Source organism: Tachysurus fulvidraco, chromosome 15, assembly GCF_022655615.1.
Source record: "Tachysurus fulvidraco isolate hzauxx_2018 chromosome 15, HZAU_PFXX_2.0, whole genome shotgun sequence".
NCBI classification, from domain to species: domain Eukaryota; kingdom Metazoa; phylum Chordata; class Actinopteri; order Siluriformes; family Bagridae; genus Tachysurus; species Tachysurus fulvidraco.
In genome coordinates, this window is record NC_062532.1 from 11,688,186 (window position 1) to 11,831,695 (window position 143,510).

At 37.6% G+C, this 143,510-nt stretch overlaps 11 protein-coding genes and 2 long non-coding RNA genes across 19 annotated transcripts in view; 5 read left to right on the plus strand and 8 right to left on the minus strand.

Moving 5' to 3' along the window:
* The first annotated feature begins 7,909 nt into the window (after positions 1-7,909).
* Positions 7,910-9,669, plus strand: gadd45gip1 (growth arrest and DNA-damage-inducible, gamma interacting protein 1). Its single transcript, XM_027141603.2, has 2 exons — positions 7,910-8,351; positions 9,237-9,669. The coding sequence occupies exons 1-2, from the start codon at positions 7,963-7,965 to the stop codon at positions 9,529-9,531; spliced, it is 684 nt and encodes a 227-aa protein (XP_026997404.1). The 5' UTR covers positions 7,910-7,962; the 3' UTR covers positions 9,532-9,669.
* Positions 9,670-10,199: 530 nt separating this feature from the next.
* zgc:158403 (tetratricopeptide repeat protein 39A) lies at positions 10,200-22,913 on the minus strand. Its single transcript, XM_027141601.2, is given in 19 exon segments — positions 10,200-11,567; positions 11,715-11,831; positions 12,588-12,702; positions 13,149-13,260; positions 13,470-13,590; positions 14,076-14,167; positions 14,362-14,523; positions 14,896-14,955; positions 15,069-15,136; positions 15,769-15,877; positions 16,341-16,406; positions 16,506-16,605; positions 17,599-17,663; positions 17,973-18,012; positions 18,014-18,038; positions 18,241-18,299; positions 18,916-19,047; positions 21,059-21,163; positions 22,775-22,913. Coding segments are annotated over 19 exon segments (1,695 nt in total). The 5' UTR covers positions 22,810-22,913; the 3' UTR covers positions 10,200-11,455.
* Positions 22,914-22,998: 85 nt separating this feature from the next.
* On the plus strand, positions 22,999-29,946 carry LOC125138832. The gene is made up of 2 exons (XR_007137963.1): positions 22,999-23,137; positions 29,759-29,946. It is a non-coding gene; the product is annotated as an uncharacterized LOC125138832 (long non-coding RNA).
* A 2,848-nt stretch (positions 29,947-32,794) lies between these two features.
* On the minus strand, positions 32,795-42,082 carry tspan35 (tetraspanin 35). The gene is made up of 8 exons (XM_027141443.2): positions 41,834-42,082; positions 38,070-38,146; positions 36,648-36,863; positions 34,776-34,850; positions 34,578-34,685; positions 33,902-34,027; positions 33,454-33,546; positions 32,795-33,273 (listed from the first exon to the last, which is right to left on the minus strand). The coding sequence occupies exons 2-8, from the start codon at positions 38,124-38,126 to the stop codon at positions 33,214-33,216; spliced, it is 735 nt and encodes a 244-aa protein (XP_026997244.2). The 5' UTR covers positions 38,127-38,146; positions 41,834-42,082; the 3' UTR covers positions 32,795-33,213.
* Positions 42,083-42,734: 652 nt separating this feature from the next.
* znf653 (zinc finger protein 653) lies at positions 42,735-52,730 on the minus strand. The gene is made up of 10 exons (XM_027141437.2): positions 52,258-52,730; positions 52,145-52,182; positions 50,574-50,864; positions 49,798-50,312; positions 49,396-49,576; positions 49,136-49,211; positions 48,808-48,919; positions 47,181-47,295; positions 46,506-46,605; positions 42,735-45,744 (listed from the first exon to the last, which is right to left on the minus strand). The coding sequence occupies exons 1-10, from the start codon at positions 52,551-52,553 to the stop codon at positions 45,567-45,569; spliced, it is 1,902 nt and encodes a 633-aa protein (XP_026997238.2). The 5' UTR covers positions 52,554-52,730; the 3' UTR covers positions 42,735-45,566.
* Positions 52,731-52,868: 138 nt separating this feature from the next.
* Positions 52,869-54,929, plus strand: swsap1 (SWIM-type zinc finger 7 associated protein 1). Of its 2 annotated transcripts, XM_027141441.2 has the most exons (3): positions 52,869-53,287; positions 53,642-53,704; positions 53,835-54,929. In XM_027141441.2, exons 1-3 carry the CDS (start codon positions 53,024-53,026, stop codon positions 54,402-54,404), a joined length of 897 nt encoding a protein of 298 aa, XP_026997242.1. In that variant the 5' UTR covers positions 52,869-53,023; the 3' UTR covers positions 54,405-54,929. The 2 variants fall into 2 exon arrangements, with proteins under 2 accessions (XP_026997242.1, XP_026997243.1); XM_027141442.2 differs by lacking the exon at positions 53,642-53,704 and having other exon boundaries at positions 52,882-53,287.
* A 461-nt stretch (positions 54,930-55,390) lies between these two features.
* Positions 55,391-60,416, minus strand: epor (erythropoietin receptor). Its single transcript, XM_027141440.2, has 8 exons — positions 60,152-60,416; positions 59,929-60,064; positions 59,147-59,319; positions 58,918-59,069; positions 58,200-58,353; positions 58,029-58,110; positions 57,764-57,851; positions 55,391-57,506 (listed from the first exon to the last, which is right to left on the minus strand). Exons 1-8 carry the CDS (start codon positions 60,237-60,239, stop codon positions 56,760-56,762), a joined length of 1,620 nt encoding a protein of 539 aa, XP_026997241.1. The 5' UTR covers positions 60,240-60,416; the 3' UTR covers positions 55,391-56,759.
* A 1,551-nt stretch (positions 60,417-61,967) lies between these two features.
* Positions 61,968-72,679, minus strand: rab3db (RAB3D, member RAS oncogene family, b). Of its 2 annotated transcripts, none has more exons than XM_027141739.2 (5): positions 72,523-72,679; positions 69,561-69,800; positions 65,595-65,713; positions 64,088-64,212; positions 61,968-63,946 (listed from the first exon to the last, which is right to left on the minus strand). In XM_027141739.2, the coding sequence occupies exons 2-5, from the start codon at positions 69,798-69,800 to the stop codon at positions 63,759-63,761; spliced, it is 672 nt and encodes a 223-aa protein (XP_026997540.1). In that variant the 5' UTR covers positions 72,523-72,679; the 3' UTR covers positions 61,968-63,758. The 2 variants fall into 2 exon arrangements, with proteins under 2 accessions (XP_026997540.1, XP_026997539.1); XM_027141738.2 differs by lacking the exon at positions 72,523-72,679 and adding an exon at positions 70,001-70,117.
* A 5,557-nt stretch (positions 72,680-78,236) lies between these two features.
* tmem205 (transmembrane protein 205) lies at positions 78,237-81,169 on the plus strand. 2 transcript variants are annotated; one of them, XM_027141278.2, is made up of 4 exons: positions 78,237-78,367; positions 79,694-79,802; positions 80,159-80,322; positions 80,453-81,169. In XM_027141278.2, the coding sequence occupies exons 2-4, from the start codon at positions 79,703-79,705 to the stop codon at positions 80,753-80,755; spliced, it is 567 nt and encodes a 188-aa protein (XP_026997079.1). In that variant the 5' UTR covers positions 78,237-78,367; positions 79,694-79,702; the 3' UTR covers positions 80,756-81,169. The 2 variants fall into 2 exon arrangements, with proteins under 2 accessions (XP_026997079.1, XP_047657228.1); XM_047801272.1 differs by having other exon boundaries at positions 78,248-78,367; positions 79,689-79,802.
* A 1,931-nt stretch (positions 81,170-83,100) lies between these two features.
* On the plus strand, positions 83,101-86,407 carry elof1 (elongation factor 1). The gene is made up of 4 exons (XM_027141294.2): positions 83,101-83,252; positions 84,410-84,540; positions 84,825-84,895; positions 85,988-86,407. The coding sequence occupies exons 2-4, from the start codon at positions 84,425-84,427 to the stop codon at positions 86,050-86,052; spliced, it is 252 nt and encodes an 83-aa protein (XP_026997095.1). The 5' UTR covers positions 83,101-83,252; positions 84,410-84,424; the 3' UTR covers positions 86,053-86,407.
* A 274-nt stretch (positions 86,408-86,681) lies between these two features.
* On the minus strand, positions 86,682-100,172 carry cnn1b (calponin 1, basic, smooth muscle, b). Its single transcript, XM_027141581.2, has 7 exons — positions 99,971-100,172; positions 96,447-96,568; positions 96,064-96,130; positions 94,638-94,775; positions 91,095-91,211; positions 90,426-90,572; positions 86,682-90,024 (listed from the first exon to the last, which is right to left on the minus strand). The coding sequence occupies exons 1-7, from the start codon at positions 100,028-100,030 to the stop codon at positions 89,785-89,787; spliced, it is 891 nt and encodes a 296-aa protein (XP_026997382.1). The 5' UTR covers positions 100,031-100,172; the 3' UTR covers positions 86,682-89,784.
* Positions 100,173-108,309: 8,137 nt separating this feature from the next.
* Positions 108,310-127,034, minus strand: tlcd4b (TLC domain containing 4b). Of its 4 annotated transcripts, none has more exons than XM_027141528.2 (7): positions 126,408-127,025; positions 123,255-123,411; positions 121,792-121,881; positions 111,637-111,695; positions 111,464-111,558; positions 111,260-111,333; positions 108,310-111,179 (listed from the first exon to the last, which is right to left on the minus strand). In XM_027141528.2, exons 2-7 carry the CDS (start codon positions 123,398-123,400, stop codon positions 110,837-110,839), a joined length of 807 nt encoding a protein of 268 aa, XP_026997329.1. In that variant the 5' UTR covers positions 123,401-123,411; positions 126,408-127,025; the 3' UTR covers positions 108,310-110,836. The 4 variants fall into 4 exon arrangements, with proteins under 4 accessions (XP_026997329.1, XP_026997331.1, XP_026997333.1 ...); XM_027141530.2 differs by lacking the exon at positions 126,408-127,025 and adding an exon at positions 126,000-126,129; XM_027141532.2 differs by lacking the exon at positions 126,408-127,025 and adding an exon at positions 122,687-122,709.
* Positions 127,035-130,066: 3,032 nt separating this feature from the next.
* Positions 130,067-143,510, minus strand: part of LOC125138600 — an 18,095-nt gene continuing 4,651 nt past the window's right edge. Inside the window, exons 2-3 of the long non-coding RNA XR_007137808.1 lie at positions 140,805-141,136; positions 130,067-135,974 (exon numbers count right to left, since the gene is read on the minus strand). This is a non-coding gene — a long non-coding RNA (uncharacterized LOC125138600). The remainder of the gene's footprint in view (positions 135,975-140,804; positions 141,137-143,510) is intronic.

Sequence of the window (143,510 nt, forward strand, 5' to 3'; positions counted from 1 at the left end):
TTAGTTCTTGTTTATAACATATATTATTTCTGTTTCATGCTAATTGTTCCTGGACGTGCTATGGGCTACTCCTTTTATTTCATTTCTAAACCGTTCTAAACATTTATTGTCAGTTATACAGCAAAATTTTGCAAGAACATCATGTATTGGTAATGTACAACAAATGACTGTAACAATTGGATGCACTCTGGGAAGGTTTTAGTCGTTTCTAACCACATTTGAAGTATTATGAGATTAATTTTCAGGTTTTTTTTGCCTGAAGTGATGTATGAACTACAGTAAAATATTATATAGGGCTGAATAACTATCTTCTGCATATTACTGAAACCTGATGTGGAGGTTATTGCCAACTTTTCAAGGAAGCTCATTTTCAGTATGTCGTGTAGGATGGTGTTCATTTAAAAGAATGATCTTTATTATGTTATGTTGTTCAATAAGTTGATATATTTTTTATTATTATTTTATTCTGCTTTTAGCTATTTTCATTTTTTTAAATCTGTTTTCAGTTAAGTTTTTACAAGTAAGTAGCTTGTAATTTTTACAGTAACTAAGTGTAAAATGTTTACAGTCTTATTATTTAATTTAACAACAACTGTAACTTTGTTAGTGCTAAAATTATAATTGCTATATGAAATGGCAACATATATATTTTTTTGTTTCTGAATCTATATTTAAATATTTAAACTATTCATCACCATTTGTCTTAAACACTAATTCACGAACATGTAAATGTAGATTTTTTTATGTAATTGTGTTGTGCACAGTGTGTAGGGGATGCAGGGAGAATCACCAAGGCCTCACTGGGATGCGTCGCCTTGAATCTCACGGACGTTACCTGAACATACTGCACACTCAATATTCAGTAATTCGCTTCATTCGAAATGACTCAAAGCAAACTGATGAAGGGAAGGGTGGGGGGTGGCCATCTGTCTGTAGTGAGATGTAGGAGAGGAGTGAAAAAAAAAATCTGGATACGGCACAGGAACCATAGCAACGCCAGAGAAGACCTAAAGCTTGTGAATGCCACTTTGTCTTAGGAAATGTGAACATTTCTCCAGGTGTAGGACCTGCTTCTTAACACCTACTGTATAACTGAAAGAGGATAATATTTTTAAAAAGAGTAGGAAGTCTGTGACGGTAGGAAATCTCCTAAAGACCTCAAATAAAATAAGGGAAAAGTAGTTTGAGATCAGCACAAAAGGAAGCTTTTGCCAACACAGTGACACTGAAAAACCCTTGTGCCACTAGAGTATATAGATTAGTGTTCAGCCACGAGGTGAATTTACTCTTTGGAGATGTGAAAGACCCAACACTTTACTGGTGGAGCCTTTGCCCGAGCGGCCTTCCAATAGAAACGCCAAGCGGCTCACAGTAACAGTGGGCGACAAGGGCACCTTGGGTTTGCAGATGTTCGGCCTGATGACAGATGGCTGTGGCACAAGCACGGGGAGCGACGGGATGGCGTCTGCGCCAGCCTGGTGCCACCTGCACCCCTCTGCCAGTCCCCATCTCCATAATACTCTCCACAATGGAGCTGACAGAGTGGGATATAGTGGGCATGGTGGGTGTGCACGTATGGATGATGACTCAGCTCTAAGAAATCTCTAGGTTCTAGAGAAATCGTCTCCTACGTGTGCACTCACGATGAACCAAACCGATGGCTGGTGTATCGTCTGTTGCATAAGTGACGTAGTACACACTAATACACATTTCAATTCGAATTATGTATTTTATTAGAACTCTTACAAATTAAAGAGACAGAGTCATAAAGGGAGAAATGAAAGGGTCGTGGACTGATTTCTAGACCTCTAGAGGGCACAGACCCAGACAATGGTGACATTTGAATTCACTTATTGACCATTAACAGTATTAAATGCCTTTGGCAATGCAGTTGTTTTCAGTGAAGAGAGCTACATCCGATTGGCTGACAATGCCTGCCAAATCCCAGCGGTTGAACGCACAAGCGATGAAGGGCGAAGCAGACAGAACGCAGGAGGCAAGTTAGCGAAATGTCAAACTACTCATTAATGTGGACACACACAGACGGGACATGGTACAAAATTTGCTCTCCAAGGAGGAGGAAGCAAAAGAAGATCATGATATTAACACTGCACAGATTATTGGATATTAAAGCGGACATTTCAGATTCTCTTCTCACACCAAATGAACTTCATTAGAGGTGAATATAATAGTAAGTAAACTTCTTACCAAGTGGCTCATTATGCCTTCTTGAATGTAGTCTAAGGCATAAAGAATTCACGCGTAGCGGAATATGGTCATTTGAGAGAGAGGCACATTGGCAGTAATTACCCCATCCATCTTAATGGAGACTGGTGGGCACCCTCTTTCAGATCAGTCCTCACTAGGCCCAGCATTTTGATAAATCTCTGCTTAAATTAGCCACCCTTGAAGCCTAGGGCCTCCTTCACTCTCTTGGTTTCCATTCATCATCTCATTAAAGAGTTAGGGCAAGACTGGCTGTGGTTCTCCATGCCCAAGGGGAACTTTTGAGCCATTCTTGAGAAGACAGTGTGAGTAAGTGCTTTTAAATTCTATGGCTTCGGGGAACACTGACGATGAAGCAAATAGTAAAATCAATGCGCAGCAGGATTGATTATGTTTTGTTGGCGTAGTCTGCAGTCACAAGAATATTTCTGGCTATTAGCACTGACGGGTCTTCCTTTGAGATGTGTAATAACTGTAAGTAATTAATATGATGATAGTGTGAGCACAGTGGCTTAAATGACAAAGCCATGAACCTTGGACAGAATTTGCAGCACGAGCCCATTCATTACTTTGTTCGGCTTTAAGCCTAGAAACCACCAGTGATTTGAGGTCTCAAATACTCTACATATGGTTGTTTTTTTTTGCACTGATGCCTGAAAGATAAAAAATAATGCCTTTTTTTTTTATCCCTTTCCTTTTCCTTACCATGGATCCAGAATCCCAAACAATGGCAAAATCTTTTTTGTTACATCGATATGTTTGCTTTTACTTTAGCAAATGAGACATCTGTAATATTTTGAGTTAAGGACAAGACCGCATATTGGTTTTCTTCATAAGTCTACTTCTAGCTATTCTGGACCAACTTGAATCCTATCAAAAAGAGGATTTTTTAATCAGTATCTGCTAACATCAGTCATTATTCCTACAAAAACTAAATAAATAATAAATTCTGTAATAACAGTGACCGATCATCATCTTCTATATGTATTATTCTAAATATTAACTTGGTAAATCTTCTTTCTGTTTATTCAGATACTTTATATATATATATATATATTTATGTGCATTCTGCTTTTAGTTAGTCTGCCCCCATTCAAAGAACCAAACTACATACAAATCTCTTGCTCTTGCTAATATCTTACTCTTGCTTTCCCTTTGAATCATGTATTAAATGGCTTACACTACCGAAAGGGTTGCCAGAAGCAACAGCCAACAACATCCAGCTCATCTACTCCATAAATAAAGCACTAATTTATTGGCCTTAATGTTGTATGATCAGTACTTTTCAGTTGCCTGTCTTAAGTGTATATGTTTTTGTTCATTTGATTAAATCATAGCACTTTTTCCACAAGGAACAGTAAATGAAATGGCGGACATACTGTAGGACTCGATCTCTCAAGACACATTTAACTGTGTTTTAGCAGCAAAGTGAGCAGAAATAAAACTTTCCTCAGGGCCCTTCTGGTCCATACTAAGATCTATATTTTTCCATCTATCTCTGTATCTCCTCAGTCTACTTCACTGACAGAAACACACCACTAACTTCACCACCACGTGTTACATCCATTACTGTAAAGCACTTTACTGCTCCCTGCTGAAATTCACCGTCCTGGAGAACATCATTTCTGTCTGTGGAGAACCATTGGGCTTGATCCAAATTTAACATTTAGTGGTTTTGTGTGTGTGTGTGTGTGTGTGTGTGTGTGTGTGTGTGTGTGTGTGTGTGTGTGTGTGTGTATTAAAAATAGCTATCCACAAGGGCTATATCTCTATAGTGACGTCCTAATCTGAGCAGACAGGCACATGGAACACCTGTAACACATCAGCCTGAAACGGGGAACCCACAAGCTATTCATTTTTTAGCTGACAGGTCAGATCAGTTCAAGGTGTTTGTTATTGGAAATAGCAGTTCTACACACATAATGGATTCTTCTAGATGAATTTAAAACTCCACCACTTTTAATGGCTGCTTCAACACCTAGTAAAACTGTATAAAGCTGGTAAATGTGGCATGTATTACGGGTTAGTTGTTGCTTTTTTTTATGGTCCGTTGTTGCAGGAAGTGGCTATTATTAGCATTCATATATTCAACTATTATATCTTCCCACCGAGCAAGGCTTTTTGTAGCCAAGTCCTTCTAATGATGCCAACTCAAGACATTGTCTTCTCTTTGTTTATTAACATCATTTAAGAGCTATGTGCAATGTCTTTTGATTGCAACACTGTGGAGAGAGTGCTTTAAAACGCTTACGCTTCCTGTTAAAATACCCAAACAGCTGCTAATGCACTGTTTACAGCTTGAACATGATCTATTCTGCAGTGGTGTGAGGTGAGAGGAGTTTAGAACAATACTGCCTTTCAAGACACTTTTAACAAATTTTTCCTCTTTTTTCTTTCTTCTTATTCCAGACATCAAGAATGTGCAACCATTTTTTTTTAAATTACACCCACTAATTAAAATCATTGAATTATTTATGTAATAATTATTTAGTCATTTGATTATTATAATTTTAATATCTAATTATTAATTAATTAATTAATTAATTATTATTTGATGGTTCAAAATATCAAATTATTATTGATTGATATAGGAGAAGCTGTTTTCATTTGTTTCTAACAAAAATTCTAAAAACATATAAATGATCCAAAATGTGGCAAAACATTTTTTTTATGTAAATTTTAACAAATCAAACTTCTCCTTGTGATTTGCCATTTTGCTATCATGAATTCCTTACTAGGGAATTTTAGTTTAAATGCTTGTTACCTTTGCCAGGAGGTTAAGGTTACACAACAAGAAAGCAGACCACATGCACAAACCTAAGAATAGAAAGCAACATTTACAAGCTTGTCCTCTACACGTGTCTCCAGCCTTTTATTTCAGAAAAAGCTAATAATTTCTCCATATATTAATGTGGGAGAGCCAATCAGCTCAAAAACAATGTTTTGCATGAGTTCACAAAACTATACAGTGACCTTTAAACTATACTGTTTAAGTAATCTCAAATTGTGTGAATCATCCAGTCATTTTGAAGAAAGTTGTGGACCAAAATTTTGGGGACCATACAACAGTGTTTTACTATCAGAATCAGAGAGACTGCTTAAATACATAAAGAAAGTGTAAGGAACCCTTTTCATAAGAGTCTGAAGTCGACTTATATCTGGGGCATATGGGGTATTTGTGCCATATTTCCTTCTTCCTTGGTTTGAGCCTTTGACTAAAGTCAAATATTACATTGGTGATCAATGAGAAGAATTTCCTTTGTTCCTTTGTACACAGTACACCGTGGCTGGGGAAGAGCGCCAGTGAGACAGAATACGACCATCCACATCGCAACTTTTCCATAAATTACTCATGAGTGTATAAAAAAAATGTGGAGGCATGTAAATTTTTAATCACAGGGCCATATGGATGGTCTCAGATGGTATACACTAAGGAGCTGTGACACAGTGAAAGTCGGTCCACAGCTTGTATAATCCAACCTCTCCTCTTCACAGGAAGCCTGACTGAAGGCCTGAATGACTACCAGGATGCCATGTCAGAGGACGATGCTGGGGATCATCTCTTAATCTAAATATTAGATATTATAAGTATGCATCTATCTATCTATCTATCTATCTATCTATCTATCTATCTATCTATCTATCTATCTATCTATCTATCTATCTATCTATCTATCCATCCATCCATCCATCCATCCATCCATCCATCCATCCATCCATCCATCCATCCATCTATCTATCTATCTATCTGTCTATCTGTCTATCAGCTGATTGACAACCAAAAGTATACCACTGCTTGACGTGACCCAATGGCTCACTATTTCTCACATGGTATTTGATTGACTATGTATCTGTACAACCTGTTATAATTGAGCATCATTTCTGAACTTTTTCTTGGTATCTTGAGATAACTCGAGCAGAAGCAGGTCATTACCCAGACAGCGCATCTCTTTAGCACTCCTCAGTTGGCATGGGATCTCTTGTGCCAAAATTACGCCCCATGTCATGCCCACCCTCGCCTCCTCCTCTTTCCCCGCCATGGGAACGTTACATGTTTAATGACGAGTGAGATCTCTCCTCTCTCCCCATGCCACAAAAGCCCTGACATCTGTCTCTCCAAGAGCAGCACTCCAAAAGCTGCACATTTGTTCCTATCTTCTGCTTCTTCTAAAGAAATCAAAAATAAAAGAAGAGAGGCGGAAGAGGGGAGGAGTGCTCAAAGAGGGAGGGATGCAGGGGTTAAAACAAAAGGCCTTTTTTTCTCTCTCTCTGAGTGTTAATTCCTCTATAAAGCATTCCCGAAAATTCAAAGTAGGTGTTAAAGAGGCCCTTCCCTTCTCGGCTGCGATGCTTATAGTAGAGCTCATCTGCCCACAGAAAGCAACATGTTTACATTGAAAGAAGCAAATGGAGAAAGTAAGCCATATTCTGGCTGCGACTATGGAAATGCTGTCACTAGAATTTCAGACATGGTTTAATTAATATATTCACAGTATGAATGTTATAGTGAATATTCTGTTTTTAATATTTCCTCATTGTATTCAATCAGCATTTACTGTAAGTGTTTAGGTGTGTAACGTGTTTTATTATGGATTCAAAATTGGGAATATGAAATGTACTGTTAATGATTTTAGAATAATCCGATGGAGAAAATTCTGCCCAGCTGCACAAAACAAACAAGCAAACAACTGAACAAACAAAAAACTATCTATCTATCTATCTATCTATCTATCTATCTATCTATCTATCTATCTATCTATCTATCTATCTATCTATCTATCTATCTATCTATCAAATTCAGTACAAAAACATTTATGCTTAGGACAAAATAGAGAAACTTATGTAAACCAACAACTCATTCATTGAGCTAGGTTGCACAGATTTGTCTCTTTATAATAATAATCATCATCATCATCATCATCATCATCATCATTATTATTAAAAATGGTGATGAATAATGAAAATAATAATAATAATGAACTACTATTACATTAATAATAAATTAATTACATTTACATTTACAGCATTTGGCAGACGCCCTTATCCAGAGCGACGTACATAAGTGCTTAAATCTCTAACATTGAATACATTAATGCTGGCTCACTAGGTTACATAATTAAGATACCATGAGTTTAAAACATTGTTCAAAGTTACAATGAAATATGTCAAAGGTTGTTGGTTTTTTTTTTTTTTTTTAATGCAAAAGATAAGGAAACTTGGTGCCAGAACAGAGAAGAGTCTTGTAGTATACTTGCCTCTTACCCTGAGAGATGGTGGAACCAGTCGAGCAGTGCTGGTAGATCGGAGGGTGCGGGGTGCAGTGCGAGGAGTGATGAGGGCTTTGAGGTAAGAGGGAGCTGGTCCATTTTTATATTATTATACTATTTTTAATAAATAACTACAAATAATGAAAAAAATGTGCAGTAAATATTCTATTATAACAAGCCCTCAATGTGCCACATTTTTGAGATTATATCACATGTCTGTTTGTTCCTCTCTCTCCTTTTTTGCCATATAATGCATGGCAGATAATAAACAGCATTGAACTGTATACTGGTGTCGCATTAACAGACTCCAAACAACAGAGGGCGCTCTTACATCTCTCACACATACTACAAAACTACCACACTAAATAGTGTGGCCAAAATAGAAAGTACACAGCACACTATTTTGACACACAGTAAACTAGTGCGCGAGTATAGACGTAAAGACGTAACCTGAAGGACGCAATCAAACATGGCGGCCTCCTTGCTGAGCAGGAGTGGAGTCGCGCTGTTAGGTTTTTCTAGTGTAAAATCTTTTATCCCAGTTGTTTCTGGGAGTAATGTCATACAGTTTATAGCTGGTTATAACCCCAGACCTCTCAGGCTGAATTTAAAGGAGGCGTATATTCCGGACAGACACAGTGACAAGACCCCGGAGTGGCAGAAGACTGATAAATATGAGCGCAAGCTTTTTGCACGGTATGGTTTTGTCTCTGGTGTGGATCCGGTTAAACTGTGGCCCACTGCAGCCCAGCTGGAGGAATTAATCCAGGAAGAAAAGCAGTGGCAACCCCAGCTTGAAGAAATGCTAAAAAACATCGCGGCAAGGAAGAAGGAACAAGCGGATAAACAACTAGCGAGGTAATTTTCTGCTCGGTTAGCTCGCTGAAATAGAAACGGAGCTGCGCGTATATACAGGACTTTACGGTCACAGGATGGGTCGTCTGTGTAGTTGCTCGTGTTTATTTACCGTTTAATTAAAGGTAATTAAATTACCGTTTGAGTGGCGTGTTTGTGGTGGTACACAAATGAATGTTAAAGGAATGTAAAGTAAATCTGCAGTTTAAAAAATTAATCAATAAATATGTAATTTGCAAAACTTATTTCTTTCTTTTTTACTTCCTTCCTTCCTTCCTTCTATTCCTCACTCCTTCCTTCCTTCCTTCCTTCTAATCCTCACACCTTCCTTCCTTCTATCCTGCACACCTTCCTTCCTTCCTTCCATCTATCTCTCAAACCTTTCTTCCTTCTATCCTTAACACCTTCCTTCCTTCCTTCAATCCCTCTGACATGTCATATGATGTACTTTCAGCATGATGGGTGTGTTCACACAGGCAAACTAAAACTAATGATTTCACTTTAAAGGATATTGTTTTATATAATTATTATTTATTTATTTCCAGATAATGATATTTCTCAGGAAAATATGGACAGAGGGCACAAACTTTTAGTTCTTTTGGTTTACTTAATAATGAATTAGGGTATCATTGCTGGTTTACATGCTTTGTTATGTTTCTTAACATATTGCTAAATTCACTTTCAAATCAGCAATTTTCTTAACAGCTTCTAAGAAAGAAGCAATAAACTGCAGATTTCAGTGCCACAGAACAGGTTCAAGGCTGTTACTGTTTTGGCTGCTGTATAAGAAATACAGCTGATAAACTAGGTGATTTGCAATGTAGTAATAGTCTGTGCTATTTGCATTTGGGCTCATTGGATGTTTTTCTTTTAATCCTCCCTCTACAGAGAGAAGTTGATTGCGGAAAAAATGGCTAAAATGCCCAAGATGATAGCAGACTGGAGGAAGGAGAAGCAGGAAGCAAAGAGGAAGCTGAAAGAAGACAAGGCCAAAAAGGAGCGGCTTCTGGCTGAGGCTCGGGAGCGTTTCGGCTACACGCTGGACCCACGCAGTTCCAAGTTCCAGGAGATGCTGGCAGAGATCGAAAAGGAGGAGAAGAAGAAGAGGAAGCTGCTAAAACGTCAAAAGAGAGAAGAGGACCAGGGGTTGACTCCTTCTGCACCACCTGCTGAAGCCTCATAGAGACTTTGGCTGAGGAAACACGGACTGCTGTATATACTGAAATTGTAGTAACACGTTTTACCATCGCAATGCATTTTGAAAAACTCGCTTCCTTTCTCATGTCATTAAAAGAACTGTAATTAAAATGTAAAACTTGAATATTTGCTTTTACACTGGTTAAATTGCAGTTTGAGATGATCCTTCTGAAATAGACTGTGATATAGATGACATTTTGCAGTATGGGGCTATAACTCTAATAAATTCTCCTTTTACATCTTTTTCTCAACTCTTTCTAATGCTTTTCCTCAAATGATAACTTTATTGCTATTTTGCTATTACTTCTTCCACCATCCTGTTCTCTCTTTGTTTTTCCTGATTTCTCATCTCTCTTACTGTCCCATCTCTCCCAATCCTGTTATCTTTTCTTGTCTTAATTATTCTTTCCTTTCTTCGATCCCTCACTCATTTTCAGCCCCTTTTATTCTGTGTATTTTTACAAATCATTAGGAATCAAAGCCACATTATGTATGATTTATCCAGTGTCCCAGCGATTGACATACGTTAGCGTTTACATAATGACTTTTATAAGTAATCGCTGTAAATATTTACAAAGACGGTAGCTACTAGCTATGAAAACATAGCGACCAATAGAAAAGTCCAGTGATAACACACAGAACTGCCTTCAGCTATAATTTACTGATTTTGCTAGGATTTATTTTTAATCAAACCCATATTAAAGAAAGCTTATTAATATTATGAAATGAATAATCAGAACACGGCACAACAGGTGTCTGTGCACAGTTTTAGACTGACATGAAATCATACATACAATCAATCCCACAGCCACTATATTTATTTCATCAGTTATAAAAAGTTAGTCAAATTATATTTCTCAATATGGATCATGCAACGTTAAATAAATTTAGTGATTTATTATAATGCTTAAAACAGAGAACTATACGAATCACGTTAATATTAGGTGTGCGTTGTTTATATATATGACAATTTTCACTTGTGCATGAACTGGGTATTTAAACAGAGGTCTTTCCCATTTCTAGGATAAAATGTTTATTCACTTTTGATAACTGATGATATAAAAAGTCTCATGTTACTGGATTTTATGATATAAATGCATTTTCTGCAGCCTATGTTGCTTTTAAAGTGACCGTTTTAAAGCTTTGGTTCAACACTGTCAGTTTTACAAAATATCCTTCCAGCATAATCTCTGAAAAGACACATCATGTGTAGACACTGTCGCTTAGCTTTCACAGAAAAATCCATTTTAAACAATTAGCAGTGTAAATTCGGCCTTCAGACCAAATTTAGTCCTTCATGAAATATAAAGATCACCTTTTGGTGAGAAATTTCTCTCATAGTTGAGAATGGTCATGTGTTATGTCTAGTTGTGAGCCTTCCATTTGTATTTCTTGTACTTAGAAGCTGGCACTTGTCCATGGTCCATGTTTTTTTTTTTCTATAACTGAAAGATAACTATTTCTTCAATTCATTTCCTGGATAAAAACACCATCTCGCAATGCTTTAATAATACACCAAAGATGGCACACCTAATTATCTTCAACAAATCAAAAATAATTAGAAAAGCCTGAGATTTTTTCCTCCTAAAAGTGCTGCTGTATCTCAAGCAAGATTTATTACTAAATAATACTCTCCATGTGGAAATGTTTGGATATTTCAACCACAAGTAAACTATACTGTATATCAATTGTATCTAAGCTATTTATCCTAAAATACACGCATCATGTAAATTACCTACAAATGCTGTGTTTTAAGTGTCCCTAAGATGTCAACAAGACTGTCTGAGTGGGGCCCTTTATATGTAGCCTTCTATTGAACTGAATTAGGGAGTGATGATGAAAGAGTCTCTTTGGCATCGTATTTCACTAGAAGAGTCCGTCCTCAACTTGCCACTTCAGCTGTATAATAGTTACAGAGCTGTGATCTCTTCCTGGTCACTTGTGTCGGCCTTCAGTTTTGACAGAGCTGCGTGGATCCTGAACTGAGTGCGGGACTCCATCGAGTATTCTTTGTAGTTATTCCTGAGAAGGAAGGAAGGAAGTAGTTTACTTTTTAAAAAAACGTCTACAGCCCAGGCAAAGATATGTAAGCAGTACATCACTTAACGTTTTGCATTTAGATTTAACTCTAACGAATTAACACAGCAGTTTACAAAAGCCTCTACTCACTTGGCTTTCTGCAGGAGTTTGATGGCTTTCTCCCTCCGCCCTGTATCAGCATAGAGCAGGCCCAGCTCCAGCAGAGTGTTAGGAATCAGGTAGTGGTCATACTTCAGCTTCTTCTCACTGTACCCCATAATACATATATTATTAATCTCCCTTTCAACAAATCCCACATTCCAGAATACTTCAACAATTAAAGCTACATTGCTGTTACACTGGAATGCAACACATTTTTTTAATGACAACTGGAATGGACAAGGACTTGTGATGGGACAATTATCACTGGTTTGATGACATTATGTCCACATTATGTATTAAAGTGCAGCAACATGCTTAGGGTGATCACTCAATGGGTGGACAATGGGTTCGAATTCTCTCAGCTAAGAACAAGAAGCTGAGGCCCCAATGGACACAAGCTCAGTGAAACTGGAGAGAATAGAGTGATAATGTGATGATTAATTAATGGTATGATCTTTAATCTTGTCTGCCTGGCACCAGGATCCATGATGGTCAACATCAGTGACATTTTCCCCAGTCATTAACTGCAGGTCTGGACCTGTATGTACATGCTGTGGGATATACAGCTGCCACATCTCAGATAGGCTGACAGGATAATAAGTGTGTACAGGTGTACCACTGTTTCTAATATAGTGACAGTTGTACAACAGTAATCACATATACTGAGGGTCAAAGATTGTTGTGGCAAAACGTAATAGAACATCCCATTTCTATATCATCTCAAGATGTTATCTGAAGCACTTTAAAAATTCAGGGTAAGTTTGTTGAGTGGATATTTTCCACATCATGTGCGATCGCTGGTTATTGGCCATGTGTGTATGTGGGTGGAAAAGTGTGCTGTAGGTGGAAAGTAGCACTGGCCTGCTGTAAACTTTGTTAAAACTTTCTTCAGCAAGGTGCAGTTTGTTTTGGTTCTTCAGACACAGACCCTTCAGCAGAAAAATCAGGCAGCTATCATCTGCAGTGTACACATTCTCTTCAGGACACACAAACAAATCACACTTAACACATCTGCTCTACACTTTGTTGTTGTTTTCATACATAATGCCAGGATCTCCAAACAGTTTATGAGCTGATCTTTTTTTTCTGTTTTGTCACACTTATTAAAACATTTTCCTTTAAAATATTTTTTTCCCATCCATACTTTTTAAAGATCTATTCTTACCCATAACTACATATTGGTAATAAACAAGCTATATAAAGTGTAAACAAGCTATATATAATTCTTCCATAATAATATCAGCTTGAGTGAACCAAATGATCACATCGATTTCTGTTTATTTTATTGCATTGTCTTTGTTTGTATGGACTTTATATAGAACAAGTGATGCAAATGTGACAAGCTATTGTAAATGTGCTTTTCAAATCATTACTAAAACCTGGCAGTAAATCAAACACATTGTGAAGCATGCAGTGCAGTACCAGGGGAAGCCTGCAGGGTTTGCTCTGCCTCCAGTAGAGTTTCCAGAATGCCCGCTGTGAGCTCTGGCTGTTTGCTTATGATGGAGAAACCGTTCCACATGTACATCATCTCCTGGAACAGGCAGCTTAATCAGTCAACATATTTACACCCTTTAATTTGGAGGAATGTGTCACATATGCTAAATGTGGGTGAGTACGCAATTATCTTTAGCTGACAGAATTTTCCAGGAAGTGTGAATATTATGTGAAATTAATATGGTTCTAGTTATGAATACATGAAAAATGACACATGGATTGACACAGGATGCAGAGGTGCCTTACAAGCACAGGAACGGGTAGCGGTATGGGGGTGGTGGCTTTGTAGCGCCGGGCTTTGCGGATAGCAAACTTCTCCGTAGGAGGAGACTTCCCTGCTATCTTCTGTTTGAAGGCTGGCACCTGCCTGAGAGTGAGACCAAGTTAGAGAGAGAGAGAGAGAAAGTGAGAAAATGAAAAAAGCGAGAGAATGGAACCAACTAATTACAGAACGATGTTATAATGTATATAATAGCACTTCATAAACTTAATGGCTCTCATTTATCAATCTTTTAGTAAAGTTATGTGTTAATGTTTGCATAAGAAAACACATAACTGCTGATTTTTTTCATACACATAAATAATAAAGGCCAATTATTTAAAATACAGCATACATTCACGGCACAGTGAATTTGCATTACATGGCAGTATATGACAACCTGAAAAGGCTGAAATCAGGAGACGAATACAAGAAACATGAATTAGATGTGCATCACACAGGCAAACTGCTATATTTAATTGTGTTAAGTGACGGCGATTGTCTGCCATACTGTCTCCTGTTTGATAAATATTCCGATGTTAGACATGGAAGGCACAAACACCAGAATGCCTCTGTAACTCGTGTGTGTATACCTGAAGAGCTCAGTCTCGTTCTCCCCAAATGGACGAGCCTCTCCTTCTGGCAGCATACTGAGAGAAGCAGCCTTCATGTACACGTACATAGCCTGGGAGATAGGGATAGAGAGAGAGGGAAAGACTGTCAAAGTAATATCTCTGAAGATCTGTTGATTGGACTGGTGGACACTCATGGACATGTATCCCTTATATTACTTAATTCTGCTCTCCAATCAGAACATCTTGAGATATCAATTAATTCCTAGCATCTTAACTGCAACATTAGACAAAAGTGCTGGCTGACCTTGGACCAGCGACTTTCCTTGCTGAGTAGGTCAGCGTAGAAGTAGGCCATTTTCCAGTGCCTTTTGTAGGTGAAGCACCACATCAGTTCCCAGTAGCACATGTGGTGAAACTGCTTCCAGGCCTGCTGCGCTTTACATCCACTCTCAAACAGCAATATTGCCTTGATATGGACACAAAAATATGTTTTATAATAAAACTAATACAATTTGAAAAATTAGAAACCTTGCACTTGCCTTGACATTGAGTTGAGTATCTTCACATAGCATAGTAATTTTTTGCTTTGTTTGTACTGCTGAAAATTAGCTTGTCTTTCTGTCCTTGGATAGTGACTAATCGTATTTCAGATAGAGGATGTTAACACAGAGAGAAAGTACTGTACTATAGGGCTTATTTTATCCACTTAATATAAGTATAATATAAATGGACATAGATTTTTCCCGTATGCCAAACCACGGAAATGTACAATCTCTACAACACATTTCCTGACTCGTGGTTTTAATAACATCTTCCCTGCAACACTCGAGTCACTCACCTCATCAATGTTGCCTTTTATTTCCTCCACTCTGCCTGCAAAGAAAAGAAAAATTGCCCCCTGGAGAAGAGTGGCAGAAAGAAGATGATCACATGACTCACTCAAAATATTAAAAAACCCAGCTAGAAATTAGTGAAAGCAAAAGAGAGAGAGAGAAAGAGCGAGAGACCTACATTTGGATATCGTAGCCGAAATGGCTTCAGCAGTTTCTCAGCATCTGCTACTTCTCCCTCACCTGTCCCTGTGCAGAAAAAAACATGTACAACCATTGTTTGTCAGTCATCTCAGCTGATATATAAATTACCATTTTCAAATGAACCATTTCTCTGGTGAGCAAACATTTCTCCAATAGAACGCTTATCTACCTTTTTGTTAAATATTTCCACTCAGTGTCATGACTGTATGACATGTTTGCAGCTGCCATGTCTATACTGTATGCTGACTAAATAGAAACCCTCTCTAATGTGCACTGTTACTATACATCCCCAAGAAAACCATTTTTAAGACTCGCCTTATTTTGCGGTGCTTTACATTTTGACTAATGAACCACAACATTAAGGTGGGGGATATGACAAAAACATATCATATCATGATACTTGAAGGCATTTCTACCCTTTTGAAAAATGATATATACCATGATTTGATAGGTGGTGTTAATTAGCCTCAGCTGTGCTACTTTACCTCCAGTAACAGATAGCAATGTTTGATCGCAGATGTCGTTGTTCTCTTGTGACTCAAGAGAAAAGTACATTTTTACTTTTAGTCAAGTTAACACGATCCCTAACTCTAGAGTTTACACTTTTCTGCTTTAATATTGAATGAAGATTTTGATGCAAAATCTGGGTACTTTGGGTACATGTATAGCAAAGATACCTAAAATAAATGAGAGGAAGGTGTAGAAGCAGAGCAGCAGCAGGGCACACAGCAGAGAACGTAGGTTTTGGGAGGTGGCTCCTTCATAAAGCTGAGAAAGCCCATATTCCTACACACACACACACACACACACACACACACACACACACACACACACACACACACAATAAAATGCATGACAAGCACTGATTATTTTATATGTTCTGTGCCAGTAAAACTTTTGTGATTTTCTGTATCTCTTCAGCCCAAAGTCCTAAAGCCAGATAAAGAGATTCCAGCTATTCGTGTAAAATCTAAAATGTAGAGACAATGTAAAATTCTGAAATATTCAAACCAGACCATCTGCTCAACATCCATGTCTCAATCACAGAGGTCACTTTTTTGCTTCATTCTGATGTTTGATCATTAACAGAAGCTTTTGTATTGTATCCACTTGATTTTTGCACTGCGCTGCATTCAACATTGACTAAATAGATAACCAAGTGTACAGGTGTTCCCAATACATTGTTTACAGACCATTCATTCATTTGGAGAAACTGACACAAATAAATAAATTGAAATAAATATATTACCTTATCTCCAGAAAATCCAGCAAACTCCAAAACCTTGAGAATCCGTGCAGGAAACAAGGAAAGTGTCTGAAATGATGAGTGACAAACCACTGAAAAAATCAGTTTTATATAATTTACTCATTTAAGAAGAGACCCTTCATCTTACAGCCAAGTTCAGCAACATACCAAGTTAAACGCACCGATTCCAAACGCCACCCCTCCCTCCAGGTGCTTGTGATTTGGCCCTTTGAAGGAGGTATGTGACTCAATAAAGGAGTGGAGCGCCCTGTGGAATAACAGCACGATAATTTCCTCTGTCTTTACTATGAGATCAGTTTGCTTTGGGCTTGTCTGAATGGAAATTCATAGTAGGATACAGATATATTTAAACCTTAAACAGTTTTCCAGACATCAATGTGAGTAATGGCACTTAAATACATTGACAAACAAACACCCAAACTGCAATCAACCCTTCAGTACCTGTTATGCCTATTTTAATAAAATCCCATTCAGCAGAATAATGATTGGTAAAAAAAAATTTTCTGTCTTTATCATATAATTAATCCCACACTTGCATTCTTTCAAACCTTGCCATAACCAAAAAAACAACAACCACCCTATACTGCAAAAATGACTACGACTAAGTCATTATTTTTTCAATTAAAGCTATTTGTAAATTGAGCTCCTGCACTGTCAGACACAGACCTACAGACTTTATGGTTTACTGATGTCTTCAGTCACTAAATGTGTAAATGTGGAAGTGCAGTATTCATCTGATGGTGCACAATTACTTTTTACTTTATTGCCCAATGATAGAACAACATATCTTCAGATAATCTCTCGTCCGTGTTCTAAATAATCTGTCTAATAAAAACTGTCACATAGAGCTCACGTTGGCCGATGTAGATAGTGCACCAGGAAGTGGGATTTGGAAGCACACACTACAGTTATGGCAGTGAGTTGCATCATAAACTGTGTAGCACATTAATTTTAAACATACCGTCTGTACCAAACGAAAACCTTTGTTTTTACAAGTGAATGGGCAGTGTGATTTCTGCTTGATAAAACCAGTAGCTAATAGCAAAAGATTTGTAATCTGCTCATCCCAGGTGCCCAGGCTACTAACTTAAATTTTTAGTCAATGTGCTGAAATGAAATTCAGTGTGCCAAAATTGACTGCAAATGTGGATGGAAGATGTTCTGCAGATGTGGATGGCAGAGAAGGATTATTCCATTAATGATAAAAGCATGAAGTCAAAAGCATAGAAAGCATACTTACTTGTATATGAGGTAGCTATTGCGTACTTTGATTCCTCCTTTAATGAAACTCACCATGTTCTCATCCTGCCAGCAAAGGAAATTTAGAGGGGGAAAATGATTAGACCTGACAATGTGGCATGTGCAGCATCATCAGGTCATCATGTAAAGCAATAATTAGTAGAAATCCTATAAGATTTACTACAAGGTAGGTGTGTGGGTTAATGGGCCATATATGAAGAAAACCCCAAATCTAAGAGCAGATTGTTGATGGTGTACTTTTTCTGAATTACAATTAGGAGTGAGATGAGAGTAGGTATAGTTTTCAGTAGAAAACTGTGTGTGTGTTTGTGTGTTATGTGGCAGGAAGTTGCTGCCTGATATCTCTCTACCAACCTGTAAAAATGTGAGAGCGGCTCTTTGTAGCAAGCATTCAGTAACAGGCCTCAGCATGGAGCTCCTCTATAACCACATGAACAATAAAAAATGACACTGTCTACAAGCATTGTAGGAAGCAGTAAAAAAAAGTCTTGGAAAAGCATTTTCCTTGCAATGGAAAAGTTATGCGGGATTTTTTTTTGTACATATGAAGTATGCTGTATCTAAGGTGCAACTACTGTATACAGGGTATTATAGACCTTTTCCAACACCTCATATTACTTACCTTCAGAGAGCTCGTCACTTGCTGCTCTTCCTGCCAGACTACCAGACCTCTTACGAAACCTTTAGCGAGAACAAACACAGACGTTCTCACTGATCATTATCTCTAGCTATAATGTGAATATGATAGCATAAAACCATGCGGGTTTTTAATTTCATTAAGGACCAGTGGCCACTTTTCCACATAATTACACCCCGATTTAAGGAACAAAACAAACACTGATCCTGGTTCATCCTCACTCTTTTTCAGAGGCTTTGAAATCGCTTTACTCTACAATAAATACAATAAAGTAGATCAGACATATACAGTATAATTTTCTCCTGAAGCAGCATCTGTTGGAAGAACACAGACCCTATTATAACCAAGAGCTTCTACATGACCTCATGGCAACAATCATTATAGCAGGCAGGGAATTACCAGATATGATCAGCTGTTAACCATCTGAAGCTTTTGAGATAGTGGTGTTCTTTATCCCCATGTAAAACACAGGCAAATCACTACTTCTACCCAGTACCAGTTCTGTTTCAGCTCATGATTGTACCTGTTTTCTGAAAGGTCAGGACAGGCTAACACGAGTTTAACAGCACACTATATTAAAGGAAATAAAGAATGTTTATATATATATATATATAAGAATGTGTGTATGTATGTACTGTATGTATGTATGCGTGTATATACCTCTGGCAAACATCTTGGGCACTTTTCATTGTATTTCCTGCGTTGACAATGTCATCATGTTGGAAGGTCATCATAGCCTGCATCTCTAACACGGTGGCGTAGATCAGAGCATGATACATACTCTCTTTACACCTGCAACAGCCCAAACATCCACATCCAGCTTAAACCAACCTGCTTGAGGTCATTTAAAAAAAAAAATAGCTTAGAAACATATGTATTTGAGCTTTCATTTACAAGAACAGATTTTTGGAGGGTCAAAAGTTGTCTTTTAACTTGAATCAAACTCACAGTGCAACCCTTCCCAAGCTTCTTACGATTCTTTGCTGGAATGTTTGGTCATTCATTCTAATTAAACTGTTGTTTCAGAAGATTACATGCCTCCTTGCTAGCACACCCTTTTTTTTATTTCAGACCACAAATTCTTTTATGGAATTCAGGTCCAGGGATTTGTGATGGTCACTGTATTACTTTCACTTTACACAAACTATGGAGGTATACTTAAGATCATTGGTCTGCTGGAAGACCAAGTTATGGTATTGTGTTTTACAAACGCTACTTTCATCCTGAAGTCCACAATTTCCCACTACCCTAAGGCCCACAAGCTCTGACCAACCCAAGGTCCACAAGATCCCACCACTACGAAGTCCACAAGCTCCGACCATCCCAAAAATCCTACAAGCTCCCAACAACTTGAGGTTCACAACCTCCCACCATTCCACGGGCCACCAGCACCCAGCATCCTGATGCCCATAAGATTCCATAATCCCCAGGCCTATAACTTCCCTTCACTCTGAGGAGAAGCGTAGAAAGAAAAAAGCTTGTAACCTGCAATGGTGGTTTAAGCTTCTCATAACCTTTGTTTAGCTGAAAATATACCAAGGCCTTTAGACTCACGGTCATAATCCTGCCTGGTCCTAATACACATAATCTCTTTCTGGTCTCTACAAGGACCTGGTTATTTTGACTAACATAAACACTGTATCTTTCCAGGCATCTGTCCACAATATACAGATTAGTGTGGAACAGTAAAACAGTCCCAGGCTTTAGTTTTAGCACACATTGCATTAAAATAAGAAAAATTATTAAATGCACAGATATTTTTTGTCGAACTTTCCTTTTAATCATCTCAAGGTATTATGGAATCAGTCTCTCTTTTCTCATTCACTTTAAACACAGCCATGCGCCTGTAGTGAAACCCGCTCACAGATTGTGCAATTATTATTCATTAATTTGAATTATAACCATACTGTAGTAAACTGCTTATATAATAATGTAATCAGAAAGCAAGTATATTACAGAACATACATCAAGCTATTTAATATGACTTTTATATTTAGAAATGCTTTCTACTTCAGTAGAGAGAATTGTCTTTCAGTGACTAGACATTGATTTGGTTTTATTACAAGCACACATTGGTTTTTTTTTTGTAGTTAACTGTATTACTCATTTGAGGACTCTGTGGTCCATATCATTTGGCAGCATAGTTTGACTCCACTATCAAAATGGCAGCCACCAGTCGCTCACATCGAGTACATTTAAAACACTCATTTAAAGGGAAAAACTGGCCTAAAACTCTGCAATCTCAAGTTATATCTGAATCAGAATTCATTCGAGAGAAGCAAGTAGTTACTGTTGAAAACACTTTTCCCTGCACAATTCAGTGACTCATAATGGAGAGAAACATACAAAATAACGTTTAGTGGAATTGAAGCATTATTTCCTGATCAATGTAGGTTCTATTTAATGCAGGACTGTGTGTCTTTGGGTGTGAACCTGGGTAAACACCTCACATCCTGGTCAAGGGAGTTGGCATTACGCACATAATCAAACAGACAGTGAAACGTTTCAGCAAAACGCTACGACATGGCTAATCTTAATCCCTGTCAAAACCATTTTAGGCATTTAAAAGATTAGACACAACTTTGATACCACTGAAGTATCCATACCATTCCTGCTAACCCCCTATTTTAACACTTTTGTCCATACTTTAAAAGCTCTCTATAACCCCCTCTTATTAATGACATGATCACAACAGATTCATGTATCAAGCTCAACTGGACTATCATGCTTTTACTAGGGTTTAGTACAAGTAAGAATAACACAGCTATACAAAAGGGGTAAAGGCAAAACTACTTGCTCTCACCGTGGCTTCAGTTTGTCCAGACTCTCGCTGAAGTGGTTATTGAGGAACAGATCTAAGGCCTCCATACACTCATCAAGACATGCCTTTAGGGACGTTTCTGTGGAGCTGAGACAAGATATACACACAGAAACAGTACTAAATAATCAAAGAATTATTAGCCACCTGATGAAAACAGAGCATAAGAAGATGATAAAAAATTAATAAGCAATGTCTTCCGCTTTTGAAACATGCCCTTTATTAATTATAAATCATGCCTTATGTCACAGTATATCTAAGGCTATAAAAAGCCCCCAGTGTAATAAAAGAACATCAAATGACGGTGATTAGTGTAAGAGGTTTAATAAAACATAATATTTGTAGAAAAGAAAGTGAGGATCCAGTGGGATTGTACTTGGTATTAAGCCTGTACCATCGTATAGAATGCAGACAAACAGATAAACACATGTTTAAAAGGTACACTTGCTCTTAGAGGAAATCTGTGTAGGTTTAGAAGTGAAATTGCAACAGACATTTACTTGGACATCCTGAGAATTTTGTCACCTGTAAAGGTTTGTGACACCATGCAAAACACATACACACAATCTCTCACTCTCTCGTCTCATGTTGACAATATAATATAATATAATATAAATAATATAATAGGCAATTCATGTGGCAGCAGCACCATAATATAAAAATGCTACTTCAGATCTCATGTGACTTTTGCACAAAAGTGTCCACAGTTTACACAGAAGTTTACAAAAATCCAAAAAGATCCAACGGGAAGCAGTTCTGTGAATAGAAACACCTTTATGACAAGTAAGGTCAGAGGAGAATAGCCAGGCTTGTTCGAGGTCAGGAGAAGGTTATGGTAACTCATGGAAACTCAAATTTACAATTATGGTAAACAGAAATGCATCTTAAATGAGGTGGATGGCAATTGTGACAGTTAAAGAATGAAAAAGGTCAGGTAATGTTTTCCCCTATCATCAACCGACCAGTTATAAGATACTCAAATCTGCCCAGCACAACGGCACCAACAACCATGGCAAGTCACCAAGATCACATTTTCCCCACCGTTTAACTGAAGCCCTGTAGTTGCATGAATTTATACATTGTGCTGGGGCTACATAAGTGACTGAGTGGAAAATACATGAATATGCAGGTGTACAGATGTTCCAAATAAGTTCATATAGGTATTTAAGGTAGTAATAATAATAATAATAATAATAATAATAATAATAATAATAATAATAGCTATACACTGGCAAAAAAAAACTGTACGCTGGATAGAAAATCTCTCACTCTCTCTCTCACTCATAACACACTCACACACTCACACACTCACTCACTCACACACACACACACACACACACACACACACACACAGCAATTACACAATGAGGAAGGAAGACTCGGGGGAGGGAGGGGTGTGAAAACTGACCCCAAGAAGGAAAGAAAATTCTGAACAAACTGCAAAAGTCACCACAAACCATGTGAATCAGCAAAACAACCCTGAGATCTTTACAGTCGCTGTTAAGACCCTGAGCTGCTACTCTATCACTGTTGCGCGTCACATCACTTTTTTTTTTGTTGTTTTTTTTTTACTGTAGAAAGCATTAAAGCCATTAATTTAATATAACTGTCACCCCACTGAAAGAAAAGTGTTAATTAAGAAAGCCATACTGATCTATTAGCGCCTGAGCGGCTAAAGCAAGAGCAGCTGTTGCTACTTACTTTGTGCTAACAGGTGCATCTTTCCCGTTGGACATGATTTCAATTCCGAGTCTCCTCTGAGTCCTGGGTAACAGAAACACCTGTCAGTAAGTGCTCCGGGCTCGGCTCGCTTCCAAACAGCCAGTGACTTCGGAGAACAGAGCCGAGAATTTGTGCAGAGAAGCAGTTAGTCGCATTGACTTGAGGAATCCTGAGGACTTGAGCAGAAACGTTCACTCGAGTGAAAGAGACTGTTTGAGCTTCTCCTGTTGTGGCTCCGGTAACACGAGCGCTTCTTGGCTCCTCCTCGTCGACGCCGGTTTGGCTTCATGCCACGACTGCAATCTGCCATCACCACATAGTCTAGTTAAACTTCTCAGCTCTGTAAGTAAAAACTGAAAGTAAAAGGTAAAACATCGAGCATTAGGTCTATGATGCTTAGGCCTAATTTACTCAAACGTTTTATTCATAGACACTTTATTTGTTTGTTTGTTTGTTTGTTTGTTTGTTTGTTTTTATTTATTTATTTATTTATTTATTTATTTATTTTATAAGCAAAAAAAGGTGTGTTCTGATTTCCACCACTGTAAATAAAAGAAGAAAAAAAAAACTCTTGCGATTTTCCCAGACAGCATTTTGATTCCATGATTCATTCTAACAGCTCTATTTTGTCCAAGACTAGTCTGTGGTGTAGTCTAGTGTTATAACCCACCGATGAAATGGATAGGAGAGCTGAATAATTTTACATCCCCAAAAGCAAATATACAGTTCCTCTGAGTTCCCTTATGACCTCATTCAATCTCTGCACCTTTGTCATTTATCATAAACTGACAAGTTTTGAATAGCTTTTACAACTGTTAGTTGAATTCAGTGATGAAATCTAGCCACAGGGGTTGGAAGCCAAAGACTTCTGTGCCGGTCCCTAGCCTGGATAAATAGAGATGGTTGCCTCAGGACGGGCATCCGGTGCCAAATTAAACATGCAAATCTTCTGTGGAAGTTCTGTATCGGATCGATCGTGGCCCGGATTAACGATGACTGGCAGCAGGGCTGTCGACCTAAAGGGTGTCAGCAGAAATTTGACTACTGTTGACCGGGGAAGGAGAGGAGGGAGAAAGGTCCATAGACAGAGAGTGACGAGGAAAGTCAGGAGTATATGTCTGAGAATAGGGACTCTTAACTTTGGTACAATGACCAGAAAAGGTAGAGAGCTGGAGAACATGACTTGGAGAAGGAAGATAGATATACTGTGTGTTCAGGAGACCAAGTGGAAGGGAAGAAAGTACATAGTATTGGAAGGGGATACAAACTGTTTTATTATGGTGTGGATAGGAAGAGAAATGGGGTAGGAGTGATCCTGAAGGATGAGTTTGTGAGGAATGTTTTAGAGGTGAAAAGAGTGTCAGACTGGGTAATCAGTTTGAAGTAAGAAATTGAAGGGTTGATGTTAAATGTCCTCAGTGGTTATGCTCCACAAGTAGGCTGTGAGTTTGAAGAGAAGGAGAGATTCTGGAGTGAGTTATGAGGTGATCGAGAGTATTCCCGGATGGGAGAGAGTAGTGATTGGAGCAGACTTCAACGGGCATGTTGTTGAGTGGAACAGAGGTGGTGAGGTGATATGCAGGTTTGGTGTAAAAAAAAAGGAACCTAGAAGGACAGATGGTAACACTTATTCACAAGAGAGAGTAACAGAGTTAAGAGTGGAGGTAGTAGTACACAGGTAGACTACATGCTATGTAGACAAGTCAATCTGAGAGAGATTAGTGACTGGAAAGTGGTGGTGGTAGGAGATATTGTAGCCAGACAGCATTTGATGGTGATGTGTAAGATGTCTCTGGTGGTCAGGAAGAAGAGGAGAGAAAAGATAGAAAAGAAGACCAAGTGGTGGAAGTTAAAAAAGGAAGAATGACTTGAGGAATTCAGACAGAAGCTGAGACAGGCTTTTGGTGGTCAGGAAGCTTCCAGTTGACTGGGAAACTACAGTACAGCAGAAGTGAACAGGCAGACAGGTAGGAGGGGGCAAGGTGTGTCATCTGGAAGGAGAAAAGCAGATAAGGTAACATGGTGGTGGAATGAGGAAGTACAGGACAGCATTTAGAGGAAGAGCCTAGCTAAACAGAAGTGGGATGTAGAAAGGAACGAAGAAAATAGACAGGATTGAAAAGAATCGCAGTGCAGAGTCAAGAGAGACATGGCAAAAGCCAAACAGAAAGCATACGATGAGTTGTATGATAGGTTAGACACGAGGGAAGGTGAGAAGGATTTGTACAGTTTAATAAGGCCGAGAGACAGAGATGGGAAGGATGTGCAACAGATAAAATTGTGATTACAGATAGAGTTGGAAAGGTGCTAACAGGCGAGGAGAGTGGAAGGAGTATTTTGAGGGGCTGATGAATGAGGAAATTAGGATGGAAATACACAAGGAAGAGGTGAATGTTGCAGAGCAGGAAATAGCAAATATTAAGGTATTGTCTAAGGTTTCTATCTAGATTGTTCAGCAGGGAGTGAGAAGATGCCCGAGGAATGGAGGAGAAGTGTTCTATTGCCGATCTTTAAGAACAAGGGTGATGTAACTGGGTTGTAGTAACTGCAGAAGTATAAAGTTGATGAGCCACATAATGAATCTATAGGAAAGTGTAGTGGAAGCTAGGCTATGAAAGGAAGTGGATATTTGTGAGCAGCAGTATAGCTCCATGCCCAGAAAGAGAACTATTGATGCAATGACTGAGATGGTCAGAAGGAGCTTCACTGCATCTTTGTGGATTTAGAGAAAGCGTATGACAGGGTGCCGAGAGAAGAGCTATGATACTGTGTGAGGATGTCAGGAGTGGCAAAGAAGTATATCAGGGTAGTTTAGGATATGTATGAGAGGAGTATGACAGCAGTGAGATGTTTGCTTCTTGTTTGCTGTGGTGATAGACAGGTTGACAGCTAAAGTCAGACAGGAATCTCTGTGGACAATGATGTTTGCAGATGACTGTATCTGTTTGTTCTGTAGTGAGAGTAGGGAGCAGGTGAAGGAACAATCAGAAAGACAGTCGTAGTAAGACAGAATACATGTGTTTTAACTAGAGAGAGCAAAGTAGTATATTAAGGTTACAGGGGGCTGAGGTCAAGAAGGTGCAGGAGTTTAAGTATTTTGGGTCAACCGTCCAGTGCGACAGGGAGCGTGGAAGCGAGGTGAAGAGCCGAATGCAGGCGGGTTGGAGTGGGTGGGTGGAGAAAAGAGTTAGGAGTGAATGTTGACAGAAGTGTGTCAGCAAGAATCAAAGAAAAGTTGTACAAGACAGTAGTGAGACCAGCTATGCTGTATAGCTTAGAGACTGTAGCAGTCATGAAAAGACACGATTTCACTGAATGTAGCTCATTAGCCCAGGGACTGACTTCAGGTGTTTGTTTTATTTGTTTGTTTGTTTTTTTACTTTAAACCTTTTGGTCTGATTAGTGTACTGGTGACATGGTTTGTTTAAAGAAAGAGGTTTGCTTGGTTTGCTTATAGAAGAGTAAGGCAAAGACAGAATTAAGTATGTTTACATGATGTTCAGTATGAGTACAGTATATTGCAAATAGAAAAACTGGAATAAAACAGGACAGTCAGCAGCAGTTCTTAAAAGGTACAAGAAATGTAGATTAATGCATGAAACACCAGCCATGTCAGAAAATGTTCTATTGAGAGTACATTTAAAAAAAAAGCATTTTCTAACAGAGAAGGCTTTTTAACTGCCACATTTTATATCCAATAGCTTCAAAGTACTTTCACCCTTGAATATGTTAATGGCAGTGGTGAGGGAGGGGCTTTCAACATTAGCACATTCAACACTATCACAAAATTAAAGATTTATGCCAAAAAAATTAGAATGGTGAGCATGGATAGCAACATTTCAGTCCTCTCCTCTCTCCACCAGACTCCTATTGTGGTAATAATAATTATGAACTGGATAAGAAAACAGACACACATGTAGTTTTTAAATATTTGTATTATTAATTTATTGTTGAGATGTTTGGTAAGTGGTACAATTACGTGTCAAAATAATAAGTTTATCGTATTTAATATATTGTTTTTAAAAGTTGTATGTATGTATGTATGTATGTATGTATGTATGTATGTATGTATGTATGTATGTATGTATGAGTATGTGTAATATGTGGGGGAAAAAATAATACAAATGTATGTCCATGTATTAAATCATTGACAATAGCAAAACACTCCCCAGCGCTCTGATATCTTACGTATGGTACGGTATGGGGAGTGGTGAAGAGTGCCACCACCAGGGGGCGGTATAGCTCAGAAATTGAGGGCAGGGTGAAACTTCTGAAAAAATGTTTATAGACCTAGAATAAATATATTACCTGAATGATAGTCTGTGCCTCAAGGCAATGTTGCCTTTTAATACGTTTTGCTAGTTTCTTATCTTTCTTACGTTTTCAGTCCTGGAAATTAGTTCTCTCCCCAGGCAGCGGAATAGTGCTGCCCAGCTCTGTGCCTTTTACAGCTCTGCATATCACAAGACACTTAACATTGATTAATGTAAATGTTTACTTTAAAGCACTTAGCCCAGTGTTATCTTATGTAGGTCTGTGTCTTCATTTAGCACCAGGGACATAGAGGAAAATACTAGTTTCAAAAAGCGGGTTGTTGGAATAGAAAGATTTCTTAGTTTTAATGAGAACTGACATCATATACAACACAAGGCTCAAAAATGTTTGACTACTCCTTTAATATGACTGACACATACAGTGCAAATGGTGTCATTCTAGATGTCAGTAATGTTAATTATGTTCTATGTTTGCTTTGTACAACAATTGTAAGGTTGACAATATTTCAACACAGAGGAATGAAATTCTAACTGAAATAAATGCTGCCACAAAGTATCTTACCGTCATTCTCTTAATAATCACAAAAAGGAAAAACACTGAAAGGGAGAGAGACAGAATCAGAAACATTTTGGCATCCTTTAAGTATTGGAGCCACTGCAAGGGTGGTGTGGCCCAAACAAAGAGTGGGTGTCCCAGCAAGCAGTATGAGATAATGCCCCTAGCTCCTGTCCGATGTGTCAATCTGCATCACAAGAGGGAGGGAAAAGTTAAGGGCATAAATCAAAGACACCTCACAGCTGTTTTAACCCTCACACAGGCCTGCTGGCACTGCTCCGAACACTGCACTGTGTCTGGTACCCTTTTTTTTAATGAGGTCAATCAGCAAGTTGGTAAGGTTTGAACTAGGTACACATGTCTGATGGTATCTTTACCACCCATTTCATTTTACCTCCATTGTTGGCCTTGTTTTGGATTTATTAATCTGGAAACACACCAGCATATTACCCAAATAAATGCCCAGGAGGTTGGGAAGCTACAGGCAGGAGCAATCCCTTACAATGTGGCACTGGGGTGAGAGGAGTTCTGGTAACTGGCAGTAATGTGTGCTGTCTTGCTGTGTCCATGCACACAGATGTGTAGGGCTTGACCAGTTAGATGGTGATGGTCAACGAGTCAAGTTGATGCTACTGGACCAACTCAAATGTTTCTGCTGGCAACGCAGTAGTGAACTGTTCCAGTGCAACTTCCTCATTGACCTTCTCCAGGTGGGAAGGGTCTAGCTGCATCCAGAGCTGCCGGGCATATATGAACAGCTGATACCCCTCCCTGAGCACCATGGTATGGAACTGCTACTGATGTTCCTCTGGCAACAGTCCAACACGCTCAAGCACGGCTCTCTGCACGGCCATGTAATGTAGCTGGCACTCCGGTGGCAGCCTACGGGCTACCATCTGGGCTTCTCCCATCAGGAGGGCATAGATGTGTAGCCCCCACTCTCCCCTCAACCAACTGCACACCAGGGTGGTACCTTCAAACATCTCCAGGTATTTCTCTGCATCATCCAGGGGTGTAATATTTGCTAGAAAAAGTGGCATAAAGAGCAGTTTGTGTGGGCTGAAAGGAGGAAAGCAGGCTCAGGATGGCAGTGTGGTCTACAGCTTGCTTATTCACAACTTCTGCATAGATACTGTAGAACACAGGACTCAGGTTGAGATGGGTGGTGAGCCTTTATTCTGGACATTAAGAATTAAAAGGGAAAAAACAAAAAAAGAGAAAGAAACGGCAACAATTTAGGGGTCCAAATACTTTCTTCCCCCGTCTCAAACAGAGAAAAAAACAGAAGACAATGGAACCATTAGACCTTGCTCCCAAGCTGATAACCAAACCTTAAAGGAAATGTCAACCTGAATATTAACCTGTTGTTGAGACTCTACTGTACCTCCTTTTTGTATTCTTTCCAATCTGCAAATAAATCTTGTTTCTTATCTTTAGGTCATGTTAGTATATACAGTATATTCGACAAGTTTAAACTTGTAAAAGCTTATTGGCTTAACCCTAACCCTAGTGCTTATCACTTCTGATTGTGCTTACTAACTGTTCTTGCATTCCTTAATCATATCTTAGCTGCTTCTTTTGAGTGTATCCAACATTACAATTGTTCACTGAACCATCACTTTAAACCAGTGATGTGGCACTTAAAAATGGCTGACAGTATCTAATCGACTGTTATTTACCCTGGTCTGTGGCACATAAAGATGACAAGTATGCACAAACTACTGCATGTTCTGTTGTACTGTATCACATAATTAAATTTTTTAAATAGAATTTTTGGACTAACTTGTTAAAGCAATCTCACTTAACGATGACTTGTTATACAGCACAATGAACTGACGTTAATCAGAGCAAGTGTTCATCCATGTTATCTTCTATCATTTTGTAATTTTTCAGACAGTGTGCTCTGTTATTTAATTCTTTTACATTTTCTATTAAATTTGATCTATTTCTTTTTATTGTGAGTGAGTGAGTGGTTCTATATTTTGTCTTTGGACACTAGGGGGCGTGATTGAGTGCCAGCTGTGAAGCAGAGGGGTGCAAAGGAGAAAAAGAGAGAGTAATGACTGATTGATTGCCTGCAAGGCTGTGTGGTTAATGACAGCCAAATTATGTTCTACTTTTCCTTCTCACCAGGCTGCCAGATGCCTAGCAGATGCTATAGAGAGATGGAGCTGACCTTTCCTGCCTTGACCCCGCTGAGCTAAACTTGAGCCTTATGCTGCATTTAATTGTAATTCATTTTGTTCATTTTTTGTGTGCTTCAGTGTCAAATAATGTAGAGTAAGAAAGCGCTGTTTAATAAAAAAGAAAAAAAAGAAAAAGACTCTCTTCATCCTCTGCCTTCTGGATCATTAATTTCTCATTGCACAGGAATATCACAGTTCAAATACATGTAAAATATGTAAATGTTGTGTGTATAACGATTGCTTTCACATTTCTCTGCATTTAAATACATTTTTGGTAGCAGTGTGTTCATGATCCAAATCTTTAACATTGTTTTGATCTAGAGCATCAAATGTGTATAGAAAGCACAATGCATTTACTGTTTCATAAGCTTTTTGAATGGCTGTTTAGCTTATATTATCCAGATATTAAGGTGTACAAGGAAAATACATTTGAAATGTCCAATAAGAACCACTGAGAGTAAAACTACATATGCTTGATTTTGTATATACATGCTCTACACATTATGAACATGCTCTACATGCCATATTATGTTCTTGTGAATTTTACTCAGTGTTTTCTGTTTATCCTCTTTAGGTCTGTGTCTGGTGACTGTTAACTAGTTTACTGCAACATTAACCCCAGTGATGCTTAAAACTAATTTGAAGTTTTACTTTTTGTTTATTTTCCTTTATTTATTTATAGGTGGATTGGATGAGCTGTAATTTTCTGTTGTTAAACTCCGATAAGACAGAAATACTACTTATAGGTCCAAAAACCAGTACACACAAACTCTTACAAGTTAACTTACATTTACATTTACAGCATTTGGCAGAACTTCCATTTAGAGGGATGCACTGTTACTAGTAGCTCAACAGTGAAAGACCTGGGTGTTATATTAAACAGCAACTTGTCCTTTGAAAATCATATCACCCATACTACAAAAACAGCCTTCTTCCACCTTAGAAATATTACCAAGCTAAGAAACATCCTGTCTGTATCTGATGCTGAGAAACTAGTTCATGCATTCATGACCTCTAGACTGGACTATTGTAATGCATTACTAGGTGGTTGTCCTGCATCTTTAATAAATAGGCTACAGTTAGTCCAAAATGCAGCTGCTAGAGTTCTCACTAGGACAAGAAAATATGATCTTATAACCCGAATTTTATCATCACTACACTGGCTACCTGTTAAGTTTAAAATTGACTACAAACTGCTGCTACTTACGTACAAGGCTCTTAATGGTTTAGCTCCCATGTATCTAACTAGTCTTCTAACACGTTACAATCCTTCACGCTCTCTGAGATCACAAAACTCAGGACTTCTGGTAGTTCCCAGAATATCAAAGTCTACTAAAGGTGGTAGAGCGTTTTCATATTTAGCTCCCAAACTTTGGAATAGTCTTCCTGATAGTGTTCGGGGCTCAGGCACACTTTCCCAGTTTAAATGTAGATTAAAAACTCATCTCTTTAGTCAGGTGTACACATAATACATCCCATAATACTGTGCACTATTATATCAGAATGCAAATTTTATGAACAGCAGATATGTTAATCCCTCTACACTGCTTCTCTCTTTCTACCCATCCCGAGGCATCCAAAAATTATACCAGCCCTGATCGTCTTCCGTGCGATGAAGATTTTGGACCACTGAGATGAGGCTGACCCAGTGAACCCTGAGGCATCCAGAGATCTACCAGCTACACTTAGATTCTGCTATACTAAAAAGATGTGAACTCCATGTGATATTTTGCATCTATACAACATTTGTTAGACTGTATATTTATAATCACACCCTCCAGTGTTACCCATATGAGGATGGGTTCCCCTTTAGTCTGGTTCCTCTCAAGGTTTCTTCCTTACCATCTAAGGGAGTTTTTCCTTGCCACTGCTGCCTGAGTCACCTCAGACTTGCTCATTGGGGATATATACATACACACTGTGAACTAAATCTATCTAATATTAATCTTGAATTTTGTATTCTATTAATCTTTATATTATTCTTATAATAACACTTTGTTCTATGTTTATGTTCTGTAAAGCTGCTTTGACACAATGTCAATTGTAAAAAGCGCTATACAAATAAACTTGAATTGAACTGAATTGAATTATTTCATTAAAAAAAGTCCAAGAAACAAGAAAATAAAAACAACTGAATAAGAACGATATACACTAGGAATTAAACCTCTGAACAATTAAAAAACTAATAATAAATAAATAATCAAGGTAAAGAAAAATAAAACCTACGAATTATTTGCTTAATGTGTGCTAACTGTTAAGCTTGGTGAACATATTTGGGATATTACTGGGGAAATCGGCTAGTTATACAGTGGGTTTGGGCGATACCTAGACCCTTCAAATTGTCAAACATTTTATTGCTTTTTTGTCTTTTGTTGCTATTTTGTTGCCGTAGATCAGCGGGTGTCCAATCTTGCCTGGAAAGGGCCGGTGTGGGTCTAGGTTTTCTTTCTAACCAAGCAGAAGCCACACCAGAGTCTACTAAAAGTCAAGAACAACTGTTTAAACAGGTGGAAACAGGTGTGGCTTCTGCTTGGTTGGAATGAAAACCTGCACCCACACCGGCCCTTTGTGGATAAGATTGGACACGGTCAATAACCCTTAATGCTTTTGATCATTTCTATTTTGAAAGGTGGCCCTTTCCTCTGATGTGTGACTTTGAATGCACCCATCCTTGCCTTAATTCTGACTAATCTTCTATCCCTGTTGCTAAGAAACACCTACAGCATGGGATGCGGCCACCACCATGCTTCATCCAGTAGAGATGGTATTACCAGTTGTACCAGTTGTCAGTTATGCCAGAGGTCACACTTGCCGTTCAGCCAGTTTAAAAGTTTAAAATTTTGTTCTAGGCAGAAAAGAGAATCATTCTGTTCATCCTCTTAGTGTAATAAGAAAAAGAAGGTGAAGGATAAAAAAAAAGTAGTGATCACCGAAAAGAGTTATTTAATATTGGCTGCAACAAATTTTCACTTAAGTTGGAAGATATATAGATTCATTCTTTAATTTGTCATTTATTTACACAAAACAATTTGTAAAAAGTTTGTAAAGGTGCATTTTTAAGAAACATATAATTATCACAAAATATCTATAAATGTCTATAATATTCATTGCAGATACTTTCACAGCAAAAACTGGATAAAAAGGCATTGATCATTTTTGTGTCTATAACACTATGTCAGTAGACACTGAGTTATCTGTGGAAAACATGTCTGAATCAATAATAAACATTAATCATAATAAATCCTTTAATGAACATAAATATATTACTGTGCACATATTCAGTGTTCATATAAGAAACAAACCATTTTAATTTACATCAATTCTAAAAATCAACATTTATTTTGAAAAAGTTTTCAGTAGATTTTACATTTCAGAAGTTGGGATTGGTCTTTTGGTCAGGTTTCAGGCTTCTGTGGATTTTATCTGGCAATACATGGTCATGGAGACAACCATGGCGAAGAGCTAATAGTTAAAGAAAAAAAAACAGAAAGGAGAAACTTTATTCATGAAAAAAAAAAAAAACTAAATAAAATGGCAGTATGCTAGAACCAATAAACACTTTTGATACAAGAATTCTTATGAATTTGCATTATGTAGTAGTCAAGAGCATTTATATAAAGACAAGGGGAATTGCTATACTACCTCAAGTGCGGCGATGCCCAAGGCCACCGCTATGATGACAACTGAATTTGAATCAACGATTTTCATCAATGCTGGCAAACATCCATTTATATTCTGTGGAAGAAAAAGATAAAATCATATAATCATATAGTAGACAAAAAAAGAATGGAATATTAGTGATTTTCATATTCTAGCATAAGGATTTCTAAATATTTTTGTAAATAAATATTGTTATTATGCAGATATAAAATATGAAAAAGCCGAAAACAAACGACAACACACTCTCTTCCTCTAGTTATGTGGTCGTTGTGTTTTCATTGGTCAATCTATAGGAATTAAATCTTTCAGTGCTCACTTACAGTACCTGCCAGCCATTTTAGTAGCTAGATGAATAGATCTGCCATAAAATAAATTTACTGAAAAAATAAAAACATTAGCATGTTTTAGTTGCATTAGCTAGTAGCATTACCGCAACTGTAGCGTTTAGGTAACTACAGGGTTGAAGCCGACAGCACTGGATTGGATACAGTTGGGTGCTTTGGACGAACGGGGAACCCGTGAAATCTGTATAGTTGTTGAATCCACAGCATTTCAGCTACAGAAACAGAAACAAACAGAAGAGGTGTTAAACATACCCCATACAGAGATATTAACATTTAAATTAAAGCAGAAATTACAGACATTAATGACCAATCATTTGTAATCATGTAAACATGTAAGTATATTAGGCAAAGATTTGTTTACTGATAATATATGATTGACATACGTGACATCTGTTACATTTTAATACTCTCTCATTATATACAAATCCCTATTTTTTTGACTATTGTGCAATAACCTATTTATATGTATTTATTTTTATCTATATAAAATACTTACATACTTATGTATACCTTATACATCAATTACAGTAACTGATTTATTACAATCGCCTTGACTGCCAATGTTGCGTTGTTTGTTTAGCTTGCACCAAATTCTATGTGAATTGCGCTGGAAGGACTGCTTTAAATATGTTGTACTCAGTATCGAGGCAATAAAAGAATCTTGAATTTTGAATTTGTCTTAAATTTTCTTTAATTAAAATGTGAACCACAATCAAAAAACTGTATCAAGTTTGTCTGTAATTAACAACATAATTTACCAACCAAGTCCATAGTGGTGTTCCACAGACCCGTGACGTCTGGATTATTGCCGTAATCTTTTCGAATGCTTTCCACTACAGTGACTCCCAGCTGAGTTATCAGAGTTTGTATCTGAGAAACATAATTTGCAGTAGAAACCATTAAGCAATAAGTAATCAAAAACAGCTATCTGGATCTGTAAAGGGTGTTTGTGTTACTTACCAGTCCCTTGAAGACCAAAATCACAATTGCTCCAGCAACCTCAGCAATGAAAACTATAAGGATAATGACAAAGAACTGCGGAGAGAAAGAGCAATAAAAGTGAGGGCACCAAACTTTAGACCAATTCAACAGATGTGTTAGACATATACAGTAAAAGACGTGCATTGAGTGTGATGCGGACCTCTGTGACAACTTAATGCATGCCAGAAAGATCGTATTTACAAGTTAAACGCACATAAGCGCCACCAAAAAGTCCTACAGTAATTACGAGTGAGAAACGCGGGATTTTCTTTGAGCTCAGACTTTCAGAAGCAAAACATGGTAGAATCACTGGATGCAACATCTGCAGTTCATGGTACATTTCTTTTTTTATTATCCATTATAAAACAAGCAATTGTGCAATTATGAAATACTGTGTAACCAAATGTTTATAGTGGTTTCAGAAATGTATCAAAACATTTTGATAGTAGAGTTAAAGAATCATGCTGTAATTTTTTTGTAGTTAATTAAGAGAATTAATCATGCTCAGACCAAATTAACTTGAAAACAGTTTGAAAATTGTGTAATTAGTGAATAAATACTTCTTGGACAAAACTCTAGTGCAGCACCAATACAATTTGTTTGTTTTATTTTAATAATTTAATAATTCAATAATTTGAAACCCAATAAAAAAACTTTTCTACTGACAGTCAACGCTTCAGTTGCTTGTCTGTGACAGCAGAGACACCTGAGCCTCCCTAACCCAATTTACCAGGTTTTAAACAAACAAACAAACAAACAAACAAACAAACAAATGAATAAATAAATAAATAAATAAGAAAATGCGGTGATAATGATTTGTAAATTATGTTGTTGATGTTTAAGAGAATATTTGTTAGATGCATCTTTAGCTAACTCCATAGCTGGAAACATAGATGACTAGCTAGCTAACAAACCTATGTTACCTTTCTTTATATACTGTTGATAATCGAGGTCTTTTTTTTTGTTCGTTTTTTTTTTTTTACAATTTTTACCAAATTCACTGTTTTACACAAGTGAATTATCACTGCAGAGACTATACATTTATTTAGTAAACTATGTATCACCACAGTGTGAGCTTCATGTTTGGGTTTGTGTTCCCTAGTAAAATAATATGAAATTGGTTTTGTATGGTTAATTCACTATTATATCCTTTGTTGTACATTCCGTCACTGATTTAATCCTCGATCATGAGCATTAGTAAGGATTATGGTCTGTGAGAACAGAATGTATTGTCTGTGGTTAAGGTGATATCATCTGTAGAGAATGAACAGATCATTACGTCACACTTTCCCAGTCTCTAAAAGCCTTTGTGTTTAAAAGAGTTCTTTAGTGAGTAAAGTTTCAAGTTTGAAGATACGCAATTAATAGATCTGGATTAGTGCATTTACTAAGCAATAATTTAACTATACTTCTAGAAAACAAGTTTTTGGAGGTAACAAGGTATCTTAAAGAGTTAAGTGTTCTCAGCCTCCTATTTCAATTCAATTCAATTCAAATTTATTTGTATAGTGCATTTAACAATTGACATTGTCTCAAAGCAGCTTTACAGAACATAAACATAGAGCAAAAGGTTATTATAAAGAATAATATAAAGATTTATATAATACAAAATTTTAGGATTAATATTAGATATATTTCCTTATTAGTTTTTATATATATAGTTCCTTTATGATATGAAATGAGTTGTATGTAAGTTCTCACCCATACTAAGAAGAGGCCATAATGTTACATAGCAGTTTACATTATCTACAGAACCGAGAGTGCCAAAATGTGTTTAGGGTTATAACACAAGTTCATGTGTCTGGTCTTTTAACTGTGTGATAAATGCTGTAACTGAGGAAGCAGACTTACTGTAAGCAGCATGCACCTACTCTCGCGAACAGCACCACAGCAGCCCAGGAAGCCGAGCAGCATCAGCACACCACCCACAGCAATCAGCAGGTAGCCTACATTCAGAACCTGCTTCAGCTCAGATGGGGCACCAGACAGGCCTTGTAGAGCACCCATGATAGAGTTATTATCTACCTTTACCCAGATACCTACAGCCAAGATACCTGCTCCAGCCAACTGAGAAAGAGGAAGACAGAAAAAGAGAGAGAGGAGAGATTATATGAAACAGGGATACAAGATTACATTTCTCCTTTTTTATTAAAATGCACATGAAACCTCGATCTATCACATGGCTCTTTATTCCTGCTTTATACATTATTTAGGGCATCGTGTCATGGTTCACAAGAGTTTCCATGAACAGGTAGTTAGTTCCGAAAATCATTCTTATCCAACAAGAGCCCCTGAGCTTGTGTACATTTAAATCCATAAGAGGAGATCCATAGGCTTCAGATTATACAATTTGGCTTGAGTTATTTTTGTATATGGATTACTGGTTTATTTAGTGTATGGTATGCTTAGTAGGTACTCTTTCACCTTAAATATCACTGACATTGTCAGTTTTTCAGTTGTCTGTGAACTTTGCTTTTTTTTTTTTTTTTTTTAGAATTTTATATGGAGCCTTTTCTGTACGTTTTTATATGGGTTTTGTGTGCTTCATGTCATTGAGCTACTAAATGTAACTTAACTGTGCTGATTACACACTTTAATTACTTTATTTAGAACATTAGTAGAATATCCAGAATATTTTTTTGCATTAGCCTTTAGTAAGCTATGTTTGTTGACAACCATCATAAGAAATAGGATAGGAAGAAACCTCATTAACCCTATTTATCCACCGAGGTGGTAGGGCAATCCATTTGCATGCCAGAATAAAGGTCAGAAAGCAAGGAAATAAACTCTCACAACATGGGTGACAGTCCAGGTTAATTCAGTTACTTTGTTACTAACTTGTGTAGTGATGCATTTCGAAGCACAATAAGCAGCAAATATTCATTCCATGTTAACAACTGACATGCATCATTTGTCCCATTCCTATGGATGAATTTTATGATAAGAATTTTATCTTTGAGCTGTTTCTCTGTGGCCATGACTAAATTCCATGACCAAACATGACTTTGGATAATGAAAAAAGCAAACAAATAAGGTTGACAACCAACATCCAATCAGAAACAAGTGTGCATCTCAGCCTGCCAGTCAATCATGTACCCTGTCATTCAAGTGGGTGTGTTTCAAGGGCTTTGGAGCAAAAGTGAAAAGGAGCTATACTTGGTTGGAATTACAAAATCTTTTATACTATACATTTAAGTGCATTTAGCAGATATATTTTTCCTAATATGAGACATAATGCAGTTATAAAAAAATTATAAAATCCATTGTACTTACAAAGATGATGCCATTGAAAATAAACATCATTGTTTTCAAAAATGCAAAGCAGCCCATCTTGATGGTGTCTTATGTACCTGAAACAGACATAAAGACATGAGTAACTTAAAATCAAGGCAAGGCCAGGAAGGTTGTTTGGTCAGTTTTCTTAAAAAAGTCCTAATACTGTGGAGATTGTGGGCTCAGTACAACTCATACCCTACTGTTTAATCTGTTTTTTTTTTTTTTGTTTGTTTTGTTTTTGTTTTATTAAATAGTTTTATTTAAAAAAATAAAACTAATGTAAGGATTTTGGGTTTAAGGATCTCTATCCAAGAAACAGCTGCTTGCTGTGATTAAATACTTAACTGAATCCTTCGGTCAAAACTACAACAGTAATTTAATCTTCCAGTTCAGTAACAACATTAGCAAAAGCAGCAAATTTACTTTTGAAAACAGCTTTCATTTTAGAAGATCTACAATGGGTAAACCATATAGAAATCACAAACCATTTAACTCATAGAGTCTTTTACATTATAGAAGATTCAGAAAAATTGTCCACATTTAGTTTAATTTAGAGTTAGATTATTATTCAATCACACAGAAAACAGCAAGGTAAATTTAACCTTTTCAACCACACTGAGGTTTGTCATCGCAATTACTGTAGTGGTTGTGGGAACATTGCGATATTAAACACATTAAAGGGGTTGAAGAAAAATATCATATGATGGAAAGAGAGGGAGTGACGTGGCATAACAATGGTAGGAACCTTTGGTGGAATTTATTAAATCGAGGACAATCAGTATTGTATGAAACATTGAAAACAAGTAAATTGCATTCAAAAAGGTAAGAAGGAAGAGAAATGACATATCAGTCCCCTAGATCTGTGGAAAAACAGGGCCTTTTGCATGCATGGATTAATGTTAGAAAACAAGGAAACAAATCCCTTACCACCTGAGTGACTGGCATATTCGGTAACTGCGGTTACTAATTTGCATAGAGTTGTTTTTTCCAAAAATATACATTAACTTTGCATCTAAGTCCAAAATGGAGATATTTAAACATGATATTGTGCGTTTATAAGGTACAGGTAGTCTCAATATATGTGGTTCACTATTTTTGAGAGTTTGTTAAAGTGCAAAACGTGACAGAAAGCAGGATTGGCATTTTGAATTTACATTTTTTGCCATTTGGAATAAGTCCTTAACCAGAGCTACTTACAGAAGTAGGTTTTGAAGTCTACAATAATGAATAGATTGATACTGGTTGGGAGGTGATAGAGCAAGTAGAACACAGACAAGTTTCTATTTTTATATAAGCGTTTGTTTTACTATTTCAGGAAAAGGTAGGTCTTGTTCACATTGTTTACAGTCAGCCAGTGACTCAGTTGTTTTGACATTTAGGGAAAGTTTCAGTCCACCACCAAGGTGCCAGAACAGAGACGTGTAATGATGTATGTCTTCCTTGTATCCTGAGAGATGGTGAGATCAGATGAGGAGTGTTAGAGGATTAGACAGAGCGTGGTGCGGTGTAAAATGTGTATTTCAGGATATGGACCACCTTTTTTGTTAACCTCGATGAGAAGTTAACTCATCGATTAATGAAATCTTTACATCAATTTTCAATTCAATGATTAATTTAGTCATGTAACAAAAAAGTTGGAAAAACAAATGAAAAGTGGTCTACTGCTCATCTTGTAATGTTTTTGGTGTTTTTATAAAATAATTTTAAATATCACTGTATACCTTTAATAGAAGGTTTTAGTATTTTGCCCTACCTTAAAAAATTGTATGTTACGCTACCATGTCTAATGTTTAGCTTCATGGTTTTACACTCATCACGCAAATGTGTTTTTTTTTTTGTTTTGTTTTTTAAATCTGACCAATGAGCTTGTATTTAAATGCCTACATACACAAATGCTCTCATAATCTGTTAAGCCTATACAATGTCTGTTAATCAGGGCTTATCCATAATTGTTTAATCCACTAATCTTAGATCAAGTGGTCTACCAAATAATTTCATGAATGCTCTGTTATTTTTATATTTTATACTCCATGCTCTTTATATAAAAAAAGCTCTACATATTTATTTTTTAAAACTTTTACACACCTAAATGTTTTCAATAATAAATATGTACAGCTTTTTGGGTGCCTAAGCTGTAAAGACAGGTGATAATACAATTTATTTATTTGTATGTGTTCATTACCAATATTATCAACAGAGGAATCATAGCTAGAAATTTCACTAGGTTATTTACTCACAGTGTGCATCAGAATCATTATACGCTAATATCTCAAAAAATCACTTTAAGTAAATGTTTATTTACTGTTAGATCAGAGAGGATAAGACTTATTTCCACACAAGACAGGGATTTTTATTTGACATGTCTCATTTCATGTTGGGACTGTGCTGACCATGACGAATGAACTTCCACTCAACTTCTGTCTCATTTCCAATAAATATCACTGACATTGATGTTTACGGTCTCTAAAATTCTGTTGTCACCTTTACCACAATCAGCAGCCATCAGATACCATCTCATCTTTTTCTTCCCTGTCACAAAAATCATTATCTGTATGGTATCTATTCAGATTAAATATCAGATACGGAATAATAAACTTTATTTGCACTTCCCTTTACAAAAGAAAGCATGAATTACATGAGTTTGTTCTAGTTATGTCAATGTTTATCTAGTGTTAGGTTTATCACAGCAACACTGAAATCTCCAGAGCTTTTTAATTACAGAGGTGAGTTCTTTTTCACTCTGTCTAGCTAACATGGCCTACCGCTCACATGCATGTATGTAAGTATAGAAACAGGAAGCATTTATTGTCCATGGCCCGTTTCAGCATCACACTTGACCAGCTAAGTGAGTTCAGTGATTTATTAAGCACCCAGGCTGAATCTCAATCCACTCAGTGAAAACAGAAAAACAGTCTTCATCAGTTGCATTTAATTTCCACTGTACATGATATGATGCTTGCTGGTGTTTTGCATGGACATTTGAATTATCATGTGCCCAGATAAGATCAAGGACATTCATGTTTTGTTTAAACAAAAAACAGCAACGGACATTTGATTTCTATTTTTATTTTGGATAGCATAGTTTGTAAATTAAATGCATTAAGTGTCATTATTTTATCTCTGTACTTTTGAGGGTCACCAATAGCCGGTACCAAATTTCTTATGTGTCTAAAAACATTCTTGCCAATAAACTGATTCTGATGTATAACTGCAATAAAAATAACACATATTTATTCACCATGACCCAGAAGACATGCTAATGGGGCTCTCTCCTTTCTTAATTAAGCCTTTTTTTGGATTTCTTTCCTGTTGTCACTTGATTTGTTTTTATTGCTCGTTCATTCTAGGGGCAATGAGCTGGAAATTTCAGGGCACACCTGGTGACGATCATTTCCTGGAGATAGCTAAACTTGTGGACAACCCTTGAGCACTAAGAGTGAGAAATGACAAACTAATTATGTAACGCCAATTTTGGTTAAAATACTTGTTAAAGAAACTTCCGTTATACATAATAAAGCAAAACAAACACACACAAAAAAAAAAAAACTAAAAAAAAAACAACAGCTGAAGAGTTCAGTGTCCATTATGGTATATTCATGGTAAATAGAGAGATTTACTTATTCAGACTCAAAATAATTACACAATAATGTCTGTTTGGGGTAGTTTGTGGTTAAAGTTCATCGAATAAGCTTAATGTAAGGATAAATTAACTTGCTTCAAGAGAATTCATATGATACAGAGTGAGCAAAAGAAATTCTTACCTTTACTTAAGACTCGAAGGGGCAGGAGAATGTAAGATGCGTAAGATTACAGGAAGCGTTGGAACTTTCTAAATTTCTGAATGTCCACAGAAAACAGGGCTGAAAATACAAAGCACCGGTTTGTCTTTTCTACACTTCTGCTTCAATCTTTCTGGCTGAACTGCAGCAGGTTTACAATTGACTGAGAGAAAGAGGGAGGAGAGAAGAGATGAAAGAAAAGCTAGTGGGACTGACGGTTTCCTGTTCCCTGTAGAGAAAGTCCCACCTGAGATGTGGGGGAGAATCAAGGTGGTGGCCATGGCAATGCACAGGCTTGTGTTTATGCACATCATATGACTCATACTGGTATCGAAAAGAACTTTATTACATAGAGTAACGCTAAAAAAGTATGAAATGCACACAGAGAGAGAGAGAGAGAGAGAGAGAGAGAGAGATAAGAATCTTCTTGGCTATTAGTGATATGTTGTTGGTAAGAGTGTTTACATTTGAACCAGCATAACTCTGAACCAGCCTGGCGACTGTCATCATCTCACTCACTGGATCATTTTGTGTATACCTTTGTGTGTGCGCTCTAGAGACAGTCATGCGTGAAAATCCCAGGTCGTCAGCAGTTTCTCAAACCAGCCTGAGGTCAAAGTAACTCAGATCAATTTTTCCCACTCACACTTGTTGGATGTGAACATTAACTGAACCTCTTGGCACAATTTCATTCACTGTGCGATTGCCTCATGATTTACTGACTGGATAATTGAACAAATGAGCAGGGGTACGGGTTTATAATGCTCTGTACAGGATGAAATATTCAAAGTCTTTTCATTTAAGTATAACAAAAATTCAGTACACAACATTACTGTGTCTACACCCATCTAATGTCAGTGGAGAATTTGATTAGGTTAATGCATTTAATATTCAATACTAGGTTAAGCTTTTATTGCTTATTTGCTTGAGACATCCAGGATAATAGCGAGGTGTATTACATATTTGTAGTGTTATTTATATCATTTTGTATTTATCATTAAATACAAAAGGCATTATGATCCTGCACCTTTAAAAATTATTAACTGTTTTCTGTACAGTGTTTAAGCTGGCAGACAATCCCAAAACTGGAAACTCTGGTTTTACTTTGATAAATCCCACAAAGAGATTCTAGAAAAGCTGACCAACAAAGAAAGCTTAAAATAGATTACGAGAACATTGACGATTTATGTCCATTATTTTCTACAGGTTCATTTAACTTCGAGGTGTGGCTGACTGCAATCATGATCATTGACTTCAACTTTAGTATATAAAAGTAAATAGAACACAAGAAAAGAAAGAAAAAATGTATAACATCATAGTAGATACAATGGCCATTTTTTTTCTATTCTTCAAAATAGAAATACTCTAAAGAAGTTCAAATCTCTGAGCAATGTTATGAAATTAAGAATAATACTTTTTAAATCAGTACACCTGCGCCATATAAGTTTGAATTCATGCAAATTCTTTGGTGTAATAATTTGTGTACTTGTCTGGGTAGATGCCATATTAGGCTCACATTATGAATTTATGTTCACATAAGAACAGAAGGTCACGATGAACGCGGTTAAGCCATAGCTTAGTCCAGTCGTTCAAAAAGGGCCTTTTGTCAACATTTTTCAGAGAAAGTACAAGCAAAACATCATATAACAGAATAGGAGATTTTTTGGCAGAATAAACAGTTATAATATGATTAATTTTCATTGCTATCGTAATGAAACTTACAGAAGAGAAATGCCAGAATTACAGCATTGAACTGTTCCACATTTGGCCTTTAAACACAACGATTGTAAATTCAAAGTGCTTAGATGTAGCAGACACAAATGAGCTGGATTATAAAAGCTGAAGGTTTCAGATAAAGAAACAGGAAATACAATAGTTGGTATCGGTTTCCCCTGAGAATTGAAGCACTGTGATACAGTAACTTCCTTGTAAGATCAACACTGCAGTTCTGTTTCAGGACATTAAGCAGGTAAGCGAGAATTTTAAAGCGCTTCCTGCTGGAAAACATTTCCAATGGGCTGTAAACATTATATGTAAATGCATCACCATTATAAGGGGGCACCAATTACAGTATTTACACCTAATGAATCACTGACAAAAGCTTGAGGCATTCAATACCTTGAACACACACATTGTTCTTCTCCGTGTATCTAGGAGGGAGAAAAGGGGGGGGGGGGGGGGAGCGGAATTCCTCCAGAAGCTTAAGAGTAATAAAAAAATGCTAGCATGTACTGAATATATTCAATAACAGTCTATAAAAACCTATTCTATAAAAACACATAAATAAAGCAATCCATAAAAAAAAACACCCACTTATGATAAATGATTGACTCAAATTTTTTGATTCACCGTTAGTTGGTATTGCTGTAAAAGTCTGCCATATTTTTCCACAATTCACTCAGTGAGCATGTGTCTCATTCACAATAATGTCTTATTCACAAAATATGAATCAATCCTCAACAGAATAACATGCAATCGGTTTCATATTAACACAATTAATAATAACACCAGCATTAACTCTATGAAATATAAATGTCATTTGTGCCACTGTGAGCTTAAACATACAGAGATACTGAAAGGTAATAATAAGTGCACATTTGGCACCCCCACAAATTTTATAAAACCGTTCTTGGAAACCACAGCTCTGAGCCGCTACTGTAATTGTGAACAAGATTATTACCGTTCTCATAGACTGAGGTCAACACTGCACATCAATGTGATCTGGTGGATTTTGAATTCGAACATAGATTGAAGTCATTATCTAGCTTAAAAGACCATTCAAAAGGCAGGCTTTACTTCCAGGTAGAGGTAGCCAGGTTACGAACAAACGTTATGCTACCAAGCGTTATAGAACCACCACATTTACAGTATTCTTTTAAATATTCTGTTAAAACAGCTGAAATGATTCTGTATGCAATAAAATGAAAACAGATCGGAGGTGGTGCTTGTGTAATCAACCTGGCCACACAGGTGAAAAGCTAATAATTTCTGTTTGTCTACCTTTTGTTCCAGGTAAGCTGGTGTTGCAATAAGTAGCATAAACATTTTGGAACATTCACTCGTCTTCAGTAAACACTTCCTCCTGGCTACTGAAACAGAACACTGGGCATGCTGCAGTATATCCTTTCTTAGCTATCAACTAGCCCTTGAATTTTATGACCCAATAGTCATATGTTCATAAATAAACATTTGCAGCTGTAAAATTTCATAAAAGAATTCATCATAAATTCTATAGTGGTCATTTCTACACTCTACCCCCAGTGCACCTAAACTCACCTAATAGATGTTGCTGAGAGAGATTTCTCAACACACTTAGAATGAATGAAGCACATTTGATAAGGTTTAAAAGGAGGATTTGGAGTAGAATATGAACATACAAACATTTTGTAAACAATACTTCACAAAGACATTTAAGAACCATTTAACACCATAACCTGGTGACTGAAAGCTGTGACCTGCACAGCGTACACAAAATAATTATGCCTCAAACTAGCACACACATAGCTTTAACTTCTACTGAGATGGACCTCATTTTATTTAGGTCTTTACTTCAAGGGTCCTTTATCTTCTCCTGCTTGTACACTTACTCAGAGCCCGGTCTACAGGCCATGCATTCAACACACTAGTCATGAGCCTCGATAAAACTGGTGTTAACAGAAACCCCTATACATACATTTTATTAAATATCCATTTTGCCTCCTTACTACATATCCTTTCAAGTGTTTTGTCTGTCAGGGTGGCTTTTGAGCTTATGGAACTTGACACTGTCGAGTTTCTCAAAGCGCTTGCCGCAGTGCTCGCATGTGTAGTTGAAGTGTGCCTCAGAGGAGTGTTTCTTCATGTGCCAGTTGAGTGAAGCCCGCTGCCGACACTGATAACCACAGATCTCACATCTGCAAGGAAAAGGCCACTATTTTTCATACTGGTTCAGATAGATGGCATGCAAGATGATTTAGTAATGAATTATTAATATTGGTGTTTCTATGATGTAGTATTTTTAGTGCAGTAAACAGTATTGAATAAATGAGATTAATTGCGTCATTTCAACCAGTAAAGGAAAAACTCGTTAGTTCTATAAAACCTATGGAGTCAGTAACCCCCTATGAGCTGATAAGACAGCACAGATAACTTTGTAGCTGGCATACATACTACAGATAGTTTTGGTAAGATCTATAAGGGCTGTTGGACATCATAGCTTACTGATCAGGTTTCGTTTGTCTTTTAGGGAAAGAAAGAAAGAAAGAAAAAACGCCCATGGAAAGTGTGAGTATCAGGACAATACTGACCTGAAACACTAGATCAGTACAAGATCAGATTTTATAGACGTCATGTTATGCTGACTTAGAGATGAAAAACATACCATAGATCATGAGGTCACTGTGATTTTAAAGTGACATACAGGTATCACAGATCAAATCAGCTGATATCCTGAGTAATTGTTATAAGAAAACTTTTAGATTCCAGTTAACAACCATATTTTATGTAAATCAACTTAAAATGAATCAGCATTACAGATCTAAAGATTTGACACACAATCTTTAGTTCTGTAATATGTACACGGACTGAGCTAGGGCTTGATGACTGGCTAATTCTGGACAAGAAACCGAACAGGTTAAACTCAACAGGTATTAGAAAGAGATTAGGTTACACTCACTGTAAAGGCGTTTCTCCTGTGTGAGTGCGCCTGTGCACCTCTAAATGGTTCTTGCGTTTAAAAGATTTGCCACAGGTCTCGCAGATGAAATCTCGCACACCTGAAAAATAAACAGAACAAACAAACAAAAAAAACAGGATAATTTACTTTATTGATCGAACAGTCAAACTTCATCATAAAACGAGAATACTCGTATCCGAATGTTTCTATTCTTTCTATTCTAATCTTTGGAATATTTGTATGATCAACTTCACATCTGAATGGAACGCATGTAAATACGATCTGATCCTAATACTGCTTGTTAAATTAAGTTAAATATAATGTACATTACATATGCTTAAACATTTCAGCAAGATAAATGGCATAAGTAACATCAGTAAAAGAAAAATAAGCAGTAAAAGTTCCCCTTCTGCTAAATATAACCCCCCCACACACACACACAGTTCTCCACATGCACCTGTATAAATTAGGGTGTGTCTAATGTAAATTCAGAGTAGATGAGCTGTGGTATATGCTTATGATATGCAAATATCGGGCTAGTAGGCAAAAATGTGGATCTTTCCAGCTGATATGAGCACTACTCATTTTGTTGAGGTATATTGTCTAAATCTCATCCACATGCTACATTTTGAGATACGTGAATCCAACCATAAGCAAGAGTGCAAATTCGTCTACCCGAGTGAATAATCATATGGCGATGAAGATGGTTAGACAGGTAAAATTTCTTCCCGCAACCAGGATGTTGACACACTTTTGTCCTGCCTTTCCGGTGTACCAGGTTTACATGGTTCTGCAAGACAGACCAACAGATCAAATCCATTTACAGACCTTTATTTTACAAAGAAAAACAAACTGAATTGGTGCATCTCATGTGCTCCACATTACTGTTAAAAAAGTCCTAAAATGAACTTACAGCCCCCTCTGAAACTACAAGATCACATCATTTGTTGTTGATACATCAGGACATTTGGGTTTGAAATACAAACCTTGAAAAGAAAGTAGAGTTCAGGTTTTATTTCCTGGTATTTAAATCCACACCCTTTTGTATCAGACCACAAGCAAAATTTAGGAGCAGACCAATGTAAATGGAAGTGAATAACACTTAATATTTGGTTGCATAACCTTGCGTGCAATAACTACGTTCGAACTCCGACTCCCTGACATCAGCATATTGTTGGATTCGTCTTTTGTGACGCTTTTCTGAATTTTTTCCCACAGCCTCTTCCTCCGTTTTTAATTTCTCAGGTTTTCTGTTGTTTAGTAAGGCTGTTATTTCCTTAGTGTTTTTTTTCCAGGATAAATTGTAATATTTGCAATGCCCAATGTTTATGCAATGTCTCATAGATTTTCTGTCTTTTTCCCAGCTTCAAAATGGCTTGCTTCACTCCCATAAACGGGTATCTGATCTTTATGTTGGCTTATTCAATTTTAAAAACAAATGCCATCTTGGGTAAGACTAAGGCCTTAAACCAGAAGTAGATGTTCACAGCTATTCATTGTTTAAACAAATCAATGTAACAGAGCACATCTGGGTAACAAAAAACATCTGTTAGTCACATGTTCCAATGTTATTCACCTAATAATTTGGTGGTCTGATTAAAAGATGTGGTATGCACTGTCATTTAACGCTTCTACATATAAATACCAGGAAACAAAAGCTGAAATTATAAGCTTTCTGCTCATTATTTGATAACAAACCCAAAGGTCTTCAGTCTACAGCAAAAACAAATCAATCTGCCTTGTTTACTGTAGAACAGCCAGTTAGCTCAGGTAGCAGGTTCACACCCAAGTGCTCACTAATGAGAGTGATCTAATGTTTCTTGGGTAAACATTTCTGAAATTAAATGGACTTCTTGTTCTGCAAATTCAACATGATGGCAGGCAACAGACATTAAACAATAAATCAAACTACAATTAAATCCAAATGCAGAATCATGTTTGAACATCATCTGCCTTGCCTTAAAGGGCAAACCAAATAGATTTCCATTTTAAGTATAGACTAAAAATGAACTAGTAAACACATGAAGTTACACGATTATTCAAAGTGACAGTTTATTATCCAGGAATTACAACTTTGCTTTTCCCCAGTGCCCAAGGTACGTCTCATTCCTGTAAGCATGGGAAGGCAGCAATATAATTACAAACAAAATACACCTTAGTGTAAATGCGTGTAAAGATTTAAGCAATTCATCACATGACCCGACGGTCAGAGGAAATGTAACGGTCATAAGAAGTGTCCAAGCAAGTCTCTAGTTGCCCATTTATGATGTGTAGCACCACAGCCAGTGTTGGTTGCACTCACCTGGTAGCTGCTGAGGGCCACGTACACCTGGCTGCAGCCCTCATATGGACAATGGAACATTTTCAGCATGCCATCTGCTTCAATAACTGGACCTTGACGACTCCTCTTAGACCTGAACATTGCATCCATACACATACACGATTTTCATCCATAAAGCACACATTTTCAAAAGACATTGGCAGTGACGCCATGGCAACAGGCCTTTAAGATAGCATAATCACTAGGAAAAGGCAGCTTCATGTAAGCTTCATGGTCATGAAGGGAACGACTCAGAAATCTCTCTTTGTTGTATAACTACACAAATGTTCCTCTGTAGATTCACACAGACCTGCTAAAAGAGCACTGAATATCTTTCTGACTGTGGGATTCTCCACTAGGCTCCAACAGCTGCTTCTCACTCAGGTCTGGGTAAAAAACAAAACAAAAACCCAACATATTAAATTACCACATTTTTACAATGACAACGTGCTCAGCTTATTTTTAAATGAACACATGGATGTGAAGTATTTTGAAAGAGTTATATTTCAAAGATGAGACCCAGTTGCAGTGCTTTTATAACGATTAAAGCACAATGCCGCTCTATTGTACCTGTCATAGTATCTGTATGCGAGACATTATTCTGGACTATTGCTTCTGACTGGCACAACTGATTGTAAGACATCCCCTCGATCACTGTGCATGTGACCCCCTCCACATCTCCGCCACCCACGTTGAGCTGAATGCCTTCGGATGTCATCGCTTCATAACTGGATCCTGTGATTATTATCAGCTAGAGAGAGAAGTGAATTTGAATCAGGGAAGGAACCAAGGTAGATGGATAAAAAATACATACATAAAATAAAATAAAATACAATTTGATTCGCACATAAACTTATAAATGAACTACTGACCAACACTACGATCATGTTATGTTTGTGTGCAATGTAAAACAGGCCTTACACTTTAAGATTTTCTGTAATTCGGCATTGGCATATCTCCAGAGTGGCCTACCTGTGAGCCCTGCAGTGCAGCATGTTGGTCTGTTAGCTTACAGCTGCCCACCATGTTCTGCAGTGCCTGCGTTTCATAGAGCTCTGCTTGTACCGGCGTGGCTGCTGTGGGCGTGTTGGTTATACTACCCGAGACTGATTGTGCTCCATTCGCTTCTATGCCCCCAATCAAATGACTGGCTCCGTCCGGTTCATGCAGGCTTTCCATTAAAGCCGCTGTGACCACCACACATTCATAACCATCTGTCCCAGTTTCATGACATCCTAAAACTTCAGGCTTTGAATTGCTCTCCTCCACCAAAGGAAAGTCATCTCTTTCTTCATTTTCACAGTCAGCCATGGCCAACTCATGTTCTCGTTCTGCTTCCGTTTCCCACATGACCTGGTCCCCCAGGGGGGGTGAGGATGCGCCGGCTTCACTGTGGGATTCTGGCAACTGACTGAAAACAGTGGAGGACATCTGTTGAGCCACTTTGGAAACCTCTGCTGTGGCACTCTCCAGCTCATCTTCTGGATCTGGACAGATCATGTGCATTACACAGCCAAGCACTGACAGCACAGCTACTTCATGGTAATTATAGAATTATACACAATTACAGCACTCAAGTTTAAAAACATTTAAAGAATAAATAATAACCGCAGATATCTACAAAAAATAATAAAATAAACGAATACAATAGTGTCAAAACATTTCAAGTATTCTTCATTGTCCACATTCTGCAGTGCTTCAGACAAAGCCAGGCTTTCTATGATTTATGATTACTCATTCAACCACACCTGCTAATGTCCTTTGATTGCTCACAGCTGTTGCTTTAGTCTGGACAGCTGTCTTGTTCTCTGGCCCTGACTCAGCATTGTTGTTGTCCTCGTCCGTCTCACTACTGCCGCCCACAGGCCATGAAATGTGCTGTATGAATGAATGCTCAGCATCACACTTCCAAAGCACCGTAGTGGATTGACCCAGCATTGGCTCAACAGACCTCAACTCAGGCTCATGAGAACATATCAGGCAGTGCTGCTGATACCAGCTCACCAAGCTGTGTAAGCTTGTGGCGACCAGCTTCTTGCCTAAATGTAAGAAGAAAAAAAAAGAAGGAGATATTCACGTACATTTACAGCATTTAACTGAAACACTTATCCAGAGTGAACAGAAGCACTTTGTAGTCCATCAGAAAGATTCCCATATGCTAGTTTAATAGTTAAGGGTCGATTTACAGTATACCATCAAGCTAAAATTCTGTTAGAGAGAAGTTGGTACATGAACTCGTGCACACTCTCTCACAATCACACACTCTCTCACTCACTCACAATCACACACTCACAATCACACACTCACAATCACACACTCTCTCACAATCACACACTCTCTCACAATCACACACTCTCTCACAATCACACACTCTCTCACAATCACACACTCTCTCACAATCACACACTCTCTCACAATCACACACTCTCTCACAATCACACACTCTCACTCACTCTCTCACACACACACTCTCTCAATCACTCACTCACACACTCTCTCAATCTCTCTCAAATCACTCACTCTCTCAATCATTCACACTCCTTCAGGCTACATCACAGAAGCCAGCACAAATACACACCTACACACACACACACACACACACACACATACATACATACATACATACTCACTTAGGCATTCATGTGCTAGGTGTTAGGCTAAAATCTTTAACGCAAAAGAGTCCATTTGCACACAGAAGTGTCTCGATGCATGTCTACCCAGTACCTTGAGGGATGGTGGGTCAAACTGAGCCATGCTTCAGGCTCTAAAGGAACCTGGTGCAAAGTGGCAAGTAATAAATGCCTTCATGTAGGTGACCCCTGCTCTGTTTTTGGATTTGTATGCAAGCATCAACTAATTAATTCTAAAGCAGGTAGGAAGCCAGAGGAGGGAGAGTAAAAACTGAGTGATGGAGTGAAAAAAATAATTCTTAATAAATTATCTTACAAAATCAAAGGTGGCAGGCAGGGGGAAAATCTGACACAAGATAGTTGCAGTATAGTCACGAGATGGTTCTGATGTTGAAAAGTGGAAGCTTGGATGACTGTGTCAAGTTACCAAAGAGAGGAGAAAAGGACAACTGGTTGTACTGAACTACCCCAAGGTCACACGCCCAGAGAGAACATGGTTTTACTGCACCTCAGATATTCTCAACTCAGACACCAAGAAAGAACTTGTCAACAATTTCACCTAATGTAATGTCAACAGTGTAAATGTGTTCATGTGGATTTAATTCATCCCTGGTTTAATTTGTAATTAAATGAATCTGATCCTGTCTAGATTGTCCATACAAATAATCCTCGAGGAACGATGACATTACCTTTTTTCTGATTTCTGCAAAGTTCTGGAGAGCTTTTCCTGCAAATAAAAGAACAACATTATAATAGCGTTGTTTTTTTTAACGAAAAATTTTGCCATTAATGTTGCACATACACGCAGTGTTTTTGTTGGTATCTTTCTCCGTAAGCTGAGTTCAACAGGATTAAATACTCGGCGAGTCCGGCGTCGCTCATGCAAGTTCTCTGTCTCAGGTCGCTCCAGACCTTGTGTGATTCTCCGAGGTAAACACGTCGAACATCGTACTTTTTCCGGGATTCGAATCGTCTTCGAGCTCGGTCTGTGTCCGACAGCCTGGGACGACCCCTACACCGCCGTAAAATAGCATGAATTTCATTCCCGGGATCTTTCGAGCCAAGACTAGCAGCTATTCCTGAGCACACAGCCGCCATCTTTACATCAGCTGTTGAGTTGTTGTGGTTTTTCTTAAAGGGGTTTGAGCTGAACGGAAGTACGAATGCACCTTTAAAGGAAGTGCATTTTTTTTCGTCCAGAATAGGAAATAATAATTTCACACACACACAAATATGTTTCTATTTATCGTTTGCGTCGTTGGAATTTGAATACCGAAGTTTTTATAAAATATAAAAGATGCGATTATTAGATGATGAAGAGATATTGATATACACACAAAGGTTTGACCCTACAGTATATTGACTCATTGAACATCCAATAGGAATGAAGAGTTTATTTTTTTTACTGTCGAATCACAGTGAAGTGGGCGGTGCTAAGTACTAGGCGCCAAATCTTAGTCAGTTTTGCTAACATGCTACTTCATAGCTTTCTAAAAAAAAAAAAAAAACTAGCCCAGGAGCTAAAGAGGCGTATATATTTATAGCCTATATATGTTTGTAAAATAACCATGGTGGACATACTGAATGTTGTTCTCCAACGTTATGGTTCACAGCTGCACGAATCAGGGGATATAAAAGTCTCTGTTCAACCTGAGAGCAGCACTTTAGTGGTGGGAGATGAAAACATCAACAAGTCGCTGTTATTCCTTACAGCTATTACAGCAGCTTCAGAATTTGGATTCAGAGTGCTGTTTTTTACACAAAATCAAATTCAGAGCCTCCCAGTAACTGCGCAAGATTCATTCGCATCTCTGAAGCCTGACAGTCTGAAGGTAACCTGAACTTAGGTTTATAATAATATTATCATATTTAGGATTATAACATTGCTTTAGTCTGCATTCAGGAAATTCAAATCCACTGAACTAATTACAGTGTGCTTTAAAATAAATAAATAAATTCTATTTGTTTTATTTTATTTTACCAATATGGTTGCTGGTCCTTTATTGACCATAAATGGAAATGTTGGAGTGTGTTTGTGACCATATATGGAAGTATAAAACGCGCTATTTATTTATTTTGGATACAACAACATGACCGCCATAAAATGGGTAATTTTGATAACTTGGAAGCTGGTTGGTTGGAAGCTAAAATTATTAAAGCGCTGCTGCATCACTCTCCCTCTTTAGCTAGAGATGAATTCCCACTGGTGTCACTGTCAGCAGGTAGTTGAATACAACACTGTGGAACATGTAGGTAATCATTGTCAAAAAGAAAAATGGACCTTATTGTTGTTGAAAGGAATTTTTACCACAAAAAAAAAATCATATTGATATCCAAGCCATTTAAATTGGATTTTTGATTAATGTTCTCATCTTGCAGAAAATCAGGTTTGTGTATCCCAAGACGTTGGAGGAGTTGCTGGAGGATGTGGCGTCCCTTCATGAGCTGGTGCCTGAGACTGCACCGCTTCCTTCTTTGCTAATCTTAGATGGAGTTGAGCGATACTTGTGTGTTAAGGACAGGCCGCAGCAAGATTGTCAGAGTGCAGCTGCTCACATTGTAGCCCTCTTGCATGACACCGCTGCTTTCCTCAAGACCAGACGTGAACAAAGCCAGCAATTGGCATGCAGGGTCATTGTGTCCTATCAGCCTGAGTGGGAAGGACGAGAAAATGACACATTTGCTCCGGATTCTATCCTGTCTGTCCTGGAGCGCTACCTGCAGGTGAGGTGCAGCTTATGTAAAGTCATAAATAGCGGAGAAGCACGAAAAGAGTGGCTGCTGTATCTCTCTGGTCAGGGACTAGTCGATGGCTACGCTAATGGAGAGAAAAGTTTGCAGTGGCGTGTGGTGATGCAGCATAATGGCACACTGGAGTTCAGGCCAGAAAGTGACCTAAGAGAGGAGACCTCACAGTTAAAAAACTCTGACTGTAAGGATGAAAAGTGACTAGTTACATTACACTAGTTTATTAAATTTTAATTTTGAAAAAGACATTTGTGCTGCACACTCAGACACAGGGTACCAAATAAATCCTTGTAATGTGGAAAAATAAAGTATGGATTTTCATAGTTTTACTAATGAACCAAATTAAATTGTGCCAAGATAAAGATGTCAATTAATTAGGATACATCTGGTTGTTTAGAAAACACAGACTATGCCAGGGTGACAGCATGATGTGATAATTTATGTTACTGTGTATGTGTGTGTCATTCTGGGAGAAATGGATATATGTACTTAAACTTTAAGATCGTAAAATTGTAAATTGTTTAAAAAAATTATTTGGTAAATGGATATGTTTTTATGAAGTACTTAAATGTAAAATAAGAACTTATTTTACAAAATACATTTTTTAAATATGAAACACTACTGTATTTGTGGTTTACATACAATGGATATCAAATTTCTACACCCCTCTGTTAAAATTGCTGTGTTTTGTTAATAAAAAAAATAAAGCAGGATCAATGCATGTAATATTTGGAACTTGTTTGGGCATGTTACTGGGCTCCAACTGAACCAATCACAAACTCACAGAAGTTGACTCATACACCTGTCAGCAATTAAGTGATTAATTGCTGATTAAACACAAATAAAGATGTCAGATGTAATTGTTCATGAGTGTGTCTGTCAATCCCCTAGTTCACTAGTCATCTTCCGCATTTCCAAAGTCCTTCTGGTGCCCTAACAATGTACCACAAAACCAAGGTGTTTACAGTATTCTTTTACCGGAAATGACGTCACATTTTCTGACGACTCTCAGCTCGACAGAAATAGAGGATGAACTCTCAAACAACAAAGTGTGTGTGTGTGCGTGTGTGTTTAGGCACAATTGAGTGAAATAGAGCTATAGAACTCTTATAATTTGTGAAAATTTGCCTTTACATTTAATATATCTCTATTATGATACAGTGACCTCAATCAAACATGAAACATGCTTATGAACAATTAATTTTTTTATTTTGTATGAAAAGGTATGGCTGCTTGCATTTAACTGTTTCAAAACATTTTAACAAAAGGGTTTTTGTAAGAGTTTATATAAGCAATGTTAACAAGTACAATTTCATAAATGCTCTTTTCATTATACAAATGTAAAAACAAAAGAACCAAAAAAGCTTTAAAAACAAAAAAAAAAATTTCTTCACATGTAGTTTTTGCTGTCAACGATAAATTATAGATTGTTTATTTCAAAAACATGCCAGATGATTGGGTACTACAGTAGTATTTACAGTAGGTTCTAATTAATTTGATATTTATTAATTTATAAATTATATTGTTTGATGTTAAGTGTTACTGCATTATACAGACTTGCCAAATATTTTGAAAGGTTGCAAATACTAATTTAAAAAAAAAAGTGACTTGAACTGTAACAGAAGCGATATATTTATTACTTACATGACATTTCTTATGTCTAAAATAGTGTGTGATACACAAAATACAAAATTTCAAAGGTCGTTTTACGTTTTTTTTGCTTTAACTGTAAGTTTTCCGTTCTGATGAGTGAAAGTGACTGTTTCTTCTGGAATTTGTAATCTGATGGAAAGTAAACATCCAATAATTACTATAATACACAAATAACGTGTATATTTATAATATTTAGTGATGTTTCATCTGCAATAGTAAACAGTTTTAGAACTTTTCTTTAGAATGTTTTTGTACAAAAAATAATGAATAATAGATGAATAATACCCGTGTTTCTGCACCATATTATTGCAAATTTACAGGAAGCACAATGTTTTATGTATGCAAAGCTTTGGGTCAAATGATTAAACTGATTTGAAGATCTTAAGAAGATTGTTGTTTTTGGTATTTCTTTTCATAACTGAAAAATATGATGGTACATGAGCTATATAAAAAAATTATTTTTTCTTCTTCTTTTACAACCCATTTAATGGCAGTTGAGCAATTATCTACATATTTTACAACAGCTATTAATATTACAACCCTTACAATTGTATGGGTAACCAACAGACACAAAGTGGATGGACACAATATTTACAACAAATATTTTTTAAAGGCTAAAGGCAGTATTTGGGGTTCTGCACAAAAAATATTTTAAACGTCAACAGCTGCCGGATCTAACAAAAAAAAATGTAGTATGAAAGACAATGGTAGCTTATTTATTATTAATCCAGGTCTGTCTCTGAGATTTTTACATTCCACAATCATTGCTCTGTCATTCTGAAAGTTTGAGAAGGAAGCAGTTTATTCATCCTGGTTCGAACTCCAATGTTTTGCATGACTCCCAAAAGCATGATATTGGTTTTGAAATTGTTTTTTGTTTTATTTTCCCCAAAGATTTTTTTATCAATATCCGTATTGGATGGATTGACCACTATGAGGTTGCTTGTCTCCAGGAATATAATTTTTGTACTCATTGGCATAGGTAGTGCCATTACCCATGTCTGTTATTCTGCTGAAGCTCATTGGACTGTAGTCCATGGAGACTCCTGAGTCTGCCACAGCCATGTAGGTATATCCTGGCCCTTTGGGAGGCCATGTGTTGTTTGAATATTCAAGACTTGACTGTGATGAAAGTCTTCCCGACCCGGAACTTTGTGGGAGGGAGCCGATATCAGAATCTGAGGCAGCCATCAAGGAGGACTCTTTACTAGCAAAGAGAACCTGAAGGGGCGATGACTCCTCAAAGCTATCAACGCTTTGCATTTCTCCCCGGGCATGCTGGGAGTTCTGGTTAAGGGTAACATATGTCTCTTGTGATTCAAGTAGTGATTGCGAGAGGACCTCCGGATGCTTCTGAAATGTCCTCAGCTGCTCCATCAACCAGTGGCTGTTTGGAGATTCTTGCCTTCCGTCTGTCAAATCTGCATGCACGTGCTGTGTCACAAATTGATTGTCTGCTTCTTCTGTGGCCTGTGGTTCTTCTCTCAGGATGTCTGCTGTTTTAGGGGTTGATTCTGGCATCTGGTAAGATGCGTGACTTGTCAGTGGTGGTGCTAAACTTACTTCGGACAGCACCTCCAGAGATGAAGGAAGCTCCTCTGTGCACACATGAACTGGCCAACTGCTTTCACTACTGTAGCCAAGCCATTTCTGAGGGTACAATCAAAATGGTTAATGCAGAGTTCTCTGAAGGTCCTTTCTGAGCTCATTTGTTTCAACAACAAAAAAAGAATGCTGTTTAAACAAAGTTATTGATTCTATAATTTGCTTATATGAGGATAGAAAAAGGAAATGAATTAGAAAGTAAAACAGACTTCCTTGGCTAGACATAACTTAAAGACATGTCTGTGCATTGTCATTTCGGTATTTCATGAGTATTCTGCAAAACAAATTCACTATAGCTGTACCTGGAAGTCTCCTTTGTAGACTGTGAAGAGGCCTGGGAATTTGTGCTCAGGAGAAGGGATGTCAGGCCACAGTTTCTTCAGCAGGAATCTGTTGATGATTCACACAAATTCTCCATAAGACTCTACCTGTTCCTCTTTTATATTGTCACTCAAATGTAGATTCTGTGTTGTGATTTTATTATAAAATAGTACTACTTGTGTAAAAGAAAGAGAAAGTGAGTGATGAAAAGAAAGTTTATATTGTATATTATTGTATTTTACTTACTTGTGCTGGGACAGAAGCACAGTGAGAGACAGCAGGAAGAGGATCGCAAAGATGATGAGAACCAGTAGCACAATTAGGGGGTCTAGTGATGAAGAATAGAATTACGGTCACTATTGTAACACTAAATTCATTCATCCATAAATGAATAAACAGCACTCATATAATGTTTACCACTTGGGGGTGTAGTCCCAAACTCAGGCTCTGACCAAGCACTCCAGTAACCATCATAACTGATGCCATCAGGTTTGACACGGACCAACACCTTGTATTTGCTGCTTGGTTGAAGGCCACGCAGCGTAAGTTTTGTGCTGATTTTCACTATTTCCTGAAACATAAAAAAAAATTTAAGGTGTACTCCTCGCTTATAAGCCATATTAATGGTAGTGGTGTCTGTGTTTATAGTAAACATCTCAGGCGGAATAAGAAACAGATTTATTAGTGGAATTCCAGGTCAGCTGGACACCCCAAGTTTTAGTATTAATAAACAGCTTTAGGGCCATTAAGATTTTGTTTGATTGAATCTGATGATTTGGAGAGATGCATTGATCAACAACTGGTGTGTTGATGTAATAATTTAAAATAATAACTATTTTAAACTGATGTGTAAGCATTATACACGACTAGTCAGGTGATTTACCCATAACTTTACAATTACCTCAAAGTCTCAACAAAGTAAGTTAGATGTCCATCAGTGCCTTAATCACATAGCATCATATTGTACTGTAAAAAATTCGGTGATGATATCAAATATTGCAATGTTTGCTTGACTTTGCATGGTTCAAGATATGATGCCAGTAAGTCAGACTAATGTATTAGGTTTTTAACTCTTTCAGTATCAAAATGTATTCTTGAGAGGAAATGTTCAAAAGCTGAGCACTTTTATGTTTACCTTCCTCATAGGAATCCCTTTTGCCACATATCTGATCTCGTACGTTAAGCTGTCATCAATGTACTTCACGGCAGGAGGCAGCCAGCTCACCAGCAGTTCCCCTTGTTTCCCTGTGCTCACCACAGTCAGGTTAGAAGGAGGATTCAGTAGAACTGAAAAAAAGAGGACAAACTTAATTTGGTTAGCTCCTGTAAAACAGAAATGATATATTCTAGCTCTGTACACTTACTAGATTGGTCAATGAGGAGGGTGCGGTTGTAAAGTTCTCTACCTCCCCGAAACACACGTAGCTTGAGGGAAACGAAATTTTGAGTTTTGGGAATATTGCAGAGGAACAGCTTTTTTCCACTAGCCCCATGTATAAGCAGTTCAGATACAGCACACCCACTGCTGTTCTCATTCCTAAACACAAAAAGCTTATTAAGTTCATGTTCTCAGTCACACCACACACAATCCATATCTATCTGTACACATACTGCAGTACAAAGGTCTGTGACCACACTGAAAATAAGTATATATAATTAAAAATAAACTGAAGGTTTTACTTTTTTCTATCTAAATAAAAAAAAAAAAAACAATGTTTCAACCTGTTAAAGATTTCTAGTTCTCTATTTAAATAAAATTAATTTTTGATATTGGCAAAATTTATTCAAAATGTGCATTTGATCTAAAATCGCTTCATAATGTTTTGCAAAACTTGAGTTCATGACAGCTCAAGTGCAAACTGACATTAAAGCAAAAAGGGAAAATACCAAATACTAAGCAACTCTGAAAAGCACGTGAAATCATGTAAATTTCATGAAAACACGTTTTTGCTCAAATTTAAAAAGGAAAAAAAAAGCAAAATGAACTTTGCGCAAATGCTCTCAGACTTTTGGACTCCACAAACAAACAAACAAACAAACAAACAAACAAATAAATAAATAGACTGATTGATTGATTGATTAGCATGTAGAAAGTAAAAAATATGAATAATAATTCTTTTACATTTCCAAACTCAGCCATACTTACTGGTATTGATAAATGAAGGTGAATGGTTGTTGACTGTAACTATTTTTCCTCTCCTCTTCCCAGAAACAGGTGAAGTCCCTCAGCGTCTCCGTAAAGCATTTAATGTTCTCTTTCTCATCACGAAGCAACTGAGCAACTGTGAAATTACATTTAAACAAGGTTTATATGTCTATACACAATATTACAGCTGAATAACTAATGAATAGATCAAATCGCGCCCTACCTTTACTTTCAAAAGTTTCCCCCGCGTACGCGATTAAAGCCAAGGAAAGCGCGCACAATACCAGTATGTTTATCCTGTCATTGGACATTTTTTAGGTCGCTGTCTGTTCCTCTGCATAATTACGTGTTACAGATGTCTGTCGTGTTGTACAGCTTGTCCCACAGCTTGTCCCTGAGATACCACCACCGCGTGTGCGTCGTGTCAGATAAAAGCGCAAATACGCGCAACTCAAATGTTTACTCTGAACACTGAAATGTTTGTTTGTTTTTACATAAATGAGGAGGCGGGGCTTTAAAGTATTTTGGTCGAAGTGGGCGTGGCTTAGCTTAATCGTATACAGTCTGTGTTGGCGGCAAAAAAGCACGTGATGGTTTTACGCACTGCTGTATAGAGAAAAATCGTTTCCATTAAAAGAAATGTGGTGAATGAAGTATTTATGAGCTATAAATAAACACCAAATGTACAGGTGTATAGGTGAATTAGTGAGCATGTACACTGGGAGACTCAGATACAGTGCAAGGAGACTGTGAGTGAGAGTGAGTACATTGTGTACACAGTGCAAAAGCAGCACTGGTCTGTAACCGGTCTTCTTATCAGCATGTATCAGGCGCGCTTGTTTTGCGCTCATTGCGCGTTATCGCCTGTCCGAGTGCGTCCTTAACGCATAGATAAAGGGAGATGGAGCCAGCTTACCCCGCCCCAACAGTGCAGGAATCCATCTTATTGTTAAACTACATCAACTTTTTTGTACTGAAACCCATGTTAAAAATGAAATCTGCTGAGTTCATGGGCACATGAACACCATGCAGTTCAGTCAGGAACAGACCCAGGCTTATTCAAATTCATATTCAACTTGTGTTTCCTTTGCTCTAACATAACCCTGATAAACTGGTAATTAATTGATTGGCTTCATTTTCTGTCCAAGAGTGAGCAAATGACCAAGCAATCTATAAAGTATAATTTTTGAGTATATTGTTTGCCTTAACAAGGGTTTTCCTACACTTTTATATTACAGATTAAACAAACGAATTTGCTAGGAATTGTATAAAAATAAAATATAAATAATAAAAAAATAAAACAATAATAATAATAATAATAATAATAATAGCAGTTCTTAATATCAACTTTCAACTCTTTTATTGTATTAAACCTTAATTTTACAATCAGTTTTTGCAAGCTGTAGCATACAACCTGTTGATGTCGAATAACAAGTTTCCTGTACAGAGCCCTGACCTCAACCACAGTGAATACCTTTGAGATGAACTGGAAATGCACCCCAGAGCTCCTCACTTGATATTAATTCTGATATTACTACTACTCCTGTGGTTGGTTTTTTGCCACAGAAATTCTCACAGACACACCCTCGGTTGTCCACATACTTTTGGCCATACAGGGCATTTACTATAAATCATAAAATGTATATTTGACAAGAAGAGAATATAGGTCATGTTAAGTATGTTATATATCTGGAACACAACAATCAGTAGTTGATAGATGAACTTCTGTTGTTTTAATTTGTCAGAAGAACAGACTTTGTTTTAGCTACTGGACTGACAGAAATCTAGTTTCCAAATTTATGGTGCGGAGAACATTTGTCTTGTTTTTATGTGCCTCAGGAGGTTGTGGATTACCGGTGGCTACCAAGAAAACATGCTGCAGGAAGCTCCTGTTGTCATGTGCACTTTTCTGGGTGTTTAGATAAAACACAGCATGGCAGCCATGTGGTATACAGTCGTAAATCAGATGTTATCAGTGGCCCACTGTACCCCAAAGTTCTTTACCAAAGGCAGAAAAAACAACAGCAAAGACCAACCAGTCAATTACAACCAGCCATTACTATGTGAGTAATTATGAGCTTTATTAATGGTGTAGTATGTACAGTATAAGACATTCCAGAGCCAAAAAAAAATGCTAACGAAAAATTTGAGACCAGAGTTCTCTGCTGAGTGGTGCCAACGGATCATAACAGTTAACTGTATGTTTGGCAAATGATAGAGAAAAAGAAGAGGGAAGGGGTGGAGGTTAGATGAGATGCTGCAGAGAGTTTTTTCATGTTTCTGTTATCACAATGACCAGGTTACATTATAAGGATGTCATTTAAGCTTGGAAAGAATTCTTGATACCAGAAAACTTTATAAGCCAATTCTGTCTAAAGGATAGCTATTTAGTGCTTAGTACAAATATAAAGATAAGCCTGAGTCATTACCATATTGCAGGTTTCAGAGCTGTCCCTGAATATATAATGCATACAAGTGCATACAATCTACACATTTTCACTTACTAAATGATTCAAACACACAACATTTTCAGAGTGATATTGATGCAGTTTGTATGTTCTTACACAAAGAAACACTGAGAACACATGAAAGAAACAAAAAAGGTTTGAAAAGTGCAAAACATATGAAACACATGACCCTAAAGGCCACATATACATCTGCATCTAAGCATATTCATCTGATCTTTCTTATGCACTAGTGCCTGAATGCGGTGATAATTTCACCATAAAAACACCACTTAAAAGCTTAAAGCATACTGAGTCCATACGGTTCACATCAGCAAATTAAAAATTAAATGTGACACTTAGATAGATATAGATATAAACAGATAAACTGCCTTTATATTGAAATAGAAGGAACTGCTATTTAACTATAAGCTTTTTAAGTGATATACAAAAGCAGGAAGAGTTCAAGGTATTTAATACTTAGTGTAACAGTTTCAGAATTTTAATTCAAAGTTTATGTGATCAATCACATGCAGCATTGTACTATAAATATTTACTAGGAGAAACAAAATTATTCCCATGATGAAAAATATTTGACAAGAAATGTAACATGGTCACATTGATCTAATTTTAAATTGCTCTTGTCTTCATTTGTTTATCATACTTTGTGCATTGACATGCAGTCCCTCTAAAAACTAAACTTAAATAAAACAGATAGTATGCTGTCCAAGTCTAGTACAGATTGGCAGTTGAAAAATGGGGCTATTGGCTTACATGTGACAAACACATCCAATGTGGGCAAAGCCACAGAGCTCTCCCAAACTTTTTTTTAGAGGAGTGACAACCAAGAAAGAGTGTGAGGGCTAGAAGGAATGGATGGGTGTGGATAGACAGATGTTTATCTCTGTAAGCTGCTAGCATAGAGACCTCTAACACCCTGTACGTTTCTTAATGCAGTCATGAGAGGAGTTAAAATGAGCTGTAACAAGATATAAGAATATTTTACTTGATTCAAGGTACACTGTAGGTTCAGAGAAAATGCTTCCACCAACAATGACCTTAGCCAAATCCCCAAACAACCCTTTTTCTGTAGCAGTAAGTAATGCTTTTTAATGAGTCGTACAAATGGACTGCTGTGCAGACAATATACTGAACTTTCACCTCATCAGCCAAATAAATTTGCGTTACAACACTGGCTTGAAATATACCTGAAGAAATGTTAGAATGGCTTAAAGGATATAAATCAAGACACGTCGCAATCCAGAACAGCAAGTCTTAGTCAGACAGTTAGACTGAAGTCTCTGTACACAGGTGTGTTGCCAGGGCACAAAGACAAGGGTGCAATTTGTAAGGTGGAATGGAAGTAAAGTGGTGTGGGGTTGGTTTTTAACAAGCACAGCTGCCTTGTCCTTCAGGGGAAGAGTCCTGCAGGTTGGAGTCTTTGAGGCTGCTGAGTGGACCACCATCATTCTCCACAGTTTCATTCATTTTCTCACAGATTACATCCACCAACCGCTCAAACACCTGCTTCACATTGATGTTGTCTTTGGCACTGGCTTCAAAGAACTGGAATCCTGGAAGAAAGAAAAAGTGGAACTACAATATATATTACTGGTGTACAGCAAAAGAGTAATGAATTTAATGAAATTTAGTAGGTTTACATAGCCATTTGTGTAAAGATATGGGTTTGTAGTGTCAGGATTCAAATGTCTCACCTAGTTCATCAGCTAGTCTCTGGCTATTTTCTGCTGGTATAAGTCGGTCATCCTCTAGATCACACTTATTCCCCACCAGAATGACTTGTGCATTGTCCCAAGAGTATGTCTTAATCTGGGTAGCCCTATAGGCAACACACACAGAGTAAGGAAAACAGCTTATTAAGTTGTCTTACTGCATGCTACAATATATTTACAAAGTTTTAGGGCATCCCTAAAAATCATTGAATTCTGCTGTTCTAATCACTTCCAAGGACACAGGTATATACAGTCAAGCACATAGGCATGCAGAATGCTTCTACAAACATTTGTGAAAGAATGGGTTGCTCTCAGGAGCTCGGTGAATTCAAGTATGGTACCGTGATAAGATGCCACCTGTGCAATAAGTCCATTATTGAATATTTCCTCACTACTAGCAATTAGGAGCAACAACAACTCAGCCACAAAATGGTAGGCCACGTAAAATCACAGAGCGGGTCAGCACATGCTGAGATGCACAGAAGTCGGCAACTTTGTCAATAACTACAGACCTCCAAACTTCATGTGGCATTCAGATTAGCTCAACAACTTTGGGTTTTCATGGCTGATCAGCTGCATCCAAGCCTTACATCACCAAGTGCTATGTTAAGCATCGGATGCAGTGGTATAAAGCACACAGCCACTGGATTCTAGAGCAGTGTAGATGAGTTCTCTGGAGTGACAAATCATGCTTCTCTGTCTGGCAATCTGATGGAAAAGTCTGGGTTTGGTGGCTGCCAGGAGAACAGTGCTTGCCTGACTACATCGTGCCAGTGTAAAGGTTGGTTGAGGGGGGATTATGGTGGGGGGCTGTTTTTCAGGGACTGGGCTTGGCTCATAGCTCCAGTGATAGGAACTTTAGTGCTTCAGCATAATGACAGTTTTGACAATTTCATGCTCCCAACTTTGTGGAAACAGTTTGGGGATGGCTCCTTCCTGTTCCAACATGACTGCTCACCAGTGCAAAAAGCAAAGAGCAATAAGACACCAATGAGCGAGTGTGGTGTGGAGGAACTCGACTGGCCTACACAGAGCCATGACCTCATCCCGATAGAACACCTTTCAGATGAAATAGAGCACAGAGTGCAAGCCAGGCCTTCTCATCCTAAATCAGTGTCTGACCTCACAAATGTGCTTCTAGAGGAATCGTCAAAATTTCCCATATACACTGTTAAACCTTGTAGAAAGCCTTCCTAGAAGAGTTGAAGCTGTTATTGCTGGAAAGGGTGGGCGAACTCCATATTATATGCTTTGCACCTGAACAATTTTCTATGACAATTTGACATGGGCCTGAATTTCTCATCCCATGTGGGAATAGATGGCTGCAGCATTGTTAGTATTCTGTTAGTCTGCTGAAGTCTGTGAATTGTTCCTTGTTTTTTTTTTTTGTGTACTAGGGGGAAGGTTACACCTGCTTAGGTATAAATTAGGATATACTTATCTGTCCCTGATTTGTAGTGGTATCCCTTTCCCTTTGTTAAAAACTTACCAGTCCTGTACAGCATTAAATGAGTCCTGATTGGTGATGTCATACATTAGCAGAAAGCCCATGGCTCCTCTGTAATACGCCGTAGTGATGGTTCGGTAGCGCTCCTGTCCTGCTGTGTCCTAATACAAAACAAACACAAAGCCAAGTCAAATACAATATGCAGCACAATACAAATCAACTCTGGTCTGTTTCTACAAGATATCTGAGGGTAGATTAAATAACACTTGCTCCATTTTCATCACAAAGCTGTGTTTTGTTTACGGAGGTTAACCTAGGGATTCAAATATGTAATGGAGAGTTTCTGCAGCTTGGCCTACTTCTGAACCAGACGATGGGGAGAATATGGAGAGGTATTCTTTGTGAACCAGCAGAGGGCAGCCACTTCTAATTTTCCAGTTTTACAGTGACGGAAATAATAAATGACATTAGAAATTCTAAATGACGTAATATATTTACATTTAGATTTATGGCAATTATAATAAATAATATAAACACTTTTCTGGTATAAATGTTTTTGAAACTTTTAACCTCACATTCTGTGTGGTTTAATCTATTTGTATACTCATCATCCACTTTAATAGGAAGATCTGTACACCTCCTTATTTATGCAGTTATATACTCAACAGCAAAATGCAGAAAATCATGCAGATTTTGGTCACAAGCTTCGGTTAATGATCATATCACTGTCACTTTAAATATGGCATGTTTATTGGTGCTAGTGAGTATTTCAGAAACCGCTGCTCTACTTTTCAAACACAACCTTCTCTAGTGATTACACTGAATATTTTTTCTGGCTATGGCCATCTCAGTCACCACATTTCAACCCAACTGAACATATATAAGAGATTTTGGAATGGCATGTTGGCATTCTCCACCACAATCATACAGTAAAAACACCAACAGTGGCAATATCTTTTGGAAGAATGGTGCTTCCAGAGAGGAGTAGAAATCTGCTAAGGTGCATTGTGGGAGTTCTGGTTTGGCATGGGCATCATACTCTAATGGCCTTTTCTTTAATTTGTCACCAATGCATACAACAGACATGCACTTTTTCCATCAACAGGGTTTCCTAAAAATCTCAATACAACAGTGGAAATGAACCCTTTTTAACAAAATGCCTTTCTAAAAAGTTATATATCATTTTCATGTTCCCATGTATGGAGATTTAAGGGACTTTTACTTACTTCAAAAAGAAAAAAAAAAAGAAAGAAATAAAAAATAAAACCCTTACCTGTTTGTGTGCTATTTTTCATTTTCATAAAAGCTTCGATGTGTTCAGCCATGTATCTAAAAACTTAAACATCAGTCTAATTTATTGTATTTTGCATAAATTTATATTTTATATAATCTCTATCCAGATGTCAGAGGACATTTGAATCTAACAACAGAGACTTTTGTTCCTAATGTAATTACTAAATTTAAGAGCTGAAATCAGACAGGTAAGGGGTTGGCACGGCAACTATCCCACTGTCGCCTGGAAACCTGGACTGGCTCCGTCATTTGCATACGAAAGAGGGCAAGGAAAGATTGCTCAGGTAACCATAGTGCCGTAGTGTGTCACTCAGGTTGGACATCAAGCCCCTTTTATATTGTGTTGTGTAATAAGTAATAAATGCTTATTTCACTTCTAAACAATGAAAAACTAAGATGATTTTTAATATGAAGGACAGAGAAGTGAACAGTTTAAATGCCATTGTGGCTTTAACAAATGTGTCATATCCTGTTTCCTGTGAAGACAATTAGCAGTCTTTTCCCATACAGGAGAGACCATGTTTACTCTTACTTTATGGCACTTTGCATAAAACCGTCCTTTCCTTTATCATGTCTTTGTATCAATCTATCTATCAACGTATTTTTCTTACATAACACACACACACACACACACACACACACACACACACACACACACACACACACACACACACACACACACACACAGGTGTTGAAAGTGCTCAGATTAATTAACTCTCATTTGTTAAATTGAATCCACATCTTATAAAGTATCTGAAGCATTAGACCTTCAAACATAGCAATAACAAAATAAGTTTTAAAAGGTTACTAGACGAATTGATTGTATATTTCCTTAGCAAATTAGTACACTACTAGTCAGTAGAGCAAAGTGAAAGTACTTGTGTTCCTCACTGAAAGCCTGGGAGTATGAGTCATGGCTAATCTCTTACATCTACAAAAGAATCCTGTGGGGGAAAAAAAGGAGGTAGTGGAAAAGTATTGAGGCAAACCATAGTTGCTGATACCTGATGACCTTTGCCAACAACGCTTCCTGGCATTCGAACAGAGGTGTGGCTTGGTCAGGAAGTAATCCATGCCAAGGTTTTTTGGGCCTCCTGAAAAAGGTAGTGCAAGCGAACAAAAGGCCATTTCATCTTTGGATTGATGCCACTGAGCACATTAAGGAGGCTCTGGACTCAGCAAGAGTCTGCAAGCAGTGCCACTTTACTTCATCCGCCTACTATGAGATTGCAATCAATTATCCTACTACCTGTTACTGCTGCTCTACTATAATATACAGCTTCCTGGATAAGCATAAAAGTACACCTAATATTTCAACTGATGGGATTTACAGTAAAAAAAAACAAAAAACATTCAGAGGTAAATGAGAAATTTGCACACTAGCAATATATGCGTTGTGTAGCGTCTGTAATGTTGTACCATATTTAACAGAATCAGATGAAGAAAGCTTGCAAATACAGATGAGCTGTTTCAGATCATTAAAGCCTGCTAAATCTTTGTGTTTGATGGCCTACAATAAACAAGAACAATGCAAAGATTTTAGACAAAAGATATTTGTCCTGTTACTGTTTTATCATCAGGTGTGTGTTCAGGTGTGTGTGAGATCCACAATTACTACGGAATAATAGGTTTCAGGTTTTTATATCCTTAAATGTTGGTGTATTTATGTAGCTCCACAGAAGAAATAATGCTGATGTAGTGGGTTGCATTTTTTCCTTCCAGTTAGATGTACAAACTAGGATTCACAACTAAAATCAGCCATATAAGACAGTTGGTATATAACTCTTAGGCTATTACACACCAAATAGTACCTGGTCATTGGTCGCTTGTAAATAACCAAATTAAACAAGTGATTAAACCAAACCACATGCACAGTTGCCTTAGGATCATGCATGTGCAACGATGTCTTTGGCAGAAAATTAAGAATTCTTTGTGTTGGTTTCCATATATTATACCATATTACAATCAGAATAAAAAGGCTGTATAACAACTAGGATAATGTTTGGTTTAATTGATTGTTGTCTGGTTACTGTAGCCAACCGGAAGAGAGCAGAAAGGCCTGAGTAAACAAAGTGTCAATACTGATTATATATAAGTGCTGATTTGTGGCTGGAAAAAAGAATAGTCTGCGGTCTGCTTTAGCATGCTACACAAAATCAACATGCACAAAATATTTAATGCTCTTACGCATTACATAAGAGATCCTTTTCTTTGTAAGGTCGTCTTATTAGAATCATAAATGGTCATCAGTTCATAAAAAAAATCAGCTTGTATGTCAATTAGAGGTTCGATTGAAAATCACAATACTGTCCTTACTGAATGAACCTGTGTGTGTATTCTCTGATTTTTAAATAGTCTAGCAGTTTTCCAGGTAGAGCAAAAGGAAATGAAGCCAGATCTTTGAATCTATGATGATAAAATAAAGAGGAGTGTCTTAAATGACATGAAGTAACTTCACTTTACAGTACGGTTTTGTACATTGTACAAACATGTCATCTAAAGCTGTCAGGTCTAGGACTATTAATTTAAAAATAGACAACTTTGTAATTTCTTGCAGAAAACAGAGAAGGCCAATGAATTCTGCAGAAAATTGTCTTAGTCTCAGACTCTGGAAGTTCCAATGGGAACAAAAGAAAAAAATCTTTATATAAATTATATAGATACATCTAGACAACAGTTTGAAGAAACGACTAAGTCACGTGTACTCAAACATACCCAGATCTGTAGCTTGATCCGCTTGTTGTTGCGGAAGACAGTTTTGACCTTGAAGTCGATGCCTACTGTGCTGACGAAAGCCGAGGTGAAGGAGTCATCGGCGTAACGGAACAGGAAGCTGGTTTTTCCGACACTGCTGTTGCCAATAATCAATAGCTTGAACATATAATCAAAGTTCTGATCAGCTGCATCCTTCTGAGAGGGCTGCTGAAGCAGGCGCGAGTCATTTACCGTCGCCATCTAGAGGACATTAGATGTTAAAACGTTAAAACAACAGGTTATCATGCCTCACTGAAACATTGTAAAAATCTCCTATCCTCCTATTTGATTTGCACTTGTAATCTGACTATCAGTGTTCTAGATAAACAACAATTACTTCAGCCACTTTTAGTTCTGAAGCAATCTAAACTATCCAGTTAATTATCTGAATAGTTCATTACCCTATGAGCGTAACCTCCAGAGTCTATCATGTCCAAAAAAGCAAGACAGACAGAGCTTTACAGAGAGACAAGAAATCCTCTCATTCTGCCCTCCCTTAACCACCCTACTTCTCACTCTCTCTCTGTCTCTGTCTCTCTCTCTCCACCCTTTTCCTCCTCCTTCCCTCCTGATCATTCAGGGCTATACAGCACTTAGCTGGCCTCTGGCAAGGTGTGTCTCCATGGCGACAGACCCCCGAACAAAATGCGCAGAGCCATTACAGTGAGCAAGCCGAGTTCGCTGGGCACGACTCCTCTCCAGAGGTGTTGATATTATTACATAACAAAGAGTGTAGATGGATGGTCATTGTTCTGAATGGAAGAAGTGTCCTTGTTTAAATGCTAGTTCTGTTGGAGCAGATGCATCTGAAACAGGTGCGCATGTATGTTGGGGGTGGATGGCAGACCCTTTGCACTGAAGTGGGTCCGCAATTGAGAAGTTCAAAGAAACAGCAGAATTGATTAAATATCACCTGCATGTTGGTAAAGCATCTAATGAGTGTCAGACGTATATGTGGTTTACTTCAGAATACTAGTTCCTCATAAGCAGCCTGTTCTGACAGTTACAGCTAACACTGCATGACGAGAGCAGAATTTGCATGTGGGCTATATTGCAGGAGGTGTTACGGAAGAGGAAGAGGGCAATAGTGTGAGGGAGGATTTGAAATGCATGCTAAACAGAAGATCTTCTTTACAATACAAATACTGAGATAAGATCTCCTTGGTATCCATTGAAGAATTGTTATTTATAAGCATTATGATTTCATATAACATGGAACTGTTTTTGACCTAATAATTGCAGTTGTTTTTTTTTGTGCTTTTCCCCAAGTTTACAAAATACAGTAACTGAATCATAGGCAGTTTTTGTAAATCAGCAAAGGAAAAAAGGCTACATGTGCACTGCAATGACCAGAATTATCACACACAAAAACAAGACAACAAGATCAATAAGCCTCAAGTTATCATTAACTTTTATCATTGACATTTACACTTTTGTGTAGCTAAATAAATCCAAAAATCCTGGGTACAGTACCATAAAAAGGGTGACAAATAATGGTTTCTTCTTCAAAACCATTTTACTGTTCAGACTAGTGTAGTGGTGAACAACTGATTGATAATTCTCAGTAAAGTACCCAGTGAGTACAAAAACACGACAACGACAACCACTTTCCCAAAAAGAACTGACCCATTAAACTGTGTTTTTGGCTTATCTGAGAACTGCTTTCCACAAAACAGACTTGTCCCTTACTCCAAACAAAATGGCAATACTTTCCACAAACACACAGTCAAGAAGCTTTAACTGTCATTTTAATCATATATAACTGATGCAGTTATATATTAGAGTTGGTGATGATTAGTGATGCAGTTCAGAAGGAATGAAGGGGGTATTTTCTAAAAGTTTAGGTGTGGTTTAGTAGGTTCTAGAGTTCAAAAGCTCAAAATCTGCTTATCATTTTTGTGCTGTCTGGGTACAAGTGTATAACTGGAGCAGAAGGATTTCACTGTATATAGATGCTTAAAGCATATTTACGAACATAACAATAAATAAATAAATAAATAAATAAATAAATTCACCTCAAACAACCCAAAGAAAAAACAGTTTTTTTTCTTTTGTTTTATCAGACTAAATAATTAACACCCATGAGCCAAGTCTGGATAGAAATGACCTCAATAAGACTTGCTGTACATATGTTTACATCTATACCTATATATTACATGCTATACATATGTTTACATCTGTACATCTGCACTTGTCTATTTGCACAATTGCTACTCTATGTACTTCTGGTAGATGCCAAACTTCATTTCGTGGCTGTGTATCTGTTCTATGTAATGACAAAGTTCTTTCTTTCTTTCTTTCTTTCTTTCTTTCTTTCTTTCTTTCTTTCTTTCTATCTATCTTTCTATCTATCTACCGATTATTTGACAGATAGGGCATCTGTCCTTTCATCTGTACCAAAAAGAGCACAATAAACCGGTAAAATAAGCTGTTAAGGGTCTAGCTTTCTAAAGCACCTCTTCTTGGGACATGTTATAATAGAAGCCATTTGTTTTCGGCTTCTGTAAAAGACCTTTAAGGGTTTAGTGACACAAACCAGATGATAGTTTGTGTGTTCGGTACAAACAGTGTGTGTTTTTGAACGTAGTCGGTTTTCTTAGTCGACTTTCAGTGGTCGACTTACAGCTTTAGAATAAATAAAAATGATCAATGTTTACAAACACCCACATTTTAATACCCCACGCACAGTGATACTATCGCACAAACGAGCGCATGCGGCTTTTTTAAATTCATCAGTAGCTTTTGTGTCATATTTATAAGTGAATAAATCCAGGTTTAAGGGTTTGGACCGGAATTTAAACTCTTCAGCTGGACACTTTTTGGTTTCATCTCCTACTGCGTGCTCCAGAGTAACCGAACTTGCACTTGACACTCAAACAAAACAAAACAAAACCAAAAATCTAACAAAAGTTTCTTTGCCTACCTCACAGTGAGAAACGCGAGAATCCGCTTTGCGCGTGCACGAGGCTGATCTTACCGGATATTTACAGCTCAGTAGGAAGGGAGCTTTGCCGTTGCTAAGGTTGTGTCGTGCACGCGGATCCCGTTAGTGCTCCCGGATATACGGTGTGTGAAACAGCTGCCCTGTGGTCCCGGCCCCCTATCCACATCCACACACTAGACCACTAAACACCAGTATGCAAATTTTTTAGACCCTCATAAAATCTTAGCCAACTATTTACCATGTTTATTATTATTATAGTATATTACACAAATAATAAAAAACAACGAGGTGTTCAGTGTAGCTTGTGAAAATGAAATCTCTTGTACAACACAGAGCAAATAATAATACAGATCACTATCTTTAGTCTATGTTGGTATCAAACACCAAAATGGTGGAAATGGTCTCACTGACTTGGGCCATGCCATGTTTGATGGTCACAGGCAGGCTGTGTTGCATATTTAAGAAACAGATTTGATTTAGTAGTTATTTGAATTGCCATAGACTTCCTTTCAGCTCAACACATCATCTTTAAATTCACTGATAATAGTCAGACAGACACAGTGGTGAGAGCAGGCTTAATTCCTGATGAGGCTTAATAGGTTCCTCTGATATTATGTTTAACTTCAACCGCTTTCCCATAGAGACCTTTCTGACCAATGTATGACCATAGTGGTATGGTAGTTGCTCTTCCTCAGTCCACAATGCTCTTAAGATATGGGTGAAAATAGTGGAGCTCCTCAATGGAAAACACTCCTGTTTACAACACTGCCATCTGGCACACGCGTCCATCGCATTCAAACACAGACAACCAGACTGAAGAACTGATTTTTATCTTCAAGCCATCAAACCACTTAACAGCCAGCAGTCCTTCATCTAGCATTGTGACAACCTATTACAGCTACTCTTGGACACTTAGATACTTTCTATTCAGATTTACTATTTAATGTACTTGTACTTGCTGTTTTGCTGACATAATAGCACGTCACATTTCCTCTGAATTTGTCCACAAATATTTTCATTTACCTTATTACATTACAAAGATCATCATCTTAACCAATCATGTCTAAATATGTTTGTCCATGTATTGACACTTGTCTGGTGATTCTCCCCGAACCTCACTCATTAACAAGACATTTCCATCCACAGAGCAGTCATACGCCATCTGTTTTTGTGTGAGAGAGTGTGTGTGTGTGTGTGTTTTCGAAGCACTCTGTGTAAACTTAAGATACTGCACTTACTGAAAATCCCATAAGAGCAGCAGTTTCGAAGTCACTGACATCAAACCACTCATCCGCCTTTTTACATTTGAAAAGAACGTTAATCAAAGCTTCTGACCATTATCAGCATTGTTCTGCTGCCACATGAATGAGCAGATGTACATGTTCCTATTAAAATGGCTGGTAAGTGATTATTGACTAATTTTCCATGAAGAAGGAGAGTACATTGCATTACACCTTAAGCAAGGATACCAGCCTTTTATTATACTCAAAAGGTATGATTAGATTGTATCTGACCACATAGGTCCTATGTGTTACCCTTAGCACTGTTAAAGGGATTTGTCATTGATAGGGTAAGAAACAGTCAAACAAACCTTATTATCACGAAAGAAATAATATATATATTTAAATAAACAACAAACAAACAAACTAACAAAAAAAAGAAAAACAGTCCTAAGGTAGGTAATGTTTTGAAGCTTGCTCATAAGAAATCATTTATATTCTTTATATCACACTTGTTAATGTTTTCTTTGGGAAATCTTGGGGAAAAAGAGAAGAAGTAGGCTTTGAATTCTTGACTGATTACTAGCCACAACATTTCCTGGAGTTCAGTTTACACCACATTCCTTCTCAAATGACTTCATCCTACACTTCCTCTTGTTTTATGCTGAACCAGTCTTGAAATCAGAGAAGTTTAGCAACAATGAATAGGTATGCAGATTGTAAATCCTTTGTCAGATGGATTTTAGTTGACTAGCTATTAAAATATCTTAGAAACACATGTAGTTCCCATTGAAAAAAAGAGAGATATTGAGTAGATAGAAGTGGAGGAGGGCATGGTGGCTTAGTGTTGAGCGTGTCTGCCACGCAACTCTGTGATTGGTGCTTTGAGACCTGGCTCTTCCTTGTGTGTGTGGCGATTACATGTTTCTGTGGGTACTCTGGTTTCCTTCTCTGTGTTCCTTGTTAGTATAGTGGACAGTATCTCTGCCTGTCATGCCCAACACTGGGGTTTGAGTCCCTGCCAGGGAGTTTGCTTTAGTGCAGTAGTGGTTCTAGTGGTTAAGGCTCTGAGCTGTTTTTGGGATTCAAGCCCCTGCACTGCCAAGCTGCCACTTTTGGGCAATTTAGCCACTTAACCTTCCCTGCATGCTGTATCATAGCTGCCAGTTGGGATATGCAAAGAAAAAAAACCCACTGTTCTGTAATATATACGTGGTGACAATAAAGGCTTCTATACTTTCAATTTCATTCTCTGCCACTGTTCATGATAGGCTGACCAGAGTCTCTAAATTTTCTGGGGTGTGTGGTGGGAAGGGTGTCCCCTGGTGTAGGCTCAATATTCACTGTATAAAATAAGCTGTTCGGTTAATGGATGAATGGATGAATAGGGAAGAGAAAATTTCTACTCTCTTCCAGCTTTCTAATCCAGTTTTTCTGTCTTTGTTTAAGGTTTACTTTACATGAAATTTCCTTTCTGTTCACTTTTGTTGTAAACCCTTATTGTTTCTCCATTGCCACTCTGTCTTATGCAGTTTATTTCCCATTAGAATATTCATTAGAGGCATCAGTGATGGAGATGAGAGAAGTAGTGAACAGGCTCTTAGTCAACTCTGTTAGTGACTGTGCAGTTTTAGACATGAGCACTTCTGCACTCCAGCCTGCATCTGCAGCACCACTAAATACATTAAATCATGCATGTAAAAAGCTGGTCAGATCTTCAAGTAGCCATTTAAGACAAACCAGTAGATAAAAAGCCAGAGAAAATATAGTTTTTGTTTGTTTGGTTTGTCATAGATTAACATATAGCCCTGTAGAATCTGGAAGTTAAGAAAGAGTTATATTACTTATATTTTTCAATATTGTTAAAATGAAGATAAGGTGGCCATATATTTAACTATTTAAAAAAACAACAACACATGGGTTTCATATATACTGTATATGTATATATACAGCTCAGAATATGTATTTGTATTTAGTTGAACAGGGACATCCCGTATTCCAGTTCTAATTTACTTGGCACAGATTTGATCATGTAAGACCTGTAAACTGTTAAAACAATGCTTATAAGAAGTAAATAAACTCCCAAAGTCAAAATAATTGAATGCTTTGGTTCTGTTTCTAGAAAATAATTTCTTCCCCTGGGTACATGCCCTTGGACCACCCTATACATTTTGTTGTGATTTTATAAAATATTTGAGACCCCAAAACATCCCTCTGTTCTTCCACGTCTTTTCAGTAGCCTACATTTTTTTCTTATCACTGTCACATCTGGACTGAATTCATGTAAAGATAAACTGCGTGTTTAGACTCATGTTAAAATAAATTAAATATATAAATATAATTATTCATTCATCATCATCATCATTAGAACATATACAGCATGCAAATGTGTTAACATTAATACTGACCCTTTGTTCATTTCAAATTATAGCACACCTTTAATAACCTAAAGCAAACTCTGATTGCTCTGTTGAAATCTTCAGACTTTTGTGGGAGATGGTTAGGGTTGTGTTACTCAAATTAAGTTTGCTTTGCTCAGTGCAAACAACTGTGATGGTCACATGGGAAATTTGATTCACCTGAGAACCTTGCAAGTTAATTTTCTGATTTCCTGATTGATTGTATGATTAGTGGACATGGCCGAATCAACAATGATTCATCATGAAACATTGTGGAAAATCTGAGATGTTACATGGAGATCAAAGATGTTGAGACATCAATGCAAATGGAGCCCTCTAGTGTAAAACACGTACACACTTGCAAACGTATTATGTGATTTTATTATGTGATTATGTGAACTACACAAATTGTTATACACATGTACAACTCACCCATTATACTTTAAAAACCAAACCAACATCAATTTATGTTTTTTTTATTAATACAAATAACACTTGTTTACATACAATACAAATACGATTTATTGTCAATTGTATAATACTAAAGAGCATTTATAAATTGATTTCTCATATGTTTTCAGGAAATGTGCTCATTTCAAATAAGCTCATGCAGTGAAAAATAAATGGAAAGAGGTTTGGTTGTCATATTATATAAACGCTTTCACATTTATCAGAACTAATTATCGATTATACTTCATCGATTGTTATTACAGAACCTGCACTATTATGCTTTTATTTTTCATGTATACAGTATATAGGAAATAATAATCATGCAAGAAGGTGATGCACCTTCACCAGGTCTGTTGGTTCTCCCTCAGTTGCCATTCTAAACTTCTGAAAGACAGACATTACACAGAAACAAAAGTATTATTGAATAAGGGCCTGCACCTCCAAGGTTGAGGGTTCAATACCAGCCTCCACCTCTCTGTGTGTGTGGAGTTTGCATCTTCTCCTCTTGGCTCTGGGTATTTGGTTTTTCCCCCAGTCCCAAAAAAAACCCCAACACATTTTAGACTGAATGGCATCTCCATACATGTCTTAAGTGTATGAATGGGTGCATGAGTGTGTGTGATGCCATGCGATGGGTTGTACCGTCACCTGGGTGTCCCCCAAAACCCCTGGTATAGGCTATAAATACCCTGTGCAGGATAAACTACAGAGAATGGTTGAATAGATACATGCACCCAAATATTATACACCCAACCTTAGACATCACATATAGGCGGTACAGACATCATGACATCATACATTTGAGTGTTCAGGGATTAGATACCATAAGTACTGTAAGAACATCAGGTTATTGTCACACCCTGCTGCACATTGAGAATTTTTATATTTAAATTATGGTTAATAAATCAGGATTGTGCAATATGTCAGCATGTTCATTTAGTAAAAGTTTGTGATTTCATCAAATTTCCACAAAGCTTTATATTTTTGCAATGGTTTAAAAAAGTTTGGTATTTGATTACTGAGTTGATGATTAGTAGATCTAAGGTTTTTAATATTTTGCGTGGTGTTTCAGCATCTGTCTGATATGCATTGGAGTATTTTGGCAATAAAGCAGTTGTTGGAGTTTTGGGGCTCCCAGGCCTCCATGCATTTTGGATATCTGTTTGGATCATGATTTGTATTTTCAGCAGGATTTTCTAATGATAGATAGTCACCTAATGCTACGGTGTACAAACACCTTCAATACAATTATACTCATTACTTCAACACAACAGGTGTGATGGCAAGATGTACACAACCCTTTCACCATATAATGGACCTTCACAAGTGATGTGTGTCTTTAAAAATAATGTAATATAATAATATAAACAATACAATATAGGTATGATATTACATATGCTATTAAATCATTAAACAGAATGATTAAAAAAGTTCCAAAGATGCTCATTATTTTACAGATCCAATTTCATCCATAAATATACTGTAGAATGAACAATGAGTCGAAATATTAGTATAACCTTAAAACACTGGACTCTGGCATTTCCTGGATATCACATCTAAGGGCGGAGCTTCGCACAGGCTCCAGTTCTTCTATCCAATAGCTGAACAAAACGAGTCGAATGTATTTAAATACAGGTGCATGATTGGCGTTCATCAATTTAGAGGCGTGTCAAAACGAAAGCGAGCGTTACACAACGAGGAAACGTTTGGCTGCTAAGTGACCAACGCTGATCCTGGGTCAGAATAAACAAATCGGTAAGTCATTTTTAGTCAGTGCGTCGTGCAACAAGCGGTGTGAGATGATTTAAAACTGTGTGGAATCACACACAATAAAGTCGGGTAAACACGGTGATATCAGCGGCTGGACAGAGCACAGGGTTTTAAACGTTCACATTACAAACATAACGGTTACATAACTGTGTGTGCGTGTGCGTGTGTGTGTGTGTGTGTGTGTGTGTGTGTGAGAGAGAGAGAGAGAGAGAGAGTGTGTGTGTGTGTGTGTGTGTGTGTGTGTGTGTGTGTGTGTGTGTGTGTGTGTGTGTGTGAGTGTGTGTGTGTGTGTGAGAGAGAGAGAGAGAGAGAGAGTGTGTGTGTGTGTGAGTGAGTGAGTGAGTGAGTGAGTGAGTGAGTGTGTGTGTGTGTGTGTGTGTGTGTGTGTGTTGGCTTCTGTGATGTAACCGGAAGGAGCTGTAACTGCAAAAGCCACGTAGAGACCAACAAAAGTGCATTAATCTTTCAAACCCTTATTGACATTCGTATCAAAGCCATGACCTGAAACTGTATTATTTCTTTTTTCCATTATGTCAGAGTCTGTCAAGTTCCTTCACTGTGTATCCTCCTAAAGAAGGTGTGAGGTGACTTTGTCAGGTGTCATGGGGTTATGATGGAGTGCAACACTAATTTATTCTCACCTTAAATGTATTCCTTGATTATTACTAGTCTGCAAATAAAACCTCTACTGAAGAACGTTTTTTTCTTCACATGTTCCATCTGATGAACAATTAACACCATGGAACACACAACACCTACAGTAATATTTGTACTATGTATACCTCAATTGCACATTTCATACTTGCACATCTGTACATACATGCATATTGTCTAAATGTTTACTGTTTACTTCAATTGCACATTTCACACCTGTAAATGTGTACATACAATTTCGTCTATACTGTATATGTCATTCTGTTACACTGTGGAGCTTCTGGCACTAAAACAAATTCCTCGCATGTGAAAACATGCCTGGAAACAAAGCTGATTCTGATTCTGATGTGCAGCAGGGTGTGACGACAACCTGATGTTCTTACTGATGGTATCTAATCCCTGAACACTCAAATGTATGATGTCATGATGTCTGTACCGCCTATAGGTGATGTCTATAAGACAATTTAGAGATGCCATTCAGTCTAAAACATGTTGGGGTTTTTCTGGAACGTGGGAAAAACCGAATACCCAGAGCCAAGGAGAGAACATGCAACTAGACACACACAGAGAGGTGGAGGCTGGTATTGAACCCCCAACCCTGGAGGTGCAGGCCCTTATTCAATAATACTTTTGTTTTGTGTAATGTCTGTCTTTCAGAAGTTTAGAATGGCAACTGAGGGAGAACCAACAGACCTGGTGAAGGTGTTTCACCTGTTGATCTTGGCGTTTACATGGGGCATGCAGGTGTGGGTGTCGTTTATTGCAGGTAACACCATCCTCATCCTCCATCACTGTTATTGGCAACTACATCAGTCTATACACACTAGGAATATAATGTATAAACCATACAAGATTATAATAATAATGCAATGATTATAACGGTGACTTGTGATGCACATTGCAATACATTAAGAAGCGATATGGTTAAACCAAACTTGCAGCTTCATGGAGCTGTTATTCACTGAAACAGACAGAAACATGGTTATCAAGAATGAAAATTGTCAGGATGTTCACTGAATTGAAATAAGTCAGGATGTTCACTGTGATTTACAGGGACATTTTTGTACTGCAGCCTTGTGAAGATCACAAGATGATTGACAGAGTTTGATATGATTCTTTCAGGGTTTGTGTTGTTGTCCAAAGTCACTCTGCACACATTTGGTTTAGTTCAGAGCAAACTCTTCCCCATGTATTTCTACTGCTTGCTGGGCAGTAACACAGTCAGCCTGGCCATATATGCTGTCTACCATCCCAGAGAACTCTTGAACTTGCATGAGACTATACAGGTGAGCATAGCGGTCTTCAGTTTCAAGGTTATAATTAAATTCTCTTATGGTAAAATTTTGTCCTTAGTGTCTCTCTCTCTTTCCTTGTTAGATAATTTGGTCCTAACACACGATTTTCTTTTCTTGACAGATGGCTCTGTTCTTCGTGGCTGTGGTCATGGCAGGGTTGAATGTGCAGTGGCTTACTCCAGCTGTCATTGAGCACTCCCTGGTGATGAGGGAGATCGAGCAGGAACATGGCCTTGGTGGTGAGATCGGCTTTTCCACTAACAGGGAGCGCTACATCAAACTCAGAGAGCAGGATCCAAAATACAAGACCCACAGGAAAAGCTTTTACCACTACCATGGCTGGTCTAACCTGAGCAACCTCATAGGCTTCGCCTGCATCACCGTCAATCTCATCTACCTGGCACTTCATCTGTCTTCATTATAATGTTGTTGGCAAAAAACATACAACCAATTAGACTTGTAAACATATTGCTACATGTATGTAAGGTATGGAAAGGCAAAGCAGAACAACTCTAATTCAGTTTTGAACAAGAATTCAGTGACCATAGCATAAAAATCTTACTGTATAAAATATGAATTTCTAAATAAATAAAATTGTTACGCCTATTTCTAGGCATTTTAAAAATGTCTAATACCTAGAAACAAGCAATATAATCTTCCTGTAGTAGAAGATAGGTTCAAGCTTGTAAATATTTTTAGAGTTTTACATGATGGCTTTATATTTGATACAAAATAATCTCATAATGTAAAAAAAATGTGATGGCTTTTATTTTGTTCGGATGTAATAATTACACATGCAAAGATAAACATTTTTGGAGTGAATCCTCCAGACCACAAAGGTGTTTTTTTTTTTGTGTGTTTTGTTGCATTACTAGTTTCTCCTATATCCTGTATACATAAAAATACATGCAAACATTAATTGTGCAGGTTCAGTAATAACAATTGGTAAAGTTATTATAATCGTTTGGGGCTAAATTTCAATCTGTATTAACTAGCAATGCATCAAATCCATGGCTGTATGTTAGTTATCTGGCTAAGCTAAACTACATAACACACAGAAACTGCACGGTTACACCAGAGAACAGGAGGCCTTGGCTAAAGCTAGTTAAATAAAGCGTTCAAATCTCCTTTCATTTACATCAGAAATTCTGCCTTCGTTGAAGAAAACATGTGCAGTCGTTTAAAATGTTGTGGAGCGCCCTCTAGTGTACATCCGCCAAATCCACCAGAAGCTTCGAGTTATTGTTACTGACCACATGCGTCTCTGCACCGTTTACCACATCTTGTGGAATATATGCCATGAAGAATTTACTCTGTTTTTAGAAATTAGTGAGGCACTACTCTAGTATTAGTATAGAGTTCTATTTAAAGGCTTCAGTGGGTGTAAATGTTTGCTTATACATATTGTTTTAGACATGTCATTTCTTTTATCTACCCATATTGAGAATTTTTATACAGTTTTACTGTATTGGGGGTGGGGGGTGGGGGTGTCCGAAAACCAGTCAGTATCTTGTTTGACCACTATTTGCCTCGTGCAGTGCAATACACCTTCTTCGCATAGAGTTGATCAGGTGCTGGATATTGGGAGGAACTGGAACATGCTGCCGTATAGGCCTATCCAGAGCTTCTCAAAAATCTTAGATCTTTGAGTTCAGCTCATGAAAAATGGGGGCAAAAACAAAATTGTTGTGTTTATAATTTTGTTAAACTCCATCATCAAATAGGCTCAGCAGAGGATGCACTTTCAACGTTGATTAAGGAAGTATGGTCTGCCACAGGAGCTGTTGATGCTGTTCTACACTGCAGCCATTGAATCTGTCCTGTGCACATCCATCACCGTCTGGTTTTGGAGCTAAACAGGACAGGAACAGACTGCAACGCACAGAGCTTTGCTTACCAAAACTGCCAGACACAGGAACAGTTTCCCCAGGCCCCCTATCACTGCGATTTACAACTCACCATCATTATATTCCCTGCTTCATCTACAAGTACTGCATGATCAGAACTGTCAGTCATCCGTATATGTTACACACACTACCGCTTCTGTATATATTATGTAAAAAAAGCATAATATTGCACAATACTGTTATGTGCACTACCATGCACTTCTCACGCCTTATGTACATAACTCAGTCATATATTCATATTTAATACTCATACTGTCTATATTGTATCACATCGTCTGTATTGTCTTGTATAGTCTGTATTGTTTTGTCTTGTATAGTCCAAACTAAATGTATAGTATAGTGTTATTTATGTCTTTATTTATGCACTCTATGTGGCTAGGACTACTTACTAAGTCCTTATAGCTCTGTCTTTAGCAGCATGATCCTGGAGAAACATTGTCTCATTTCAAGACTACACTGTGTATTGCAACAGCTACTGTACATACAGTATGGTTGAAATGACAATAAAAGCTTCTTGACTTGTTAAACCACTGCAAAAAATCTGAAGCTTCGTGGGAATTTTATGAAATCACAACTCTTCACTTTTACTAAATGAACTTGCTCCCATATTGCACAATGCTGATTTCTTAGCCACCATTTAAATATAGAAATTCTCAATATGGGGAGATAAAAGAAATGACGTCTAAAACAATATGTAAAAGCAAACATTTACACCCACTGAAGCCTTTAAATAGAATATACTAATACTAGAGTAGTGCCTTACTAATTTCTCAAAACAGAGTGAATTCTTCATGGCATATATTCCACAAGATGTTGTTGTAAACGGTGCCCATGAAGAGATGCATGTGGTCAGTAACAATACTCGAAGCATTTTGGTGGATTTAGCAGATGTACACTAGAGGGCGCTCCACAACATTTTAAACGACTGCACATGCTTTATTCAACGAAGGAAGAATTTCCCCGGAAGTTTCTCGTGTTTATTTGCTGTGTGTGAGTGTTGTAATTTCCTAACCGGTAAGAAATTATACGTTGTATATCTCTGTTAGAATTCGTATTCACTGGCACAGCACATAGGACTAGTGTAGCCATAGCTGATGTAAATGATAAGAAGATTTGAATGCTTTGCGAACTAGCTTTAGCCAAGGCCTCCTGTAACCGTGCAGTTTGTATTTATCTTAGCCACATAGCTAAGCTAACTAACATAGCAGTGAATTTGACGCGTTGCTATTTACTAGTTAATACAGATTGAAATTCAGCCCCTCAAACGAACGAAACGATTCATTTAGTTTAAAGTAAAAGGTACTATTTAATTAACTGTAGGTTGTATTTAAACCTTATTAACTAACCTTATGGTTACTAGCTTGTTTAAAGCAGAAACAGCTGCTACAACTTCACTTCATCTCTGACTGTATGTGTATATAATGTTTATATTTAATCGTTACATGTTTTTCTTGCGACATGTTTTACTTTCGATAATAAATCTAAAAAAAAAAACTAAAAAAAACTTTTAACTGTGTTTTAACTACTAATGTTCAAGATCAGTCACAATTATAACGAATTTTAGCGTTTGTCTTGTAAATTCATATACAATTTTACTTATACTTCTCGTTGTCATGGCAACATTGACATTACACTTTGCACGCATATATATATGTGTGTGTGTGTGTATATATATATATATATATATATATATATATATATATATATATATATATATATATATGTGTATGTATATAATAAAAACGAATGTAAACATTCACGTTATGTTTCTTTATGCGCGTGCAAAGTGTAATGTCAATGTTGCCATGACAACGAGAAGCACGTGCTGCAGTACTCTTATTGAAGAGTTAAGTTGAGTCTGTTTACACTTTAGCTTTAGACTCAACATTGTTGTGTTTTTGTTTTCGTCTCACAATTCTGTGTAAACCTTGAAGACTCGTGGGTGAAAATCCCTTTCTGAAATACTTGAACCAGCTCATCGGGCACAAACAACTGCTATGGTCAGAACTTTAGAAAAGAAAGTCTAGAAAAACAAAACCAAAGTTGGCCGTGAAGTGCAGTGTGTGTGCCTGAAGGTTTTACGCTCACTTAACACTGCTGTATTAACTGTGTATGAGGAGGTGTGGTGATAGTTTTTCTGTTTAACCATACTAGAGAATTCTTTTTTCCAGAGTAATTTGGTATCAATGGGTCGCAGAAAGTCGAAGCGAAAGCCCCCTCCCAAGAAGAAAATGACTGGAAACCTGGACACACAGTTTACCTGCCCATTCTGTAACCACGAGAAATCCTGCGACGTTAAAATGTAAGACTTCAGAGCAACAGTTTTGGCACAGTATCAACTGATTTAACACTCCGATGTGGGGGAAAATGTTTTGGCGTTTTGTGTATGAAGGTGACCAAAGCAATGGTGTAATGAAGTACGTTATTGTTGACCTTTTCAAACATGATGTGATCAGGAAAATGTGATTGTAACAAGGCCTTCCAATTGTTTGTCTCAAAATGAGTTTAAATTATAATTTTGCTACACTAAAAATTGTTGGTCTGTCTCTTTAAAGTACTCAGTAAACAGTTCCTCCTATCTTTTAGGGAACGAAGTCGAAACACGGGTATAATATCTTGTACTGTGTGCTTGGAGGAGTTCCAGACTCCCATCACCTGTATCCTTTTAACCAACTTTAAATCATCTTCCTTTTGGTGCCAGTTTTAAGCCAGTGGGCTTTGTAATGTGACATGTTTATCAGTAAAGCATTTTCTCATGTGGTGATATTTAGAATTTATTCCTAACTGTTGTATTTGCTAAAATCTTTGAAGAAATCAAATCTTGGGAAATTATTATATATGTGACTATGATTTTTTTAAGGGTGTCTAGAAAATAAAAACGTTCAATAATAGTAATAATTTATTTTCCAGATAATAGAAAATAAATAATAAGCTAATTCATGTAGACCTGACAAAGAGCTGTGCAGTGTAAAACAGATCAGCCACAATGTTAAAACCACCTTCGTAGATTTGTGTAGGTCCCACAAAAACAGCTCTGACCCCTCAAAGCACGGACACTGAAGACCTCTGAAGGTGTGCTGTGGTATCTGTCGCAAAGATGTTAACTGCAGATCATTTAAGTCCTGTAAGTTATGAGGTGGAGCCTCCCTGGTTCGGACTCGTATGTTCGACACTTCCCACAGATGCTCCATCCAATTTGGAGGCCAAGTCAAGTCAAGCTTGAATCCTGTCATGTTCCTAAACCATTCCTGAATACGTTTTCCAGTAAAGCAGGTAGCTTTATTCCGCTAAAAGAGGCCACTGCCATTAGGGAATATCAGTGCTACAAGGGGGTGATCTAGGTCTGCAGTAATAACTAGGTACCTGGTATGTGTCAAAGTAACATCCACATGAATGCCAGGACCCAAGGTTTCCCAGAAGAATGTTGTCCAGAGCATCACACTGCTTTTGCCAGCTTTTCATAATGCATCCTGCATGACTGTTCATTTGCTGTGTGATATATCCCACCTGGATATATGTCAATGTCATGGTTTTAATCTTATGGCTGATCTTAATCTTTATTAAATATTTCTTTTGTAAATCAGTGTTAAAGTGGACATGTAATTGCAGTGCACTATGGGTAATCACTTGATCCTGCAGCCAATAAAACTACACTGTATGAAGGACATAAATCTTTTCAGAAATCTAGGCATCAGTTGAAGCGTTTCGACCGGAGCTCGTGTATCATTCCTCCTTAACTTCTGCCTCAGATCTCTCCGAACCTGTAGATGTCTACAGCGATTGGATCGATGCTTGTGAAGCAGCCAATCAGTAGCTCATCTCATAGGGTCAGAGGTCACAGAAGACTACATGGCCCTACAAGACTACAAGTTGTATTTTTCTATCACAAAATGTATCCTGTAAACATCCAGTTTGTTTCCTGATGAAATGGAATCGTCTTCAGTCACACATCATCACTGTATTCCCTTTTGTTAGTATTACACAACGTGAAGACACAGGAAATTGAGTGCATTTAAGAGATGGTGCATTTGATAATACTGGTTTTGACCTACATTTTTGTGAACTTTTAGTTTCTAAACGTTTTAGTTGCTGCTTAGGTTTTTATATGTTTAATGACTGATTGAGTAAATGTCAATAAAAATATGTGCATCTTCCTTGTTAGGAATGAACCGTGTGTCACTGTGCAGTTATTTCTACACATGCACAATGCTTTAAAGAAGGTTGTTTTACATTTTGCTGCTCTTTACCTTAAACACGTAAAGGTGTATGCTGACTTAGATTCGAATTGTCAAAGGTTCTGTTGTTTAATCCACAATCTTGGCGTTAGTTCTTGCGAAAGGGGGAAACGTCTGTTTCACTGTTTATTCTGATAAGGAGCAAGGTGTAAATGGAGTATGTGCTGGCTGGGATTACACCCTGTATTAAATACCTGGATACATAGGGTCAAGCTCAAACTTTGATATTGAGTTTATTGGCATGTTTGTAATGAGTAGAAACCAGTGAAGCAGTAGGAAACCCACATGGATGCAGAGAGATGGTACACAGATTAAAATAGAGACTCTTTCAAGAAGCTGTGAGTCAGCAACGTTATCCTCTGTGATACTAATGCTCAATAATTAAAAAAAAACCTGCAGTTGTTGAACCATTAAAGAAAATTATCTGAATGACATTTATCATTAGCAATGAGTTAAAGTCTATTGCAAAGCCTTGGCACAAATAAACCTGAAACTAGGGGAAGAGGGTTATGTAATAAAGTGGATATAAATGTAGTTCTGTAGGCCAGAGTTGTCTCAAGCACATCATGAAGCTCAGCGTCTGTCTATCAGACTGAAATATTTCCACAAGATGGTGCTGATGAAACACTGGAACGAACACAGACAGACAGAAGTAGGTTCAGTCTTCAGGATGGAGGTCTTTTCTGTTTATCTATAACATCACAAGCTGCATTGTTATGTCTTTATTTTTGAGAGAGATAAAAATATTGCATAGTGATAAAACAACTGATAACAGAACCTTGTTTCATTGGTGTTCCACAATGTTTAATGTAGCTATAAATGGATAAAAAGTACTATTTGTCGTTAATCCATAAACAAAAAAGCCCTGGAAAACATCTGTGGTATGGGAAGAACAAAACCTTTACATGGACATACCTTCAGGCTGGTAGCTGATCATTCATTTCCACTGGTGGCCCTTAAAACTCTATATCACTATATCATGGCTGACTCTGTGCTCTGACCCCAACTTCCTAACAAATAATTTTATTGTGCTGTAATGTCTATGTGACAAAACAAAGGCTTCATTTTCTCTAATCAATGATTATTTTCTTTTATCGGCTCACTGCTGTGAATTATTTTTTACTCGAGGGTTCATACTTTCCATAGTAGACAGCAATTATTATTAAAGTGTCTGGGAATATCTGGTGCATTAAGCAATGTTAAACTTTTAGTGTGTCCCATGCAGTTTAATTAAAAAAAACCCCAATCATTTCTAATTTTAATACCAGGTCATACATTGGCCATTATAATAACATTCCGATTTCAGCTGCAATCAGTCTTCTAGTATTTTTAGGTCCGGCCTTTATGGTCGAAGCTAATATTACCGTCTGCACGCCATCTTCTCATTATGTCCTTAGACCACATTGCTGTGAGTGTATGCACTCGTATTAAAGATCATTACAAACCCGTGCATTTTTGCACTGGCTTGTTGAATTCCTAGTGAACTTGAAAAGTAATGCAGAGCTTCTGTAACTATGTGTAAGAATGTTGCTGTGTTCTTTCTCTGGAGGGAATTTACTAATACGGACATAAGCACTTAAGCAATTCTATGCCTTAGTGAAACCCAGTCTGCACCTGATCTTTCACTTAAGGTGCCGGCTGCCCAAATGTCATCTTGCATTTAATCAGGAATTCTTTTGTTGTAAAAGAGCCAGTTCACATGACTCCAGTGTATATTTTTATCACATTCTCCTCAGCCGTGATGATTCTGAAGACTTACCCTTACCACAGATGATTACTCCTACCACTCTTTGGTAAAAAGTTCTTTGTACAGACTAACATAGGAGGGATTCACTTTGAAAAAACAATTCCATATGTATCTCCTTTAGAAACACAGAACTTTTTTTTTTTTTAACCAATTTTGCTTTTCTAACAATGTACATTAGGCACAAATAATAAGTTTGTCTATGGACCAGAGTCCAGCACAGTTTCATCTTTGCCTCAGATGCTCTGCCTTTGGCATATGGTCCACTTTTCTGCTCTTATTTCTACACTTTTCCAGCCACAAGCCTTAGGACCTTGAAGGCTGCAATCTGTAATCATTTCTAAACACTTTGATTTGCTGATTTCCAACAGGAAAAAAAAAATTCTATGACTTTTTTTTAAAGAAAGGTATTCATGTAATGATGTCTGTTTACCAGACTACAGGATGAGATTTGCTTTCTGTGTAAGTTTTGTTGCCATATGTTTTCGCTTTTCCATGGCCCCTGATTTAGCTCGCCAGTTAATAACTAAGCACCGAATTCACCACCCACTGCTAAACCCTGTCCCTCTGTGACTAGTTCTGAACCGTTGATCAAAGTCCATTTAGAATTCCTTACTTTACAAAACCTTACTTTAAAAAAGTGAACTCTGGTTAATCTGTACTGTGCTGCACTGGGTTGTGTTTCTGCATATGAACAGAAGTGAACAGGACGAATTTATTATTCAAGGCACAGAGTGTGTTTTAGCAATTAGCTGTAATGGAAACAATCTATCACATTTTACACACTTTCAAAAAGCCATGCAATACTGGAGTGGTGTACATTACATTCTTTGTGTCATGTTGAATGCACCTGCAGATTTTAGCTTGATTTAAAGCCTCACGGCTAAATGATATGTCCATCTGTGAACCATCTTCTTATGCTTTATAGTGCAAAAGACAGAAGGAAAGAGAGAGAGAACACAACATTGACTGCAAATTGCAGGTACCTAAAACGGACAGGTTTGATTTTGGTTGTCTGACTGGAATAACGCTGTGTTTTCTCAGGTGTCCTCTCAGGCAAACAAAGCTTCTCCCATGAAGGTGGATAGAATTTTTAGCTGTTAGTGAGTGTCCTTAGCTTTGCTGTTAATTAGTACCATAACATCCTTGTGGAACCTTTTTCTTTTGATATTACTTCCTCTAAGTCAAACTTCACGTCTCAAGACTCGAGATCATCAGCAGCAAAACAGTTGATTTTCGGGGATATTTCAAATCAAACCAAAATATAAGGCATCATAAATGTTTTTCACTGACCTTTTTGATGCATAGTTTTGGCCATTTGCTAAAAACATGCAAAGTGGTGACAGGAAGCTGCTACACTCGAAAAAAAGTGAGAAGCGGGGGCAGCCCGTGGCAAAAAATAACAACTGTTACAAACATTATTTTTATTCCATCTTAAATCAGACCTAATGTTCTGGTTTGATGGATAACTGTTAACAGTTTGCGTGGTCTTGCAGGATGAGGTTTACATTTTTAAAAAAGTGGGCAAGAAATGAGTGAGTTAAAAATGCAGTGGTGTGAAGGCGTCTTAGTCAGAGTACTGGTATCCGTCAATCTGCATGTCCTGGCCGTTGTCCATGTAGTCTTCGGGGTAAGTGCAGTACTTTCTGTCATAGACCTGACGCGGGAGCCCGTAGACAGTCATGCCCGACTGAGAAGCCACCTTGTTAGTACCCATCTGCAGTGAGACAGTGGAAGTGTCACAGCTTTCCATGTCCAGCTTCTTATCAAAGATCTGTCGCTTGGTGCCCGGTGCCGTCATTCCAGACTGTGGAGAAATAACAAAAATAAGATTAACTAACTACTGTTGAAAATTAAACTAACAATAGTTTAGGCCTGTACACTATGTGTGTGATAGCCCGGTGTCCACATGCCTTTGGTCATATGCTGAATATGAGTGTATGAAGGTTTTACCAATAATGCAATGGAAATAAATTAGACAACAAATAATTTAAAGTTTACAATTTGCCTCCTCTTGGAATTAATAAGCAGATAGCTAGTTAAATATGTGACCTAGCAACTACAATATGTTACAAGTAAAAACTGCAAAATGTTTCTTTCACTAGTCCACAATACCTGTACGAAACATGTACGAAACATGTACGAAACATTACAAAACATATCATAGTTCTAATAACATGAAGCAGGGATGTTACACTTTATAAGCACCTGATTGGCTCCTTTGTTAGTTCCCATCTGCAGACTGATTGTTGACTGGTCCAGAGGATTCTCCATGCCAGCTTTGGGGTCATAGAGGTGACGCCTTGTGCCGTATGATGTCATCCCCTTCTGGCTGGCAAACTTGTTGGTCCCCATCTGAATGAGCCCAAATAAAACACCAACCAAAGCATTATCAGTCTCATTACACAATGTCCACAAAGTCAGAAACCAACGAGAGTAAAACAACACACACACTACATTTATCTATACACTACTGCAATAATAAACAATAACAAAGCATTTTAAATATATACAATAACAGAAATCTTTAAAAATGTGCAATATTACCTATGTGCAATATGTCTTCAGTATAACCACTACTCTTTTTAAACATTTTTGTTTTTGTATATACTGTATATTATATTGTGTCTTTATTCTTTATATATATATTTTTGCTGCTGTAGCATAGAAATTTCCCAATAGTGGGACAAATAAAGGAATATCTTATCTTATCTTATCTTATCTTATTTTCTCAGCCACTGTCTCATGTTTTTTTGGATTTTGCAGAACATATTTGGATCAATGTATTTGTTCATTTGTTCCCACTGTTTCCTGTGTAAATATTAAGACATTAAAGTTTAACTAGAACAAAAATAAGACACGGAAACGCAGCCTGACCTGAAGGCCGATAACATTGCGCCCCTCCTTCATTTTCTCAGGCGCGAACCTTCGCTGATGTTTCTCCGCATACTTCACCCCGAAGTCAGATTTAGTATGGACACCTTTAGATTTAGACTGCATACAGCAAAAGAAGCTCCAGTTAACTCACAGTTAATGACATGTATTACAAAATGGAATTCCCCAGCATTATTGGCTATACAGTAAAACTCAAATGAATCTCCTTGAAATCGGTATGTATGGCTATGGGGAAATGTATGGCTATAATTACTTTAGAGCAAGATGGGGCTAAAATGATATTACTTGTAAGTAAGTCTGTTCAGCATTATTGTTTAATTCATTATAATGCTCTCATTAATACATAATTACACCTGATACATCATTTCTACAGTAATAGTTCATTCACAGGCATCTGTATGGTGGATATTCCACATAATCTATAATAATAATAATAATAATAATAATAATAATAATAATAATAATAATAATAATAATAATAATAATAATAATAAATCAAAGGCACAAGTTTGATTTAAGCAAATTGTCTAAATAAAATTCTAATAGTTTTAATAGTAAATGTTGATCACATTAAGATTAAAAATAATTCTTTCATAATAAATTGTTGACACTTTCAAGACAAAGTTGAAAATGTGGTTATATTTTATCCCATGGGTTTCTACAAATGAGAAAAACTGATAAATTGACAGATATATCAGCAAACAAGCTTTCAGGCATATGTGGGACTTCCATAACAGGTGTAAATTTAGATTGATGCAATTTATCAAAATTCTGAAAAATGGCCGCTGTCACATGTTTAATAAAGAACGCTGTATAAATGAAAGATATATGTGTCAGGAGATATTTATTTAACATTTATGAGAAAAGTTTTCAGGTTTGGTTCTTTGTAACGTTCAGTACGTTTTCTACCAGATGATTCTTGAGGATTCAGGACATTTCCTTAGTGAAATAACAAGCTGTTATTTATTTTTTTTTCTTATTCATTTCAAGAGCAAGAAAAGAACAGTCCTACTGAGGGAAAGTCCAAAAAGGCCATAAGTTATTTATTATTTTGTTATTTTTGGATCACATCATATTTTTCTTGTGATCTTGAGATAATGAAGTTGTTTTCCCACAGCTTATTTTTTTTAATATGTCAAAATGCATTAATAGGTATATAAGATGTAGATGATAAATAACACCATCTTTACTTTAATCAGGTGTTAATACAAAAGAAAATACTGTAGAGTTTTTTCCTATTAGGGTTAATTCAGCAACTGTCTGAAGTTGCACTACTGTATATTTCCCCCCAAATTTCCCCTTTGGGATCAGTAAAGTTATATTTCTCTGTCTGGGATTGTGTTTATCAGCGCTAGAAAATTTCCAAATTAGGATCTTTCAAGAGTCTGTCTGAGTAGGAAACCTGTAACAGAAAATCTACAACAGTTCAGTCATGGACATTATATTGATCCTAAAATGGTGCTTCTTAAAGGTCAGTTCCATTGTCAACTTATATTTACTGCAGAATCGTCATGATACCAATTATATAACACTTAACCACTGGCCACAACAACGACAGTATGCTACTTGATCTCGGCAAATAACTTTTGCAATCACGAGATCAACAGAAAAATAAATCATGATCTCGGGCAAAACGTTCTTTTTTTATTATGGAGACATAAAAAATGTGATTACAAGAAAATAACTTTTGTTATCTTCAGATCACAAGAAAAATAAGTATCTAAACAAAAGGACAGAACAAACTTCCTTTCGCTACTTCCTTTTGCAGCTATTCCACACCATTACATAAAAGGCTAGAAATTATTGCTCTTTAATAAATATAATAAATGTAATTGTCAGCAAAGTGATGAGGTATTAGAGGAATAAAGTTTGCTGCACATGGAAGATGAATCATTGAATCATCAAATCATTTCACATGTAAAAACAGGCCTGTTGTGATTTATTCCTTTCTTAGTGCATGTTATTGGCTGATTACATTTTTAATGACACAGTTAGTACATGAGGCATGTTCAGAATCCAGCTGGTTCAACACACAACACACAAAAGCTATCATTCTGTAATGAATTCTCTGTGAATTGAAGTCAGAGATTGCCCAACAACAGGCTGTATACTTCACCACTGTCCCGCTTGGCTTGGGTTTTTAAGCAGGTCTGAATTGATTCTGACATTTGTAATTTGTTCTGCCTCTTGTTTCATGGTTAGTTTCATGTGCCATTTATTTATACAGTACATTTAAAGACCTGTTGGCTGAGGTTTTGCAGTCATTTAACACTGACTGTATTTTATCAGTACAATGCTCACATTGTAAACCTACTGTAAGTAAAAACACTCTATACTCAGAAATACTTTCTAGTGTGTAAAAAGTAAACTATACATACACTTTACGGTTGACATATTTCCGTTTATATTAGTAAACTAGTAAACTTGTATTAACTTTTGGCATGACTGAATGAACTTTTCTGCATGTAGAAGGTTTGAGTGAGATGAATTTTTTTTTCAAGAAATAAAGATTTAGCTTTATTTCATGTCATATTTCTCTGCATGATGATTTCATTTTTCTGGTCATTATGCCAGCTTGTGTACATTGGTTCCTCTCATGAGAAATCTCATGACTAATAGATGACTTTACATACCTTTTGTTTATAAAGACACCGATTTGGCTACTACAGAAACCTGTGTGTAATTAGCTGTATCCTTATATCATAATTACTTGGCTACGGCCTGATTAAATGTGTTGATAGTGGGCCATTAAGATTTAGGAATCAGGATGGCAACCATTTATTTTTCACATATACATTAGAGCATAGTGAAAGCATAGCTTGTTAGGAATTTGAGGTCAGAGCACATGGAGCTCAGAGGGTTAAGGGTTTTGCTCAAGGGACTTAACCATTGAGCCAAATTTACTAAATTTACCAAATTTAACCCTAATTAGTATAGTTTCTTACAATATATCGAGGAGTACATTTTAGTCATATTCAATATAATAAGAAGCACATGTACACAGTATAATAAAATCCAAGGAATCTTTCTGGTATTTTTTCTTCGCTATAAGTTTCTCAAAGGGTTTCTTTAAACAGAGTTTTACTGCAAGGTCTGTTTTTGTCTGGTCTTTCCACTATTGTGTCTACCTCACATAAACATTACAAAGAACTCTTGGAGGAGATCAGGAAATCACTGCCTCACATGCACAAAATCACTTATACAAATAAAAGTTATTATTAGCATTCAAAAAACTGCCAAAAGGAAAAAAAGCCCTTCAGCTCAGAGAGTGCTAAAAAGCCTGGATGTGTTTGGGTCACGTGAAAGGTGACGGTCAAGAAAAAAATGACAAAGTTACACACTTGTGTTCTCTAGCACTGAATATGAGATCACTGTTCATTCTTTATTCTATTCCCACAAGCATGTGTTCATAATGAGAGAGTGTGGAACGGAGGCTCTAATTCATAGTCATGCAAAAAATGTTATGCACATGGTGCGCACGGATAATAGATCTACTCAGGAATGCTATGCTCGTAGTTCGCTTACCATCCCAGCCAGTGTGATCAGAGTGCTCTGAACCTGCGTGTGGTTGACATTCTCAAACAGATCGTTTGCCTCAAAGACGTCATGTGGCCTCAGACCGTAATCCTGAATGGCTCGGACAAAATTGCCTATATTTTCCAGCTGCAAACAAGAGAAACACTTATGTAAAAGTCAAAGCTGTCTTTGAATACAGTATTCAATTACAACACAGAGCAGATCAGTGCCATGACAAATTCTGTTCAAATCTGGAATTAATGAGTGGTGTCCTCTTTATGGAGGAAGAAATTACACAACATGTGTTACAAACAGATCTGTTTTTTTAGCAGATGAAAAAACAATGATACGGTAACTGTCTATTAAAGACAAAAAGAAAAACACAATATATTACAAGGCAAAAGATCTGGAATGGCTCCTTTGTCTTTATTTAAGAGCCATTAGCTAAAGTTACAGCACAGTTGACCGACATTCATGTGCAATTTATTGAGTTCACTGGTGTGACATAAACTACAGTAACTACAGTTTTCAAAAACATCCATCTTTCAGTCTCACAGAACATTAAATATACTTAAACATCGGTACATTTTGTTGGCTTCTGTGAAACTTCTGTATTGCAAAGGCTAATCTTACCAAGAACTGCACATCCAAAACTATTGTCAGAATGTATTTGTCATGATTGAGCCCGGACTTTGGCCCCGTGCATTTGTTTGTTTACGTTTCTCGTCACGTGTCTGCCCCGCCTTCGTTTGCTCCTCCCTGTCACCACATCTGCTCCTCATTGTGTCATCATTGTTTTGTATTTAAATGTGCCGCGTTGCCGATGGCAGCGCGGAATCTACTGTTGTCTTGTCCTGTCTTCAGTCCGTGTCCTGTTTAGTGTTTCTTTCGTTATTAAACCCTGTTGTGCTTTTACTATCCTGCATCTGGGTCTGCTTCCTGCCCCACGTCATGACAGTATTCATACTGAATGAAGCTGCATTACACAGTTTCAGATTTTTCTGCTTTTTCTGAGCTTAGTTTACTGTCTGTGTGTTGTTCTTCAAATTCTCCCTGCATCTGTGTGGGTTCTCTAGCTTTCCCTCACCACCAAATATGCTTGAATTGTGTCCTTTGACAGACTGGCATCTCAACCAGTGTGCATTTCTATTATTTACTATTCACAATTCTGGTATATAGTTGAACTAAATAGCCTAATATGGCAATGAGTGCATAGAGTGTAGGGTCTGAGTGTATTAGTTTAAGTATGGACAAAACCTTCTCAGATGTAGATTTAACCTTTTGCAGCACTTACATCCAGATATTTGCCTGACCACTGAGTTTACAGAGGGATTTTGGAGCTGTGGTGTGTGATAAAATCTCTAGGAATTATTATACACCCATAGGAAAGCATAGAGAATGCAAAGAGATTTTTTTTTGAGGAAAAAATATTCACCTGATGCCAGTTCTGAGTGGAGTTGTTGATCTTTCGCACAGAGCCAGGCTGGAGAGCATTGATGAGTCTGAGAGAGAGAGAGAGAGAGAGAGAGAGAGAGAGAGAGAGAGAGAGAGAGAGAGAGAGAGAGAAAGATTTATTTTCAGATTTATAATATTTACTGTATGTAGTTATGTTACATATTATTACCACATATATGAGCAGAATGTTTTGGTGAATTTACATTTACATTTTGACGGCACATCGACATGTTTAAAATAAACACACAGGTGTTTTCCGAATGCTGAGCATGTTAAGACAACTAGTTATGCGTGATCATTATATCTCTGTAGTTATGTTAGCGGTTAGCAGTTGTAGTTAGCAGTTATAGAGCTGTTACTCACTCGCACAGGATGACTCCATCTTTAAGGCCCTCCATGAAGTTGTCTGGGACTTTGCGCCCTGTCACCTCATGGATCCAAAGCCTGAGCTCCTCCTCCTTCTGAGGGTCGTACTTCTGTGCAAGCTGGAGGTCAAATGTCAAACAGGGGTCACTGTAGAACTTTTAAAGTATTTCTATCAAATATTGAAAACAACAGGCAAAGGCATTTTATAGCTTCCTTTGTAGCGTGTTGTTATTACTGACTTAATACATTAGGGTTAGTACACTGTTTAATTTATAGCCCTTTAATTATTGGAATAATCAGTTGAACAAGGTCACAACTACACAGAAAATCATCACACCAGCTACCAGGATGATGTGTTTTATAAACAAAAGGAGGACAAGAGCTTCCCCAAAATCAATCATTTAGAACTGTAGGTTCTTCGAGATTTCAAGAACGATCTCATGAATCATCTCATGCTTTCTGGAAAATTCCTGTATGTACTGTATTTCTAAGACATGACACTTTAGTTACACAATTCTGTTTAGCCATATTATAAATCCTAGTGACCATAGTTTATAAACAGATATCCCATCAAGACATTTCTGTTAATAAATGTCCACAAATTTCAACACTATTATCTGACCAAATATGATCACCCTTTCTTTTTTTAAGCAAGAGGCTTTTTAAAATACAAGCCATGAGATGGAGCGATATGAAATATAGACATTCCTACATAAACATAGTCACATTCAAATATTGTTGTATTTTTGTGACATGTTTAAGCTTTTTGAAATGTTAGTGCCCTCTGTGTCTGAAAACTGTGTGTGTGTGTGTGTGTGTGTGTGTGTGTGTGTGTGTGTGTGTGTGTGTGTGTGAGAGAGAGAGAGAGAGAGAGAGAGAGAGAGAGAGAGAGAGAGTGAGAGAGAGAGTGAGAGAGAGAGTGCCAAAAATAACACTGATTTCAAAGCAGCAGGGGTTTGCATGGCTTCCACTCTAGCACACCAAACTTGGGAGTAACATACCTCTCTCTCTCTCTCTCTCTCTCTCTCTCTCTCTCTCTCTCTCTCTCTCACACACACACACACACATACAGTTTCTTTGGCTTGCATTCTCTCATATACATACACACCATATACACTCTCTTTCACACCTCACACAGTTGTCTAGACATTATCATCTGACTATTCCACCATCTCTCTCTCTCTCTCTCTCTCTCTCTCTCTCTCTCTCTCTCTCTCTCTCTCTCTCTCTCTCTCTCTCTCTCTCACACACACACACACACACACATTCTCTCACCCCAAGTACTGCTGTCCTTTTAAAGCGAAACACTCACACACTAACAACCACGTCTGTTTATAGGACGCAAGATGGACAGCTGTCGTCTCCGGCCAAAGAATTCTGCTCAGGCCTTCCTTTGTTGTTTTTCTCCCTCACTATGGGCAAATGGAATGCAGTCAAAACCGGCCTCATTCCCGTGTTTCTTTTTCTACATGGTGTGCAAGCTGTTATGGGTTATCTTGAGTCGAGGACTGTTTAACTGTTTATCAGTCAGACAAGCATGCTCCACTTTAACAAAGAAGGTTATAAATGTCTTTCTGAAAAGTGTGGTAGCCCAGACTGAAATTACTGGAGTATTTCTTTCTCAGCTGCAATCCTGACAAATTGTTTTCAAGACTCACTACATTCTGAAGTAATGATGGTCCAAGAAAACAGCAAATGCTCAGTTGATGGTAGGGCAAGAGTTTTTCTGTGGTTTCATATCTTTGCTTTCTTAGGCTAGGCTGCTTTGCGGTGCTCCACCTAAATCACAAAGTGTTTACAATACGCCACTTTCCTGAGGCTGTGGACTCAGAGAGAGCTGTATACTTCCTTATTTGGGGAACAGAAAGTCACAGGCCTGTCATTCAGAAGGAAAGAACACCTGGGAAATATGGCAGTGTGTATCCTGTTCCTATGTGTACCTCATTACAGTTTTTTCAGACTTCTTCATGTATATATACTTGTAATATCCTCATGCAAGGTTGTCTATTACTCTTCTCCCAAACCTCTTCCTGTCTGAAGACATAGTTATCAAGAGGAGAAATGATGAGCAATTATAATACAAACAACATTACAGTTTGGGTCTCAAGACCCAAGATTCAAGATATACCACAGATTTAACAGTGTGTGTGTTATAATTTATCTAGAGTGAACCTCTTGACCATTAGCAGGTTCCTGTTGCCTATCTGACATGTGTGAGGGTCAAGCCTGAGTAAGCCGTGAGTCACAAAATGTATCTACAAATGTCAGTTCAGTGACAAATGTCTAACCTAAAATGAATTCTGTCGATTTTGCTAATCATTGGCTAACAATGCTGATGTTGACTGGTGAAGTTTGTACTGCCTGTGAGCTGTCAGATGTAGAATATATAATGCTCACTCTATTTAACGTGTGGAAGAGGTATAGTATATCCGTACTTGGGTTCTATTCGATGTGCAAGCCATAAAAAAAATAAACGTACACTGAAGAAGCGTTTCTTCGGGTAGTTTACGAAAGGTTTATAAAATGAATTAAAATACTCTTGAATAGGTATAAAGGGATTCCTAGAGGAACTGAGCAGTAACTCCTTCATCCAAATGAAGCTGTACATAGAACATTAAAAATTTTTATTAAATACTTAAAATATTTCAATATCTGTTGAAATAAAGAAATAAATAAGACTAATGTGAGATTTCACCCCTTTTGTCAGTTTAGGAAAAAAATACCAAGGAAGTAAACACCAAACTAAATAGAGGGAGATAAACGTACGACATTCACAAAGGTTTCGCAAACATCCAGATATACGTTTACACAAACATGGTCTATGAAATAAAGGTAATTTTCCTTGATGATGGAGTGATACAATCAAAGTGTACATCATTTGTACCGTTGGTGTGTGTATTTGACCTGATGTAGAGCAGAATAGGGCTTTAGCGGTACATCACTACATCCTAATTTCTTTTTAAAATGTATATGGAAAAAATGTTTACCATTGATGGCACCAGACCAGTGACATGGATAAGTGAGTAACACACAAACACACACACACACACACACACACACACACACACACACACACACACACACACACACACACATACTGTATATGCCGAAACCTACACCTAGCCCTAGACTTAACCTCAGTAACTACTGAGAAACATTTTGCAGTTTTTTAAACACAGTCATTAAAATCAGTATATTTTTGTGAGTTGTGATGAATGTGATGACATCTGTCACTGTCTCTCTGAAGACTTTTATTCTTTTTCAGTCCCCACAAAAGCCTGGTCATGCAAAAAACGGGAAAGTTTCCCATAACACTTGGAAACCCTTTTTTTGTTCTTTACGCACAGGCTCAGTATAAACTACCCTGAAGACAGAATCAGTGCGCTAATGTTTTGGCACTGTGGCGTGTCAAAGCCAAAGCAGCCACCGCCTCCTGGTTTAAAGCCCCGATGCGCCTCGCGCGCTCCCGTCACATACCGTACACATGGCTAGCGCGAGACACCGACACGTATCCAACCTACCTTACTTTTCACCTCCGCTGAAAGTCCGAAAGCTGGACCGCTTCTGAAGTGCTGTGACATTTTTAATAGTTGTTGTAGTCTGTGGTATCTGTGGTCAGATTTGAGCCCGGTGCTGATGTTGGGGGGGTGTTTGCTTCCTCGGTTACTATTCCGTTTTCCGCCACATGAGGAGAAGCGTCACAACGCCACACTTTTCCCCCAATCTTTTTTAAACTCTTCCCGTCTGCGCGTGTCCGCCGTGCGCGGCGATTGGTCAGGGATCGTCGTCCAATCCGCGCGTTACGTCTTTCTCCCGGTGATGTCAGCAGGATGGTATTAAAACTCAGCCGCTGTCATTTTTTCCACCCTGAATAGAATTTTACGGATGCCCCTTATTTGTCCTCAAATATGCTGCTCTAGTACTTCTGTTTACATAAAGCCCTTCAAACAGACACGTAGATCATCATATTAAAAAAGTTATATTAATAAAATAAAATAAAAAATGTTTGCATCAACAGACAGACACAGACTTTCCAAGTCTGACTTTTCTTTCACAGCAAGTTTTCACTCAGGTTTATTACATTTCCCCTGCTGATAGTGAACCCAACAGTATTTGGCCCTCACTACATCCTCTACCTAAACAGAGCGATGCAGCAGCACTTTAGTGCTTGAGTCTTCCCAGCTCTCTCAACTCATTGTCTGCAAGCGATAAAAAAACTTCAGCTTTTATGCTAATAAGTTGTCCAAAACTACAGTTCCTGCAATCTTGTCGATCGTCAAATATTTGCCGTAACAATTGTACTTCTCTTGCCTTACAGTATATTCTGGATCTTTGAGTCCAGGGTTTGTTGTCCCACCACATTTATGTTGGATTTCTCATTGTTGATGTTGAACATCACTGGAAAATAGTGAGTGGGAAAAGAATCTATTCTCATCTTGTCAAGCTAAGCTAATTTGTAGGAGTTTACAGGAAAACCAGGCAGTAATCCCTTATGTTCCATTTAATTCCATAGAAATTCCTACATTCATTAGCTTCTCATAGAAATAAAAATACTGCCAACCAACAACTGACGCATTAGCACCAATCACATCACAAATATTTCAGTATAAAATTGATCTAGTTTATTTTATTCTGAAGTTTTCCTTTATATAATTTACATGGTTTGTGGGTACGTGATAGCTCAGTGGTCAGGGTGCTACTGATCAGAAGGTCAGGGTTCAGGCCTACAAGCTGCTAAGCTATCAATGTTGGATCCTTGAGCAAGGCCCTTAACCCCTCCTGCTCCAAGGGTGCTGAACCATGGCTCAAGTGGTTAAGGCTCTGGGGTTGTTGATTGGAGGGATAAGGGTTCAAGCCCCAGCACTGCCAAGCTGCCATTGTTGGGCCCTTGAGCAAGGCCCTTAACCCTCCCTGCTCCTGGGGTGCTGTATCATAGCTGCCCCTGCACTCCGACCCCAACCCCCTCAGTTGGGTTATGCGAAGAAAATAATTCCGCCGTGCCGTAATGTATATGTGACGATAATAAAGACTTCCATGTCACCATTTCATATATTCTTTATATATATATATCCTCAACCTTGCTGAACACTTTTGGGATAACCTGAAATGTTGACTGCACCCCAGACCACTTCATCCTACATCAGTGACTGAGCACACTAATGTTCTGTGTAGCTGAATCACAAATGCCCACAACCACACACACAAAAAAATAGTGGAAAGCTTTCCTATAAGAGTGGAGGTTGTTGATGATAAAAATGTATGTTTACTTTTATAATACTTTAAATAAGACTGATTGAATGTTAAAACAGCATTTTTAATTTGTTATTATTGGACTATTCTACATGACAGTGGACACACCAAAACATTCTTTAAATAGAAGCAGTAGGCTTAACCACATTGTTATTAATCCCTGCTGATCATGAGCTCCTCTTCAAAAATGGTTTGATAGGTGGTTGTGCTGCCTCCCATTACTGGTTTTCCTCTTTTACCACAACACGTCACCCAGTGAGCCAGAGCACCCTGTAGGTCAAACAATCTGAAATACATCCAGTGTGATCACACACGTCATTTTGTAGAATGAATATGCAATACTAATGTGATGTACAGTATGTGTCTCTTTATGGTCACAATATTTGAACCCAGAACAAGCAATAAAATGGTTGCAGATTTTGTTTCAAGAAGAAAACTAATATCTCTTTATTTGATTCTTTAGCTGTAGAATGTTTTTATTCATGCACAACTTGTTCCACTAGGTTTATTGTAGAAAAAAAGGTGATTAAGGATCACTTTTGGACTTTAGACTTATTGTCTTGTCTCGACCACATTGAGTATGACACACAGGTGATGTGGAGAAACTATATAGACTTCTCTGGCTGTTAGATAAATGAATAATTTTCTCAACCCTGCCAAAAAAGGGGGTGTTTTATATCAAATTTCCACACATCACACAGACAACACTGAAAAAGAAAACTGTGCTACAGTGCCGCTGAGTCTGATTAGTTTGCCTCCAGCTAAAGTCTCTCTGTAGCTCCGAATGTTCCCTAGTATGTGCCACTGGACAAAAAATAAGTGATATTGTGGACATTTGCTGCAAGTAAAAAAAGTGGAACTGCTATGGCACTGCATCAGTTACAACTGCATATAGTAGATGTGCAAAGGTATCTTTAAAAGTATATTTGTATCATGATGGATTTAGCTTAACATCAGAGCATAAAGAACACTGCATGGCTCCTCGTAGCTTCTCTCAATTCTTTATGAGAGCTTTGATAAATACATATCATACCATCAAAATTCATTTCCTCTGGCTTATTTGCTTAAAAGTTTGTAGAAATAATGTTCAGATAATCTCTTTGTTCATCTCTTTCATTGCTTTATATACTAGACCTAAAGCCCTTTTTCTAAGACGTTGTACATGCTTTCTGAGAAACCTACACTGACCTGTGGTAATGTTGGTGTAAAAACACTGGTCTGGGATTTAAACTCACATCCTTCGAGTCATTTAAATTTAAAGGAATTCTTCAGCAGTTTTCAACCCAATCTCTAATCTACTAGGAGTGTAAACTTCAGGCTTGCACACAATACCATATGATTTTAATTTGAGCATCAATTTGATATTTGCTGATATTATTAAATCTGCTTTGATAAGATATGATATAATTTAGTAGCCTCTGTTCAATATGCAGCATTCAGAATCCAGGGTAAATTTACCATTAAGTCACAAATGATGATACCAGACATACTATTAAGTATCTGAATTATGGGGAAAGCATTTTGATTGCTATTAATGCATCAGTTAAATACAAACTGGCTGACTGTTACATTCCTATCTATTGCATAGACAGCGCTTAAATAACCAAAATGATGTATTATTATTAATGTACTAATAAATTACGGAGTTTAAATAACCAAAATTATGTTTTTTCTAGACTGCTCCAGTGCACATAAATTTCCATTAAAACTATACCGCAGTTTTAAAACTTTTATTTTAACAGCAGCATTGGTAAAGGATTATTTTACCTGTACTATCAGTGTGCAAGACCCTTTGAATTTCTGCTAAAGAGTCAAAAGTTTAAAGAGATTACAGAGTGAGATTAAAGTATATATTGAAGGAATTTAACTGCCCTTAGACTTGCCCTAGACACCAGTGAGATGCCGTACATGCTTTGTGAACTTAAAGACTAAGGTGTGAAGAAAATCGAGCAGTAAGAGCTGATCTTCATTTGTAGTTAATCAGAAACTCATGAATCATGACAGCTGCATGATAATTGCATGAGTTTGAATGAGTTTGGTCATTCTGAGCACAATCCCACTCCATAGTATAAAAGAGAGCACACACTTATAAAACCAGGTTATATTTTTTGTATTTTTCTTTTGTTCCAAACACTATATATCAGTTGAAATTCATTTGTGTCTAAAAAGCACATTTATTGGAGAGTGTCACAAAAGAGCTTACAGAGAAATATATGAATTCGGGATATAAATGATGAATTTAATTTAATAATTTATCCCTAACAAGCAAGCCAAGGTTTTGGTGACAACAAAACACTTCCTGAGACGATATTATGAAGAAACCTTGAGAAGAACTAGTCTTAAAATTGGAACTCATCCCCATCTGGGTAACACCCAGTAGTCTGTTTATAAAATTATCTCCCTTTCAATTTCTGTAAATTATATAGCCAAAAAGTACAATTATATAACCAGGAAATTCATTCTAGCTTTGTTGGTTTCTATAGTGTTTTCTTCTTTATTTTTTACATCACATAATTCTGGACTTTTACCAGGGTTAAAGCAAACTTTTTATATCTCTTGTAATATTTAAAAACCTTTGAGAAAGTGAAAAGGTGCATGAGTCAGAAACACATCAGAAAAAAAAGGATATGAAAAAAAAAGCTGTAAAAGATGTCACCCATATACATAGATTTGTTCACATTACAAAAGAATGTTTCCAATATTAGGCTACAGGAGAGCATGAGCAAAGTATTACGTTACGTCTTTGGTACAGTAGCACCAGAGAGCAGCAGGATCTAGCCTTCTTGTAAACATTCTGAGGACGGAGATGAAGCAGCAGAGGAATTCGGTCGCTTTATTTGGTCATGGCTGAGACTGAAGCTTCTCCTGTTCTGGGAGGCAAAAAGAGAGTGAAAGCTAGTTACATTGTGAACCTTGATATAAAGAATTCATTTTGGAGGTTTAAAACAGATGTTGGTTTATTGGGTCAATGTGGCTAGGCTATGGTACATTGAACAGCCCTGGATGAAAGTTATGCAGCAATTTCAACACAAGGACCAGCTCATATACTGGACTAAGCTATGTAGATTATTTTTCCATTGCTGAGTTCAGTGTCTACCTAAATACAAGACTACAACACTAAGATATGCCAGTCGTTACATCTAATTATACTCAGGCTAATATAGCATCATGTCCTAAAATAAAAAAAAAGTATAAAATAACACTGATGAAGTTAAATCAACATCACTGTCTATATATATATATAAACTCAAATGCAGTCAAAGCTCTAAATCTGTAAAATTTACCCTCTGAGAGATGGAACCTGTGAGTCAAATGAGTTTCAATTCAATACACTTGAAAACCTGTATATATGTTCAGTTTTGCACTTATCTAGTCATCCAATTATGTGGCAGCATCATAATGTATAAAATCATGCAGATACAGGTAAAGGGCTTCAGTTTATGTTCACATCAAACATCAGAATGAAGAAAAAGTGTAACGGCTGTGATTTTAATTGTGACATGCTTGTCGGTACCAGAAGGGCTAGATTGGGTATTTCATAATCTGCTGATCTGATGGGATTTTTACACACACAGTCTCTAGAGTTTCTACAGAATGGTGCAAAAAAATAAAAAAAAACTCCTGTTGAGAGGGTCTGCAGGTTAAACCGCCTCGTTTATAAGAGAGATCAGGGGAGAATAAAGAAACTGGTTTGAGCTCAGAGGAAGTCTACAGTAACTCAAATAATCAGTCTGAGCAGAAAAGGATCTCACAACACCCAATACATCAAACCTTCAAGTGGATGAGCTACAACTACCAGAGCACATCAGTCCACTCCTGTCAGCCAAAAACAAGAATCTGATGCTCTCAATTGCGATTTTTCTCCATTCTGATGTTTGATGTGAACATTAACTCACACTCTTGACCTGTATCTACATGACTTTACGCTTGGGAAATGTTGTACTGTAGCGTGATGTATATTATGTTCCACAATGAACCTAAAACCTGAAGAGATTTTATCAGTTTGCTATTTTAGGAAACGTAGAAAATTCAAGATATTTTTGATGAAAGCTTGTGTATTGGTCTGGTATTGTTAGCTAGTTTGCTTACTGTGACAGAAAGCAGAGAAGTGTTTTTGTGGATATCACTGCGCTAGGAAAAGTTCATGAAACATTGCGATTTCCAGAGAAAGTGAGAAATGCTGTGGCAGCACCTGAAGAGGGCCTTTCCAGAGATTTCCCTCCTCCTCTGTTTCCTCTGTTCTGCGCTTCTAGGCTGCCTGTCTATTTATGGTAGAAGGCTTCCTCAAACTTCGAAGCAGAGAGGAATTCAGTAGGTAGGATTAAAGCTGCTAATCATCCAGCCATAATATATTCTGTGTTTATTAGGCGATAACAGCCACTCGTTAGAGAGGGATAAATAATAATCCACTGTGCTGTATGCAGAATGAACAGCTCTATACCATTTCACACCTAGTCTTCATAACCACTGATTGGAAAGTCAATTTAATCATTTAGAGCAAAAATGCTTTGAAATATTTGTTTCAGGTATTTTAAAGCACTTCTTAACTTTTTAGGACTTCAGTGAAACTTTGAGATCAGTTAACCTTTATGTAATCTGGTGTGATGAATAAATACGCTCTGGAAAATGTCATGTAATTCATGTGTTTATATCATACAGTGCAAGATACGTAAACAGTACTGAGTAAAGCCCTGTTCGAGCAGATCGTCAGGAAGTTGAATCAGATTTGTTTAATGTATGATATAATGAGATATACAGCTGAAGGCAAAATATTTCACCCCCCAGGCATGGTTTTGAATGTGGCTTTATTTAACGTATGTTTAAGAAAAATAGTTGTCCAAATTGTTAAAAATACAAGACTTAGGTATGCGCAAAAAATGACCATCGCAAACATTACACAAAGAAAAGGAGGAAAAAGGACAATTTCTGAACAAGATTTGGATTCTCACCGTGAGTAAAATGTTCAGAGAAAAGGAAAAAGGTTGGATGTGTTTCTAAAGGTAAATTGAATAGGTCCTGGATGGGATTCGCCAAGCACTGGATTAAGATGTTCTGACTCAGTTTACTGAATCTTTAAATGTGTAAATGAGGATGTCATGAAATCTGAATCTACTGAGCTTCACCTACAGTATGAGATCGACAAGCAAATCATTGTTAGAAAACTACAGTGGCATGTCTGCATAAGCAGCTACCAACTTCAGTATGTGTACAGATTTCTGGAATGGTTGTAAGTGAAAAAGTATGATGGGATCTATGGGATTTAGTGGAGTGCTGCGTGTGTGTGTGTATGTGTGTGTGTGTGTGTGTGTGTGTGTGTGTGTGTGTGTGTGTGTGTGTGTGTGTGTGAGTTTTTCAGGCCTGATTTTCATTGAGAATGTGATACAGTATGTGACCATGTTTGGTAAAAGCTGTGCAGACTCTGACCCAGCCCCATTGACCAGGACTGCACACGCAGGACTGGATTCAATCAGGGCCTTGTTGCTACCTCACACATGCTTCTCCTCTAGCTCTCCTGCTCTCTACCTATCCCTCATTTTTTTCATGTATTTGTTTTTCCCAGTTTCCACCTTTACTGCTCTATTTCTGCCTCAGCATTCTTCTCATTCAGCCTCAAATCTACAGGTGGCCAGTTTGGTGTTTCGTTTCACAGGGGAATAACTTTGTAAAACCATTATGATGGTAAGTATGCAAAGGAATTTTTATACTGTGGCAAATCCACAAGTGATGTTGAAGACATGACTATCAAGGGGCTGTCCTTTTGTATTGGACATAAGAGAAAGCATGATGTCACCAGGACCTGCGTGTTCATTCTGTATCTGTTCATTGTATCACTGTCTTCTTTTGATTCATAAGCTAGCTAACAACTGGTGCAAGGACCAGATTTGTCCTAAATAGGCTGCAGGGGTGTTTCACTCTTATGATCACTGCTGTGAATCCCTGCAGTGCTATTAGAAATCAGGCCAGCCATCGTTAGCATCACAAAACACACCACAAGTCGCATTTTGCTCATCATCGCATCATCGAAAAAAAAAAGTTCTGTCTGAATCAGCATGACTGGTCTGCTTCAAAATAAGCTATTCAACCTATTTTCCCCCAAGCGATTTAACAGGAGCTTCATTTCAATCAAGCTTCCATTCATCTCCAGACCGAGTAAACAACTGACTTCAGGATATGTGCTGCGAGTGCTGCTAAATCACTTTTAATGTGCAAATAGGTATTTATAGAGCCAAAGAGCAAATCATAATGGGCTTTAAAATCCAGTTTAAAGAATTTAATAAAGCTGACAGACATTAACCCGATAAATATAGTGTAATAATATATACACAGTTGTCTTATGAGAGTAAAGTGCACTTCTATTGCATTTAGTGCAATAATTCAATTCATCAGCGGTGTAACTGTTGCTAAACTTTCGAGCAGGGTCAGTTCTCTGTGACATTCATACTAATAAACACACGTAGTTGACTATCGATCATTGTTAGATCCAGCTAAAGTAATGTGGAAGGTGTGACTCAGAGTCAGCCTGCAGGGGAGAACATAAAGACATCCAGTATGACCATCGTGTCCTGTTAATATGGCATTGCAGTCAAATGAAGACAAGAAGTAACCACCGTGATTTTCAATGCCCTTGGATTTATTGAAAAGCGACAAGTTCAAGTAAGACACAACTGCTGTTATGTCAAAGTCATGCTATTTGAATTTTGAGACAGAGCCTTGCTATGCCCAGTTTAAATTTACACGTTCATATTAAAATCCCGAGTCTCAAAACAAATGAGAAATATACATGTTGTGATAAAAGACAATAAAAGGGAGTTAAATGCAAAATGAAGTACAATCATTATCTTTCTAATCGTTCTTATACATACTACTCACTTATTACTTTTCCCCCCCATTGTTTATTGCTGGCTTAGGTCTATTTTTTCAGTTACTTTTCATTCACATTCCATATATAAACTGATTACTTGGGATGTGCCTGGCCGAATGATTACACAATATGAAAATCATTGAGAGAAACTCTAGGTAATCAAGACTAATTCTTTGTATATTATATGCATGCAGCATGACAGCATTTCATTGACTTTTCTTTCTAAATGTACAAATGAATCAAAAGAAAAGAAAAAAAAAAAACTTCAGCAGAGATGCTAATGCTAATGCCCTGTGCTAACATTACAGCATTCAGAGTCTAGCTGTACCATGTTTATCATTCAAATCTGGGAGATGGCAATGTTAGAATCATCCTAACATTATAGTTGATGGAGAACCGTGACCATATCAGCTAATAAATCCCTAATCCCATGACTGAGATGCATGCCCTGTGCAAATAACAATTTCAAATACTATCATCCAAATACTATAAGGTCTCATTTCATTAACGCATTGTCTATACTTGTACTGAAAAGGTACACAATCTAAAGCAGTGGTTTCCAGTAAAATGTGGATTTGTTGGGAGCAGCTCCACACCGGCGCACGCAAGAGAAATCCTACTAATGCTACATATCACGTCGTACCGCTGCTCGGACAGAACCGTCAGCCGTAGGTTATGTTGAACAGAATCACTGGATAGAATTGCACTAGAATTACATATACAGAATCTTGCACTGGCTCGCACAGCTCGAAACAACTTTAATTGTGTCGATAGATCTGATTCTTGTCACAGCTTGAAATACTGAAGATCTGAGAAAGAATCTCTTTACTGACAGAATGTAAGGCAATACACGATGCTTTCCATGATTCCCGCTCACTTTATCAGCTCTGTCTGGCTACATTTCTGAATGCCAGGTTATACAGAATTCCAATAACAATCAAAAACTAACATTTGGGAGATATACATGCTTTTGTTTTTTTGAGGCAAAATACTGACACTCATATGGGTTAAAGCATTTGTAATACTACAAAATAGCACTGAATGAAACAATAAGACAGAGGCAAATATAATTTAGTACAAATTCATTAAATCAAAATGAATTTATCTGAGGTGATCAGCCGAGCAGTGTGTAAATTCACAGGAAAAAGTAGCAGTCATGCTTGTAGTTTGAATTTCTGAACATAATATATAATATGTAGCATACGTATTGTACATGACTGTGGATTGTGCATGAATGGACTTGTTAATCAAACATTATTGGTGAAGAAACACACCGGTGCTGCAGTGCCAACTCCAGTCCTGAAAAGGCCAGAATACTGCACAGTTTACACAGATTCCTCTGCTTAAGGAAATCTGATTCAACTTACCAGTTAATTACCGAATTTAAAAGATGCACTAAAGCCGGAAAATGCGTGCAGGACTTCTGCAGAGCAGTCAGTGTTATGTCAGGATATCTGCGACTATATCATTATGACTGATACATTTTTATACCCATGTTGCTGAAATTATTATTTGTGTTTAAGTCAAAATTGGACAAATGGGCTAAAATGGTGCTGTCGGCATATACACGTGAAAAGGATAATTATATGCACAGCCCGACTGAATACATTCTGAATAAAGGACACGGTCAGCTTTCACATGCTAAAGCCATCGGTTCCGACAGCCGAAGCAGATGTACCATTTAGACGCATCGGCTGGTAAGTAGGAAGCACCAAAGACTATATCTCACAAAGTTTGACATTTAGAAATGATGGAGAAGACACAAAAAGCAAAAAAAAAAAAAAAAAAAAAAAAAAAATTAACTGGAGTTAGTTTCAAAGAAAAACGCTCCAAAACCTGTAGGTAAGAGGCACAGTGGTGTGTTTGGGTGAATGTTCACTGTGACTAAAAACCGGAAGACCCCAAGAGTTGGTACATCTGTCAGACAACTTTCAAGAAAATCTTTAACAAGGTAGCTTTTGTAATTTGAAGGTTGTCTCGAAGGTGTATCTCTACGTTCCATTACTGATCCTTGGGTTTTGAGGCACTTTGTGGCTGAAGCAATAGGGGTCTATACTGTATGCTTGTTGATGTTCTTTCCCCACAATGCTCTTGGTGATCTCCAACCCAGGCAACAGAGAACACTGCAGACTCTATTCTCGGTCTCAGTTTTAGAGAAAGATAGTAAATAAGCAGCAGCTACTGTGTTCCTGGTCTGGCTGGGAAGACTAAAATCTAAAACTGTGGTCCAGTATGCCACTTTCAGTTCCGTCCCCTGCCTACGGTACGTTGTTGTTCAGTCCGTGTGATTGTTGACATGGTTGAAGTCGACATCAGAGCTTGCCTTGCCACCTTTCTTTTTGCCACTTGTTCCAGTGATGACCCTGTAGCAGCCACGGGCAATTTTATACATCCACACAACATTGAGAACATCCAGACACACACAGGAGACGATCCAGGCCACCTGTGCTCCCAGGCCAAGCCTCTCGAAGGCAGGTGTGCCGAACGTGCCAAACACTTTCGCCCAGTACGGCGGCATCACAGCGATGCGCACCAGGAAGAAGGCCACAGCCATGGCCACGCCATTAGCCACCACTAGCCGGTGAGAGCGAGGATATGCCAGAGCTTCAAAGAACCACCTGAAATGAATAAAATCTTATGTAAAGAAACAGCAACCAAAATATAATGACCACTGTGACTCAAGAGGATTTTTTTTTACCTTTGGTTCACAAAAGGTGTTGATAATTCCGAAATAAGTCGGAAGTTTGCGAAATAGGGAAGAACCCCGCGTGTCTATGGAGTTGGACAAGAAATACAGAAATAAATAAATAAATAAATAATATCAGTAAAATTCAACTGGAAATGGTTTCTAGTAAAAATAAATGCTCAGTTTTGGCTTTCCATACTGAATGACTATGCATACCAGCACATATCCATATGCGTAGAGTGCCGCCAAGTGGTGACACACAAAAAAGCTGTCTCCCATGGTGCTCCAGTTGCAGGCTAGCAGCAGAAGGTCTGAGAGAGTGGAGAGGTGTGGATATCAGCAAACAGTCATTATTACCAGCCATAGAATGGTAAAAGTCACATGCTTACCGTAAAGCAGGTAGCCACAGGTAATTGCGACATTGAGCTTGACCAAATTGGGATCTCCCCTGTGAGGACAAATAGAAAAGAGTAACACAAACAATAAAGCTTTGTGGAGGAATTGAAAAATACATCACCTTCAATAGCACAGCCACACAGGCCTAATTCTTTATGTCTATTACTCACAAAATGTACTTTTGAAAGAGGGCTCAGAAGGCTTAAACACTAAAACCACAACAAAAGGCATGTAAAAATGAAATCTATTTTCATAATGTACATAAAAACCTAGCAATAATTAATCCCTGCTCACAGACGCCGGAGTGTGACAAGCATTATGCACAATGCACATGACCAGCTACTGTTGCTCAACTTGAACTCCCTTCCAGTTCAAGCAGCTTGTTGACAAGGGCAGGGTGTGTGTACAGTATATTGTGTCTTTGACTGCCAGCTGCTCTTTGCGTTAGATTCAGTGCTCGCCCACAGAACTCTCTAATAAACAGATGATGTAATACCTGAGCTAATTTTCATGCTTTCATACAGTGGAAAAGGATTAACCATTCATATTTTCTCTTTTAGCTTTCCACACAACTACATTTCCTAATGCTGTTCTCTGAAATGATGAACTATTCAGCAATGGTTCATGGATGTAGATTTTAGTCCAGCTGGACAACATTAATAAAACAGAGAGCCTATAACAGTTGTGATGAATACAGATGAACTAATATGCATCGTCACCCTGGGTGCTCAACCTTAAAAACAAAGATGAAGATGAGAAGCAAGGTTCAGTGTTGCACACGCATTACTAATATACAGACATCGTCCACTCCAAAATCATTGCGGTATCTTATAAAAGTAATGGCCTTAGGAACACTTTCTGCACTTACAGTTTGTTTGTTGAGTTTCATTTTGAGTATCGTTCTGTAACAGAAAAATCTCTATGACGATGGCATTAAGTCTACATTAAGTAGACCTTTAAAATATACTTCAAACAGTCAGGAATTTGTAGATGAAATACTATTTCAGACGTGTGTGGCTCAATTCCAAAATGTAATCAGTTTATCTGCTGGTGACAATCTTAATTCCATTTAAATCCTACAAACATTCAACCCCTGCTTCTTGAGATCACAGACTAATCTCGTTAATCCCAGACAGACACTTTGACAGACAGCGCAACAGACGGATTGATGGCAAACTATCAGGTAGCCAGATAATGGGTCTTGAGTTTAGCAAGAGCAGACACCATCATCATTGTGCAGACACCATCCAGAGATTTACATTTTTTTTTTCTTTTCACAACTGAGCAATTGAGGGTTAAGGGTCTTGCTCAGAGGCCCAGCAGTTGTAGCCTGGTGGTCTGGGGATTCAAACTCACAACCTTCTGATTGGTCAACCAACACCTTAACCACTAGGCTACCACATCACTTGCTAGGACCTTGTCTGTGTTTGTAACAACTGCAAAACCGATTGGTTTCACCAATAAATCCATATAAATTCTACAAACATTCAACTACTTCACACTGCTCCGGGTGTGTGTTCACGGTGTGTGTGTGTTCACTGCTGTGTGTGTGCACTTTGGATGGGTTAGATACAGAGAACAAATTCTGAGTATGGGTCACCGTACTTAGCCGTATGTCACTTCACTTCACTAAAAAACTGTGATAACAAAAATCCTGGATAAATAAACATACAGGCAGATACAGAACTGACTTTTGTGTCAAGCGACCATGTCACTTATCTGTCCTGTTCGCTCTACTGTATTCCTCACAGCATTCAAAGAGCAAGCACAGGGCAGCATGATTCCTGTCCCAGTGAGCTTTAAATCGTGCTTGTTGCAGTTTCTACAATCGTATGCAACCCCTGACAATTTCCATGATTATTCATTTATAAATATTTGGGTGTTTGCATCAGCGATTTCATTTTGATCTATCAAATAACTGAATGACACAGTAATATTTCAGTAGTGAAAAGAGGTTTATTGGGTTAACAGAAAATGTTCAATATTAGACAGGTGCATAAATTTGGGCACCCTTGCCATTTTGTTGATTTGAATAACTACTTAGCACTGATTAATTGGAACACACTATTGGTTTGGTGAGCTTTTTGAATTGGTTTGGTGAGCTTTTTGAATTGGTTTGGTGAGCTTGAACTTTATAGACAGGTGCATCCAATCATGTGTAGTGTCTTGTACCAGTCATTTTAGATTTCATGTCCCAGGCACCCTAAATTTCAACATCTACTCCTCAATTAACCGATGAGCAACCCAGTTTTACACCCACACCTGGCTCCCGAATGTCTGGAGTCTCCACAAAGACCAGATAACCCCATGCGGCTCATTGGGGCCAGCAAACAGAACACACACACACACACACACACAACACAATGAGACATTCCGTTTACTAATAAAACCCAAGATAAGGTACTCTAAGATTCTCATTCTTATAACCCTTTTTGTAATGTGTTCTTCTTTTAAGGCTTGCCTGACTTAAAATTATTTGCTCCTTAATTTCCTGACAAGGGTGTATTTTATCCATGTGTCAGAAAACAACATTGTATTTTAAAATCCGTTATACTCTCATCATATCTTACTGATCATGGCATGTTAATGTATACCTGTTCTAATGCCGTATGTCCCTTTAAGGTCTGATGTCAGAATGTATACGAAGCTATCGTTTTCTTTTTACTTCCCTAATGAAAGTGCATCTTGTTCATGTTTCATTTTTGTTTCTTTGCCTTTATCTTTGCCTTGATTAATGATCTATGTATGTAATGTACCGCTGCCTTCATACCGTCATTACCCTTCATGTTTAGTATCCAAATGACCACAAAATTATCGGTTACTCATTTTTCAAGCACTGGTGTATTTTATTTGAGCACGGTAAGGCGCCATACCATCTTAATACACCCTGGATCAAACTTTAAAGTCATCTAAAAGTTTGATAGCTAAACCATGCCCACAGACACCTGAAACAAAGGGAGTTTTTCCCTTCAAAATCCTGACCGAAGTATTGGTCATCTTCCCAAAGATGGGTGGAGTTCGTGACCTTTAAATTGTCACAAACACCACTAATCCGTGGTCAGACTTCAGGAACAGCTTCAAGACGACTCCATCTTCCTTCAAAGAAGTTCCAGCAAGCTTTACTTCCAAGAACGACAACTGCTCTGATCTTCAGGAGAACTTGGAAGAACGTCTGACCCCACCCTAACTGACTTTTCAGAGATTTCTCTGTTGCATCCGGACTCTTGTGCAGTAAGCCAATGCAAGTAACCGTTTCCTTTACCAACCAATTTACATGCGTAATTTTAAGTAGGAATCTTTCATTGAATCTTAAGGTGAATTTAAGTTTCTGTGACGATTTCCCAGTTAGGGTGTGATTTAATTTTGAAGTCTAAGCTTGCCATTCCTTTCCTTCCTTTCTCTAGTTTCTTCTTTCCAGTCTCTTCCTCCCTTTCCCCAATTTTAATTTCTTTTGTTTTATTTTATTTTCATTTCCGTTTTCCCTATTTCTTTTGTTTGTTTATGTAGTTAGTTTTATGTTGTGTTTGTCTCATTCATTAAATGTCATAATTTTGAGCCACAGGTGATTAGTCTCTGAGTATCGCTCACAAATTAAGGTACCTGCAATATCTGGTCTGAACTACATGCTCTATTAAGTTAATTTAATTTAAATTACGGTATACAGTAAAAGGAGAGCGAATCTTTCTTGGCCGGGAAGATACCGCCTTCATAGAATTAATAAAGGTTACACGGCCTGTTTGCCGGACGAACAGACCAAATAAGCGTAACGTTAATTCCAGTACCGTTAATTTCAACTTAGGTTAAAATATTTGGAAGTCACTATAACACGTTTTAGTTGCTTATAATTATTTACCTTGCTTCACGAGCCAAAATCGCTACACATGAGAAAAGGTATTTAAGGTGGCCAATTGCAAGTTGTGGTTCTCTTTGACTCTCCTCTGAAGAGTGGCAACATGGAGGCCTCAAAACAACTCTCAAATGACCTGAAAACAAAGATAGTTCAACATTATGGCTTAGGGGAAGGCTACAAAAAATTATCACAGAGATACAAGCTGTCAGTGTCCACTGTGAGGAACATAGTGAGGAAATGGAAGACCACAGACACAGTTCTTGTTAAGGCCAGAAGTGGCAGGCCACGTAAAATATTGGAAAGGCAAAGGTGAACGATGGTGAGGACGGTCAAAAACAGCCCATAGACCACCTCCAAAGACCTACAACATCAACTTGCTGCAGATGGTGTGACTGTGCATCGCTCAACAATTCAGCACACTTTGCACAAAGTGAAGTGAAAGAAGCACAGAGTGATGCGAAAGAAGCCTTTTCTGCACACACGCCACAAACTGAGTCGCTTGAGGTTTGCAAACGCACATTTGGACAAGCCAGCTTCATTTTGGGCTGTGGAGTGATGACACAAAGATTGAGTTATTTGGTCATACCAAGGGGCGTTATGCTTAGTGGCAAAAGAAAACAGCATTCCAAGAAAAACACTTGCTACCCACAGTAAAATTTGGTGGAGGTTTCATCATGCTGTGGGGCTGTGTGGCCAGTGCCAGTACTGGGAATCTGGTTAAAGTTAAATATCAGCAGATTCTTGAGAATAATGTTGAGGAATCCATCACAAAGTCGGATATTTCAACAAGACAACGACCCAAAACACTGCTCAAAATCTACTTGGGCATTTATGCAGAGGAACAAGTTCATCTGTGGGGTGATTTGAAGTGGGCTGTCCATGCTCAGCAACCATTAAACCTAACTGAACTGGAGATGTTTTGTAAGAAGGAAGGTCCAAAATACATTCATCCAGAATCCAGACACTCATTACAGGCTTTAGGAAGCGTCTAGAGGCTGTTGTTTCTGCTAAAGGAGGCTCTACTAAATATTGATGTGATTTTTCTGTTGTGGTGCCCAGATTTATGCACCTGTCTAACTTTGTTTTGATGCATATTGCACATTTTCTGTTAATCCAATAAACCTCATTTCCCTACTGAAATATTACTGTGTCCTTCAGTTATTTGATAGATCAAAATGAAATTGCTGATCCAAACACCCAAAAATTTATAAATGAAAATCATGGAAATTGTCAGGGGTTCCTAAACTTTTGCATACGACTGTATATTTGACCACTGGATACATAGTCCCTGGCTTATAGTATGTCAATTAGCAACATTTGCTTAAAGCCATTGGTCATTTAAAGTCATAATTTAACAAATTTAAAATGTATGGAATTGTTAACGTTTGTTAAATGGCTGATGTAAATGATGAAACTCTGCTCAGCTACTTTGTGGATGAGTTGCCACACCAACTAATGCTACTTTATAATATAGCAAGCAGAGAACAAAAGACAAAACATAAAAGAGAAGTTTTCATAAACCAAAAAGACATGAATATATATATAGTATATGAATGTATTATACTCTATACATTACACTATGCAAAGGGACAAATTGAAATTTACTGGAGCTAATTTAAGGGTTTCTCACACACACTTAACACTACTGAATGTGTGCAAGTGTAGTATTGTGTAAAAAGTGTCAGCATGACTGTGATTTAAGATCGAATGGATAACTGAACATTTTAATCACAGAAAATGTACAATAACTAACTTTACAAGGCATAATTTTATACATTATTTCTGTATACAGAATGCTTCGAACTGTGACACATTTTTCCATCCAAACGATGTATTTTGTTTGCACCTTTATTGTGACTGGTTTGTTTTTGAATGTTGTGGATGGTGTATAACATGCATTCTTAACAGTAAAGTGACTCTGTAATGGATATACAGTAAGTGGCAGGGGTCCAGCAGACGAGGCTGTGTGTGAAACCAGATGCCACAGTGAACACCGGGCTCAGTTATACCTGTGGAAGGTGCACATGTCACCTTCACTGACCTATTTGCCCAAGTGAAAGAGGCAAATGCTTTCTGTCTGAGCTACACCCAATCTAAATCTCTCATGCACACAATGTTTCAAGCCCCATTTAGCCACCAGGCAGCAGCAATGACAGACTATTTACCTAAAATCTCAACATCTCATTACCTTCCAAATATTCAATTTACAAACATTTCATGCCTGATGGCCTGCCAACTGATTGGCCCTTTCTCTACATGCATGCATACTCATATATATTTAGAGGCTTATCAAATCCACACCCACATCCAGCTACATACTAAGTGCCCACGACACCGACATAAGAACCTATTAATTGTTTAGTAAACATAACACATAATACACAATATCACGATTACACAACAAATCTTTGTACCTCTATTCTGTCTAAATCGAGATCACACAACGCATTCTCAACGATCAAAAACTTTAGACTTCACCTATCTAATGTACAGCACGTTCTCACATTCAAAAGTTTGTTCCAAAGGCTATTCGGCCACGTACGGGGTCATTTCTCCATTTGTATATGAAGCATATAATAAAAGTGTATTGCTTCTGTGTGCGTGTGTGTGTCCTGAATTTCCACTATCTGTGAAAGAATTTACATTAACAGTGAGTCCCACACAGTTTCAAGCTCATTGGATCAGATTATTTCACTTTCTGAGCAGTTAAACAAGAAACTGAAAACTGTTCAAATGTACTAACCATTCCGACCATGTGTAAAGACACTGTTAACACGGAACACTGGTGCCAAACCAGTATGACTGGTTTTATTTAACCAAGCATGCTACCCTGTAACATGGCCAAAATTGTGGAAGGACCTTTATATGGAAAGGCGTGGTGCTCTTGACACCCTGAACTAGACACAACATTCCTGTTTTAAAGTCAGTGCACCTGATAGTTACAACTTGGTAAACAGTTGAAAGACTTCCAGATTCTCCTCACAACACTGCAGGACATCATAGGCAATACATCCTGCATAAAACAGTCCTGCTGCTACGCTGAACAGGACAAGGGATGTAGCTTTTTCATTTAGTATGGTGCTAAGTTTAAATAAATGGACTAGCTTAGGCTAATCTGAGAGGAAATGTGCAGTCACATGCTACTGAACTTTGAACTTTTCATAAGTCAAAAGGTTCATTGTTGTTATCAGACTGTTTCTAACAGTGCATTGCAACAGACATGATACAGAGCTCTACCGAGTAACTGGCCTCATATTCTTGGTAGCTAGTGTGTAGAAAAAAAGCTAGAGCATTTTGGTTTGTGTTAAAAAATAATACCAGTGAAATACACTTCAGGATTAAGAGCACCTTCATGAAAATGTACACATATAAATATATTTTTATTGTTAAGCAATATTTTCTGCCAAAATTACTGCCTGTAATGAATCTATAAAATGGATATGAGATGCAAGAGAATATATATCAGTCTCTTTAGAAATCCCACAAACATTTAGCCATATAGTGTATATGAGGTTGTAAACATCTAAAATCCCTTTACTATTCATTAGTGCTGAGGAAAACCAAAGACCTTTGTTGCTGAGATGCGTAAAAGTGCCCAAGAAGTTTATAAAGCAACACACAATTTTAAAAAGTACAATTATGCACAATCACAAGCACGACTAAATGTCTGTCAGTCAAAGCTGAAAATCTTCCAGGAAGTGGACACGTGCATCATTTTGACTTCTAACAAAAATGAATAGTGTTATTAAAATCAGAATTTTCTAAAAAAAAAAAAAAAATAATAATAATAATGCTTAAAAAAGCATCTTAAAAAAAGTGTTATAAAAAATTTATATATAAAAATATACAAAAATCTTAGTGACTATATGTGCGTTAATTATTTTTGTTTTATTTGTATTATTTTTTATTATCTAATGCAAATAACTGTTAAAGTGCTAATAATTCGGTTTACTGTAATGCAGTATTTACCGCTGGGAGCTTTACAGTGGGCTTTTGCATATAAAAAAAAAGCCAGTATGAAACCATGTCTGCGACAAGCTGAGTGAATAAATGCTGCGCTTTGAGCAGATCAGTGATGTGACATGTATTCACAGATTGTATTCAAGGAGACCAAAGAAAAAGATATGAGAGAAATCAGAAGAGACACAGAAAAATGCAGGAATTGTGAAGGGATCCTTTCTAACATGTTCAAAGGAAAGAAATGCGCTTCAGTACATCACAGGGAATCAGACACACAAGAAACATCATGACAAAAGCACAGATGCTCAGACAGATAGCCAGACAGAAGGACAGCTGTTAGAAAGGAGCATGCACATGCGTCTGTTTGGAAAGGTTCGACAAGACAAGCTTCTTTCAGCGAAGGTGTGGTGGTGATGGTGGGGGTTCACTGTAGCCTCCCTGTTTCCTTCAGTCTCTCTCTTTCTTTTTCTTCTTCTTTTTTGCCTCATCAGCATCTGCTGGCTGAGGCAGCTCTAAGGCACAATGAGACAAAGAGTAGCAGGGGGGCAAGTGAGGGTGTCACATGATGTGAGTGTGAGGGAGAGAGAGAGGGAGAGAGAGCGTTTGGGTATCTGAGAAAGAAATAGGGAGGCTGTTGTGTGCTGTGAAAAGGCGCGTTGTTGGCAGAACTAAGAGCTCTCTGATTCCGAGTGAGACAGAATGAAGTAGAGAGACTAGTAGACAGAGACAGCAGAATGACATTGATGGAGGAAAACAGCCATATGGGAGGGTAATTAAGAAAAGTAGGCAGACCAGAAGGATAGATAGACAGACGCATCGCAACGGGAGCAAAACAGACTGAAGGTTGGTAATAAAAAAGGGAAAGGGATACTGGGGAATTGGGGGAAAGGAAAGAGACCACAACAGAGACATTACCATTCTTCTCTTTCAGGATGCAAAGATGCAGACCAGACAGACAGCAGGCAAAAAGAACAGAAACAGAAAGGAACAGAAGAACAAAAACAGAAAGAAAGACAAGAGGACAAACAAATATAAGAGAGCTGTTTTGTGCTTAGAGAGGTCAAGACACACCTCTAAAACTCCACCTTCAAAATGCAGGAGCACTCTAACGTACCCATTAGACATGTTTCCACAGTAAGAACCGTTTCAGGAACTAGGGAACTTTAGTTGCATTTTCACTAGATGAAGCAAGGAATATTGTAGTTCAATGGCCATAGTTTATTTTCAGAAAATAATTTTCTATCCATGGAATAAACATCAGGCATCATTAGGCTAATAACTGTGCACTACGATGTTGTTATATGAACAGCAAACAACTGTCATCTATGCCGATGCCTGGTTTAAAAACCTCATCATAATATTATATCGATCCATCAAAACCATTTTCCTCAGACTGAACATGAGTATTTTTTTGGTGGCCGTCCATACCAGTACTGATACCAATAATGAAATGAGACAATTATTTAGTATGAATAGATCTGGGTCATCATGGATGCGTTCCTGTCTTTAGCTACAAGGCCCATTCTTTATTTCATCAGCTTGACTTTATGTACAGTGTTTTAGTTAGTCACCTTATATTAAATAAGGCTTGCAATGGAGACGTTTATGTAAAGTTGTATGTAAAATACGTTTTATTATTATTTTCACTGCACAAGAATCTCTTCGCTGATTGTCGAGTTATATTCATCACCAATGCTTGTAGACATTTTTCTTCCCTGGCCAGTGTTTGCTGTTTTGTTGGTTGCTCATTGGGCTGACGGTTATGTTTAAGTTGCTTTATCCAGTAACTTGTATTGTAGGTGGATACTGTATTAACTCTCTCTGATATTTTTACAAAGCACAGGTTGTCATCGGCATGACAATCTAAGCTAAGCTTATGGCACATTAATAATTTTTTTATGAATATCAGTAACAGTATCAGATGGATACCTGATAGCAGAAGTGGAGATGATGTTTCACCAAACATCAACATATGACAACAAAGCTGTGTGTCTGTAGCTGTACAGTTCTCAATTATAGCCCAAATCCTTTCCTCAGAAGGTTCCAGAATCTCAGTGGAAACATGCCTATTCACATAAAGGGGAATCTGCCTCATAGTCATACAAAACTAGGATCCATTCAGACTTGAGGAATTTTAACAGACGTTGGTAAATTTTCGTTTCAAATTAAATTTCAACTTTGGACTCTTTACCAACAATTTGCAGTGCTCACTGGTCAAATGCTACATAACCAAATTAGTGTCAAGCTCTCACTAAATGCTTGGAGGGTGATGGTCAGTGTGAAGAATGTGAAGATGAATGAGCAGCATTCCCCTTTAAGCTCCTTGTCTTCCGCTTACCAGACTGGATCTGTGTTGACGGCATCGTCGAACCACAGGATGTAAAGGCAGAAAAGGCCGACAATCACCGCGTGGACAGTGGACACAAGCCTAGGGATGCAATTACAAGTCAATATTTCACAGACACACAGACAGACAAGTTCAGTAATCCCGTCTGACAGGTGATCAGTGCAGTCGTGAAGATCTGAAAAAGTGCTGTGTCGACTCTGGAGACATTTCCCTTTGGCTGTTTATTTAAAAAAAAAAAACAGAAAGAAAGCTTACAGAAATATGTGTGCTTTATGCAAAGGCATTTCACAAGATAACATTTTCTTTACCAAAACATCCGAGATGGAATACTATCCAGGTTAAAGGTAGAGTTTATGGGGTCTCGCTGTAAACCAAGGCTAACTCTGGGCCTGAGCTGTGTCCCAAATTACACACTACACATTTACACTATGTACTATTTACTCTACCATCTGATGTGAGAATGGTAGAAGTGTAGTACTATTTTTTTTACTAATCATAAGAACAAGTTTCAAAGTTTCAATGACCAACACATAGCTTTAGCAGAATACAATGAATTTTAAAACTGGTTGAAAATCAAACAATGATCGATCAAACAATGTGGAAAATTTGTAAGATGTCTTGTGTCGCTGGCCATTCTGATTTTTTTGCCTCATCCAGCATCAGTGCCTGGTAGCTCCGCACTCTTCCACTGTGTCAGCAAAGCTACGAGCATTGAGTACATAAAGTGTCCAACATTCCACTTTGTTTTTTTTGAGTTGAATGAGTGCATCATCCAAGTACCTGAAGTGCAATACTTCTTGGAGTTTTCAATATGATCAGATAACTCATACTATTTATACATCAACATGGCATAAAATAGTGCATAAGTATGTGATTTGTGACGTACCTCTAATCTTTTCATTTCTTACCCTGAAACACATTAAATATTTTTATGTTGAATTATTTGTGATGCGTTTAGCGATTCTGGTGCTGTGCTATCGTTACTCCTGTGAGAAGCTAGCTATTGTGTACTGTTCTAATGTCACACTGTAATCACGAACACAGTTCCAATGCAGTTTAATAGGGGATCGAACAGGTTAATTTTTCAGGGTGGATTTTTCCCTGAATCCTCATCCAAATACACAGAGGTTTCGGCTACGACGGTGACCAACGTGACTGTTTATGGGTTATTTACAGTTTTGCTTCCCTCAGGAGATACTAGTGTACCTTCCAGACATGAGACAAAGTGCTGACTCAATGAGAGATTTAGAGACGCATTTAGCAACACACTGGGAACCAGAACTGTGAGCTGATAGTGTGTGACATATTATGGGAACAACTAAGATTAACAAACTGACTTAGCACAAACACGACAGATAAATTAAAACATGTTCAATGCTGGATAATGTTCCACTGGTGTTATCTAGCACTGAAAGTGATCTATTACGTTGTTGTTGAGTGTGTGTGTGTAGTACCTGGAGTTCCACTCATTGATTTTGTTAGGTGGGAGTTTCCCGTAGCCCCGTGTTAACGTAGACGACACTAATGGGCTGACGCCAGAGAAGAACAGTTGGAACCCGATGAGGCTTCCAGCCACCACATACAGCTCTCTTGCCTCCATCACTCACTCACCTGTAACACACACACCACACAGTGAGCAAACATGATGTGTGTTTTTCCTAAAAGAAAAAACAAACAAACAAAAAAAACCTCCAGATTTTATATATATCTCAGTGTCTGATTAAACTGAATCATAAACATTTTCCAACATTAGCAAAACAATAGTTTCTCCAGAAAGCAACACAAACTGGTTCAGCCAAATTTTTTCCCCACAAAGAAACGTTAATGGTAGCTGAGAATGCACCAGTAAAATGAGCTATTCAGGATTGATATGAAAGAAAACCATTTGCTGGTGTGCTCTTGTAGATCATCAGTAAATGAATCATGATATAGACTGAGAAATAAGGGGATTGAGTTATTGATGAAGGGAAGTATACATGCACATTGAAGTGAAGTGGTTTGATTAAATACGTGAAGGTGATACAAGGGGAAATGCGGGACAACACGTAGGAGTGACAATAAAAACTGACATGCCCTGTGTGTGTGTGTGTGTGTGTGTGTGTGTGTGTGTGTGTGTGTGTGTGCTGTTAATTAGTAGGGTCAATGTCTCTCAGTACAACTAACAGTAAACGTTATCCTGAGTGCTCCGGGGTTTCTTCAGTTCACTTTCACAATTCTGTGCCATTCTCTCTGTAACATGCACACACACAAACATACACAAATATAATCAGTCTTTTACATATACTTTTTCCTAACTTCAAAGCCAGACTGCAAGAAGAGATGAATAAAAGTATAGAACAAAAATGTTCTGAGCTAAACAGTATTTTGGAAGTAACCAGAAAATTACAAAAAACTCATTAAAAATGTTTATCATCAAAATCTCAGAACCTTCATTTAAACAATCTTGCATATATATCACATATCTCTAATCTTTAGACTAGGACCACATTCATACACAGACACCTTTCAGTAAACATGATCACTGTTTAATTTCAGTGTTTAATTCAGCCAATATAATTTAACAAATAAACAACAACAATGTACTCTGGTTGGCGGCTGAGACTAACTTACTTTAAGTCCTTAGCTCTGTGTTGTTCTATGTAGCTCTGTTTCGTTCTATGTAGCATCGCGGTAATGGAGAAACGTTGTCTTATTTCACTATGTACTGCGTCAGCTATATATGGTTTAAATTACAATAAAAGGTTCTTGACTTGACCAACAAAAAATAAATAAATCAGAATTTCCAAATGATACCCAAACACAGCCTTTTGCTCAGACTGGTCAAAGTCTTGTGTTGCAAAGCTCCACATAATCAGTCTCTGTCTGCTAAACAATAGACTACAATCCCAAAATCTGATTAAAATGCCAGCATAAACAAGGCACAACACCTTTTCCCCTAAGAAAGGTTTAAATAATTAATCTAGCCCAGTATGCAGCTGACAATGCAGTAACAATAGGCAGTTGATTAAGGTGCATGGAAAGACCAATGATCAAATGACTCACTGCCATTCTTTCCTTTATCATGAAAACAGAGACATACTGTAGCTGTCTCATACTGCCCTTAAAACAAAAGTCTACCAAGAAGGTTACATATTGAGGCATAAATATCAGAAACGGCACATTCACAACTGACTGAAAAATGGCTAGATGTGAAAATGTTTGATTCGTGTTATATGACAGGAAGTTTCATTGTGTAAAGCATACTGACACAATGGATAAATACAAACATCAGTTGTAGATGCATTACAATGCCATGTTAAGTGAATAATTAAGTCTAATGATGCAGCACAGTGAGCCAAAGTTTTAAATGAATATGATGCCATAAAAGCCACAGATGCCATAAAACAGCCTACAACTATAATTTTCAAGGCTTCTTCTTCAATATCCAGCCTTGCAAGGTACAGTATCATGCTTTCTATGGTACAGAATTTCAAAACCACTCTGTTTTTTATTTTTTATATTTCAACCCACTTTCGTTTAAGAGAAAAGCCAGAGAGTAAAGAAACAGCAAGAATAAGACACACACCTATCCAATACTATATACTGTCATCATGGCCTATAGCACTCAAAAATATTGGAACTGTATTCAAATGAATGGAACACTTTTAGCATTTCAGCTACTGTGAATGAATGTAATGCTGATTGAATGAATGTGAACAGACAGAAAGCCACCAAGGTTTAAAGAAAGCCACCGTGGTTAAAACCTTAGAGGTTCCTTATACGAATCTCAGTACTGTATCGGTATGAAGTATCTGCTGTATTGACGGTATCTTGTCAGAAATCTGAAAAGCTCAGATACACATGTACACAAACACGCTCTTTGTTGCCTTGAACAATAAAGCACCTTAATGTAACACATGCTGTATTCCTCTTTGTTATAATATCGGCTTAAACTATGATCAAGCTGTTTATTTAATCAGTGGCATACTGATTGCTGATACGGATTATATTCATGCGTATGTGTAAAGCACACGTCTCTTACACGTCTACACAGAGAAGGTCGAAATGCCAGAGAATGCGACACTGATAGTTATGCATGCACAACTCTCTCTCTCTCTCTCTCTCTCTCTCTCTCTCTCTCTCTCTCTCACACACACACACACACACACACACCTAAATCTTAAAGCTGTTACAAGGTGTAGTCGTGAATTCCACCTCACCTATTGGTACCTGCTGATCTAAGATGCCAAATGTAATGAAAAATCTTTTACATTGTCTAACCAGTCTGAGCATCTCCCTGCCCAGAGGCGCTGGATTGCGGGCAAAAACACACGCACACACACACACACACACACACACACACACACACACACACACACACACACACAGCTCCCAAATAACAGCCGAAGCAGCAACACGGTACATATCACAAAATGATGTAAATATCACAAAATGATGTAAATGTAAACGCTGTAACCGTTACAATATCTCCCTCAATATGTATCAACCGATAGTCTAATAGCGCTGCTCAACGGCTCTTACATAACAAACGGCTATATGTAGCCTAACGGTCAGATGTTAGAACGGTCAGATATTTTATACACAAAATGCTAATGAATGCTAGCTACCTGGGTTCAGTCGCATAGGTTTGTTGAAGCAGCTCTCGGTCCTGTTTTGCTCCCGTATCTCTTCACTTCCCAAACTTAGCTAGCCGGTCAGCTAAAGGCAAAAAAATACAAAAACACCCCCCCACACACATACACACACATCCTTCATGGACAGCCGGCTAAAATACTAGAGCCTCTGGCCATGTCGTAGCTCCAAAACAACCGCTATTTAAGTTTAATGTTTAATATTCGTCGCGATTGCACACCGACTTTGAGTTCTTTTCTGCAACGTATTGACAGATTGAGCTAAGCGGTGGAGCTAACAACACACACACACACACACACACACACACACACACACACACACACACACACACACACACACACACACACACACACACACACACACACACACACACACACACACACACACACACACACACACACACACACACACACACACACACACACACACACACACACACACACACACCCGCCTCTCAGTACACACACCCCTTCGCCAGGCCAATCCCACTGCATAAACACACAGAGGAGAATGAAATACAGACAACATCTGAAACCGCATACTACCGTACTAAACAGTATTCCAATCCTCCCTTAGCGCACTAATCTGATATACTATACAGTACGGAAGTACATAGCTTCCTTCAGAACTGTGTTGCTACGCACGAGCACAACGGCGCTTGACGACAGCTGAGCGGTTTGTTATTGTGCAGTAAGATAATTTACCGGTCAAACTTGATTAGCATTCGTGGCTAATACATAAATGCACAAGAGCAATGATGTATGTTCATGTATAAAGTGCTCATTCATACATTATAAATTCCGATTAGAATTTTATTTCACAGATATAAGCCAATGTTTTGTTGATGAACTCACCTTTCTGTTGGTTTAATTCATGCTCGTTAGTCTAATGAACTTCATAGAGTTATTATTGTATTTAGTAGTGCTAAATAAATAAATAAATAAATAAATAAATAAATAAATAAATAAATAAATAAATAAACGAATGAATGAATGAATGAATGAATGAATGAATGAGTTGGGGTATCTGCAACAAGTGCAAACCATGCTTACTCTAGGACAGGACAGATCATTACAGGGCTGTAAAATCTGTGGTCACTAAACAGTGCTGTCATTGTTAGTGCTGATATAACTAGTAAAGTAACATTCTTCAGATATTAGTTCACCTTAACACAAAAAAGAAGACTACAAAAGCCTACAAGTATCAATCAAATAACATCTTACTGAGTATATATATATATATAGTATTATTTATTATAAGTATTATTATTGTTGTTGTTGTTGTTGTTGTTGTTGTTGTTGTGAATTTTGTAAAAAATCAGGCGTTAGATTAGACTATATCAGAATCAGGTTTATTGCCAGGAACTGTAGGGTCTTGCCTTGGTGTGTTGGTGCATAGTAATAATAGAGAAGAAGCATAAATATGAGAAACAAAGGTATTTAAAAATGATAATATAAATAAATAAATAGATAATAATAATAATAATAATAATAATAATAACAATAATAATAATAATAATAATAATAATAATAATAATAATAATAATGCAGGATGTGCAAAGTGGTCAATGCAAATATACAATTAGAAATGTTACTTATATTACAACTAAAAGAATAAATTAACTGTGCATTAGTGCAGGATATACGATAGTGGACCAGTGTGAGAAAGGAGGGTACATTATAACAGTCAGATTTGTGAACATTAATGTAATGTATCTGAGCAGTGGTGGGGTAATTTATTACTGTCCAAGGTGGCGGATAACAAACCTGGACAGTTGGTACCAAGGTCCTGGATGTTGTTGATTAGTTGCAGACGGAAAGTGGTTTGAAGTTTTAGACTTTATAGGACGCAGCCTTCTGCCAGAGGGTCCTGGAAGTATATAAATCCTGAAGAGGTAGTAGATTGCAGCCGATCACCTACTCAGCAAAGCGAATGACACTCTGCATTCTGCTCTTGTCTTTGCCAGTGGCAGTGGAGTACCAAATGGTTATGGTGGAGGTGAGTATAGACTCAACAATGGAGGTATGGAAGTGCATTGAGGTACTGAGAGTTTATGTTTAACTTCCACTTGAGGTCATGGGTGATAGTGGTTCCCAGGTAGCGGAAGGAGTCCACAGTTGTGACAGGTGAGTCACACAGAGTGACAGGGGTGGGAGGGGTAGGGTTCTTCCTAAAATCTACCAATATCTCCGATGTTTTCTCTGTATTGAGAAATCCAGGTTGTTCCTGCTGCACCAGGTCACCACGTGGTTAGTCACACTCCTGTAAACAGACTCATCCCCCTCAGAGATGAGCCAAGTATGGTATTTTAGTGCCACATTAACATATCCACAATTTCCCTTTAATGATAATTGATAATTTAATGTAACTTAATGTATTTAACAGATGATCCAAAAATTTATCAGTTCTTTTCATTCATTCAGTCACTCTCAGTAACAGTTTTATCGTGTTAACTTTTGCAAGGTAACTAGAGCCTATTAGACAGAGCCTACTAGAAACACAAGTAGGAACACATACCAAACACACTCACACACACATATTCACACGCACGCACACATGCACACACAGTCACACACACACACACACACACAGACACACGCACACACACACTTATACCTTGGGGCAATATAGAGTAATCCATCTACTGTCAAGTTTTGAGAGACAGGAGAAAACCCAGAGAGAACAAAAAATACTCTGTATTGAGCTGGAGAACCTAGAGCTGTGAGGTGGGGACACTACTGTGCTACCTTCAGTTTTTTATCAAATATAATTTTAGTGATGAAATAAATATAGCTGTCCATACTGCATATGTAGCCATTATTGCATATACATTTTTACTTGTACAATTTTTCATGTTAGGATTAGTGATTGTATTATTAGTTAAATATGTTGTGCATTATCTAGTCTTTATCCAAATAATCCCACTCAGCTTCAGTTTCATTGTGGTCCAAAGGGGCCACTTTACGAGTCCCTACTCCAACTGGGTTTGGGTGTGTTTGAGTTCAAGTTTTTACTACAATCAATTATAATATGTTTAAATTCCATAATACCAGAATTCTTGAATTTGGAAACCCCATTGCCTGAAAAGACACAACTGTCACTGTGCTTCATAGAAACATGTTGGCAGGCATCAGATCTATAAACATAGCATAGCTTTACATTGTTTTTTTTTTTTTTTTTTTAAAGAAAATGCTGTCCTTTCGGGTCCTCCTTCCACTGCATTTCCTCCATCAGCTTGATCTTCAATGAGATTTTTCAACCCATCTTCAGATGATGACTTTCTGAATAACATTCCATGTCATATTATTTTTTTCTTGTGAATTTGTCCTATAATTTATAATTTATTATAATTTAAGTCTATAAATCCTGTTTAGAGTTTACCTTCATTGGGGCCAAGAAGCCCAAACTTGTTCCAACATGACAATGCCCCTGTGCACAAAGTTCCTAAAGATATGGTTTGCAAACATTGTAGTGGAGGAACTCAAGTATCCTCCACAGAGCCTTGACCTTAAACCCAGTGAACAACAAATGTTTCCCAGGCTTGACATCAGTGTCTGACCTCACTGATGCTCTTATGGCTGAATGAGCACAAATCCCCACACCTACACTCCAAAATCTAATGGAAGGCCTAGAAGAGTTGAGATTATTATAACATCAATGGGGAATTAAATATTGCAAGGAATGTTCCTAGCACATATGGTCAGGTGTATACAAACTTTGGCCATATTGTGTAACTTTCTTGGATGGCTCAATTATTTGTACAGTTCTATATACTACTTGAAAGTACACTTAGGGTCAAATTACTGTAAGTAATTTGCAGTATATTCATTTTGCCAATGTACACCATTTGCATTATGGTCACTGTCTCACTGTGTTCATCCAGCAAAGCACCATCATGTCTGAACAGATACTATTTGGATGTTAGACCATTTTTAGCAAAACAGGAACATCAGGTTCACATAAACTGAACAGTGGAGAACAAACAATTTGTAGAATTTTTGTCTTTGGTGAGTCGTTGCCAAATGTTTCCTCAGATTCCGGTTTTTAGCTGACAGAAGTGAAACCTGATGTATTGAGGCTGTGTAACCCGACTGCCTCAAGGTTCAATGTGTTGTGCATTCTGAGATGTTTTTCTGTTAGCCATAGTTGTAAAGACAGGTTATTTGTGTTACCAAAGCCTTTCTGTCAGCTTGAACCAGTCTGACCATTCTTCTCTGACCTCTTAACAGCAAGCCATTTCTGCCTTGTAGCCATTTAAATCTTTGTGGCACGAACAACCATACCACGGTCACTGAGATCATGGATAACTTAATATTAAGTAATACACTAATAATAATAATAATAATAATAATAATAATAGGAAGAAGAAGAAGAAACATACACACAGCTTTGTATCAATGATTTTATTTTGTTTCTTTGCTGCAATGCCCCACATGCCCTGCTGTGTACATAGACATCGATATAATAGATTTAGACGTGTTTAAACAGAATAAACAGAATTTTTCTTTGTTTGTATCATGAATACAGCAGTCATAAAGTCATGTTTTTTGTTTTTTTAACCTAGTCTGGTAATGCTTTAGGATATATTTTATAGTTGTTTAATATTTTATGCCTAAGGCACAGTGACAAAGTGACAAAGTGAATTGTCTGACATTTTTACAAAGATTATGCCTTATAGTGTGTTTACAAAAAAGAGATATACTTCCATCAGGTGTAGCAGCAGGCTAAACGCTGTGAAAAGTAATGATTCTTTCTTTTAGTTTACTGTTTGTCCATACACAGGCCTAAGATATTCCCTTTCCTGCATGAACCCATTTATTAGTTGTGTCTCTATAATGAATGGTTCTTATTGCTTTTTCTATGAAAAAGAGGTACTGAAGGGAGTCTTTCGTTGACCTCAAACATTTCTTAGAATGCCTTTTAAAACAGCTGAATGTCCGTCTCTGAGATTTAAGGTCATTTCTTTATTTGGCAGATTCCTGCTAACATGCACTTGTCCTGCTTGTAATTGCAAGATGTCTGGCAGGTTCAGTGCCTCCTCAAGACCCTTGCTAAGTGTGCGGCACAGTTTGCTATTAAAGACCTTTATTTTTATTTATAGCCTTTTAAAAAGCGAAGGGGAAGGGATGTCAAAAGGTTCTTTTGAAATGACATATAGTTATTAATTCACTGCCACTGCTTCCTTTACTTTCATGAAATTTGTCAAGACTGCATAGTCAAATACAGGCTTATCCGATATTCATTTTTCATTTTCGGCAGGAATCAAATAATGATTTCATAACTTCATTACCTTCCCAATTCTTTATAACTTTCATAACTTCACCCAATCCACATGATCGATATGAATAACAGCTATAAGCATATATACAACCATCTGTCATTTGTAATATCTGCCATGTTTGATGTATTTACAAAAAAGAAGAAAAAAAAGGAAATGCATTGCAAACAGACATACACAGTTGTTGCTTATGAATTTTATATTATGAATATAGAGGAGGACAATTTTATGGCTTACAAAGGTCAAATATAAGACTCATTCTGAGACAGTATACCATATTATGTGTGAATGTACTAGATTGTAATATACTGTTTAATTATTTAATCATAGTAACATCAAAAGTCACAGCTAACGATTTTGACTTTTTTTTAATCATTGCTGCCAGATTATTAAAATCCAAGATGGTATTTTGTAATGTTACAGCCTAACGTATTAAAATAAGTATATTGAGCTTACAAATGGTGTTTAATGAAGAAAAAAACCTGCCCTGCAGAGGAATTCATGACCACCAGGGGGCGGTATTGTCAGATATGGGAGTTACAGAAATCAGCTTGCCAATAACTTGCATAACAGGAATCATGTTTGTGTGATAAGCCCTGTGGCAGCACAGTTCTAAAGTCTAATGTAGCCGGAACATCACATAACAACCAGGCTCATTATTTTAGTGTGAAAACAGATTTGCTAACTGCCACTTCACATTAGAATCACACCCCTTAAAATGCATTTTTGTTCATACCTATTTATTAAAAAAAAAAAAAGAATCCAGTGTTATCTAGTTTTAATTCCTGCATGACAGTCCTGTATAAGCCTGGACTGTGTCTGTGTGTGTGTAGGAGTGTAAATCAGCATGGGGTGTTTTTGTTGATAGTGCTTTGCATAGCATTGTGCCATAAAACACCTACACAGAGCACAAAATCTCCCCTTCTGCTCATGACACTTTACACATCTACATCTATTCTGCAGTAATTATGCCCTCTCCTCTCTCGGATAAACAATAAACAGTCATGAAGGGCAACTCGTGCATTTAAATGCATACAATGAGCCTCCTACTATAAATCCTTGTGCAAGAATTTGTGCAGGAGGACTTTGTGCTTTTTCTCAGGCAAATACAAGGAAAAAACATGTTTTTTTTTTCATTTAAAAAAGCTTAATCACCTTCATTTTATTCTTGAGAACAATTCAGTATTGCTGATGTTCTGACTATGATTACAGTATTATTTTAAAATATGTTCAAATGTTTCTGCACATTTTCCTTTCCTCACCTTTATATAATGAAGTTGAATATTTTCCTTCTCTTCCCTCTTTTGTCTCTTACACATTTTTACTCTTTTTTCGTCATCACGGTTTAGCTGCACTTGCGTTCACATCTTCTTCAGCATCTATATAAATAACATTCTGAATAGCAGAGCATTACGGTAAATAAACAGTTAAGGCGAGGCATCGAATGGAAATGTCTGTGCAAAGCTGCATTGCGCTAAACATTTTATACACAATATATTTGCTTTCAGCTTGCTGCATAATAGAGCCTAAATTCATTTCTAATGATTAATTAATAACAGAGCCTACCAGCTGTATTTATTTCATTTAAGACCAGAAGGTAGCAGGAAAATGAACTGTCTGACTATAACATCTGTCTTGGCGGAGAGCCGTCATGCAGCGTGATGCATGAGTGACGAGGCTGACTGCTAGGTGGAATGACAGAAGACGTTCGTGCTCAGGGACCTTTGGCCAGATGTGGCACATAACACCTGTCAGAGGGCCCTACCTGCCTGCTCTCTCCATCCTGCACAGCCAGCCAGCACACATCTGTCAGTCCTGTCTCAGCGTGGAAGAAGTGATGCACGGTTTACTGTGTACAAGCTTAGAAAAGAAACCACGTGTAACGAAGCAGATTTTACACAGTGCTTGAATTCATCTTCTACAGCCTTCAGTCCTGCAGACAAACATCTGTTAGCTGTTAGTTTAGCTTAGCAGAGACATCTTGCATCTTATTGCATACTATATTTGAAATACTTTACATAAATTCTCATAACTGTAACTACACTGCATTCATAATGAAATGATGAAATATATGTACACACACACACACACACACACACACACACACACACACACACACACACACACACACACACACACACACACACATACTGTACACACACACTTCAAAGATGATGCAATTACACATGAAGACAAGCATCTATAAAAAGCACTAAACAGTACTAAACTCAAATTGAATGTTGTTTTTTAACAATGGACGTTGTCACAATGCAGTTTTATAGGAATGTTAGAAATCAGAATGAAATTTTTATTGAAATTTTTATTTATATCTATTGCTAATCCTGGCATAAGCCATAGACAACTGTAGCAAAAAAAATCCTTTGAGACGATATGAGGAAGAAACCTATGAGAGGAAATTCATCCTCATCTGGGTGACTCTCTGGGTAAATATGAACTATGTATAGTCGAGTGCAATTATGCAACCATGGGCTTTAGGGCAACCTTTGAGCATCATTCGTTATAGTTTTAACATAAATTCCATCAATCATGAAATAAAGGTTCGGTGCTGGAGACCCGAGTGCCAATATTTGCTATGATAACAATTTAAAATGGATCAGCGGTCTACATTTTGTGTAGTTGGTATTATTAGTTTAGTTTGTAGAACCTAGCACAGGCTTACTGTAAGATTTGTCAGACTTCTTTCTGCTGTTTTTAAAGTAATCCCTCACAGCCAGGATTCATTTTTTTGTCTGAGAAGTTACTTGAATAACATAGAGCCATTTCTCCATGGACGAGCAAGGTTGTTGTGGTGGTTTTGTTTTATTTGTGGTCATTTAAAATAACAGTACATGAATAATCATGCACTAATACCTGAGCTGTTACTGAAGGTAACTCATTATGAGTTCATATTTGGGTAAGTATTATTTCAGGAGATAGTACATGATTATTCTGTTGTACACTGTGACTGTAATATATTTTATTATATTACACCTGAAACTACAGATGATGTGTGCTTTAGCGTGTGTTATTGTCAAACCCTGTTGCCAACTGTAAAAAGGCTTGCTGCACAAACTCTGCCATCTGTTGCACTTTATAGACAGTAAACTCTTATTACTGTATTGTGCCTTGAGGACGGAGTTATTTCTGACAACGCCACAGCACTGTCTAATCTGATTTGTAGTAAGGTGTTGATGAATTCTGATGGTAAAATCAGCTGTAATTCAAACGAAAGCTTTGTATTAACTCGCTTGTTTAATATCTTATCATTCCTATAGTAACAGCTCATGCACAGGGACTTGTTCGTTCACACCACATAACCTAACTTAACGTTTCACTGCATCAATTGGAGCTGTAAATGTTTACAATTATGACAATTTGCATTAAAAAAAATCATTGCCACTTCAAATCACACAACCTCATCTTTGTTTATTTTCCTATAACAGCACATTCTGACATGTTTAATACTTACATACAGTATGTACAATGTTATTATAGATATACAGTATTTATATATTACATATTCGGTATAGTTTCAAAACGTGTCATTTTTCTTGTCAAAGAAAAACACATGTACACGCCGAACATGGTTACAGTATACAGAAGAGTACGGAGGCACACAGGTTGTTCAGGATAAGGTGATGCGGTAAGGGGAAAGTTACTGAGATGCTGAGACGTTGCAACTGTTCTGTTCTGCTGCAGTATCTCACTGCTAATTAACACTGATTACAGGCCAATTACAATACTGTTAATCACATCCTTATTAGTTTAGCCATGCAGAGAGAGAGAGAGAGAGAGAGAGAGAGAGAGAGAGATGTCATGTATATGTGTAGACAGGAGCGGCGAAGGAGGAAATGCTGTGTGAGTGTGAGAGAGATTGAGAAAGTGGTAGAACAAGGCTACACATTTCACCAAGGCTCTGCTGAGTGTGCATGTCAGAGAGCGAGTGTCTGCAACAGAGTGTTGTACTATTCGATTACGCATGTATGATGAGGCACATCTGCACATCTGAGTGTTGCTCTGTACACACAAATGAACGTATGTTTGTGTGTATTCCTCTGCATGATGAGTGAGAGAGTTTTTGCAATGAGGTGAAAAGAGGCTCTATTGAATGAATATTTATACTATTGATTGTTGTGCTGTTTCCCCCTTCTCTCGCTCACACTGTCCCTCCTATTTCTTTCCTTGCCAGAGAAGGAGGTCAAAAGTCACTCCCTCCTCGTTGTCACAGTTGCCAATCACCTCCCATTCTGCAGCACCCGTTGCCCTGGAAACCAAGGGATTCAGTTGCCAAGCACCCAGAGCTATGCACGTAATAGTTATTTATATATTTATTTATATCTTTTATCTATTTGTTCATTCAGTGAGAGAGAGGATGAATACTCACATACATGCAAACGCACTCACATGCATGCAGATACATGTGCGCTTGCCCACACACACACACACATACACACACACACACACACACACACACACACACACACACACTCCCACACACGAAATGTGTAAGAAGTATAGATGGGGGCCTCAGGTGATTATCATTCTAATAACTGTGATGTGGACAGGAGTGGGATTTATATACTCTCTCTTTCACTCTCTCTCTCTAACACACACACACACACACACACACACACACACACACACACACACACACACACACACACACACACACACACACACACACACAATGTGTAAGAAGTACAATTGTGAGCCTCAGGTGAATAATAGTGATTATCATTATAATAACAGTGATGTGGACAAGAGCAGAATCTATGCATTCTCTCTCTAACACACACACACACACACACACACACACACACACACACACACACACACACACACACACACACACACACACACACACACACAGAGAGAGATTTTGTTCATCTCTTTGTCCATCCAACACATAGAGCAGTTCTCACAAAGAAGAGATACAGAGAACTCAATAGAAGTGATTCACAAAAACACACACACACACACACACACACACACACACACACACACACACACACACACACACACACACACACACACACACACACACACACACACGAACACACGCACACAAACACACACATGCACACACACGCACACACACACGCACGCACACACACACACACACGCACACAAACACAATCTTTAGGTATCTTACTATCTTTGGGAGGGGATCCATCATTGACATAATATTTACTCTAGCTAACCCAAACCTTAACAATTAGTACCCAAATAGAATCAATCTGTCTTTAGATTTTTCTAAAAATGAAGTTTGCCAAAAGATAAACAAAAGCAGCAGGACCAGACAAATTTCTTTCTACTTATGGAGACATCCTTTCCCAACTAAGACTCTCTCTCTCTCTTTCTCTTGGTCTCTCCTATCTGGCACAAGACACTACAAGATAATTACAATGATTTGACCTATTGAGACGTAGCTACTACTGCACTGCAAACAAACAGAAAGGCAGGGGCTCTCATACATGCTGCTTTTTGCTGCTTCTGTTGTGTGTGTGTGTGTGTGTGTGTGTGTGTGTGTGTGTGTGTGTGTGTGTGTGTGTGTGTGTGTGTGTGTGTGTGTGCCTGGAGGCAGTCAGTGGCTGAACAGATGTGAGAAGAGCAGGTGGAAATATAAGAACTCTGCTCTGTAGTACATGCTGAAACAACAACCCTAGACCGTGCAGATAGCAACCACTCCTAATCAAATTCCACCATTTAAAATGTATTAATAACGCATACATAAGGACTGATATCCTAAGAGGCTGTTGGTCTCATTTACTTTAAGCAGAAGAGTGAATTTGTGAAGTCAATGTGAATAAAACACACCTTTGGTATGTTCATGGGACACGTCATCATGTGACATTTAGATGCTTTACAAATGAATCAACCTTAGTACGTCATTGACACATTTGTCTCAATTTTTAAATCACAATCACTATTTTTAAATTCCTCAGTTAACTAAACATAAATGAATAGTGAGACCTGGTAATGAATCGACAAATGTTATCCTAATTATTTTGTATCTGACCCTAACACCCTTGAATCAGGCACGTTTCCCTTTCGTGATGGCGTGGTATAAATATATAGTCGACTTATGTTTATGTACTTGATCGCTCCGGTTAAGGGCATCTGCTAAATGCTGTAAATCTAAATGTAAATGTAGCACTGAAAGATTCAGAACCTAGTAAATATTTCTAAGCAGCAGCTTTATATATAGACACAAACACACACATGCACACACACATTTCATCCCAAAAGTGTTTGATGGAGTTAAGGTCAGGGCACAGTGTGGGTCAGTCAAGACCTTCCATAACAAACTGATCCAACCGTGTCTTTATGGACCTTGTCTGTGTGTGCGTTGTGCACTGGGGTTCAGTCATTCTGGAATAAAAAAGGGCTTTCCCCAAAGTGTTCCCATAAAGTTGAAAGCACATCATTGTCCAGAACGTATTGGTATGCCGAAGCATTATTTCCCTTCACTGGAAGTAAAAGACATAACCCAACTCTCATATCATTCAACAGTCTCATATCATTATCCCTGCTCTACCAAATTCTACAGTCTGCACAATGCAGCCAGGCAGGTAACATTCTCCTGGCATCCAGCAAACCCGGACTTATCAATCAGAGAGGCCAAACAGAGAAGCATGATTTGTCACTCCACAGAACATGTTTCCAGAGTCCACTGGCGGCTTGCTTTACACCACTCCACCTCTGACTTTACATGGTCTTCTGCTTTGTGCCACAGTTGCTCCTCTTCCTAAACATTTCCAATTTTCAATAATACCATAATAATACCTTCAGAAAAAGAACTCATCAGAATGATGCATCACCCATTTTTTTCACAAATGTTTGTAAATGCAGATTGCATGGACTTGTGGCTACATTTTATACACCTGTGGAAATAAGCCTATTCAAAATATCTGAATTTAATAGTTAAAATAAGAAGTGTGTCCCAATACTTTTGTCTATATATACAGTGTATATATATATATATATGAACACCCACACACTTGGCTCTCAGGAGAGGATAGTGTGGAGAATCCTCTTCCGCTTGTCCTTCTGCCAGAGTATGAGCAGGGGTCTGGCTGCTGTCATGGGCCTGTCTGCGCCTGAGCCTCTCCCTCCTCTCACAGTGTAATGGAGGATTTAGATAATCACATTACACCCCATTAAATACGATGCCACAGATAACACTGGCTTTACACTCAGAAGCACAACGTAACGTAAGCAAACGGGGGAATTTGTTTCCCCTACTCTAAGCATGGGAAATCATATTTGATTCATAATTACATTGCTAACAAAAGTTTTAACAAAGGTTTTGAATTCAGTGAAATCGCAGAAACGATGTCCGAACCTTTCAGAATCTATATGTTTTTGAGTTAAAAATAACAAAGTGAAAAAGATCTATGTATAATCATCATAACAACATGCACATAATAAACCACAAACCAGGGATCAAATCCATCTCTAAGCTGCTGGCACTCGAACGTCATGTTAGCAGATTTTGATCCTTTATGTCAAAGGCTGAAACAACTTTGGCTCCGGAACAGAAGGAAGGAGTTCTTAAAAAAGGACTGAATGCTGACTGAATGCTGAAGCTAATTAATATCCTATTTAACGTTCTATTTCTGTAACTTCTGAAATTCTACATAGATCAGAAATCTTGGTTCTTAAAGCAGGATAAATGACGTGGAATACAAAGGTACAACAAGCAGTCCGTTTACTATTTTGCAATTAATTATTTATATATAGGTTAATAACATTTTTTAAAACCAAAACTATACATGAAAAAAAAAAAAAAACATTCTTTAGAAGAAAAGATTCTCCACAACACACCTGCTTTTGGTTGTTCAACTTGAGTCAGTAATTTCTTTAGCCTTGTGACATAATACTGATATAAATTGTATTCTTTCATGAATGCTGCATCTTTGTTACAAACAAAAAATCACATTTTTATATCTTTGCTGTTTCTGGTCCCAAATCTATTGAAACTGTCCAATAACGCTCTGTAACAACTTTTTTCTTTGTAGCCGGTGCTTTGGAGGAAAAAAAAAATACAAATACTAGGTGTCAGGTGCCATTGTGCACATGCTTCTGATAGAAGTGGTGATGCATTTTGGGATTTGGAGTCTGTCATATGATAATCCCCTAATGTAAAAATGCTGGATGGTAAACTGCAGGCTTCAATATATCACTATTGAATGTGCTTCGGTATTAAGTTTCGCAATTCTGTGTGGGCAGAATGAAATTACACCGTGTGTGTCTTTAGTTTGGTCCATATCTATAATTGGGTTGTATTTGCGCTGATTTTATTTAGACAAGTCTCAGCTTTAGATCACTATGACATTGCAATTCTCAGAGTTAATACCATGTGAATATGCTGATGCCATGAAGCATAAAAAAGAGCTACAATGCTTCTGGCCAAGCCTTTATTTCGATTTCAAACAGGCTGCATCATGTTGAACATTGAATCCTCCACACATGCACAATAGGATCCTCCTGGTAGACTAATTCCTGGAGTGACAGAATGTCACCTCTTTTGTCTCCCTGCCTCTGGCTCGAGCGCTTTCTGTTCCAGGCTGTATGAGGACTGGAGGCTGCCATTGTGATGGATCTCTGGGCTTTGATGCAGCAGCTCCTCATGGAGCTGCACTTTCCTCCTGACCTTATTTACCTCAGCCCCAGGAGCTGGAGCCAGACCATCTCTAGGCGCCTTACACACACACACACACACACACACACACACACACACACACACACACACACACACACACACACACACACACACATGCATACACACACATGCATATATACACACACACACAGACTTATTGGATTTTCTCTCTGGTCCATGAGCTTTGATAAGGGCACCTGTCCACTCCAGGCTCCATCAGCACACAATAAAACACATGATGCCAAGCTGGATGATTCCAGACTCCTTAAGAGGCCGTGCCAGAAAGAGTATGGAGTGTGAATCAGAAAGAAAGAAAGAAAGAAAGAAAGAAAGAAAGAAAGAAAGAAAGAAAGAAAGAAAGAAAGAAAGAAAGAAAGAAAGAAAGAAAGAAAGAAAGAAAGAAAGAAAGAAAGAAAGAAAGAAACTCACCCATGATACACAAGAGAACACCATCATGCTTCTTATCTCTTTAATTTCCTTGGCTGTGTTATTTGATTTATTCCACCGTAGGCATCAGATGAATATGGCTTCCACTCAGCTACGCGTATTCTCAAGCAATAACATCGACATCTGTATTATCAACCCAAGAATACCCGTAATCGAGACAGGAGCACAAACAGGGGCCACCGCCCTCTTCCACCTATTTTTCGCCTTTTCTCTCTTTCACTCTCTGTTTTTCTTTGTTTCATCTCTCGTTGCTCTCAAGGCTCCTCTAGATGGTGGGAGGGCAGGAAGAAAGATTTGGAAACAAATTCCGAGGTCTGAAAAGAAGGGGGAAAAAGAACCCGATTTAAATAAATGGAGCCAATTCAATTTCTTAATGAACTAATACCTTGAAGCAGCATTGAGCCTGGACACCTTAATCCAGTTTAATAAATAAATATGAATAAACATGTATAAATACAGCAGATTATTTTAACATCTCGTTGAAATAAATATTGTAAACATTTCGAAGGAATGAAGCAGCATGTTTTTGTACAGGTTCTGAAGAGATTTGCTGAGGTTGTGGGGCTATAGAAAGCAATCTATCATTTTAACCTGAAATGATTTGTCTTACGGGAAAAGCAGAATAACCTACAAAGAGCAATATATGAAGGTGTATGAGTAAAATACTCAGCAAAATATAAATAATAAGGCAATTATATACAGCAGGCAATAGATAAAGTGAAGTGAAACATAAAGGACAAAAATGAAGTAGTTTGTGTAATATTTGCTAGCACTTTTTTTTTGATTATTTTAACACTGCCACTGTCAGATGTCATACACTGCTGCTCAGATGACTGAGAATGACGGATTATGTGTCGGCTTGTTTCGCCATTTGGTTTATAACGTATTAGAATTAGTTGGTATGTAGAACTGAGCTGCCATTTAAAACCATTGGGAATGAAAACATTAGTTCGCAACAGCAAATAATATTAATTGTACTAAAAACTCGCTTTGTTAAAAGGAAGTAGGAAAGTTTGTGAGAGATGACAGGAACATATATTATTTGTTAAACAACAAAAAGTGAGAAATATTTGTTGATTTATCCTGCAATCACGTATGCTTTCAGGGGAACGAGTGAATGGAAATTCACACGTGCCCACCTACAAACAGGAGGGCTGACGAGGACAACACACTGCCTCCCCTACTCATCACGATGCCAGCTTGGCACAGTTGAGTACCACATTCGCCTCTCGTGGGCAGACAAAAAGAAAAAGAGAGGGAGAGAGAGAGGGAGAGAGAGGAAAAAACGGAGAATAAAGCTGCAGGCAGGAGCTAAATTCAGCCGCATATTTAACCACTGTGTGCAAATAAAGTTGTGACATCCAGAATTTAGTGTTTGCAAGTATTTTAACCCCAGGCATTGTCAACAACTGTTCTGGCATTTAGCTGTGAGTGCGACTCACGCGTAAACTCACACATCACACAATCACACGCAATCACACACGCATGCAAACACACACTTTACTGGGAGTGCAGGATACACTGACAGCACACTATTGAGACAGAGAAATTAAAAGAGAAAGGGAGAATGAGAGAGAGAGAGAGAGAGAGAGAGAGAGAGAGAGAGAGAGAAAGAGAAAGAGAGAGATGAAATTGAGTTTGACATATGACCATTTTGAATGCCCTGTCTGAACTCTTTTTCTGAAGAATTCATGTAGGTTTTCATTCATCTGTAAATCATTGCGAGAAAAACTCCTTTTCCTGTATTGAGTAAAGCTAAAATATCAAACAGCAAACTGACAGCTTGAAAAGCAACTTGTGTGAATCCTGAAAAACACATCTTTTAAAAGGGTTAGATTTCCACAAGTAACACTCGCTCTCATAAAAACTCTACAATAAAGACAGAACCTAAAATATGTCAGCTTCTTTGTAATGCTGAGCCACAGATCCCCCTTTACCTCCCTTCATCTTTCTCAGTAAAGACTGTAGACTCTTTGTTTGTGTGTATGTGTGTTTAACCGCTGTTTGTGTGTGTGTGTGTGTGTGTGTGTGTGTGTGTGTAGCTAAGACTTTGTTGGTTAAAAGCTGCAAATGTGGCAACTTTGATGGTGCTGAAAGTACATACTTAAGCAAAAGTCTTCATGGGACTGCTGTAATATATTTACAAGAATAAATTGCTGAAACTCTACAAATTTATACTGTACATATCGACTTATGGATTTCTAGTCAAAAGTAAATTTCATATTTCTGATATATTCATATGTGTGTTACCAGCTATAAGTTTAAAAGAAACAGAAAAGGACTGAATGCCTTAAAAATCACCATTTTCACCAGTTATAAAGTGATGGAACATAATTGGTGAAAAGATCATATAATCCGCAAAGTATATAAAAGAGATGATAAAAAGCATGCCTATGTCATTTTTTTTTCAGGTTAATAAATAATTAACAAAAATGTGAATATAGAAGAATATAGAGCTCTATTACAAAAACCATAAAAAATAACATATAATATGATAGGGTGCCTAATATTGACAAAACTGAAATTATGCTGCTATATGATTTCTCTGAATAAGTTAAAGTCTATCTGGCAATGCTATGACCAAAATGATTTACATTTCGGATACTATACTATATAGAAGCTTTCACAGATATCCTCATAAATAGTCAGTATGGTGAAGATTACAGAGTATAATAATAATAATAATAA

Coding starts and splice junctions, on each gene's coding strand:
- rab3db (XM_027141738.2), bottom strand. CDS start 70,030: ATGATAGACTCTGGAGGTTACGCTCATAGG. Junction 69,801..70,000: donor CTGGAGGTTACGCTCATAGG/GTAATGAACTAT, acceptor AATGTCCTCTAG/ATGGCGACGGTAAATGACTC. Junction 65,714..69,560: donor GGATCAAGCTACAGATCTGG/GTATGTTTGAGT, acceptor GTTTTGTATTAG/GACACAGCAGGACAGGAGCG.
- swsap1 (XM_027141441.2), top strand. CDS start 53,024: ATGGTGGACATACTGAATGTTGTTCTCCAACGTTATGGTTCACAGCTG. Junction 53,288..53,641: donor TGAAGCCTGACAGTCTGAAG/GTAACCTGAACT, acceptor CTCCCTCTTTAG/CTAGAGATGAATTCCCACTG. Junction 53,705..53,834: donor AATACAACACTGTGGAACAT/GTAGGTAATCAT, acceptor CTCATCTTGCAG/AAAATCAGGTTTGTGTATCC.
- tmem205 (XM_027141278.2), top strand. CDS start 79,703: ATGGCAACTGAGGGAGAACCAACAGACCTGGTGAAGGTGTTTCACCTG. Junction 79,803..80,158: donor GTGGGTGTCGTTTATTGCAG/GTAACACCATCC, acceptor TGATTCTTTCAG/GGTTTGTGTTGTTGTCCAAA. Junction 80,323..80,452: donor ACTTGCATGAGACTATACAG/GTGAGCATAGCG, acceptor TTTTCTTGACAG/ATGGCTCTGTTCTTCGTGGC.
- cnn1b (XM_027141581.2), bottom strand. CDS start 100,030: ATGTCACAGCACTTCAGAAGCGGTCCAGCTTTCGGACTTTCAGCGGAG. Junction 96,569..99,970: donor CAGCGGAGGTGAAAAGTAAG/GTAGGTTGGATA, acceptor TTTGACCTCCAG/CTTGCACAGAAGTACGACCC. Junction 90,025..90,425: donor CTAACAAAGGAGCCAATCAG/GTGCTTATAAAG, acceptor ATTTCTCCACAG/TCTGGAATGACGGCACCGGG.
- elof1 (XM_027141294.2), top strand. CDS start 84,425: ATGGGTCGCAGAAAGTCGAAGCGAAAGCCCCCTCCCAAGAAGAAAATG. Junction 84,541..84,824: donor AAATCCTGCGACGTTAAAAT/GTAAGACTTCAG, acceptor CCTATCTTTTAG/GGAACGAAGTCGAAACACGG. Junction 84,896..85,987: donor GTTCCAGACTCCCATCACCT/GTATCCTTTTAA, acceptor CTTCTGCCTCAG/ATCTCTCCGAACCTGTAGAT.
- tlcd4b (XM_027141528.2), bottom strand. CDS start 123,400: ATGGAGGCAAGAGAGCTGTATGTGGTGGCTGGAAGCCTCATCGGGTTC. Junction 121,882..123,254: donor ATCAATGAGTGGAACTCCAG/GTACTACACACA, acceptor TTGCATCCCTAG/GCTTGTGTCCACTGTCCACG. Junction 111,180..111,259: donor ACACCTTTTGTGAACCAAAG/GTAAAAAAAAAT, acceptor TATTCATTTCAG/GTGGTTCTTTGAAGCTCTGG.
- tspan35 (XM_027141443.2), bottom strand. CDS start 38,126: ATGGGCTGCTTTGCATTTTTGAAAACAATGATGTTTATTTTCAATGGC. Junction 34,851..36,647: donor GTAGGTGCATGCTGCTTACA/GTAAGTCTGCTT, acceptor TTCTCTCCGCAG/TTCTTTGTCATTATCCTTAT. Junction 33,274..33,453: donor TGGGCATCGCCGCACTTGAG/GTAGTATAGCAA, acceptor TTTAACTATTAG/CTCTTCGCCATGGTTGTCTC.
- znf653 (XM_027141437.2), bottom strand. CDS start 52,553: ATGGCGGCTGTGTGCTCAGGAATAGCTGCTAGTCTTGGCTCGAAAGAT. Junction 50,865..52,144: donor TTGCAGAAATCAGAAAAAAG/GTAATGTCATCG, acceptor TCTTACATTTAG/GCAAGAAGCTGGTCGCCACA. Junction 46,606..47,180: donor CCATATGATTATTCACTCGG/GTAGACGAATTT, acceptor TTTATTTTTCAG/GTGTGCGAGATTTCATCTGC.
- epor (XM_027141440.2), bottom strand. CDS start 60,239: ATGTCCAATGACAGGATAAACATACTGGTATTGTGCGCGCTTTCCTTG. Junction 58,354..58,917: donor AAGGGATTCCTATGAGGAAG/GTAAACATAAAA, acceptor TTTATGTTTCAG/GAAATAGTGAAAATCAGCAC. Junction 58,111..58,199: donor TGGGACTACACCCCCAAGTG/GTAAACATTATA, acceptor CTTCATCACTAG/ACCCCCTAATTGTGCTACTG.
- gadd45gip1 (XM_027141603.2), top strand. CDS start 7,963: ATGGCGGCCTCCTTGCTGAGCAGGAGTGGAGTCGCGCTGTTAGGTTTT. Junction 8,352..9,236: donor GCGGATAAACAACTAGCGAG/GTAATTTTCTGC, acceptor CTCCCTCTACAG/AGAGAAGTTGATTGCGGAAA.